The sequence below is a fragment of the Osmerus eperlanus genome, chromosome 15 (genome assembly GCF_963692335.1).
Source record: "Osmerus eperlanus chromosome 15, fOsmEpe2.1, whole genome shotgun sequence".
Taxonomy (NCBI): domain Eukaryota; kingdom Metazoa; phylum Chordata; class Actinopteri; order Osmeriformes; family Osmeridae; genus Osmerus; species Osmerus eperlanus.
The window spans coordinates 10,145,974-10,272,862 of record NC_085032.1 but is presented as its reverse complement, the minus strand read 5'-3'; the positions used below and the strand labels follow the sequence as shown (position 1 = coordinate 10,272,862).

At 48.2% G+C, this 126,889-nt stretch overlaps 3 protein-coding genes across 7 annotated transcripts; 1 reads left to right on the top strand and 2 right to left on the bottom strand.

The window, feature by feature from the left end:
• The first annotated feature begins 8,044 nt into the window (after positions 1–8,044).
• On the top strand, positions 8,045–55,315 carry zeb1b (zinc finger E-box binding homeobox 1b). The gene is made up of 10 exons (XM_062479332.1): positions 8,045–8,152; positions 40,184–40,336; positions 44,669–44,827; positions 46,168–46,370; positions 46,571–46,676; positions 47,216–48,936; positions 50,405–50,585; positions 52,121–52,701; positions 52,765–52,834; positions 53,150–55,315. Exons 1-10 carry the CDS (start codon positions 8,095–8,097, stop codon positions 53,296–53,298), a joined length of 3,381 nt encoding a protein of 1,126 aa, XP_062335316.1. The 5' UTR covers positions 8,045–8,094; the 3' UTR covers positions 53,299–55,315.
• Positions 55,316–67,385: 12,070 nt separating this feature from the next.
• arhgap12b (Rho GTPase activating protein 12b) lies at positions 67,386–104,166 on the bottom strand. Of its 5 annotated transcripts, XM_062479262.1 has the most exons (20): positions 103,965–104,166; positions 99,343–100,147; positions 77,194–77,472; positions 76,505–76,648; positions 76,072–76,152; positions 75,299–75,424; positions 74,525–74,602; positions 73,968–74,045; positions 73,266–73,327; positions 73,079–73,160; positions 72,697–72,819; positions 71,999–72,103; positions 71,772–71,870; positions 71,408–71,510; positions 71,152–71,271; positions 70,856–70,954; positions 70,527–70,604; positions 70,145–70,279; positions 69,813–69,918; positions 67,386–69,176 (listed from the first exon to the last, which is right to left on the bottom strand). In XM_062479262.1, the coding sequence occupies exons 2-20, from the start codon at positions 100,036–100,038 to the stop codon at positions 69,005–69,007; spliced, it is 2,766 nt and encodes a 921-aa protein (XP_062335246.1). In that variant the 5' UTR covers positions 100,039–100,147; positions 103,965–104,166; the 3' UTR covers positions 67,386–69,004. The 5 variants fall into 5 exon arrangements, with proteins under 5 accessions (XP_062335246.1, XP_062335247.1, XP_062335248.1 ...); XM_062479263.1 differs by lacking the exon at positions 74,525–74,602 and having other exon boundaries at positions 103,965–104,164; XM_062479264.1 differs by lacking the exon at positions 72,697–72,819 and having other exon boundaries at positions 103,965–104,163.
• A 649-nt stretch (positions 104,167–104,815) lies between these two features.
• LOC134034677 (kinesin-1 heavy chain) lies at positions 104,816–119,168 on the bottom strand. Its single transcript, XM_062479192.1, has 26 exons — positions 118,742–119,168; positions 115,268–115,355; positions 115,047–115,120; positions 114,804–114,908; positions 114,650–114,698; positions 114,430–114,485; positions 114,077–114,164; positions 113,683–113,807; positions 112,931–113,035; positions 112,621–112,766; positions 112,350–112,498; positions 111,856–112,049; positions 111,514–111,582; positions 111,009–111,215; positions 110,666–110,809; positions 110,247–110,435; positions 109,914–110,031; positions 109,611–109,666; positions 109,377–109,486; positions 109,122–109,223; positions 108,970–109,030; positions 108,807–108,878; positions 107,961–108,065; positions 107,572–107,788; positions 107,212–107,341; positions 104,816–107,012 (listed from the first exon to the last, which is right to left on the bottom strand). Exons 1-26 carry the CDS (start codon positions 118,865–118,867, stop codon positions 107,006–107,008), a joined length of 2,892 nt encoding a protein of 963 aa, XP_062335176.1. The 5' UTR covers positions 118,868–119,168; the 3' UTR covers positions 104,816–107,005.
• Positions 119,169–126,889: the final 7,721 nt, after the last annotated feature.

The window sequence follows — 126,889 nt, the reverse complement described above, 5'->3', positions numbered from 1 at the left end:
CTAATGTGGCTGAAGCTTGCAGGATGAACAGAACAGGAATGTTTTCCTTTGACATGAGACTGACACGTTAAATAAATATTCTGGACCAAAATAAAAAAATTACCTTAAAACCTTTCGAGTTGTGCATGCATGTAAGCAGAAGAGCACAATGAAATATATATTATTGTATACATAATTATACGGGCCAGTAGTTGGGTAGTATAATTTCACCCATGATGAAGTTACTCATTCTGCATGATTATGGCGCTTCATCAAGCATATATTATTATTAATGGTAATAATCATGCATACTGTAGCACTGTAAATTCTCTTATAAATACACATAGCTACACACCTTTCTTGTGGTGTCACAAACTCTCTGACTTCCTGGGTGCACTCAAGCGTTGTGTTGCTAGTTTTGCAATGGGAGTCACCAGAGGCTACACATGTCCTGTTCAGTCAGCAACAGTGTCAGTCCCCCAGTCAGCCTGGCAGGGAGATGTTGTGGTAGCAGGGCTGGCAGGGACAGACCGAGGAGGACGTCTCACAGGGTCACCCACACTTAGCCCACGAGTACCCTTACACTTTTTTGATCAACATCTTAAAAGGCACCACAATTTCTTTGGGTCCTTCACAGATACATCTGGTATATGTTTCAGATTACGCTTTGCTTATCTATTTAAGCAAGACGCAAACTAGAGAAGGATGTCGATTTTGTTGATTGAGGGATAGCTAGTCATAGTCAAAAAAGGAGTTGTGAAACCTTCCATTTTAAACTGTACACCTTTTCAACACAATATAAAATCATCTTTGTTTCATGGTTTGATAGTATTGAGCATTGCTCTGTGGCATTGCAGTTGTGTTTAACATACTCAAATGGCTGACTGAAAATGTCATTGTCTTAAAGCAATATTTCCCTTGGCCGTGGGATGTGCAACATATCACTATGTGTCAAGAGGTTTGTGCAATATATTGCCATTGTACTGTTAAAATGTTGATCTTCTGTGGAAATGCAGGACAGAATCCAGAGCAACATTTCCTACAGGAACATTAAAGTATATATTATATTATCGTATACTCCAGATTGACAACCACAGATGACACACTTGGCTGGCACACCAGGGTGGTGCAGGTTCATGGGAGGTACAGTTCAGTTTCCCAGGGCAGGGCAGAATAGGCTGGCACTACTCCCCCTCGCCACTAACTTCTTCTTATAAAGGAGTGACCATATGTTAAATTAAAATACATTAACTCTTTATTTAAAGTGAATGCTGGATAAAATGTTCTTCTTTCACATCTATAGTTTTGTTATATTTGACCTAACTGTTACGGGGTTAGTGGAAGCTAAACATTTTTTTTTACAGAAATCTTTCCTTTCCATGAAGGGAAAAGAGGTGATGACTTTACAAGTCTCTCTCCACAAATAAAATAATTTACCGGGCTCATTATGTCAGAGACTGAGGGCTGTTTTGATGTTTAGAGATGAAATGCACTGAGATGAAATATTCATTTTTAGCTGGGTTAATTATGTATGTGTCCACTGTCAACCGTAAACTCCTCTTCCTGTGAGGGATGTTTCAGCGTACCTTTATGCCAATGGCGCAGAATACATTTTCTCCTTATTACCAGGTAATATGGCAGACACTCGTATGCAACCTTATGGAAATATTAAATGAAGACAGTGCACACTTCACTGGAGACATTGTATAAGCATGAGTGTGTTTCATGTTCATGAATCACTAATGTGAAAGTCAGTTTGTTGTTTTTGACTCAACTTTCGGGCATCGCCTTAGAAGGCTTTGTCTTTATTTTTTGGAGGCCAACTAAGGACAGTCTTTACTTTCTGGATTTTTCGGATTAAAGTGGGATGCAAGCGGAGAGATAATGGTTTAGATACCTGTTGTCATAGAAATGTTGGTCATAATCCATTAGGTGTGTATGTTTGTGTCTATGTAAAATAATAAATAGAAAGCGAGTCAGAGAAATACAAAGGGGGAATAAAAGAGAAAGAGAAGAAGAGAGAGAGAGAGCATTTAGGACCTGGAGGGATAAACAAATGAGATTATTTATTCTTGGGATTATTGGAAGGTTGGGCTCAGTGTGTGTGTGTTTGTTCACATGTGTGTATGCGTGTGCACGTGTGTGTGTTTGTGTTAGCATGTATGTTTCTCATCCAAACCATGAAGTCGGGGCACCGTCTCAGCTATAGAGCTGTAAAACAGGAAAATGAAACACTTGAATATCTCCGTTGCAATTTGGTTCCTGGTGTCGGGTCTGGGTTCAAGTGTGTGTTGCTACGACTGTTGATGTGTGTCTTGCTTATATGGATCACATACACAGTTGGTGGTCTGTTTGATTGTACATTGAGAATAACAGTTGATTTGTGAATGCATACACACGCACACACGTTTCCTGCCCCCCCCCCCCACACACACACTTTTTACACACACAAACACACACCTCCCCTCACCTCCCTCCCCTCCAGCCTGACACTCTGGTTCTTGCAAAAGTGCAAGCGGTGGGGCTCCGAGCCGGAGGTTGGTGGGTGGAGGCCGAGCCTGCAGGCAGGCAGGAGAGGCCGGTCTGCCTGAGAATGGAAATCCTGCCCCTTAATGAAAGCTGCTTGACCGCAGCGCACGGAGCAGCCCGGAAGATGTGGATCAACTGAGGCTTATGAAAGACAAGGATGTTGAGCATAGGGGGATACCCACCAGGTTCAGCAGCATATAGAGCAAAGAGGGGAAAACCCGGTGATCAGTTTGCCCTACCCTGCTTATACCAATGGGCAGATTGCCTGGGTAAGAACCTGTGAGGATCAACTGATTAGGTAACTTGATATCCATGTCTGCTATCTGATTCAAGGACCACAACGTGGACCACAAAGTTAGAACTGAAGCACCCCAATCTCTCTGACATGAACAGACACATGACCCGAGTATATTGTGCCTGTGGAAATGTCCATGAAAACATGATAGTGATGGAAAGCTAAAGTTATGGAGATATGGTTTGGTACATCAATAGCAAGGAAAGGAGGGAAATATTGTTCAGGAAAAAGACCTCCGTCCACCTAAGTAATAATTTCCCTTCTCTAACCATACTGCATCTCACTTCACAGGTATTATTTCACCGGACAGCCATTTAGAATGTGAGAAAGATGTCTCCAAAAACAACATCATGATATACTGAGCTTGACGTCTGCACGAAATTGTGGTCTGCTGTTCCAGCAACTGCAAGAAATGAGCAGTAAAATGCAACAGGCGCTCCAATAAACACAGCATAAATTCCCAGGGCTTTTCCAGGGGAAGGTTGTCTATTTTGACCATCAGAACCTTGGGGAAAGACTATGAAAGGTTATGTAGGGGGTTGAGTGTCGATGGGTTGTGTGTGTATGTGTGTGTGTGTGTGTGTGTGACATACACATCACTCACAGACACACACACACAGCCAAAATAAGTATGTATTTTGGACTGCTGGTTAGACAGGCAGTGTTGCATTCAGTTTAAGGTCAGCAGACGACATTCTCTCTGCAACAGATCACAGTTGAGATTTGTGGCCTTGAATGAGGGTGTTTGTTTGTTTTACTGTAATAGGGTACTACACTCATCAAACCCCTGACCTCCAGTTCCCCATTAAACCCTGATCTAATCTCGCCCAGGTTTCACTCCAGGAAAAAGAGAACATGAATAGGGCAGTCCTCCACTGAAACATGACAGAGATTTGCTGTTTGGTGGAACATCATCACCTATGGTAGACATAAAACAATGTAAAAAATAAAACGATGGTCTTTCGATTTGTGTTAAGCACTGGACCACTCCCCTGAATCACATGTTTGGGCTCTGGCCACCTCTAAATCAGTGTGTATGACACTTCATGGTTAAGAAAAGTTTTAGAATATTGAGGAAGTGTGTTCAGAATGTTCTGGCGGCGAAAAGGAAAACTGACCAAGATTGACATCTAGTCCTCACAACATTGTACATTGTTACATTTCGTGGGCCTCTCTGTGTTATAAAGTTGTTTAATATTTGCAGGATTGTTCTGAAAACTTTCCCATGCTATGCCTTGACCTCAAAAGAAAGATTTGTTGTTGTAGTTGGAATGTGCAGCAGAAATACTTCATAAATTATTAATTAAATTGTTATAATAAAAACACTTCAAGGTAGCTGAAATATATGTTTTTCACCGTAGAGTAGATAATTACAACATCATCCTAAGCTTCATTAGAAAATATGGTTTTAGTATGCATGAATGTGTCCATAAAAGCATGATTATAATTTGATTTGCACATAATGGGTCTTTATTTTCTTTAGTGTCAATTACATGCTGGGTGGTTCTGGAAGTCCTCTCCAGTTTGATAGTGAAAGGTAGAGCTGAGTGCCTCGGTGGTTGAAGTGGTAATGGTGCTGTGGAGGGTTTGGCTGTGGCAAAAGACATGAGCCTCACATTTAGCAGATCTCCAGGGAGAGATTAGTCAGTTTACTCTTTGGTCTCTCCCTGTCTCTCTCTAGCTCTCTGTCTCACTATTGATGCCACATGCTCTCTTCCGCTTTTTCTCTCTCTCTCTCTCTCTCTCTCTCTCTCTCTCTCTCTCTCTCTCTCTCTCTCTCTCTCTCTCTCTCTCTCTCTCTCTCTCTCTCTCTCTCTCTCTCTCTCTCTCTCTCTCTCTCTCTCTCTCTCTCGTATTTGTGTTGGACAAGGCGTGACTCTCTGTTTCTTACTCTATTCTTCTGAATCTCAGCCTCCTTTCTTTCCCACCTGTACATTGTACCTTCTCCTTGCTGTGTCTGTTTCTCTTTGATTCTCTTCTCTCTATCTAACCCCCTCCCTCCATGCCCCCTTTCCTCTCACCATCTCTTCCTCCTCCCCTACACAGCTGATGCTCTTAGCTGACAGGCCAGATGGCATGGCATTGGGTGGGGCCTCCTCTTTTTCTCTCTGAAAGGCAACCCCACACTCTGGGCCAGACTTCCTGTTGGGGCTGAGGCTAGGGCTGGGGCTGGGGTTGGGGTTGGGGTTGGGGCTGAGGCTGGGGTCGGAGCTGGAGAGCTCACCACTGCTGCGGCCCCCGCTAGCTGGCATTAATCTCCTAAACGATCCCAGTCCCTAAGAGGATCAATACTCATTTTCAGGGAGCAGCATGATCCCTTAATGTAGTGGAGGGATCTCATCCCCCCAACCCCACTCCTCACCTCCTGCCTCAACTCCCCTCCCAAGTCTAGTGGCTTCTGCATGGACTCCAGGCTCCCTTAGTTAAGACCATGTCCTCCTATTTTATTGCTGATGTCATCAGTTTAGTAAATGGCATAGCTTCAACGCCTGTATACCACTTTATGATGATTTGTGGGGGGTTTCCATGAAAGTCTATCGCCATCTTTTTACTGCAAGCATCAATTTTAATGCTCAATAGTTCTTTTTTCAAATAAATGAAATCCATGCTTAGTAATTGATTCATCTGGACCCTGCCTCATTTCTTTGACTAGGGTCATCCAGAAGTGTGTGTGTGTACATAACTGGAGGACCAAAGTATAGATTTGTCCATGTGTAATATACTGAGACTGCGGCCAGTGGAAATAAATGGTAGTGTTTCACTGTAGTAGCTTTGAAACACATCAGAGAGGTCCCTGAACCATTTCATTATTGGTTGGGGATATTATTGTTATTCTTTGTTTTCCACCGACGTTTGAAAAATGACTTCATGCTAACGGTAGCATCCAAGGAAAATGGGAAAGTTTTGGAGGACTTTCCGTTGGAGAGCGACCATCTCATTTTCCAAGGGCCCTCCAACACACGTGAGTTTGAGTCTACGACTGCACGGTTTGCTAAACGCCTCATCATTGATCTTAGCTGATGCAGGTCTTTTCTGAGGGAATTATTCATTGGGGGGGGGGGGGGCTGTTACTCCCCGTCATAGTGTGGCCCTCAGCAGTGGACCGCTCTCCCCTGCTCAATCTTTCAGTCTGTCTGTCACTGTTAACTGTCTTCTTTGTCGTAGTTTGATGAACGAAGGACAGTGTCACACAGTATGGAGCTCGTCCCCTTTCTCAATTGTGTCGGACACATTTCCTGGTTTGGTTATTGATAGATGATCATGTCATTTATCATCATCTGTAAATGACTGGGGTACTCTTCGCCTTTAAACTACAAATGGAACTGAATGGCCCTATTGCTTGTCCTCGGTTTAATTTCCCAGACTACATGCTAATGAGTAATGTAACTTATTCTCTCTAAGTTGCTCTTGTCGCCAACGGGTACAGTAAGACAGTGGAAATACTGTACAGCTGAATGAGCATAAAGTTTTAAAAGTGCCCCCGGCCTTGTAAACCAAATTGTGTAGCTGGGTAAAATCGTTCATATAAGTGACGCAACAACAAAGTGACACAATAGACACGATAACTACTCTTTTCATACCACTAGTCTGTGTGGAAGAAACCTTATAGTCTTAACCTACAAGAATAGCTCCAACAGCCTCACAGCAACTGTTGCTTCTCCTGTGACCTATAATTGTCTGTCATGGGACCCCAAGGATCTTCTTTTTTTTGTGCGTCGAATATAAACCTCATCTTTTTCTTGCTTCCTTTCATATTTCCAACATAATTTACACTGGGTCATGTGATCCTCTTTCCAATTTATCCTGGGGATGAGCTGTGATAAGCAAGAGTGTGAGGATGGGTCAGGCAGGATTGGATCCAGTCAAACCTGCTGATTGTTTTGGCATGGCCCAGGCCCTTTTACTGCCATGGTGAACTGAACACTGAGGCCTTTCTTTAGGTGGGGGATTGAATCAGCACAGATGGTCTCATGACCCTCTCTCTCCCTCTCTCTCCCTCTCTCTGTCTCTCTCTGTCTCTCTCTCTCTCTCTCACACACACACACACTCTCTCTCTCTGTGTCTTGACCTAGAATTCTTCCATCCCACATTGACTCCCTCTCTCTCTCAGTCTACATAGAGTAGGGCTGGGCGATATGGCCGATTTTTTCACACCACACACAAATAATGATTTTATTTTCTTATAAAAAAGCTGTGTTTTATTTTAACAATACAAAAGCAAAAAATATGAATATAGGATATATATAGGCTTTTATAAAGTCCTAGTGCGATATATTCCATGTTTGTATGACTACGAAGATTTAAACAAAAACTTCTAGCTAGCTAGTGTTATTTTAGCCATCCAACCACCCTTTCTTTTGTTTATTGTAAGACGCAATTAGCTATCAGCTTCCAACTTTGTCTACAGTACTCTACACCGCACACAGCGTTGACCTGGTACACCAGCACAGCGTTGCAGAGACAGAAATCAAGGCGCCGCGCCCCTTCGCTGAGTTAGCATCGCTCATATTAGCGGTTCCATACTGTAACTGCCCAAATTAAGTGAAAATCTATTTTCATTTTTTAACATCATCCTAAACCATAAATTCGAATTAATTGATCAAATGGATTTATTGCAATACATTTCCAGGTAATGTTAATTGAAATGTTAATTGAAAATCGTTGTTTTGGTAATCAAGAATAATTTACCTATGAAATAAATATTGATTGTATTTTTTTATGTATTTATTGACATTAAAATCTCTATGTATTTAACATGAATTATTTAATCCCAGGTGATCTTTTGATATTATAATACAATTGGTAGTGCTTTGCCTACATTCTTATTACGTTTTCCTTCCATAGAAAATAGTGTGTATAGGCTATGACATAACAGGTGCAAACAAGTATAAACTCCGCCTACCACAAGATACAAACTGCGTCTATAATGAGCCGGTTATGTAACAGAATACTGAAAGATGAAGTCTCAATAAGGATACCTCTTAAGAGTAAAACGCCAAAAACATGCATGGACCTAATATAAATAGCCTATGCAACTGGGTGGTCTACACTTTGTAAACACGTTGGTGATAGTGTGCTGGTAATGTCCGGGTAACTGATGGCTGGACGTTCTGAAGGTGGTGGATGGATGGTCCAAGAGTTTGGGTTTTGGAAGGTACAGAAGGTAATGTCGTAAAACTGAGTGCCGTAAACCAGGTGCAGGGAGGGGAGGTGAAGCGGAGGGAGGTGGGGGGAGTGGGGGCGAGAGAGGAGGTGACTCTCTAGCAGCATTTAGACACAGCGAAAGGATCATGGCGGATGGCCCCAGGTGTAAGCGCAGAAAGCAGGCGAATCCGAGGAGGAATAACGGTAAGAAACATGACTTCAACTGGCTTTCTTTTTGTGCGATAAGGTGGACTATAAAGTGTTCTATCAAAAAAGATTTTATGCGAGAAGTTTGGGGTGCTCCAAGCCTTGTATTTAGTCACTCAAAGTGTTGGAAAGTAGCACGTAAGCGCAGTATTACAGCCCTATGTGGTGTACCGTTATACCTGGCTCGCGACTCTCCCTCCGCCTAGCGGTTCACTGCACCCTGGACCGTTATACGCGCACCTAACCATGTTCAGAGTAGACCCGCTTTTGTTTTCCAAATCTTTTCATTCTCAATTCTGTTTTATGGTACTTTGTTTATTATTTTATGTTTCGATTTCATAGCTATTTTCCTTCTCTTTGTGGCTGTCAAACAGTGTGTCTGGGGGGAAATACCTGGTTATTGCGGAGCCTCGCAGTCCTCCTTTTTTTTCAAATTGTGAATCAATGTATGTTTTTAAATGAACCCATATATTCACAGCTCGGACATAGTTTATCAAGTTTGCGAAATCTAGCAGGTTATTTCCCTCTTTTCCTTGCTCGGTCGGTAGCAGGTACAGCGCGAGCGAACACTGTTGCTACACTTGCGAGTGTCCAACCATGCAGTAATGTTTTAGCCAATATTGTTTTGGCGAAAAGGCATCGTAATATTAGGTTATGGACTACTTTGTAGGAAAGTATAGCTTTCATCTATGCCATTGCTATTAAAACACGACGATTTGCTCCTATTATTGTTTGATATCCAACAAGGTTTAGATAGAGCTTTTTCTTCTTCTTTGTCATAACTTCTCGGATGCAAATATGCTTAGTGAATTTGGAACAAAAACATCAAGCTTAATGTAGACTATCATTGTACACTTTGACTTTATGTCTTAAGGGAGCTTCTCAAGCATGCACGCCATGGCAATGTCCAGAGAATGGGATAGCTCACGCGCTGTTGTGTGAGGAGCCCAGCCTATATAAGGAGAGCGCATAGGAATACTCAGGCGCGCACTGGGAATTCTGATTTTGACAATGGTTTGGTTGGTTGGGGAAGAAACTTGGTCAGAGTCAAAGACCCCAACCTGCTTATGAGGACTCTTTTTTCTTATTGGTCTTCCGATGTACATTTTAGTTTTTTATATGGGTGGACCGATTTTTTGTTATAGGTAGCCATGCAGTCTGATGCTCGCAATAGCTTTTTGAACTGGTTACGTTATGGATGTTTTTTGTTACTAAGAGATTAGACAACATATTACATCGTTATGAATAGGCTATATGATACAATACCTGCTTCACACTTATGTTATTTGTAATCTAATTAGTTTGGTTTAAAATATTTCTGTCTTCTCACGTTTGCTTTTCTCTCGCTTAGTGTGGTAACCTTTGGGTGCTTATTCACGCACGGTAAAGTGTTAAGGTATTTTTATTTTTTTAATAAGAGCACTTTCTTCTGTAGATGACATGCGTTGTCTATGTAGCGAGTCAGCGCAATTGTGAGCCACCCAGCGTAGCCCAAAAGAACTGTGGACGTTGCTTACCTGAGGCGGAAAAACGGTGCTTTCAAAACTGAACATGTCTATGAAAACAAACGTGTAAATGTAATTTCGGTTGACTGGATACGTTGAGTAAGAGAAGGCACAGCCTCGTGGGAATTATTGCTGTTCAAAAGCCTCGGGAAACGAATACTGTGCGCCGCAGCAATGGCAACGTGTGCAGGTATAAAAAAGGGGCAAAGCAAACGGTGTTTCAGGTTCACTGTGTTGTCATATCTATTTGCTTTGACGGGGGAGTCTCGTTTGTTTCTCGCGTGCATTGCCCACATCAACTTTCTGTGACAAAGGTCTATTTTGTTGATGACAGTTCTGTGCAGACGGATGGTTTAGTGGAAGGTGACCGACCTTAGATAAAGGACCTAACCAAAAGCGCACCTTTGCTGCCCGTCGTGGGCCAATTGAAATTGAGATAGATAACCACTGGTTTAGAACCCTAATCCAGGATATGCTGTGACGTTTGTAAAGCACCATTTGCGCAAGGGGCAGTAACATTCCCATAAATGATTCAATCTGGATTGTTTTACCAACACGTTTTGTTATGTTCTACAAGCTATGGTTACTTGTCCAAATAAATGAAAAATAATTTAATCTGTATAGTAATTTTTTGCAGATAAAACCTCAATGTGAGCAACAGACCATTAAACAGGCATGACAGGTGGATTTTCACAAAACACAGAGGACACTGGACTAGTTAACAGTCTTTATCAGACCCAACATGTAGGCCTGTAGCCATCCCCTATAGTGCACCTACCAACATGGATTTGGATATTTGCATGTGAGAAAACTTTTGCTGGCGTGACTGTTTGGTGACAGAACAGAGTGGACCAGGCTGTCACTGACACCAAAAGGTGCCAGGTCTGCCCTGACTTATTGCTCTACCTTCCTGCCTGCCTCTCTCTCTCTCTGCCAGACTCTCACCCTCCCCACTCACCTCCCTGCCTACCTGTCTCCCATTCTTAACTACCTGTCTTTCTGCCTGACTGCCTGCCTTTCTTCCAGCCTGTGTCCATTCCAGCCAATCTCTCTGCTGTTTCTCTCTGCTGTGTCTTACTCTGCTGTCTCCCTCTCAGCCTGTCTCCCTCCCTCCCCGCGTTCTCCCTCCCGGCCTGTCTGCAAGTGACATGTCTGAGATCAAGGTGAGCTCCCCCATCTCAGCTGTAAACATAGAGGTGTTAACAGCCTGCAGGACGACAGGTGTGATACCACAGCTTGCACCTTGTCACTCCCCAGTCCGCTCCTCATCAGGAACGGTGTCATTCCACGCAGCGGTAACTTAACACGACAATCTGGGAATAGTGGAATGCGGACCGTATTAACATTCTCAGCAGAAAATAAACAGAGCCACTCCTGAAGGTAGCTGGGTGTATGTGTGTGTGTATGCGTGTATGTGTCAAAGAGGAGGGCTGTTAATTACAGCAGTGTTATAGAGTTTCAATAGTGTGTGTGAGTGTAGGTAAGATTACTATTTATTTGAATGTATTAAAGTACCTCTCCCTCTTGCCCTGAATCTATCTCTTCCTTTCTGTCTCTCTCTCTCTCTCTCTCTCTCTCTCTCTCTCTCTCTCTCTCTCTCTCTCTCTCTCTCTCTCTCTCTCTCTCTCTCTCTCTCTCTCTCTCTCTCTCTCGTTCTCTCTCTCTCTCTCTGTCGTTCTCTCTCTCTCTCTGTCGCTCTCTCTCTCTCTCGCTCTCTCTCGCTCTCTCTCTCTCTCTCTCTCTCTCTCTCTCTCTCTCTCTCTCTCTGTCGCTCTCTCTCTCTCGCTCTCTCTCGCTCTCTCTCTCGCTCTCTCATACTTCAATGAATCATCCGCCCCCCAAAAAAGAAGAAGAAAGAGGTAGTGGGCCATTCTTTTGGCTTCTGTATTTTGTTTTTGGCGTTGCGAAGGATGTTTATATGACGAGTAGATCTATAATTAGCATTGCAGAATCATTTGACCCCATCTAAATAAATTGAATGTAACCACATGCTGTAAAGTTTGTGCGAGAACAATAAAGAACCAGTGTGGTTAAGCTATAAGCTATAGCCAAAAAGCTCTTGGGGAAAACCCAGTGATTTCTGGTCAAAGAGGCGGGGATGGGTCTGTTGCCCCCACACATGGTGCTTTAGTGTTTTAAAAGCCATCTGTTAACATTTGAAAGATCTACCCCCACGGGGTGTGTATCGGAGAAGGACGTTTTCATTTAGCCCACTCGCTCCAGAGTGACTTCCTTGTAGCTTCGTTTGAAAGTGCCAAGAAGAAAATCCTTCCTCCCTCCCTCCCTCCCTCCCTCCCTCCTCCGCCTAACCCCTTCCCTTCTTCCCCCTCCTCCGCCTCCCGTTCTTTGGCAGTCCCTTTATTCCCCCGTTAAGACACAGTAGCCAGGGGTGCCGTTGATTGGCCCCTGACCTAGGCACCCATGCATGCTTCAAGTATGACTTCACTTTCCCCCCTGTGCCTTTGTCAGGCTTCCAGCATGTCCAATTGTGTTTGTGTTTAAGTCCCCTCAATGAAAGGATAGAAAAAGATGGTGGGGGGTGGGGCGCCCCCTTCTCCCACCTCCCCTCCCTAACTCACAGACATTTTAGGGAGGAGGGAGAGCGGCTGTGAGAAGTAGCAGAGGTGACACTGGGGTGTCGCTAGGGGGTGGAGGGTGAGGTTGCTGGTAAGATGACCGTGCTGTCAAACAAGCACGACAGATCCCTTTCAATCCGAGGGATTTGTTTAGGCGTAGATGTAGCATGCCTGTGTCACACAGAGACTTGTTGATTCAGTCACTCTCTGTACAGTTAAGGTCCTCAAACACACCACCCAAATGAAAAGCCCAGTTATTAGGGTAAATAGAGGCAATGTTAAAAAGTGGAAGTGCAGTCACAAACACTGATTGACTTTCATTCTTGTTTACATCTGTCTAGATAGATGCTTTTTCAGTGTCTTCAAAGCAGAGTTGGGATGCATGTCTGACAGTTAAACCTACATGTCAACATGCCATCATCTCTCTCAGTCCATTTGTGTGTTTGTTGCTCAAACTTTTAGAGCATCGACCCACTCCCACCTCTGTGACGATAAGTCCGGCTTAATGATTAGCAAGCTTCTATGGGGGCCTAACATTACCCTATAAAAAGGTGCACTCCTCCCCAAAAAGAAAGTTTTAAACCCCAAGTTAGTTTGGCTGAGCAGCACACCCCCCCCCCCCCCGCCCCTCCCTTAACTGTGCTGAGATGTGCTTTATTGGGGTTTGCGTGGTTGAATGCTTAAATGAGCTATTGTGTATCAGGGGGCTTGGTGATAAAGCCCATGGAGAAAGAGCCTAGTTACCTTTGCAGTTTGCCCGCTCTACCTCACACTACACTTTCAGGGGCAGAAGAAAAGACCCATTCAGTGGGGAAGGCATGGGGAGGGGAGAACCTCTTTTCACACCAGCCTTGTGGGAAACTTCTACTCCACACTGTGCGTGCTATTTGCATATGAGCCATTCTCTTCATCCCAAAGACCCGGGGAAGGAGGAATCCAGGGAACGCTCGAAGAATTCATCCCTGCTCACTCTCACGCACCCCTATGGCCCTCGCTCGGACAGGTTTGGGCATGTGTGGGTTTTATTTAAGGTTTTTGGAAAATGTGTTTACTTTGTCCTGTGTCACACTTACATTTGGCGTTTGTTGTTGTGTGGTTTGGGAATCCACGGTATGAGAGGGAGATAGATCATGTTTTCAAGGCCCATGTTGGGAGAGAGAGAGAGAGAGAGAGAGAGAGAGAGAGGAGGGAGGATAAAGAGGGAGGGAGAATTTAAAGCCATGATGAGGCCCTTATTTCACAGTTGCCGGAGTCCCCCAGCCTCCCTGTTGTGGGTGTGTGTGTGTGGGGGGGGGGGGGGCTGCGTGACAGGCCCTTGCCTCCCTCGCCTCCTGTGAGACTGAGGGACGAGCGAGCAGCCATGTGTCAGCGGCAAGCTGCGTTGAAAAGAAGGACAGAAATGTCCCCAAGCTGTTCTGCCGGGGTGGAAGGGTGTTAGGGGTAGGACAAGCAGGGGGTCGGGGGAAGAAAAGGAGCGTGGGGGCAGGGGGTCATGGGGTTGTATGTAGTGATGCGACAGCCCAGTGAACTGAACAAAAAAAACGACGGTTGCTCAGGAAAAGCAGGAATGGACGGCCATGGAACTGCTTAGCTCGAAGGCTCTCTCTCTCTCTCTCTCTCTCTCTCTCTCTCTCTCTCTCTCTCTCTCTCTCTCTCTCTCGGCCCTACACGTCAACTGCCCTGCTTGAGCGCTGTAGGACGCTCCGAGGAATACCTTAGATTGACAGCTATCTGTTGTGTGATTCACAAACACACGCACGCCCACATAAACACACATACACTGAGCTGATCACAAGAGGCATTGTGTTCAGCCATGGAGGACGGACCACTTTAGCTTATCATGTAAGCCAACCAGGCAGAAATACCTCCTCCCAACTCCCACAGCACTCCTCCACTCACACAGGTGTGTTTGGTGGATGACCTCAGCCAACTGGCCCCTGAGATAAGTCTAGTGTCCTTGTGAGGAGCACCATATTAACCCTCCCCCCTCCCCTCCCCGCCCCGCCCCGGCCCATCTCTGTCTTTCCCCTTCTCTCTCCTTCACTGTCTCTCTCTTCCCCTCCCCCCCCCCCCCCCCACCTGTTCAAAAAGCCACAGGTGGGAAATGAAATCCTTGGAGTATGTGTGTGTGTGCGTTCCTGAGAGAGACAGAGACTCTAAATTGCCATCCCCAAGGGGGGACTGTGTGTGACCACAAACACACACACACTCGGCCCAGCTTTCTGGCCGTTGATGTGCATGCTTTTAATCAAGCGCTCGGTGGATTTATGCCCGGGTCGTCTCAGAGGGAAGAGGGCATTATGACACAGTTTGTTGTCCCCCTCCCTACCTCCCTCCCTTCCTCCCCTCTCCCTCCCTATCCTCGCCCCCCTGTTGCCTTCTCTCTTTCTCTCCCTCCCCCTCAATCCTCAGTGGAGCGGTTAATGAAAAAGGGACCAGGCTTGACAATAGGCTAACTGGAAGGCTGTGGAAATCTCCAGGCTTTTTTTCTTCACCTTTAACCTGTCCATTCACCTGTATCATAAACATTCACTTTTTATCTCAGCCTTTCACCCTAATCATAACTGTTCTAACTGTTCCTAACCTGGGGATTCACATAGCACAGCTATGATTGTTGTTGAATTCCACTTCAGTGCCAACTAATACACTATACTTGCAGTTCCACTTCACATATCCAGAGTGTTGACATGGATTCATTTAACTGACATGTTTATCCTTTTTTTTTTACACGTTTAAGTGACGTACAAATGGAGGACATACAGTGCGGGCGATAATCAGAGAATAAAAGTGCACAGTTCTGTAGACGGTCTGTGTTACTATGACACAGTTCAACACAGTGCAGTAATAACATCATCTTCACTTTTATATTGCATATTTGCCCCGCTCTAGCTCTAACCCAACATTGTTGATCAGAGTATAAGCTCATCGTCATCTATCTAGGGAATTTCCTGACCTTACTGTTAAACCGCCATGCTCTTACAGTAAGTGTGGTGGTATTGTTTCAAGGCTGGGCGTTCAGCTAAATAACACTGTGATCTTTGGTGTTGCTCTTTGGACGGGCTGCCTGGAACTCTGCCAGGCTGGGATGATGAAGGTATTGATTTTGCTCTCCGAAGCACACTCACTGATAATGGCGGTACAAAGCGACATGACAGTATTCAAAACCAGGCTAATGACTGACACAACACGTTGACAGAGCGAGGCAGGGTGGGATAGAGAGAGGGAGGGGAGCGAAGAAAGAGACTCAACAAAGTCAGTTTAATAGTACGACACCCTGAGACAGACAAATGGAGATGAGATTGAAAGGAGAGAGAAGGGGAAGGGATATGAGAGTGTTTTCGAGAAAGAGAAAGAGCTGGAAGGTGAGTGAGAGGAAGAAGAAACTAAACCTTCCCTGAACGTGATGTCCTCAGGACACAGAGAGTGACTAATAATAACAGTTGAGAGGGGGCTGCCTTCCTGGGAAGCTACCTAGCCTGCTGCTCCAACAGTAAAAAGCCCTTAGTCACCTTGTTTATGAGGCAGCGAGAGGCTAGCTAGCTACGCTAACTGTCACAATGGCTAAACATCCATTGAGGATTAATGAGAGGAGAGTGTGCCCAGTCTGTAAACAGGGAAAAGGAGGGAGGGAAAGGGGGGGGTTCAACCTCATCGTCCCAAACTACCCCAAGGCACGGCGTCACTGAGCACGCCAGCTTGTCTGGTTGGCCTGAGGACTGTCCTCCGAACTGCGACGACTGCCGAATCACGGGGGACGGAGTAGTAGTAAGGTGGATGGAATGTCACACAGAAAGAAAAACAGGACCAAAAAAACATGTTGTGTCCTTTTACGTGAGGCCATCGTGATTTTAAGAAGTCATGATGTTTTGAACACCTCAGCACGCTAAGAGTGATAAGATTTGGCTTTGGCTCAGACAGGAATGTATTGTGTTAGTATACTTATTAATGTGCGTTATCAGATTATGCCGTGCCACACAAAAATGTCTTTGTCTTTCACCACTCTTGTTCCGTCGTCACTTTTCTCCCCTTGGGAGCATTCTCTGTCTGAAAAAACACACGTCTTTGAGGACGCTCACTACAAGCTGGAGAAGCATTTGGTCATGTTCCTCTTATTGCTGTGGTGGCCATTTTGGTTTTTATTCTTCTTGGTGCAGTTTGCCTTTTTGCTGACGGCTGGCTGGCATGTTAGAGACTCTACCTCGTACCTGGCTATCTAGTTCTAGATCAAAGTACACTTTCTTGAAGCTCCACCCCTCAGTACACCCCTGTCAACTCGGGGCAGGGTTGTAGCCAGTGACCTTTGACCTGTCTGTCCCCACCTGTCCTGGCACAGCTATCTTTTAGGTGTTTGCGGTCGTCTCACTCTCACACAGTGTGTGTGTGTGTAATAGAGAGGAAGAGACAGACAGCGTTGGCGTACGTGTGTTTTTGCAGAGGAGGTGGACAGACTACTCTACATCTGCTCTCCTACTCATCCTGACATCATTCTTCTCTCTTTATTGCCCAGGCAACATGCCTTTAGTTAAGAGTCAACGAACCGTGGCTCTTAATTGATCATGTTTGGAGTCATACAACACTAGTAATTAAGCTCATTGGGCGTTTGTTTGTTTTCACTGCTGTTGGTTTGTGGTGTTCTCGATGCCGAGGCCCGGTTGTCATTAGTCAACATCATCAGTTAGCCGCGCACCGCTGCGCCAACAACACAGCTAGCGTTAGCTACATCACTCCCACTGCTCCTCTCTACCTCCAACCCCCCTGTTTATCTTTGTATCTTTGTATCTCAGTATCTCTCACCCACCGTCTCTCTCTCTCACCACCGTCTCTCTCCTCTCTCTCTCTCTCTCTCTCTCTCTCTCTCTCTCTCTCTCTCTTCTCCTCTCTCTCTCATCTCTCTCTCTCTCTCTCTCTCTCTCTCCTCTCTCTCTCTCTTTGTCCTCTCCTCTCTCTCCTCTCTCTAGTTCTCTGGCAGCTGTCTGGGCTCTCCCTCACCAACACAAGCAGGTGCTGCAGCTACGTAGGAACTGAGCCCACCACACATAAATAAACACCTGACAACGTCGGAGGGAGGGAGAAGGAGAGACGGAGAAGAGGGAGGAAAGAGGACAGACAGCCTGAGAGAGGAGAGAAAAAAGAGGGGATGGAAGACAGCCAGAAAGAGGGGGGAGAGAGATTTAACATTTCCTCTGGCAGGAGAGCTAAGTATGGTGTGGCTCATGGTTAACTGGTGCCTCCTGGAGAAGGACATACAGAGAGAGAGAGAGAGAGAGAGAGAGAGAGAGAGAGAGAGAGAGAGAGAGAGACAGAGAGAGAGAGAGAGAGACACAGAGAGAGAGAGAGCGAGAGAGAGGAAGAGAGGAAGAGAGTTATAAAAAGAGAGATAAAGAAAGTGAGAGACAAAGGAGAAATGGACGCTTTTTTACGGAGAAAAAAAGTGTTTAACATTAAAAGGGAACAAAGTGATTGCGCACATTTTTTATCACTTTGTGATAATAAGATGCCACAGAACAACTGTAAACTGTGCTCTAAAAGCAGAGTGGTCTGGAACACATTTTAATTTTAACTTTGAAAACTCCCTGGCATTATGAACCTTCGCTAGGCTTCAAGACAATATTCCATAAGAGTATGGGGAGGACAATTCACGGACAGCACCAACCGGACTACCTCATGTAAGTGCTCCTGGCTGTTTGACCTATCGATCAGTCTCTCAGCACGGTGAAGGTTAGGTTGACGTGTCTCTGCTGTCCCTCCAATGTGTGAACAAAACCAGGAATGTGTGTGAGATTAGAAACCAGGATGCAACCTGAAAGAACCTTTATCTGTGTGAAAACACCCGTCTTCCTGCCCTGTTTTGCTCTTTTTGCTGCTGCCCAGCCAGCCAGAAAGCAGCCTGTAAGATACAATGGCACCTGTGGCCACTAGGGTTGGGGTGCAGTTTACTTCAGTCCCATCGGAAAAAAGATGACCAAGACTGCAGCCCCCTTGGGGAGTAGCAGTGGGTGGATGAAGGTTGGCCTAGAACACAGACAGAAGGTAAAGCAACATTGCTTTCAAGGCCGAAATACAAAAAACCCTGTGGTTGTGAAAATTGGGTTTGGGCTCTAGGCTAGTGAGAATTAAAGGTCATATTTCCTAGCGAGCACCTTTCTCTTCAACCAGGGTTGGTGAATAGAGCTGGAACATGGCCCTGCAGGGTCAGTCTATCCTCTGGGACTCTCTGAATCCAGAGAAACAGCCAACGGTGTCTGAAACGTGGCTACCGGACAGGAAGTTCACAGTCTGAACTTAATGTGCCACAAAGATGGAAGAGGAGTATTTCTTTTCTTCCTGACCTTCTCTGGCATCTTTCTTTCAGCAAAGCCCCCTTGAAGGCACAAAAGCTCCCCTCCAAGGTAGCTAACAGCATCCGCGGGGCTAGCTTGTAGCTTCAACTGGATATCTTGTTTTGATCTGTGCGCGTCTTGTTTTTGTTACCTAATGTTGTGTTAGCTCTCTCTTTATTGAACAACAAAGAAACTCTTTGTTGCTTTTGAGCTTGTGCCACTGTCATCAAACACCGCGGCCACGCGTACCTGCCGTGAATTTAAATGACCCCGGGATCCTTAGTATGCCATCTACGCCAACTTCCCCCTCTTTCAAGGCTGACTTCCAAAAAGGGGGATAAATAAGGGGCATTGAGCCAGTGACAAGCCCCCGCCCCCCACAGTCTGTGGCTCCCCTTGTGTCTGTGCCAGGCCGCAGCACGTCTTGCCTGGATGGCACCTTGCCCCTCATTCAAGCAATGTCCACATGATCAAGCAATGTCTCATTTTGGGACTGATGTGGCGGACACTCCTCGGGGCTGATGTGGGCCTAACATGGCAAGTAACTAGGTTCTCTGGAATTTCCCTCTGTCAATAGGTCATGGAATCTAGACTGGCTCTCTTTGGAGGTAGTTTATTAATTAGGAATTTGTGATGGATGTCCAGGCACGGCACAGGGTAGACAGAGAAAAGGAGACAGACAAATGCTAGATGAAGAGAGTCACCGAAGGGGCAGAGATAGACTGAGAGAGTGAAAGAGAGAGTGGAGAGAAAGAGAGCGGAGAGAAAGAGGCTGCTTGCAGCTGGGAGGTGGGGCCAGGCCAAGCTGACTTCCTGTTGTTATTATCAGTGCTCTTTCATCAGAGAGGTCAGAGCAGGGAGATGGGGGAAGGAGGGGGGGAGGAGGGGGGAAGGAGGGGGGGAGGAGGGATGTGGGGATGCACCCATGAGATTTCCCCGTGAGAGTCACATGGTCTGTCTCCTGGGTGTCTCCTGGGTGTGTATGTGTGTTTGTGTGTTTGTTCGTGCGTTAGTGTATGGTGTGTGTATTTATGTAGCTGAGTGTGTGTGCGCGTGTGTATTCATTCTTTGTGTTGTGTGTGCATACGTGTCTGTTTTTGGCCCAGAGTGGTTCAGTGTATGAGTGTGTACTGACTTGCCTTTTTCCTAAGATGCGGATCAGATCGCCAACCTGTGTTTCTTCAGTTCTAAATTCCGACCTGTGCATGAAGTCTTTTCGTACTGCTCCCCCCTCTCTCTCCAGGGGGCTGTTACTGCCAGATGTCTCTCCTTAATATATAAGACATGAGTTTGTGTGTCTGAGTGGATGGATCCGATATATTACCCACTGATGCGCTGCAGCTCCTCTGTGTCGGCCTCCCATGCTGCAGGATCACAGAGAGATCTGAGACGGCTCCTTTTCCAAATGGGGAGAAGCTCTTCAATTGCAAAAAGGGCCCGCTAAGCACCCAGGCTTCTGTCTGTCCATTTAGCCCTCAATACCGCCTCGTCTGCTGGCCCCTGCCTTCCCTCGGACGGCTAATTTAAAGCGGTGTCCCCACCTAATCGAATAGCTCGCCTGATAAATCTATGGCATTGGGAGGGACGCTGGGCCATCAGCTTGGCGTCTAGACGGGCGAGACGAGACGTGCTCGTCTGAAGGCCACCTCTCCTCTTCCTCGCTCGTCCTCTTCCTCCTCTGCTTTACTGAAGGTAATGAATTAGTCTCAGGATGATGTCAGGGCTAATTCAGGGTTGGAGTACTTAATCGAATGCGTATACTTTTGGGAGTCAACTGGTGGTCAAAAAGGCTTGATGCACTAACAAATCGGGTGGAGTTCCCAGTTGAACCTAGCAGAAAGACAGCTCTGATGCATACTCTACATTCTATAAGCGTGGTCGGGGTGCACTTCGGTCCATGGCTTGCTAATCCACGGGGATCTGCATACAGTATTAAACGGTACTTCGCATATCGACAGGAAGATTAACCTACCATAGATTATACATCATGATATAATCCAGCCCAGCCTAGCCCCTTGCCAGACCAGCCCTGCGTAACCCAGCCCAGAACAGCCCCTGACCCAAGCCTCATATTAATATACAAATACAGAGGATTACTGTCTTCTTACCTCCATGCCTGTGGAAAGGGGATTAGGTTGGGGCGAGACAGATTGGATTTAATGTGTGTGTGTGTGTTCAACTAAATGATTGCAGTTCGCAAAGCCCTTATGTAGGGGTAATGAGCTCTCTGTGTATCTGTGGTTGACCCCCCCTCCCTCCCAGTAGACACACACACACACACACAGTCACACACACACACACACACAGACACACAGTCACACAATCACACAATCAATTCCACACACACACATGCAGGGTGACACACAGACATTCACACGGGGCACTCATATGGTGTTATATTGCTTGTGAAAAGCAATGTAGCTGCTCAGTTGAACAACGTCTAGCCCGCATGACAGCCCCACAGGCTTGTTCCACAGCCAGGCCCAGGCAGACGGCCTGAGTCAGTCCAAAGTAGGGCCAGTAAACAGCCAGTCACCATCCCTACTTCCTGTTGAGAGGGGAGGAGAATAAGAAAAACAGAGGAGAAAAACTCCAGAGATGTATTTTTAAGTCTGCTCCTCAGCAGCATGAGAGCCTCACCCCCGCCCCACCCCCCCACACACACACAAACACCCACGCACACACGCACACACACACACACGTACACACTAATGTCCTGTTATAGGGAAGAATGAGAGCAGTGGTTAAGAGGAAGAAGAAAGGTTGATTACTCAGGATGGATGGGTTAATGTAAGTTATCTCTGTGTGTGTGTGTGTGTGTGTGTGCGTGTGTTTGTGTGTGTGCCAGACAGACGTTACTAGAATGAGAATACTAATACCCTGATGTCCTACAGATCTCAGTGAGCGGACTGTGTCCTTTGCTGCTATCGTTATGGGGACATTCGGATGTGTGTTGTGTGTGTGTGTCTGATGTGGGTGTCCCACCTTTGGCCTCCTCCGTCCCCCGTCTGTTTGTCCCCAAGGGCGCCCTGGTAAAGGAGAGCTGTTTTAATCATCTTCGTGGCACTTGTCCTCGTTATCACCCTCGATTAATGAGCTCTCCATTAATGAAAAAAACCCGGGGGTGCTAACCCTGTCCTCCCTCCTCCCATCTACACGTTTACCGCCCACCCGGAGGGGGGAGGGGAGGGGGAGAGAAAGAGAGAGAGAGAGAGAGAGGGAGACAGAGAGAGGGAGAGAGAGGGAGGGGTTGAACGATGTTAAAGGCTCCCCAGGTGCAATGACATCACTCTCCGAGGGAGATATGATATCTATCAGCTCTGTGTTATTTATGGATGACGGAGGTTTGTGTGTGTGTGTGTGTGTGTGTGTAGCCCTGATCAGCTCTCAGAGGGGGGTTTTCTCGGGCGTCAGCCTGCACCTTTGTTTTTAGAACGGCCCATTATTTGTTGAGTCCTCTGCTCTCGCGCCGTGCCCTGGCGGTGACGAGCCACCCGTCCCTGGTGAGATACGGAGGAGATGACAGATAAGTCGCAGATGAGAGGAGGGGAGAGCGAGGGGAGGGAAGGAGGGAGGGAGTGCGGCAGGTGCGAAGGAAGGCGGGCGCAATCACAAGGCCTCGGGAAACGGCGCAGGAAATCAAGGTTGTCGTGGCAACCTGCGGTATTGATTAAGTGGTCATCAGTGGGCTCTTGCCAACCTCCCGGTGGAGGAGAGAGGAGGGGAGAAAGAGAGGAAGAGGGAGACGAGCAGAGGAGGGGAGAGGAGGGGAGAGGAAAGGATATGAGGATGAATGCACCAATCCAATCTCTCTCGAGTGGTTAGAAAACATTTACCTCTCTCGCTCCCTCGCTCTCTCTTTTCCTGCTTTATTGAAACAGATCACAGTCCAATAACATGTTCTGATTTCCTTGCGGCTGAAGGACAGCAGTCATACTGAATCAGGCTGTCATGCAAATCATGGAACATCTAACAATAGAAGAGGCTCTGGTTTTTGGACACTTCTTTCAGAGGATGCAACCACTCAAGGCCTCTCTTCCTCTTCATCGCCCCCTCTCTCTCTCTCTCTCTCTCTCTCTCTCTCTCATCTCTCTCTCTCTCTCTCTCTCTCTCTCTCTCTCTCTCTCTCTCTCTCTCTCTCTCTGGCCCGCTGATGTCACCCACACACACGTTTCCAGGGAAGGCTCCATTCACAGGTTATATACTCCGTCCAAAATATCAGGGGATGCAGAATGTACGGCAAGGTTTCGTGGATGAGATGTACAGGACGGATGTCTTACACACACACACACACACCACACATTTTCACCCACCCCACCCTCAAAGAGAGAGAGAGAGCAGTCTCTCTGGTGATCTAGCCCAGTCCCAAATCTCTAGCAGATGTGTCTCCTCTCTCCCACACACCCCTGCCTGCGCTGGGTCACGCCTGCCCCCAGAGCCCCAGCCCAGAGAGCCCTGAGAGCACCGGCCTGCAATGGGCCTGGAGGAGCAGGAGGGAGAGGAGGAGGAGGGAGAGGAGGAGGAGCAGGAGGGAGGAGGGAGAGGAGGAGGAAGAGGAGGAGGAGCAGGAGGGAGGAGGGAGAGGAGGAGGAGGGAGAGGAGGAGGAGCAGGAGGGAGAGGAGGAGGAGGGAGAGGAGGAGGAGCAGGAGGGAGGAGGGAGAGGAGGAGGAGGGAGAGGAGGAGGAGCAGGAGGGAGAGGACGAGGAGGGAGAGGAGGAGGAGGGAGAGGAGGAGGAGCAGGAGGGAGAGGAGGAGGAGGGAGAGGAGGAGGAGCAGGAGGGAGAGGACGAGGAGGGAGAGGACGAGGAGCAGGAGGGAGGAGGGAGAGGAGGAGGAAGAGGAGGGATAAGAGGAGGGAGGAAGAGGAGCAGGAGGGAGAAGAGGAGGGAGGAGAAAGTAGAAGTAGGAAGAGAAGCAGGAGGAGGAGGAGGGAGGAGCAGGAGGAAGATGGCGAGCAGAAGGAGGTGGAGAAGGATTGAGGAAGAGCAGGAGGATGAGGAGGAAAGGGAAACAAAACTAAAAGGTACAACTATGACCTGTGTCAATAAGGGTTCCGAAATAAGTTCAATGTTGCAATGGTGAAGTACGGCTGGAGTATGTTGGATTGCATCGTATATCTGATAGTCGTGACGTAGCAGCCAGACAGAAAGAGAAGGTATCCAGTACCTCTTTCAATCAGACTGCCCCTTCTCTTACCGGGGCCCGGTCTGAACCTCCTCCCCCGTTAACCTGGCTGACGTCTGAATGAGAGACAACTAGGCAGCTGGATCCCCCCACGTCTGCTCCAGTTAGCCTCCCTTCTCCCCTCCCACCCCCTCCTCTCCCCCTTCCCCACACCTCTCCTTCCCTCCCCTGCGCAGAGCTGGATCTGGTCTCACGAGTTTGAGGTTTCTGCTTTAGGTGCCTGTTTTTTCTCTCCATAAAAAGCGTTGCTCATCTGTTTGTCTGGCCGTCTGTTAGCGTTTTGATGAGTGACTGTTTTCAAAGTGTGTGTATGTGTGCTCGTACAATATGCTTCTGGGCTCAAACAGAGAGAAAGAGAGAGGGAGGCTAAGGGTTAGCTTGTTGCTCAGTTGGGTGGTTCCCCAGGGAGAGGCAGACTGGCTAGGAATGTAAACACATGAGCTAAATAAACTGCTGTGTGTGTGTGTGTGGGGGGTGCAGACAGAGAGATGAGCGATGTGTGTGTGTGTGTGTGTGTGTGAGGGGGGGGGGCAGAGAGAGAGAGAGTTGGGAAGGTGGGGGAGAGAGGAGGAGAGAATGACAGGACAGTGGAAGCGAGAGAGATGGAGAGAGAGTAAGCGATGACGGGTGTGGGAAAGAGAGAGGCGGCGGCTGTGGAGACAGAGGGACAGTGGGTGAGACCGAGAGAGACGGGCGGGGAGAGAAAGACAGACAGAAAACCACAGAGTACATAGACTCTCTCGTGGGCAATACAGGAGCATGCCAAAATAACATGAGGAAGTATGTTGTGTTGGTTTTGTTTGGGACTTCTCCCAGGACTGTGGGGTACATGAAGCTTAAGAGACTCATAAATTGAGCAGTTGAAGTTGTCAGACAGATAAGAAAGTCCCCGTCTCACACACACACACACATACATACATACTCACGGCCACTAAACACCTTATCTCCAGCTACCTCTCATGCTAAAATAAGATCTTCTCAGCAACGCCCTGTCATTGGACTACCAATATAGACTGCTGGTTCTCAAATGCTGGCCACGTTCAGTGCACAGTACAGTCACAGCCACAGTTGGCCAGCCTTTATCTGTGTTTATCTGTGCCAAAACATGAGGCAGGATGGAGAGCCTGCGAAACAAGAACACCAAGCTTGGGACCAGAGGAGACACACTAGTTTTCCACTGTCCGAGTGCCAACGAGTTCAGCCTGCCATTGGTGGAGACTGGAGGAAGTTGTTTTTCGGGCACATGTGACTCCACCCCCTCTACCTCCACTGATGGGTCTGACAGGGGTTTCTGATGTGGTCCTTCCTGCTTTCTAATTGGCTCGCAGGTGTGGAGGGCTCTGTTGGTTAGTTCCTTCACTGCCCGATGTGAGGCATACAGATGTCAGTTGCTGTTACTTGTAGCCATTCAGACACCAGTTCTTTCTCTCTGCCTACACTGGAATTCAGTGGTTCTCTGGCCACAATACCTAGCTGACTAAACCAAGCAATGTTCTGAGTCCAATCCCTCCCTCCCTCCCTCGCAGTGGCCAGACACCTCTGGAAGGGAACAGAGGTGGGCTCGCCCTGTTTTTCTTTCCCTCTTTCTTTTCTCTACTTCTCTCTTTTTTTCTCCGCCTTTTCCAAAGCCCTGTTTTCCTTCCCCAAGGTAGATCAAAGAGGAGACTTGCGGAGGCGTATGAAAGTAGACTCTGTGTCAACACGTCGCTAGGCACCCAGAAGGGGAGTGCTCTGGGCCGGCCCTGGTTTTGCTGGAAACAGGTAGCGGTCTTCAGGCAGGTTTGAACTGCAGGAGGTTGTGGGAGGCTGTGGGGACCGTCGAAAGTCCTTGGTCTCATGCTACCTATCCTGATAAGGAGGTTGTCCTCTACCTGTCTGTTCGTTTATCTCTTCTTCTGTAACCCGTCAGCCCCTCTGTCCATCCATCCTGCGCAGCCCAACACGTCCCTCCATCCATCTCTAACCCCCTCCATCCATCTCTAACCCCCTCCATCCATCCATCTCTAACCCCCTCCATCCATCTCTAACCCCCTCCATCCATCCATCTCTAACCCCCTCCATCCATCCATCTCTAACCCCCTCCCTCCATCCATCTCTAACCCCCTCCATCCATCTCTAACCCCCTCCATCCATCTCTAACCCCCTCCATCCATCTCTAACCCCCTCCATCCATCCATCTCTAACCCCCTCCATCCATCCATCTCTAATCCCCTCCATCCATCCATCTCTAACCCCCTCCATCCATCCATCTCTAACCCCCTCCATCCATCTCTAACCCCCTCCATCCATCCATCTCTAACCCCCTCCATCCATCTCTAACCCCCTCCATCCATCTCTAACCCCCTCCATCCATCTCTAACCCCCTCCATCCATCCATCTCTAATCCCCTCCATCCATCCATCTCTAACCCCCTCCATCCATCTCTAACCCCCTCCATCCATCCATCTCTAACCCCCTCCATCCATCCATCTCTAACCCCCTCCATCCATCTCTAACCCCCTCCATCCATCCATCTCTAACCCCCTCCATCCATCCATCTCTAACCCCCTCCATCCATCTCTAACCCCCTCCATCCATCCATCTCTAACCCCCTCCATCCATCCATCTCTAACCCCCTCCATCCATCTCTAACCCCCTCCATCCATCCATCCATCTCTAACCCCCTCCATCCATCCATCTCTAACCCCCTCCATCCATCTCTAACCCCCTCCATCCATCCATCTCTAACCCCCTCCATCCATCCATCTCTAACCCCCTCCATCCATCTCTAACCCCCTCCATCCATCCATCTCTAACCCCCTCCATCCATCCATCTCTAACCCCCTCCATCCATCTCTAACCCCCTCCATCCATCCATCTCTAACCCCCTCCATCCATCTCTAACCCCCTCCATCCATCCACCCCTGGTCTGTGCTACACGGAGGTGATAACTACCTTGTGTCCAGGCGGTTCTACTTTATGCATTCCCATTAAAAAAGCATGAGGACTGGCTGTGCCTGTGGCTGTTCTCTCCATCAGGAAGGAGGATGCCCTCAGTGCTGGACTTTATGGATGCTGGGGAACGGCAGTGGGCTGGATGAAAGACGCTTTGTTCCTGCCTGGCCGGGTGGGGCTTGGGCTGGGCAGGACCATGTGGTCTGGGTCCTACTGGACGCCTGGCCGGGTGGGGCTTGGGCTGGGCAGGACCATGTGGTCTGGGTCCTACTGGACGCCTGGCCGGGTGGGGCTTGGGCTGGGCAGGACCATGTGGTCTGGGTCCTACTGGACGCCTGGCCGGGTGGGGCTTGGGCTGGGCAGGACCATGTGGTCTGGGTCCTACTGGACGCCTGACCGTAGGCGGCTCAGTTAAGGATGGGGCGGGAGTGGAGGGGTGAGAGGAGAGGGGGCGGGTGGTGGGGTCACAAGGTCACACACGCATACTGTGACAGGGCTTGTCTCCTAGTGTCCATGAGGCTGGATGGAGTGGAACATGTATGTAAAGCAGCTTCTGTAAGCCCTCCCCGCCCCCCCGCCCCCCCTCTCCAAAGAGAGACCCCCAGGCTAACAGGGGGAAGCACTCACACACTGAATAACACGAGTCTTCCCCAACTTCACATGGCAGACTCCCCCAGGGACTGAAGAACCAGAGAGAGAGGGGAGGGGGGAGGGGGGGGGGGGACAACGGAGAGAACAGAGTGGAGAGATTTGTTCTATTTTTTTTTTTTTAAATGAAGATGAAAATGAATAAAAGTGCCGAGCTAGCGTTTCTACGGCGACAGTGCCAGATTCATGGGCAAATTGAATCAGCAAGTCCTGCAGGCTGACTCCAGGGACCGTGCTGTCAGACGGGCGTCCTCGCACAGTCTTTTAACTCTCTTTATCTGTCTCTCCCTCCCTCTCCTCCCCGCTCCTCGGTCTGCCCCGGCTCGACAGGATGCTGCTTCCTAGAGCTGAGGGAACGTGGTCATTGAGATCCTGTGGATGTGTGTGTGTGTGTGTGTGTGTGTGTGTGTGTGTGTGTGTGTGGTGCAGGCGTGTGTTTGTGTGTGCAGGTGTGTGTGCAGGTGTGTGTTTGTGTGCCCTGGTAGTGGGTTTCAGGAGCACACCTGAGCTGTAATCCGGCAAGTTAATTTTAGAAAGACCATTAAAGTCAGCATGACAGAGAGAGAGAGCGAGAGCGAGAGAGAGAGAGAGAGAGAGAGAGAGAGAGAGAGAGAGAGAGAGAGAGAGAGAGAGAGAGAGAGAGAGAAAGAGAAAGAGAAAGAGAGGGAGAGAGAGGTCAACATTTTCCCTTAATCCTGCCCTCCTGGCAGAGCGTGTAGTGGGCAGGAGTTATTCGGGGGGGCTTATGTTGGCCCTGCGCCCTGTTCAAAGTCAGCAGGGATCTTCTCTTCTCCCATTAGAGACAGTCACACTGCATCAGCTCCGACAGGGAGAGAGCACCGTGTCATTACACACACACACGCGCGCATGCACACACACACCTCTGACATGCAGGCCTGGTCGTGGGCACGCACACACCTTACACTCAGACCTGCTCACGCACACACACACACACACACACACACACAACCAGCTTGCTCTAACCAGGGCCTATATCCTTTGTTTGGGCTGAACCCTCTCTCGCTGATGAGAACCTCCTCCTCTATATATCAGCTGTGCAGCCGTCGTCAGCAGCGCTCTCCGCCCCTCTGCTGGCAGCGCCAGCGCGGGCTAAGTGCATTACAGCAAAGTAGCAGGTGTGTGTCCACCACAATAGCTCCCCACACAAAAGTGGGAGGCGGATGATTTGATGGTAATCTCTAATCTGCCCGGGCGCCTATCAGGCGGGCGTGAGTGGATGATTTTAAGAGGATGACATTGTGTCGCACGCTTAACCTTTGCTTTGTGTGGAGAATTGTTTCTGTTGCTGCGGCGGCGGCGGCGCTGCGGCGGTGAGCCGCTAGCCGCGTTAGGGTCGCTTGTATGTGCGCGTGTGTCGTGGGTGTGTTTGTTTTTGTGTCAAAGGCAGGCCTGCATAATCCTCTGCTTGGCTGTAGTTGTTTGGTTAAGGTGATATGGCTTTAGGGACTGGCTGAAGAGGCTTTGATACAGATGCCAAGGCTCCGGTGAGACATTGTTAAACACTTAAGAGGAACGAAGTGCATCTGATACATAATGTATGGGTTTGAATAGTTGATTTTCTTCACTGGTAACACTCACGCACGCGGGCACTCACACACACATGCGCACGCACACACAGTCAACACAGGGCAAACGCTTGCAAAATACTTGAAGTACAGAAACACAAGAAGGGAATCGCCCTCTCCTGTATCTAGTGAGACAAGACACCTGGGTCATACAGTGACAGATCCTAACTATGGACCTGTGCAGTGTCACTGGCCCCTCACTCCAACCACATGCTGACGAGGAGAAAAAACACAGTCCCTGTCGTCTTTTGTGTCTTACCCAACCACGTCAAAGCTGTCATTCAGCCACTGTTACATGGAGCATTTCAGCTTGTTAGCCGATCTTGGGACTCATGTAAACATGAGCAAACACCCTGTCGTAAATGACGTTAAGTTGTGTTATCAACTTTACCCAGACACGCACCTTACTGGTTGTCCTCAGACTGGCAGGCTCTCTGTGCCGTGAGCTATTCAGAAATTCCTTTCTCAATGTAACAGAAAATGAAACAACAGTAGTCGAGACAATGGTATCAGGAAGGTTTGGTCAGCCTTGTAATAACTTAGTCACCGGGCAGAGTCTGGCTCCTGTGGGTGAATCACACAGAAAGAGAAGTACCTAATTTTGTACAATTAAAGAGGCCTGGTTGAAAATAGTTCTGAAACTATTCCCCCCCCCCCCCCCCCCAACCCTCTGGGAAGTTATATCAACCAGCACGGCTGACCACATGGGTCTCCAGGTAGGGGAACTTTAACTCAACCAGCACGGCTGACCACATTGGTCTCCAGGTGGGGGAACGTTAGTCCCTCGACCCCCTAACTCCCCCACCACCGGCTGCTCTGACCTCTTCACACTCACAGAGGCTTTAGAGAGGACCCCACCGTAGAGAGCACGGCTTACAGGGAAGCCATATTGACCATTACCAGGCACAGTCAGAGGGTTATGTTGGCCAGGTTAAGGTCAGGTGTGAGGAGTCAGTGTTGTGGCTTCTTCTTTGTTTGTGTGAACATATCAGTGTGCAGACCAGCGTCCAGACCCCCCCCCCCCCCATCCTCCGCCCCACCACCACTTCCTTCCATTGTTTGAAGGACTATCTCTGAAACTCTTCAGCTGCCCTGCAGCTTATCAGTGTCTCTGTCTGGCTCTTTCTCTTTCGTTGGTCATCTTCTTTTTGTTTCTTCGCCCTTTCATTTCCCTTCCTTCTCTCGAGATACCTTTCTCACTCGTCGTGTTGACCATTTGTTTCTCTCTCCCTTCATTCCTTTCTCTCCCTCTCCCTCTCACCCCTCCCTCCGCTGTCACTTTATTTCCCTCTCACACTCTCATTCATTTGGTCCGTCCCATCCTTTCTTTCGCCCCCCCTCCTCTCTCCCTCTCTCTCTGTGCTTTATCTCTCTGTCTGTGTCCTTGCCTGGAGCACCTGGGAGGAAGCAGTTGCAGGCTGAGAATCCTCTCCAGTTGGGCTACTGAGACTGGGCGTCTCTTAGGGTGTTGTGTTCTCTCTCTCCTATCTCCAGAGAGACCTAACGCCTGTTGGTCTCTCCTGTCCTATCTCTGGAGATAAACCCTTCACCATGGCCAGTTCCTTGCGCCGTCATCCCTAAGAATGTTGCTTGTCCCCCCCCTCCCCCCAGAACGAACACAGACAGTTAGGAATTGCCTTGTTTCCTACGCGTCTGTTGGACCCTGGAAAAGGCTCCGTCCCTGTGTGTGTTTCGGCTGCTGTGTGTATCCATGTAGAGGTTAACTACCGGACGGCACTCATCAATATGGAGCGCAGTGAGGGCTCGCGCATGACTGAGCAGCCCACATGAATACTGTTAGCAGGGCGTGTGTGTGTGGACGGCTGCCCCTCCCCCTCTTCCCCGTCCCCTGTGTGTGTGTGTGTGTGTGTGTTTACTGTCAGGATGATCAGGGCAAAAAGCTACCATCAATCACACACCCCGGGCCTTTTAAAACGCCGCACACACACACACACATCAGCCGAGCGCTTCTGCTGGGTTTATTAAAAGCCGGTGTGTGATCTCTGATCTGTCTGGTGACACACATGCACACAGTCAAACAACAAACATGCACCCGCCCACCCGCCCACCCACCCACAGTGACAGTCAGACTCAGGCTGGTATGACTCGCAGGACCAAATCTCCCTTCGTATTTCCTGTTTCCGCTCCTGCCCTGCGGAGCACCGAGGCCACACCACAGGAAGGGCACTGTTCACACCGCCCGCTGGAATCCCCCCGAACGCCGACGGAAGGTCACCCCGGGGACAGAGAGTTATACCGCCCTGTTGTGGCGCAAAGAAACGCGCTGTAGCCACGCAGGAAATACCTCACAGCCAGTAGGAGGGAGGATCAGGATTTGGGGCGGAAACGCAGATCTGATTGGTCGCTTCTGGAAACCTTTAAGGTTGATAATGTCGCTTGGCTCTGGGTTACTTCTTCACAGGGCATAAGGTTGCGGCGTATGAAGGGGCACGGTGTGTGAAGACAACGTTTTTTCCTAACGAACATAACTGAATACCGGTGTGTCCGTTAGCACTAATTAGCTAAAGTGAATAACGATGCTGACGATGCCTGTGCACGGTGGCCTCGTTCCATCTCTGCCAGACTCCGGCCGGGGAATGAGAGATCTGTGCCTGCCGACGGCCCCGGCGAGAACGTCAATGTCGCCTTCGATTTCTGTCCACGGAAGGCTAATGGTCTCCCTGACGGTCAATGACACGGCGCACGGTGCACGCGCCCCCTCATCCTGAACCTGGGAGTGGGATGAACAAAGGAGGCTGGTCAATAGATCAATCCCGGCCGGCCGGCCCTCGCGTACCAACTCAGCCCTTTTCCCTCCTCAGCAGAGGAGAGCACTTAAACGAGACTCTATCTGACCAATCTCTCCTCTGTGTGCCTGTATGGAGAAGTCCTTGGTTTTAAGCGTGTTAGTGATCCCCATAGACACCACATTGTCACAGGAGCGCGTGCGCGTGCGTGTGTGTGTGCGTCCAGTGAAACGCACTCCGAGGCTGAGTGATCACGCTGGTTGTCATGGGACAGCTCTGGTGACACACGCAGACACACAGACACACACACATCCACACACAGCGCCCTGCTGAGGGGTTGCAATGAGGCCTGTCCTCCTGGTTAGCAGGGTAACAACGTGTGTGACGGCTCCAGCCGGGGCCAGGCTCCTGCTGGCACTCAGTCCTGCTCCTCTTCCCAGGGAGAGGGCACCTAGCCTGGGGGAGATGGTGGAGGAAGGCTGGAGAGTGGGGTAGTGACGGTAGGGGGCATGGTCATGGTGACAAAAAGGTTCTTTGTCAGTGAAGGTTTATGGCCTTAACCCTTTCGTCTCCTGGCTCTGCTACATAACAAGCGGCCAGTGTGACTACACAGCTTCCTGTCGTCCTGAAGCCTGGGGCATTGTGGGGGCTAGTGTACAGGATGTTTAGCTCGGGGGTCAGAAACACAGTTGTAAAGACGGGATCAACTCAGCTGTCATCTGACTGGAAAATGTTTCATTGTAAAAAAGGAAAAGGCTGTGCAGTTTGTTTGTTGAATTTCGGGTTGGTAGAGTTTGTCTGGGTGTTAGCAAAGGTTGTCCGCTTAAATACAGAACACAGGGTTGGAGGTGTGCTGACCTGCTAATTCCTCTGGGAAACTTGCAAGCGGTGTAAAATGAGATTACGCCAACAAACAAAAAGTCACTTCTTGTGTCATTTCACAATTGTCTTGTGTGCGTGTGTGTATGAGCTTGCGTCTGCGTGTGTTTATGAGCTTGTGTGTGTGTATGAGCTTGTGTGTGTGTGTGTGTGTGCGGCCTGACGTACGCTAGCTCGGGGCTGTCCACTGTGAGACATCTGTCAGGCCCTGTGACTAGGACAGAGCCACCGAAGCAACACCTGACCTTTACAGAGGGACATACAGCCATTACTGTCACCCATCACCCTCACTCTCTCTCTCTCTCTCTCTCTCTCTCTCTCTCTCTCTCTCTCTCTCTCTCTCTCTCTCTCTCTCTCTCTCTCTCTCTCTCACTCTCACTCTCTCTCTCTCTCTCTCTCTCTGTCTCTCGCTTTCTCTCTCCCGCTCTCTCTCGCTCTCTCTCTATCTCTCTCTCGCTCTCTCTCTCTCGTTAAATTGACCTCTCTCTTTCTTTATTTCATTCTATTGACCTCTTTCTTTCTCTCTCTCGTTCTGTTTAGGCTACCTCTCTTTTTCTCTTCCTCTCCATCCCTTTCCTCCATTTCTCTTCCTTTTTTTTTTGGGGGGGGGGGACAGTTCCTCTCTCGGTCTACCTTTCCTCTCTCTCTCCCTCCCTTCCTCTCGCCCTCTCTGTGTTTAGCCGTCCAGGAGAGGCACAGATCCTGACTGTTGGTGGCACTTGGTGCCCGAGGCGGCTCCAGCACAGATGAACATTGTGTATGACAGGCCAGCTTTGTCTTTTTAAGCCATTAGCAGTTACTCAGTGAATCCCCCCCTCCCCTCCTCTCCCTCCATCACGCCCCCTGTTGCCTCTACCCCTCGGCCTCATTCTTGTTTTTTCCCCCACCCACCATACATTCTGTTTCATCATACGGGTTTGAGAAATGATTATTGTGGATTGTAGCAGAAATGTGTGTATATGTGTCCCCTTACAAAACAGCTTAAGCAATTTGTACCGGCTGTGATGACATGTGACTGTCTTGCTGACTGGAATCTTCGTCTTGTTTCTGACCGTCTTGCTTCATTTCTGCTTCTTCTGGGTTAATAAATTCTGTTTGCTTTTAAGCAATTGATTTGTCAGGCAGTGGCGGAACTTATGAGACCGTGCTGACGATAATGGAGTGTGTGTAAACATGTGCATGCGTGTGTATGTATCAGTGACAAAGAGAACCACACCTAACTTTACAGCCTGTAACTTTTAACTTGCGGTCTCATTTAAAAGGTTGCCCTATGACCATTCTAAAGAGTTTGCATTTTGGTCTTGAAATGTTTTTCTTCTTCTTTTTTTTAAATCTGTAACGCTTTCTTACTGCTTCCTGGTAAACCTTAAGAAGGATAATACATGCTGGAATGTCCAGTCACCTGCTACTAGAATGCCACAGCAGACTGCTAGGTTCCTAATCAAGGCTGAATGTACAAGGTATATTGTTTTAGTTCATACTGGAACTAAGTCAGGTTCAGCAGTAGGGCACTCACAATAGAAATGAGTGAAATTAGCTCTTTTGGTCTGTTTTTTCAATTAATGTTTTCATTAGCGATGCTACGCTAACTGTCGAGCCAGCAGTTGTGGGTTGACCTGATTCATAGTGATGTTGTTTATGTGCAGACGCCACGCTTCACGACTGGAAAAACCCCAGGAAGCTGCTCTATTAATAGGGTTAGCTGGCCCCAAGTGTCAGGCTGAGACAAAAACTGTAAAAATCAAAGGAAAAGAGGTCATAACTGCTGAGTTGTCAGTGAGCTTGCCATGTCAGTGGAACTCAGTGTTGTCTGACAGGAGCTGACGGGGGTGACAGGGCCTCAAGTTGACGTTCTCTGTCACACCTGTGAGATTTTGTTAGTTCCTGCTAGTCTGTTTCTTCAGAGGTATTGCACCTAAATCAGTCCCCTCACCAGGAGGGAAACAAGCGTTGACCCAGGTGCCTGGTGAAGCCTTTCCTGTGTTCTCAAAATATTTGTATTGCTGTGTTTGTGTTCTGACTGCATTCATCTGTTTTTTCTTAACTGACTTATTTGTACATGTTAGGCCCATCCCATGCTTCTAACCAAATCTTTAGTAGTGTGAATTGTCAGCGTGTAGAAGCAGTGTGGAGAGTTGTAGAAAAGGAGAAGTGGAGAAAGGTGGAGGAGGTTTGCTGGAGCGTGTCTGCAGGTCCTGGGCTTCCCAGAGGCTCCAACAGATGTTTCCTCCTCCTCCTCTGTCTCAACCCTCACAGGCAGCCAGACACCTTGGCTTTATATAGGAGCTAGGCTAATGCTAGCTCACCAACTAATCAACAGCTCCACCCTGACCTAGCTCAGCAGCACACCAGCTGTGTGTTGGAAATGACTAGGCTGGTCTTTAGGTGTGTGTGTGTGTGCGTGTATGTGTGTTTGTGTGTGTGTGCGTGTGTGTGTGTGTGTGTGTGTGTGTGTGTGTGTGTGTGAGTGTGTGTGGTGTATGGGGGGTTGGGTGCGTAGCCTCGAGGTCCTGGTCATGTGTTGTACTTCCTGTAGGTTGCATGTGCAATGAGGAACATGCAGAGGTCATGTGATTGCTGATAATGATGGAGAGCCTTTTGACATACCGAGCATGCCTTTTAACAGCTTAATGCACAGCGCAACCACACACACACACATACACACACATGTTCATTGAGGTGCGCAAAATACACACGCACTTGCACTCAAACGAGACCATTTCTCCTGGAACACACACACACATTCTCAGGCACCATGGCCTCTTATTACCGTGGATGGGTCTGTCCCACCTCTGTAAACAGGCGTTGGGAGTGTAAACTCTCTGGCAGGGGCATTACTGAGGAACGCGGGGGCTCGCCGCGCTAACATCACACCCCTGGCCTCGCCGGCCCACCTGGCCATATTTAGAAGAGCTCCGTGGACTGAGAAGTCAGGCGCTAGCTAGCTACCACTCTGACTGAGGACCCTGCTGAGTGTGAGCCTCAGTCTTCGCTGTCCTCATTAGCAAGTACCAGTATGATTCATCTGAGACAGGAGTGTAGCTTCCCTGGTGAAGAAGTGGAAGGAATGTGTCTGTGGTGCCTTTCTCCAGGCATAATAGAAAATGATGCAGATTATAAAAAAATTTTGGTAGTCTATTTTGGTTAGGCCTGTCATGAAGCCATTTGATTAGTTTTTTCGACCGTCCGACGCTTTTTTCTTTTATCTCTTTAATGTTCTGTCTTCTTCTTCCTGGAGTTTTAATATAGACTTCATGCTCATCTATTCATCTCCATAGAGATGGGCTGAACAATGGCTTCCATTAGCATCAATGTCTTAATGTGGAGCTAACTCCAAGCAGATAGGACACGGCCTGCAGAGTCTCATTAGCTTCTAGGCTGTGTCCCATTCAGCACCATTAGGAAGACAAGGGCCTTTTGTCTTTTTGTCTACCCAGGACTGATGAATATGAAGAGGCCTCAACTCTGCAGGCTGGAGATCTTTGATTCAAATCAACTATTTGATCGTAATTCCTGCTTCTGTCATGCTTCCACAAATCACACACCGTTTTGCTTTTTACCTCCAACAAGGACATACACTCATATGATTCCATGAAGTTGACTCATATGACTCACTTGGTGTTTTGTGTTGTGGTGTTGTCATGGAGAAAAACCTTCTGGACATGAGTGTGCCTATCTACTGAAGGCTCTGAGTGGACTGCCTTGATATGGCTAAGATACCTGTGGTGTGGGTGAGTTAGCACCAGGCTAACTCTCTAGCACTCTCCTGGGAGCCTAGTGCCCTCTACAGCTGATAATAAGAAGCTAAGAACTGGGAGTCTTGCATGGAGAGAGGCTTTTTTTTGCTTATGTACTAACTATTCACAGAATGACGAGTCATACTGTGGGCTACATTCTCAAGAACGAGAAACAATGGATTTTTGTTGTTGTTTTGACTACAAAAGTTGAGAGTAGCTGGCTAACTTATTTTGTCATGCTATTTCAACGACAGTGTGGACCTTCCTGGGGTATTGTTTTTTATTCCCAAGAATTACCTCAGCAGCAGTGCAAGGCGCCTCACCTTTAGAGGGCATACATTACGTTTTGAAAAGCAGCAACTTTGTTTGAGCTTCTTGGTTTGCATTTGGTTCCTTTGAGTGAAGCAAAGTACAGGGCCGCCAGCAGACTTGGTGACGGCAGGGGTTTGTTCTCTTTAGAGGATGCCTGTGGTATTTTCACCACGGCCTGGTGTGAGATAAGTGGTGTACCTCAGTCACTGAGTGTACTGGGGTTAAATATAGCCAGCTGGTGTGCTTGTGTGTGTGTGTGTGTGTGTGTGTGTTATGTCAGATAAAATGCAATAGAAACCAAGCTTCACAGTCACTGCTGCACTGAGTGCTACGCAGACAGGATGTAGGCTAACTTTGCTAATCACACACTCAACACAACAATACAGGCCCCCGAGCACAGCTGAGGGGGAGATGAATGCGAGGGGATAAGCTATGAGAGCACACCCTCAGATCTGTCTCTTTAAGGCTGTAAGTCAGGGAAAGTGTTTTGGTTGGACATTCCAGGCATATTTCTAACACCATGGTATGGGCTCCTTGTACATTTGGTGTTGCTAAGTGTTGCTTTAGAGCAAAAACCTTCTGTATTGGCTGCAGGTCATAGGTTTAGCTTTTTCTCACTTCTTCCTGTGGGTAACAAGATTCTGTTTAAGCGTTGTGGGCTTAATCTGTTTCTATTTCATGACAAAAGTGGCTCTGCATTTCCCAAATGGATATAAAGACAGCAAAGAATACAATGTTTGTGGACACTGGACAGTGACATACAGCAGTCCTGAAATGAATAATAGTCTGGCTGCTGCCCAAAGGATCTTCTTGTTCAGGTTCTAGAAGGTCTATATGGTTCTTAATGTACAGTATCTATAAGTCCTATGTGGGTCTTGTACATGATCTATCAGGTCAATATGGTTCTAACTGTACCTATATGGTCCGTCTTGCTAGTGTTAATGGACTGCAGAGTCTAGGGACAGTCTCTTGGGGATCAAACCTGTTCCTGTTTCAGAAGCATTCATCGATGCCCCCTGGTTGGTGTCACAACAGGGTGTCTGTGTACCCAGCACCTGCGGCCATCTTGTCCGGCTGGAACATGTCTATAGATACTTACTTCATAGAAGAAGGCAGAGCAAGGGTTGATCCATAAAAACAAACTTAATTCGATTTAACAAGGCTCATCTGGCATTTTACTGGCAGACACACAAGCCATTCCAGTAGCTTCTCTTTTTAGAGGGTCACTTCACACCAACATGTCAGGTCATCCCACTCAGGGCATCAAGTACTTTGGGAGGCGCAGCATTTGCACTGATACCAGAGTGTTGGATATACTTTTTTCCAGGTGATATGTTTAGGTGTTTGCCATTTACAATTGTCGATAGACAGAATGGAATCTTCCAGTAGAATTGTCTTCATTGAGGCCGGTGAATCCCCATAGGCTAATTGTTAAGGAAGTGGGAGCCTGGCAGGGATGCATGGTGGAGGATCCAGTGGAAGCCAGTGTTTTTCCAGGTGCTCGTAGCACCGAGGGCTGGACTCTAACCTTGGTTCCTGGAGATAACTCAGAGTGGTCCTCCAGGTGTCAGCTAGCACGCCTGCGCTACAGACGACAGCTGTCCAAACGATGTGCAGGCCAGTCAGAGGAAACCTCTGTCCCACTCTTCCTTTTGTCTTCTCGAGGTGTTACCTCTCCTGATCCAACACAGTCCTCTCAGGCCGACCATTTGGCGCAGGGAATGCTCGTGTCGTTAAAGGCGCTCAGCGGCGCCGATCCAGCCGGTCCTTCCTATCGCGCTCTCTACCCACGAAGGAGCGAACGCAAGTGGTTTCCTCACCAGCGGCTACTTCCTTATCGACCGACCTGCCGCTGTTGTCCATCACAGGGCGGACACCCCGGGTAGACGGAGCGCTTCTGGCGTTGTTTTGTGTTTTTTTGCGCTGACACAAGCAGCACGCCTCAGAGCCTCGTGGCCTCTTAAAGAGGGGCCCCCCGCTCTCTCCAGGATGGAGTGTCACTGTCTGGCGCTGTGGAGGAGGAGGCTTCGTACATCATCTTTATATCACCTGGAGGAGGGAGAACGAGAGAGAAAAAGACAAATAAAGGAAGGAAGGGAGGAAGGAAGGAAGGAAGGTAGGGAGGGTCGGAGGGAGGGAGGATAAAAGACAGTGAGAATGAATCCCCTATTAAAACTGCAGGTGCGCAGTGTCCAGCGCAGTGCCATAGTTAAATGTGTGTGGATGTTGGAGCGGGGGGTGTAGATATCCACAAGGGATGTTGTGCTCTCAGACAGAACAACCCCACTACCTTACAGGGATCCAGAACAATTCTCATTGATTGAAACAGAAGACCATGATTCCCTCTGGCAGGAACATTATCATCCACTTCAGAGGGAGGGTGAGAGAGAGAGAGAGAGAGAGAGAGAGAGAGAGAGAGAGAGAGAGTGGAAGAGTGGAAGAGTGGAAGAAAAAGGTTGAGAGAGAAAAAAGCACCAAATCAGGGTAATGTGTATGTGGGCATTAAAAGCCAGCAATGGTGAAGCACTGCATCTACTGCTTGGATGTGTGTGTGTGTGTGTGTGTGTGTGTGTGTGTGTGTGTGTGTGTGTGTGGTGTGCATGTGCAAATGTTTGCATGTGATAGACCGCAGAGAGAACTGTGTTTGTAGCTCCACCCTTTGCTGACTGAGCTGTGCTCCGAGAAGAATGGATTTGGCCCCCGAAAAGACCTGGAGCAGAGTGGAACAAAGACATGGAAAGAGGAAAGGAGGGAGAGAGGGAGGGAGAGAGAGAGAGAGAGAGAGAGAGAGAGAGAGAGAGAGAGAGAGAGAGAGAGAGGAGAGAGAGAGAGAGAGAGAGAGAGAGAGAGAGAGAGAGAGAGAGAGAGAGAGAGAGAGAGAGAGAGAAGGGAGAGAGAGAGAGAGAGAGAGAGAGAGAGAGAGAGAGAGAGAGAGAGAGGGGAGGGAGGGAGGTGTTACCACAGGTGGAATAGAGAGATTGAGGAACAGGCTGAGGGAAAAGAGAGGGTGAAAAATAGTGCAATGCACACACACATGCATGCATGAAGGCGCACACATCCGCCCACATTGCCGACAACCCAACCACCTACACACAGAGGAGCGATGGGTCCTACACACACACTAACACTCACACACACAAGCACAGTCAAGACGATTTACTCCTTTAATAATTGGGCCTGCAGTCTGTGTGTCTCCTACCCTGGAACACGGCAGGGTCACACACACACAAGGCCTCCTACCAAGCTCCCTCTACACTTTAATAACCAGTGTGTGTGTGTGTGTGTGTGTGTGTGTGTGTGTGTGTGTGTGTGTGTGTGTGTGTCTGGATTTATCCGTGTAACCTACACCTTATAATTACACTTGTCAGTCTGCTTCAGACTACACTCCATCCCCTGTCTTCCTGTTTTCCATTGTGCTGTGTAAACTGGACTGTTTTATGGGAGTAGCTTGGCCCTTTTTTCAATTAGTTTGAGAGGCTAAAATGGTGGACATGTGCACAGAGATTGTTGCTACCTTTCTCTTGTCATCGTCAACCGACACGTTTTTCTCAAACTAACTGTCGTAACTAATAACCCTGCCCTTTGATCTGTCCATGCAGTTGCAAACTACGGCAATGTGGTGGAGGGTGCGTCGGATTCGGATGACGAGGACAAGCTGCACATCGTGGAGGAGGAGGGCAGTCTGCCGGACGGGGCGGACTGTGACAGCAACCTCCACGAGGAAGAACGCAACGGGGACCGCTGGGACGAAGGTGAGGAGCATTGAAACACACGTCTGACACACACACACACGCACAGTGCATGCGAGCAAACACAGGCATACACGTACACACAGAAGATACACACACCTTCAAAGCAAGTCAACAGTCGTTAAGGTCCTCACAGGCCTCGGCCGGTGTGTGACTGTGAGGGGCCAGTGAAGTGTGGACCTTCTGTGGTTCTGGGTGAAGCGGGAAGGCCGACATTCAGACAGGACAATGGCCAACCGCACGAGACCTTCACTGCTGAGAGGAAATAGACCAGTAAACAAAGGAGCCCGCGCCGTGTGCTTTCTGGTACAATAGGTCATCGTCCGCTCTGAGACGAGGCTCACCTTGTACCACGCCATCACCCTCCCCCTGCCCATCGCAGGAAGGGACGTCGATGTCACACACCCCCCCCCCCCTCTTCCTAGTTCAACAATGTGAGGGTTTTGGAGGATGTTAGCGTTCGAGCTGAGCACCAAGGTCGCTATGCTGCTGGTGAGGTCATACGGAGGCAGGACAGCTGGGCCCGGCGCCGAGCGCGTTTCACCTGCTTGGCATGTTAGCATATAGCGTTAGCACATGCTGAGCATGTGATGTAACAAAACCCTTTGACGGTATGGAACGTGTCAGTCAAAGGGTCTGTTTGTTTCTGCGGGCGGCTTCTCTCTCTCCATGGTTCTGTTACCTCAGTGTGTTTGCTGGCAGGAGATGAAACCAGTCAAAATCAATTTCTCACATGCTTCGGGGTGGACTGTCATAGACACTCAAGACACGCTGGTCTTTCCTGATCCCAGCCCCGATTCTGCTGTCGCACACAAGACCCGTAGGAGCCAGCCACTCTCCCTTTGCACCAACACTGCTTCATCAAAGGAAGTCTGAGAGGAATAATGTAATTGGTTCTGGCCGGACACAGTGGACATTAAACACTGTCAGAGCCGGTGTTGTGCTCCATGGGCCTGGAGCTGGGCTAGTCTCCAGCGCTAGGGGACTGACCTGGCAACCCTCCCCATCACGCTCTCGCTCGTCGACCAGAACAGTTGTTCGAGTAGCCCGACCAAAAAAAAACATCCGCTAATCCTAATCCTCTTCCCTCCTTTTCTCACCGTTTTTTCTCCATTACTCTTCCCTGTGGTTTCCTCCCTCTCTCAGACGAAGCCGATGCCAGTTCACTTGTTCCACAGAGGTACAGCCAGAGTCCTCCCCTTCCTCCCTCCATTCCGCCCCTCCTTCCTTCAACCCCCCCCCCCCCCCCCTGTTTTTGAATCATTACTTTTTGGATGACGTGGAAGCACAGCCCCCCCCATCTTAGTTATCACTCCTGGTACAGCCCACCTTCTCTCCTACCACTACATGCCAACTCATGACGCAGGGAAACTATGGAGAGAGGACAGGGTTCATCTTCAGTGAATTACATACTCAGGTAACAGTTTGATAAGATTCCGTTGATTTATATCAAAAGGATGTCGTCCCTCTGTCCAAAGGATCTAAAGATGGGCCAGTGAAGCCCATCACAGACCCTGTCCAGATGACTTGAGGAGCACAGACCTTCCTGCAGCCTTAACTCATGGAAGAGGCTTGGTGCGTTCTTGTAAGACACCGTGGAACCTTCCAGAATGAGAAAAAGGAAAGACACTGCAGAAAAACACAGTCGGCCTCTTGGCTCCGCATTCACACTGTAAGCTGTGTCTGTGTGTGTGTGTGTGTGTGGGGGGGGGGGGGGGTAATACTCGCCAGGGGTGGGAAATAAATCACCCAAGCTTACACAACACCGCCTGAGCAGAGAGACTGGGATATGGCCAGTTAAGAGAGCCTTGCTTCCTGTTGTTGTAAGATTACCTTACTGCTGACGGTTTATGAGGTTATGAGGTAATCTGTATCTCTGACGGTTAGTCCCCCCTCTCCCCCCCCGATAAGGGAGAGCACCTATGGACAGGATGCACCTCCACAGGAAGTTCACATGTGGCCGGGGACAGGAAACGTCGACGTGGCAGCTTCACGGTGTATCACAGGGAGGCGTGGGCGGTCAGGTGATTTGATCCAAACCTAAGGCACAATTTGGCCCAAAAAAAACAATAAGAGAGGGCTCATGAAGGTGAAGTTCCACGATTAAGCCCGACACTGTATTTTTACAATGCAAAGCAACTGTCAGCTTTTTTTGTAAGGCTTCGGGCTTTTGTTCAGTTGCAGAACCGTGCTGAGGTCAGCATATAAACGGGGATGTCGTCCTACGCGTGAGCTGCTAGCTTGACTAGCGGAGCAAAGCCCCTGGCAGGTCAGGGCCTTGTTTACACTCCTTTTAACAAGAACCTGAGAGAAGCGGACAGCAAGGGACAACTGTGACCACCACAGACCTGTCACACCTTGGTCCGACACCCGGCAGGACCTTACCTCACACATACACTCTACATTCAGGAGCTGCCCCAGGGGAGGGGCGTGCGTGTGTGCGTGTGTGTGTGTGCGTGTGTGTGTGTGTGTTTTAGTTCACAGTGCAGCCTGCTGCACGTGCACTACCTGCTGAAACCTAACCGATCAGTACGGATTCGAGCGCCTTTTAACTTGATATCTATCGAGATAACGATGACCTTATTTAGCTTCACACCATGTCTCGGGCCAAACACTGATGATGTGTAAGACAAAAGGGTGAACCCAGATTAGAGGCAATAAGTGCCTCGTTTCCCAGTGAAGAGTAGGCCTTTCAGTGGGGGAGAGTGGCAAACCTGTGAGATCATGGGAAGGAGAGATGAATGTGAGGGGTCAGGATACACCCATCTGGTCCTCGTCCTCTCTCTCAGAGACTAGAGGGAGGAATAGAATCCTGCAATCACACCAGCACCTGGTGTAGGCCTGTCTCTCTCTGCCTCTCTCTCCCTCTTGTGTGCTCTCTCTCTCTCTCTCTCTCTCTCTCTCTCTCTCTCTCTCTCTCTCTCTCTCTCTCTCTCTCTCTCTCTCTCTCTCTCTCTCTCTCTTCCTCTCTCCCCCTCGCTCTCCCAAACCCCAAGTTTGCGGTGAGTTGGGTGGAGGAAATAGTTGTGCTGAAAGTGTTTAGTAATAACTATAGCAACCATGACTGCCTTGTGACCGTGTCGTTGGCATCGTAGTTAGTGTGTGAGTGTGCGGGCGCCAGTGTGTGGGTGCGTGTGTATGCAGCTGGTTTTGTGTGAGTGTGTGCGCGTGCATCATGCATGTGCACTCGCTATGTCTCATAGCTATGTTATTAAGCAGGGGCAGGGGTGTGTTAGGGAGTGTTGGTATTTACTGGGCCTGAGTGAGTCATGGAGCAGAACACATACTCCTGTCTCCCAGGAGCACATAGCTGGACTGAGCTGTCAGCTGAATAACACACACATACACCAAGTCAGAAAACATGCTCACAGAATAATTGTGTTTTTACGCTAGCTGCTCTTAACTGTCCTCCACGGGGACAAGCATGATGGGATGGAATCCTCTCCGACGAGTCGCGCGCACACTCACTCACATACACGCTTTCACGAACCAAAGAAAGAAGCTCTTCCATAATCCCAACACCCTGGCGTAGTAGCCTAACGTTGGATCGTTAACGCGCTGCATGCCAGTTCCAGGATCCACTCCGGGTTGTACAGAGAGGAGGGCGGAAGCTCTGTACATCCTAAATTCCTCAGGTTACACACTTTGCCTTAAGCCTTGCCTTGTAATTAGCTCTCACTGGTGTACCTTGCCCACGCCCTGCTAATATGAGAGGGAAAGCAAGATATGAGAGAGAGGGAGAACACATGATGAGACTCTGCCTGTAGCTGTCTTTGACTGGTGTATGAAGCAGTTTGAAGGTTGCTCTCCTTCAGAGAGGCTTCTTCAAGTGTTTTCCAGAATAATAGTGTCTTTTTTTTTTTTTTTCGACACTAAGTGCTCCACGTTGAGCCGTTTCAATTATCAGATAAATTGATTTGCTGAAGTATCTTATCTAATTATTTGAAACATGGTGAGTCATTTTACATGCTGTGGGCCCAACCCTCGATATGTTTTCCTTCTGCCTTGGAAGGATAATTAGTTTTTGTAAGCTTTTGTTCAAATGCCTACATTTACAATGTTTTTTTAATTATAAACCAGGCTACCTGAGATGAGGAGAGTATGAGGACAGAGTAATCATCTCCACAGAGCCACTCTTAGAGACAGTGCTACCATGTCCGTCTGTGGAGAGCTGTTCAAATACTCCAATACTGTGTGCTATACACAGCTGTGTTGGTTTGTACCTGGAGGGGTTATCAAAAATGATGATATCTCCGCTCTGTCTAACTGTTTCTTTTTGTGTGTGTTGTGTTGTGTGCGCGTGTTATGTGTGTGTGTGTGTGCTGTGTGTGTCAGTGAGGGAGGGGTGCGGCTCAGACGGCGAGGATGCGGGCAGCACAGACGCCCTGGTGGAAGAGATGCTGCAGCAGGGCGACACAGCCGTCATTTACCCAGAAGCCCCGGAGGAGGAGCCGCGGCAGGGCACGCCCGAGGCCAGCAGCCACGACGAGAACGGTAGCTACCTCCGTCTCGCGCCTTCAGAGACTCCAGGCTCCCAGACCGAACACAACAAGCAGACCTGTGTTACAACAGAGAGCATAATCATTTCAGTGGCTTATCTGTACTTGATTGGTCTTGTCTGACTCATCACTCCCATAAATAACACCATGAAGGGTAGAGTATTTGAAATAATGTTTCAGTTGTCTTTCTCTCAAGGTTTGTAGTCCTGCAGTTGTAATTCCCAGTGAGCACAGAACCTGCTCAGCCAACTGTGGTAATGACCTGTACCTTTAGGGGCTCTAACCCCCACCGCCACCACCCCCCTGAGCTTAAAAGGTGTCGACTCTCCGCCATTAAGCGCACCACTCTGGGGTCATTAACACACAGCAATTTGTTAAGGGACTCACATTGGAGCTCTTTTTATAGCTTAAGGGCTTTTTGGCTTTTACCTGTCACCAGAGGAAACGAGGGAGGTGGGGGAGTGGGGGAGTGGGTTGGGGGGGACGGGGGGGGGGGGGGGACGACACACAGCAACACCTGAGCACATTTCTCACGTCTGTGCAGCGCTGACTCACATGTACCTGGCCGATAATGAGCTTGAGTTCACGTTCACCAGCCCCGCTCACCTGCCCTGGAGGACCTTTAATACATCACCTGTTAACAGACAAATGTGTTACCTGTGTGGGAGCCGGTGAAGCAGAACCAGCGCTGAGGCCGACTGAGCACCACATGGGCCTTGGCCATGCCTCGTCCACGGCTGCTTAAAGGGCTGGGGTTTGGGCAGCGGAAGCCTGTTGCTCATTCAAAGCGCGGGCGTTCTCCGAAAACCTGCGTTCAAACGACAAAGATGCACCGGATTAACGGATTTTAGGATTGTGAAGTCAATGATGCGTCGCAGTTAGCAGCGTGGATGTACAACTCACAGAAACCAGCCCCGTTCATCCAGCCCTGTCCGTTTTAATAAGTAACCAGGCCTCAGGTCTGTTGTTGCAAACCTGGTCTGTCCATTGATCCACCTCTACCTGTCTGCTTTCTGTGGAGGATGTCTCATAGGCTAGTGAAATAGCAGACCGGTGTGACTCTACATCAAACAGGCCTTGCTGTTGATTCAGAGATTACTGTGATTACTCTTTAGAGAGTAAACACACACTGTCAATCTCTCTGTCTGTCTGTCTCTCTCTCTCTATCGCTCTCTCTCACCCTCTCTCACGCTCTCACCCTCTCTTGTGGTCTCTATCTACATCTCTCTGTCCCGGCCCCGCCCCCATCCCCCAACCCAACCTATACCTCTACACGCACTCATCCTCCCTCTCTCTCTCCCTCTCTCTCTCTCCCTCTCTCCTCTGTCCTCTCAGGCACTCCAGACTCGTTCTCCCAGCTCCTCACCTGCCCCTACTGTGCACGGGGCTACAAGCGCTACTCCTCTCTGAAGGAGCACATCAAGTACCGCCACGAGAAGAGCGAGGACAACTTCAGCTGCTCCCAGTGCAGCTACACCTTCACCTACCGCACGCAGCTGGAGAGGCACATGACGGCCCACAAGGCTGGACGAGAGCAGGTACGGCTCACACACACACTCACTCACACACACACACACACACACACACTGCTGAGGGGGGTGTTACTGATCACAAAGAATGTTGAACTATATCTACTGTTCTTTTTGACACCGTTTTGTGAATTTTACCAGGAGATTGGGTACATGTTGTTTTTCCTGTGTGTTTTTCCTGAACCCCCTTTTTTTCCATTGTTTGACAGAGACACGTGACACAGTCAGGGGGCAACCGCAAATTCAAGTGCACTGAATGTGGAAAGGCTTTTAAATACAAGCACCACCTGAAGGAGCACCTACGTATCCACAGCGGTGAGTGTCCCCCACGGTCTCCATGACAGCACGCGTGTGCGTGTGGTCGTGTTTCGATGTTTAACCTTGTGTGTGTGTGTGTGTGTTTCCGGGCACTTTAATGCACGTGTGAATATGTATGTGACTTTGCGTGTTTGTCTTGGTGTGTGTTTGAAATGTGTGTCCATTTGTCTCTAATGTGGAAAAATGGGTTAGGTTGTTCTCGTTGAGGTGATTCATAGCCCTTATTGAGTGTCTAACAGCCACAGTGCCAACCCAGATGTTTCTCTCTCTTTCCATCAAACAAATATTTACACTTGGCTGTTCGATGTATTTATGCGTCCTTGATTGTGTTTCAGCACATGATGCTGTTTGCTAATGTGCCATAATTGTGTTTCTTTTGGCGTCAAAGGAGAGCAATTACAGGTTTCCCAATAGGGCCATGACATCAGAGTTTACATGTCTGTGAAGAACATCAGAGCCAGTTTTTTTCTTGTGAGTTCTACGGCCCTGTTCTCTGAGCCAGGTCTGATTTCTGAATGTTTCTACGCCCTTCGCAGGAGAGAAACCCTACGAGTGCTCCAACTGCAAAAAACGTTTCTCCCACTCCGGCTCCTACAGCTCGCACATCAGCAGCAAGAAGTGTGTCAGCCTCATCACAGTCAACGGACGACCCAGATCGGGAGCCAAGACCCAGGCCCAGTCCCCGGCCATGCCCTCCTCACCGGCCGCCCTCCGGACACAGACCCGGGACAAGCCGGAGCACGGCAAGCCCCTGCAGGAGCAGCTGCCCCTCAACCAGATCAAGAGCGAGCCACTGGATTACGAGTACAAGCCTGCCATGGTGGTTTCCCCAACGGGGGTCAACGGGGTCTTCAACGGGGGGGGCGTGGCTGCTCCTCTCCAGGGTGCGGTCCAGGCAGTGGTCCTGCCCACCGTGGGCCTGGTGTCGCCCATCAGCATCAACCTGGCCGACCTCCAGAACGTTCTGAAGGTGGCAGTGGACAGTAACATGATCCGGCAAGTTCTGGAGAACAACGCCAAGGGCCAGCCGGGCGCGGGGCCGCTGCACTCCCAGCAGCAGCTCATCTCTGCCATCAGCCTGCCCATCATGGGGCAGGACGGCAACGCCAAGATTATCATCAACTACAGCCTGGACCCTGCCCAAGCCCAGGCCCAGCTCACAGCCCAGAACCTGAAGAAGGAGCCCCTGGCCCCGGCCTCAGCCCAAATCCACCTCCAGGCTCACCCTGAGGCCTGCAAGGGTCAGAAACTCCCTGAGGATCTGACTGTGAGGCTGTCGAGAGAGAGAGAAGCAAAGGAGGAAACCAAGATGGAGGAGAAGACCACTAGCACCTGTCTGTTGTGTGACGACTGTCCCGGCGGACTGGACACACTTCACGCCCTCAAGCACTGCAAGAAGGAGGGCCTCAGGATCAAGGGCAGAGGCCTGGACCAATCAGAGTCCGCCATCGCCGCCCTGCTCGCCGATGGTGACCTCTGTCCAGACCAGCCCAAGAACCTGCTCTCCCTCCTCAAGGCGTACTTTGCCTTAAACGCTGCGCCCACTAAGGAGGAACTGTCCAAGATCTCCAACTCCGTCAGCCTCCCCACCCACGTGGTCAAGAAGTGGTTCGACAAGATGCAGGAGGGGCAGATCTCGCTGGGGGCTCCCACCCCGCCCTCTGAGGCGGAGGATGAGGGGGACGGCTTTATTCCGGAGGGTACCACCGCCCTCTTGAGCGCTGAGACCCCTGTTCGGGCACAGGTCAGCCCGGCCGAGGCCACCCAGGCAGAGGTCGATGGCGCCAGTGTCAGCCCTACCTCCCCCTCGCCACTGAACCTGACCGCCGGGGGGCCGGTCCCGGCTGAGCCCCCCCAGGGTGCCGAGGGACCCCTGGACCTGTCGCTACCAAAGCCCACCAGAGAGGAGGCGCAGAGGGCTGCGGCCAGGGCCAAGCTCCACCCCTCCTCCTCCCGCCGGTCGGCCCAGCAGGACGAGCCCCTCAACTTGACCTGCATCAAGAAGGAGCCTGGCACCAGCCCCGTCCCCTTCTACGCCAGCCTGCCAAGTGCCAACCCCATCAACATCATGACCACTCAGCTGCCCACGCTCGTGACCATCACTGACCCGAGCCGGGTGCCCTGCTTGCGGACGCTCACGACCACCACCAAACAGGCCATCCTCATCCCCCAGCTGACATACACCTATACCACTACGGCCAGCAATCCGGCAGCCAATCAGATGCAGGACAAGACTGTGCTTCTCAACGGCATCAAGGTTGGTCTCATGGTTTATCACACGCTGTGAGGGTGTTATACGATAGGTAAAAAACATACAGGGTTTTCAGAGAGTAAGAAAAACAAACCATACACTATTTTCTGCCCCCCCCCCCCCCCCCCCCCCTCAAATGTTTGTCCCTACCTCTTGCGGTAACATTTCAGATTTCTTTTTTCTGAAGTGTTGTTGTAGTTTCGGTTGTGTTCTTACTCATAACACCTCTCGGTGTTCTGCTTGATACTCAGTGACTGCTTGGCTGGTGCTGGTGATGTGTGGGAGTGCTGTTTGAAGTCCTTAGCTCTTATCTGGAATGCTACAAATGTTTGATCTTGTTGGACTGGATCAAGAAGGACAGTTGCATTTTGTGTTGTGGTTGCGTGCATTTGGTTTAGTTCCACTGGGAACTCAAGCTCAAGATATGTTAAAGATACTGAGGAGATGATAGGGGGTTGTGTGTGTTATTTGATATTGTCACATCTTCTGTAGGCCTAAGAGAGGCCGACACTAGGGGGTTGAGAGACCCAAGAACCTTCATTTTCATAGCAACAATTATTCAAACGTAAGCAAGCAACCACCACTGTGTGACCATTAGTCACACAGTACGGACAATATCGATATCTAGCACAAACAGACGAGATAGTCTGTCATTCTGGAGACGCTTGCCGATATTCGCCATGTTGGATCTCAGCCTCATCTCTGGTAGTCATCCTTCTAGCCCTGAACACACAGCCCCGCACTTCTCTCTTCAGGATTCTCATCGATCCATAGGAACCAGTTTAAACGCCGGAACTCTGTCTGTGCATTGATTTACTGTTGTTGTATTATGCTCTTGTGTTAAGTGGATTGGCATGGACCTGCCTTACATATAGCATAGCAGGCATATGAGTTCTTTATGGATGTTTCCCACATCCTCTCTCGTTGTGATTAGACAACAGCGAGCCCACTCCCATCCACTCATAAGCACACAGCAGGAGCGTTCCGTTGAGTGCCTGCGTTCGCCATTGAGTCATGATTGTTGCAAGGTATTTTCCGTGGCCAATGCACTCTGAGGTGGAGTGATGTCATTGTGGCAGGCGTATTAACTCGGCCAATAAAATGAGTTATTGGTAATTTTCCTCTTGCAAGGAGAGAGCCACGGGAAGGATATGACACGACTTAGCCAAAGGCATCTTTTCCTGACACTCCTGGATGTATGGCACGCATAATGATCAATATCCAACCTCCCCTAATGGCTTGCATGAGTGTTTGGGGTTTTCCTCTGCATACATTGTCAACTGCTTATTACGAATGAGGTAGCCTACTGTGGAAGGTTACACATGGAACGTACAAATGTAGCCATGAGATGAAATGTCCGGAAGCGGAATTAGCTCTCCAATTAGTCTCCATGTCATACATCAGTGGTCAGAGCCGTGTCAGTGTGGCGTTCAGGACATGTCTGACGGGGGCCGCGTGTGCTCTTGTTCTCCAGGAGGAGAGGCAGGACACCAGCTCGGAGGGCGTGTCCACGCTGGAGGAGCAGAACGACTCGGACTCCGCCCCTCCCAGGAAGAAGATGAGGAAGACGGAGAGCGGCATGTACGCCTGCGACCTGTGTGACAAGATCTTCCAGAAGAGCAGCTCCCTGCTGAGACACAAATACGAACACACAGGTAGGGTTCCATACACACACAGACACACACACACTAATCAACCAGACTTCTGTGAGACCTCTGGGAAATTGACTCCAAGCGAGAGTTGAAAGGGGGAATTTTCTGTTATTACACATCTTTTGCGCCATTCGCTATTACTGTTCCCTTGTTTAAACTAGCAGAAAGGGCGGACGCCACCATTTCAACAAGCCGATTACCCAACACACAGAGAGGGCCTGAGACTTGCTTTCTGCCAAACTCCCACCGCTAGCTCCATTACCTTCCAGCATGAAATGCAGGATGTTGCAACAGCAGAAACTCTGGTAGTAATTTGACATGCCTGCGTTCAGAACACGGCGATGCAGTGGCCAAACCCAGGTCAACATTCTCTCTCTCTCTACTCTGAGGCGTTTCTTTTATTACTTCGATACCTGGCGGCGAATCATGGTTCTGGATCCAAATTACCTCACCCAGCCAGAAACCTGCAATTCCTCCTTTGAGGAACATGGCCTTGTAGCTTCGTTGAGCGAGAATTTGCTCTTGACTTGTTGTATTGTTTTGCAATATTTCCCCTGGAAACTGTACTTGATGATAGATATTATTAAGGTTTTCAGCCAACAGCCTAGGGAAGGCCTGAAAGACTCCCTTTATTCACAGACACGCTCCCTGTTCTGGGTAGTTTCACTAAGCACTCTTAAAATGTCTTATCCTTCCCTTGCAGAAGACCCACACAATTCAGTTCTAATTCAGTCAACAGAGTAATTCAGTCATCTGTGTAGTACACAGAACTGTCTTTTTTCCATCATTCTTCATAATCCAACACAGTTTTTACATTAATTGGCAAGAAAAGGTATAGAAATCTAGTCCGTCAGCGATAAGTATTGAATTTCAGTTTCAGAGGACTCACTGACTTCATTGCCCACACATTTGTGTCAGTGTGCTGTCTTTTAATGACACTGTTGATATTGAAATATTTTTTTGTGTTATGCAAGCTTAAAATAATACTGTTCAGAACTGCAGGCTTACTTAAACATGCTGACTGTAACCTTTACTCAGCATGTAAAGATTTTTCACTTAGCAAGTAAGCTAAACAGATGTCAAACTCCATATTGTGTTGGAACCAGGGTCAAACTCCATCCACTCCAAACTGAAGATGTAGTTTTCCACTCAAAGACGCATGCATACACACACACGCACAAACTTTCGGATAAAGGGAGACTGACAGTTCCTCAGACTTCAGACAACTTTGTTTCACCGTAGACTTGTCTCCTTTCTGCATGCTGCAAGCAATAAATCTTTCTGGACTCCATCGACTCTGTGCACTACTTAAGAAAAGATTTTCCTGACAGACACCCTCTTAGATCACATAGACTTTATGCAGCAAATACCCAATGCTGCTTCTTAGGCCCCGGCCAGGGCCTGTAGAGTATAGGATTGTTCCATCCCCAGACCCAATCCCATGTCTCTTTGCAGGTGTTTTTTCAAAAATCACATTGGTTTGATCAACACATGGTCTTGAAAGTATGAATCAACCGATCAATTTTTTTCTGTTGTAGGGAAAAGGCCCCATGAGTGTGGCATCTGCAGAAAGGCCTTCAAGCACAAGCACCACTTGATAGAACACATGCGCCTCCACTCAGGAGAGAAGCCCTACCAGTGCGACAAGTGCGGCAAGCGCTTCTCTCACTCCGGCTCCTACTCCCAGCACATGAACCACCGCTACTCCTACTGCAAGAAGGAGGCGCAGGGCGGCGGAGGTGGGCAGGACAGCCCGGAGGAGGAGGGCGACACCGCCGCCGACATGGTCCTGAGCGTCGGGGAGGTGCAGTCAGACAGCCGGGCCACCTCGCCTCCCTCCCACCTGGACTCAGACGAGCGAGGCAGCAGCGCCAGGGAGGACGAGGATAGTGAGGAGGAGGAGGAGGAGGAGGACATGGAGACGACGGCAGGGGGGCTGGACGAGGGCGTCCTAGACATGGATGAGATACAGGTAGTGAAGATAGGGGAGGAAGGAGGGGAGGAGGAGGAGGAGGAGGAGGAAGGAGAAGAGGGGGGTCAGAATGGAGAGGACATGGAAGAGGAGGGGGTGGAACAGGTGGTGGTGGGGGGAGATGGGGAGGAGGAGGAGGTGGAGAGGGTAGTATTCGGGGAAGATGGCCAGGAAGAGGAGGGGATAAGGGTAGAAGGGAAGGAAGAGAAGGAAGAGAGGGATGAAGAGGTAGATACAAGGCAGGGGGAGGGGCAGGAGAACACTAAAAAAGGTGAGGAAGGTGGCGGAGAGAAAGACTATGAGATAGAGAAGGAACTGGTTGAGGAGGAGAAAGAGGAGGATTGTGGGGTAGAGAAGGAACTGGTTGAGGAGGAGAAAGAGGAGGACTGTGGGGTGGTGAAGGAACTGGTTGAGGAGGAGAAAGAGGAGGACTGTGGGGTGGTGAAGGAACTGGTTGAGGAGGAGAAAGAGGAAGATTGTGGGGTAGAGAAGGAACTGGTTGAGGAGGAGAATGAGGAGGACTGTGGGGTAGAGAAGGAACTGGTTGAGGAGGAGAAAGATGAGGCAATGGACACAGAGGAAGGAGTGACGTCAGCACAGGTGGAATCAGAGAAGAGTGTGGTGGAGGACTATGATGTCATCAAAGAGGATGAAGGTGCAACAAATGGAAACAGTGAAAAAAACACGGTTTTTGAAGACAAGAACCAGACTCCAGGAGAGAAGGAAGAAGGAGACACAAAATAAACAAGAAACAAGAAAACGGACCTATGTTTCTTTTTCTCCCCCAAAAATGGATGGATCTTGGTCTAAAGGAAAGGGTGGAAATCAAAATGCAAGCATTTGGTTGCTTGGACAAGACATTTCAGTTCACTACTGTGTATAAAATCCTGGTGCCTGAAAAATACTTGTGACTTTTACCACAGGAAAGACATTCTCAGTGTTAAGAAATGCATTTGTTAAAAAAAAAAAAGGAAAAAAAGAAAAACACAAATTTTAATGATGATGAAATGCATTATACAGACGGAAGCTAGAGCCGACACATTTTAGAAAATGTTTTATTACTAAAACACCTTGGGTCATTTCTTTTTATCAGTGTTACTAATTTTATCACTCATATTTTAACCTTTTAAAAGCTGTACAGTTGGGAAAGATTTCTATACCTTTTTATTGCCAATGAACAAAAAAACAGTATTTTATTAAGTTAGAGAATGGAAGAAAAAAAAGAAAATTCTGTGCACTACAAGTGGCTTGGTTTACCTATGGATATAACCGTTTCTGTTGTCTACCCTTCAGTATTATCGCACTAGCCCTGCCGCGCCTGCCACCTTAGCGATGCTAGCATAACCTTTGTTTTTTGAACGTATTGTGAGCCTTACGAACTATGGGGAATGGATGAGTTCAGCCATGTTTTAAAGATAACCTTCAGCTGAGGTAGAGCTGAGGTAGAGGGAAAGAGACATTCTGAGGTACATAGTTTGCAGAGATACATTGTTCTAAATGTTTTGTTTGTTCGATATTTGTTGGTATTCAAATCTGCGTTACAGTGTTAACGTTCAGATCAAGCAGAAGTGGAGTAGGCCTACTAAGGAAATAATTTTAGCACCCTATTCCCACTCCTTGCCTTATGCAAAAAAAGTAATAAAAACATGCATATCAAAAGTGCCATTTGAATATTGCTGTTTAACCTTAGTAGTTGTTATCAGGTGTTACCAGAACCCCGATTTGATAACAGCTCAAGGTGTCAACTCTTTAAGCCGACCACTGTTGACTTTGGCTCACCAATGATCCTGATGGTGTTAGCATAGTGCATACTCATGTGATATAGTTTAGAATTATCTTTAGCCTCTTTTCTAATCAGAGCAATCAATGACTGAAATGACTACATGTTGTAGATGGATGATAGCGGAAATGTAGTGTTTCCTGCCTTGAGATATTGAAACTCTTTCCCTGATGAGTGCACTTGTTTGACACTAATGAAATGCTACTCTCTCTTCAGGTAAAACATTTATTAAAAAAAATAGACAAATATGATCCCAGGATTTCAATTTAGGCGTTATTTTTACCTGTCAGTATTATTTTGTTGTTTTCTTTATGTTTTTGTTCTAATGTGTGTACTGTATGTTTTCAGAAAAATGGCAGTATTATCTTTTCCCCACAATTATATTTAGTTTTAGAAAACTTTTATATTTATGTGTCTTATTTTTTTATATTTCTTTATGGTTATTTATTACACAGTGTAGTGTACAATACTGTAGTTTGTATTAATACAATAATATATTTTAGTATGAAAAATCATTTCAATTGCAAATGACAAAGCTGGAAGATGAGTCTGGCATCCTGAAGTATGTTTTTATTTCAAAGAAATGAAATGATGTTTTCTCCTGAACAAAACCACACCCTACAAGCCTGAAAATTGTACCCTGTGACCTCAATGCATCTATTTTAATGTAAGTCGTTTTTTTCTTTGCCCTCTAAAATGAAGCTACTGAACTTTTCTGAAAACTAACTGTATGTCTAATAGCATGAGTGTGCTGTTGTATTGAAGGATGACAATACCTTAACTATAAAAATGTCCTTTTGCCAAGCCAAAATAATATTGACGTTTTTGTTTTTATTTTGTGCCAATTTGTTACTTTGTATCTTGACGTTCAAGGCCACAATCTATTTTCTATGTCCCTGTTTTAATCCCATGTTATTTTTTTTAATAGTGATATCGTTTTTTTATGACTCCCCATCTCACAAATAAAATTCATCAACAACATTTGTATGTTTCTGTTTGCATGTGGGTTTACTCTTCACCAGAATCGTCTGGTACAAATGATTTTCATATCTGAAATACCGCCAGTACAAAAACACAATAGCAACTTATTCGATTCCTAAGTGAGGTATCTAAAGGTTTGTAGTCTGCTGAATTCTGTCCAGATTGTCCACAAAGGCGTCAGAACATTTACATTTAGTCATTTAGCAGACGCTCTTATCCAGAGCGACTTACAGTAAGTACAGGGACATTCCCCCGAGGCAAGTAGGGTGAAGTGCCTTGCCCAAGGACACAACGTAATTTTGCACTGCCGGGAATCGAACTGGCAACCTTCAGATTACTAGCCTGAATCCCTAACCGCTCAGCCACCTGACTCCCCAGAACAATGACAAACCAACTTTGCCTTGACCGTCTCAAGATGAGAGACTGAGAGGGGTCTGTGGAATCATGAAAAAGCCAAGCTAAAGTTTAAACAAAGAGGTAAAATGTGTCTTTAACGTAAGGTTCAAACAACTTGGTTCCCCCAGAACCACTGTGGGCCCACGACACAGAGCCACACCTCTCCTGGAGGTACCATTAGAACCACTCTAACAGCCCCAAGGTCAGATACATGGATCCAGATCGGGTTTCTGCAGGGTGGACCCGCCCCCATCCCTCCACATTAATAATTAACGGAAGGAACAAAAAATCCATAGTCCAGTGTGGGGTTGAAAATGATACAAAAGTGACTGTGCACGTCTATTACTCCTCATCCTCCTCGGAAGTGTTCGGGTGTGGGTGTGTGTGTGTGTGCGGGTGTTCGTGTGTGTGTGGGTGTGCGTGTGTGGCTGTGCGTGTGGGTGTGTGTGTGTGTGTGCGTGTGTACAGTTTGAGAGGTGCACTGGAGCTTCTCTATAAACCGGCCTGAGAATCTTCAGCTCAACCGTTGTCTTCAGAATGCCTGGTAGTCCCCCTTGGATAATGGTACATCTTTGGAGAGAGGTTACCAGGAAAGAGGGGAGCAAACCATTGGGATCAGGGGGACTGGGGAGCCATCCCCATTGGATGGTCGACTCAGAGAGAGAGAGAGAGGCGCGGCAGTGTCTCTGGTGAAACGAGAACAGGTGTGGGCGGGTGTGTGTGGGAGGGGATTCGACATCACACAGCCTTGCTTTGTCTCGTCTGTGAGAGTGAGTGGGCACATCTTGATCAATGTGGAAAAGAGTGTGTGTGTGGTGGGGGGGGCACTGTGTGCAGTAAATGAACACTCTACGTGCGCGTATGTGGGTCCATGCAATAATGTTTAAGTGTGGGAGAGGGAGAGAGGGAGGGAGAGAGAGAGAGTAATCTGTCATGCTTTTGTGCTGTTGATTTCAACAATCCCCTAGAGTGAGTTCTTGGAGAGTAAAGACAGGGGGGGGTTGATCTCCTAATAGCCCACAATACCAACACGTTACAATGTCAAACGGCTTCACGTAATTGTATCCATTAGGAAACACTTTCATAATGTTGACACCAGCGGGGATACCTGCTTCAAATGGTACACTGGTACAAGGTTTAAAGCGTATTATTAAATAACCGTAACCGTAGAGAGCTTTTCGGTTCCAAAACCTCGAGACTTGTAGCCAAGATATCGCCGTATGTGTTCTGCTGGGCTCAGCAGTTTGAGGGAAAATTGAAAAGCTATAACTGCTAAGAGGATACAGAGTGCTCTTGCCAATAACGGTGCGAAGCTTGATGAAGTATGGTGGCAGGCTGACGCCGGCCCAACTCAGGGAGAACCTCCCTGGGGAAATTTGGAGAAAAGCGCACAGGACTAGGAAGGGAGGAAAAAAATAAGCTCAGGAAATAGCACTCACTTAAATATCATGCTCATTTACTCAACTACTAAATACTGGAGAGTTTACAGCAGTGGCACTTGCCCCCTGTGTGTGTGCGTGTGTGTGTGTGTGTGTGTGTGTGTGTGTGTGTGTGTGTGTGTGTGTGTGTGTGTGTGTGTGTGTGTGTGTGTATGTGTGTGTGTGTGTGTGTGTATGTGTGTGTTGTAACCTGACAATATCACATAGACTATGCTGTGACCCTGTCTATGTTAGCAAAGCATCATCGTGTAGATACCCCTCCTCCTACAGGTCAAAGTGGTGTTCCTGGTGTGTGTTTGAGTGTGTTGGTGTTTGAGTGCGTGCGTGCTTATTTTCGTGTCTGAGCTATGAAGGTGATTGGTCTGTCATTGTGCTATATATAGCTGACAATTGAAGGGTCCCTCTTGAGAGTGAACCGTAAAAGGTTGTGCAGTAGCATAGACCAGCTGCTGCTTCCATACAGTATCCATACCTTTTACTTTCCTCTCCATCTTTACCTACCACTTTCTCTCCCTTGTTCAGTCCCTTTGTCATTTTCCGTTATGGAAGGCTACAATTCGGCTCGCTCCCACCACATCCACTCTTCCAGTCCCAGGCAGGATCTGGAGAGTTCCACCTACAGGAAACAATAACAAGAACCTGCACACACACATACATTTTAAAAACACAAACGCACATTCTCTCCCTCGCTCCCTCCCTCTCTCCCTTCTTCTCCCTCCCTCTCTCGCAATCCCTCTCTCATTCCCCCCCTCCCCAGTCCTGACCCAGCGTTGCCTCCCCAGCCCACCCAGCTCTCCTCCAGTCTGGTCCTCTAGATGGCTGGCCTCCCCAGGTGTGGTCAGAACCCCCCAGATCTAGGACAACACAGCAAGCCACTCCAACATGCCTGGAATAACAGGGCTCTCCGCACAATTCAATTAAACGCTCTGCTCTTTTAAATTGTCCGCCCTCCCACACACCCGCCCACTCACACACACTCTCACACACGAGCGGACGCACACTCATCAACCCACGAAGAGGACCATGTACTGTATACACACCCACACACAGTCAGGTGCACATGCGCGCACGCACGCGACGCAAACACACACAGAAACATCCAGTCCCTTGCCTCTCCACTCTGGTCGGCAGCCTTCCTCTCTTTTCTCCTCTGTCGGACCCGTTGTCTCTCGTCCCTGCTCTCTAATCCTATTGTCCTATCCTTCTCAGAGGAGCACACATCTAGGTGTCGGCGGCTTCTTTCCTCGCTCATTAGCTGCTCCAGGTCAGCAGCTTAGCTCTATAAAAGGGCATGACTGACAGCTCTTCCCACTTCCTGTGGTCCCTCACCTTCTCCTCCAGAAAAGGTTCATATGGAAACAAAATCTGGACCTTACTTTGCACCTCTGGACTCCCCCACCCCTCTCAGTATGAAGGAAGACCGTGATCTGGTTATGAAATGCATGTTGTAGCTGGGGCTATAATCACTGTATTCAAAGTATGCACTGCAAACTGTATGTTAGGCTACTTACCTAGACTTACTATACCTAGGTGTTGCATGACAGTGTTGCGTATAATCTGTTTGTTGGTTCCAGGTTGAGTGTGATTATGGAGTGCTACTCTGTCATCTACGAAACATGCTTCATGCCAAGACATGGTGCATTCTGTAACACCCAATGGCCCAACCCACATGGAAAATTCTCCACATTCCCCACATTCATCTCAACATGGACATAAGTCGAACCAATCTATTGCCCACAGAGAGAACTCTGCTGTTTATCACCTTTATCTCCTCTCTCTCTTTTTCTTTCTTCCCTCCCCCCTGCTCCTACCTGCCTGTGGTGACCCCTGAGTCCTCCCCCATTGGACAAGCCTTTGACAAATGACCCTCGACCTTTGTCTGCTCCACTGGGAGATGGAGGAGGAGCTTTTCTGTCTTGAGGCCTCCGCACACACACACACACACACACACACCTCCACACACACACCTCCACACACACACCTCCACACACACACATCCACACACAACCCATTGCAGCAACTGTGGTTTTCCATCCCATCCCTCCATCACCACACCAAGCTGTCAGATATGAATGCTCCGAGTTCATCTAATCTACTGACTCGCATGCTTGGAGAGCACCTGTTGTTTTGAAGCGAGGAATTATCGTCAGTTTCAGTTCAGTTTCACAACTACTCCCCTGTCCTTCCCCCATCCCCTCTGCCTCTCTCTCTCACTCTTGAGTGTCTTGCTGACAGAGCACAGAACCACGAGCCTTAGTTATCTCTTGTTATGTCTCCGAGGAAGGCCACTCTCCTGTGTTTAGGGTCAGGAGCCGTGATGATGTCATTTATGTGTGTGCGAGCATGAATTTGTGTCTGTGTGTGTAGTCATCTGTGCGCATGCATGTGTGGTATATGTGTGTGTGTGTGTGTATGTGGTAAGGGGGATGGGGTCTGACATTAGAGGATCATAAATCCTGGTAGGATCCATCCTTTTGTCTCCTCCCCAGTCGTCTCATTAACCCCTCAGAGGCCCTCCGTCCTGCTGCAGTCTCACCACAAGCACACACGACCTACCACCCCAAGGCGCCACACGCAGGGTTAAAGGGATTTGTTTGTTTCCGTTTGGCTGGTCACCCCTCTGGGCTCTCTCATGCCATATGTCACCCTTATGGCCATTTTACCAGAAAAGGTGGTGCGTAGTGGGGGTTGGACCGTAGCATAGCTGGCAACCCAAGAGGCTTGTTGACAATGCAGAGCCGATCGGTGGAACCAAGGTGATTTAATGTGGTCCCATCTGATTCCCAGTGGTAGCTTGTGTGTGTGGAGATGCAGATGTGTCTGGGCTGTGTTTGTAAGCATGTGTGTGTTGTATGCCGAGGTATGATTCCGTGACAAAGGGACATTGTGTGTATGTGATGTCATACAGTACACAGAGAGCACGTGTGTGTGTGTTATGTGTAATCCAACTCCTCGCTCTCCTGGGTGCTCAGAGTGGTCTGGTGCCGGGGGTGGGAGCAGATTGCTCCCACCCCCACCACACACACACACACACACCAGATGGCTCCAGATTGACAAATCAATTAGGCTGCATCTCAGGATACAAAAACCTGTCCACCTTCATCCTCTCTCAACCCTGGGGTACTGGGAACCCCCCCCCCCCCCCACCCACCCCTTCTCCAACTTCTAGCACTATACCTGGGCAGAACGGTTGAGCTGAAAACAAGGGAGAGGAATGAAAGCGTGTGATGGCTGGCGCCACATGAATCACCTGGCATAAATATGTATGGATGACTTACACACAAATGGAGGGGAGGGAGAGGAAACGTGTGGGGGTGTTGAGACTGCTTCATGGGCACGGAAGGGAGAGTTGGCGGGGTGGGGGGGGGGGATCTAGGCCTCGCTGGAGAGTCCTGGCACACAACTCTCTCCATCTCCGTGGAGAAGGGGGAGGCGGATGGATGGATGGATGGATGGAGGAGGTTTGGGGAAAGCTAATCCTTTAGGAGAACAAACCGTTCTGCCTGAAGCAGGTAGGCTAACTGCGGCCTTGCGCATCTGGGTCGGGAAGGAGGATAAAAGGTATTCTTCGCTACCCCCTAGTGGCGGCACAGGGACGGTGGAAGGAGGCTTCGACCATTAGGATTTGTGTCGTTAGCAAGTTTCAAATGAACACTGCAGGTAACAGGAAAACCTCAGCGTCTGCTACAGGCCTACTGTGGCTCTGTGTCGCAAGGCAAATGTTATCATGGCTCTTTTTTTATTAGGTGCAGTCATTAAGGTTTGTGGCCCATTGGATTGGAAACGAGCACGACAGTGGGGTGTGGGTCGAGCTGAAGGGAGATGGTGGACGTAAAACCAGGAAAACAGCCATTGCATTGTTGACAGTGATTGCGGCAGACACATCCAAGCATATCGTCACTGTTCCTCACCCTCTAAACCAGTCAGTAAAAATGAGCGAGGGGCCGCAAAGAAATGTGTGGGTGCCCCGCCTCCTCTTTACCTCTAACTCTCATCCTTCCGTACCTGACTCATTCTCACTGGAGGGAGGAGGAGGTGGTGACGGAGGGAACGCGTACCCCCTGGGGGATGGGGATTAGCAGCGACAGCGCAACAAAGACAAATTATTCTGCGGTCCTCTGCTATTGGACGGATTCAAACGTAATGTATAGGTTTTAACAGTGCCAAAGAGGATCAGGGTAATATATGATCGACCCACTTTGCGGGCGCACTCCCTGGCGGTGATGTAAAAGCGATTTATGCCTGTAAAAAAAAAAAGTGCAGGCTAATTAAGTACAAGGCTGGCACAGAGGAGACCGTAACGCAATGATCTTATGAGAGAGCTGGCAAGCACGCCTACGGAGGGCCTCTCTGTGACAAGCCAACCTGTAGCCATGGGGGGTAACAGTGGGTGGAAAGAGGGTGCAACGGAACGAGAGAAATAAATAGGGTAGAAGAAGGGATGGGAGACAGAGAGTGAAAAATATGCTTGCTAGGGGAATTGAAAGTAGCTTTGCTGATCGATATCCTCTTGATTCCTCTTGATGGGAGTCAGGTGGCTGAGCGGTTAGGGAATTGGGCTAGTAATCATAAGGTTGCCAGTTCGATTCCCGGCTGTGCCAAATGACATTGTGTCCTTGGGCAAGGCACTTCACCCTACTTGCCTCGGGGGAATGTCCCTGTACTTACTGTAAGTCGCTCTGGATAAGAGCGTCTGCTAAATGAGTAAATGTAAATGATTCTGCATCAGGCTGAATCAAGCAGGGTGACAGGTCACAAATCAAGTAGAATGAGAGATTAGGGTCATCCAAGTACTCAACTCTTGATGTGTTTTGGTTTGCTTGGGGTTTATTTAAGGTTGCAGAGTGGCCTAGGATCGGAGACCAGGCCCTCACTAATTATACAGTCCCAATTCTCCTCTCCGAGGCAGCCATCTTGGAAATGTTCAATATGTTGTAATTAGTGCTTTAGAAGAGGAGCTGTGTCAAGGGAATTGAAGCTCTATAAGCATGTGGGCCCTGTAGCAAACGCTAATGAGACATTGTAAAACACTGAGGCATTTTGCTCCAAAATTAATCATAGAATCTTATTTTCTCTCACCGCTTGTTCATCTTAGCGAACAGCTAAACTTCATGAGTTGTTTCCTTGTCTAAGTCAGAGAGATTAATTGTCATGTGCACAGTACAACACACGGTTATCCAGGAGAGAAAAATGATTTTGACAAGGCAAGGAACAGCTACATAGTGGCATAAAAAAGTGGAGTGGAGAGAGGGGTGCAGGTTATCACCACAAATACAATGTGTCACCCCTGTAGCTTCCCTGGTTATTCCATAGTCCTTAATTAAAATGAATAAACAGAGCTCTTTTAAGTGTGATCATCACTTCGGCTGAAAGCCTAAGACAGCTATACTGTAATGAAACACATATCATGTGGTCCCTAGGGGGGAGTGGAGAAAGAAGAGAGAGAGAAGTTTTAGCAGTTAGCAAGCTCAGCCTGTTTTGCTAATGAGCTGCTGAATAGCCCTTGTCACAGGCTGATGCAAGCTAACCACTGCATCACCTCAGGCTTGCTACCGTCTACTAGCATTCAGAGACACACCAGCAGGTATCATTAAAGGAGTGTTGTAGCATGTCAGGTTGGGATCAGGAGGATGTAGCCATTAGCCTTACAGAAGCATTTTATTTCTTCTTCTTCTTTCAACTTTTATCAGCTGAGTGCCTTGAAGTGGTAATAGTGTTTTGTTTACGCATGCTGTAGCACTCTTTCGCTTTCCCTATTCCATCTCTCTGGTCTATGCTTTTTTATTGTCACCATACCCCTGTTTATGTGTTTTATCCTCGTATCAGTAATTTCCCCAGACCCTCATAGAGGTTGAAGCAAGCCATGTGAGAGAGGTAACCAAGGACAGAGTTCATGTGATTTAGTTCATGGCTCATCTTAACTCTTACATCTCAAAGCTCTAAGGTTGAGACCTTGTAACATTTGAGATATCAAGGCACAATGTAATCACTAGGATTGAGATGTCAATAGACAGGTTTAACATCATGGAGGCAGATCAGAGAAGAGGACAAGTAAATGAGGCCTGATTGGACTATTGAGTTAAGGACCACACAGACTGTGTGGTTCTACTTTACGAGCCTGGCCCCAGCTCCAGCCTCACCCCCTAGGTAAATAAATAGATATCCAGAGCAGTTCAATTATCTGTCACAGAGCGCTGATACAGTCTTGCCTTGTATTTATTGCCTACTTAATGGACTTGATTGTATTACTGAAGGCAGGATAGAGAAAAAAGCGCAATCCAACAGCGTACTTTCGGCATTCTGCAATTACCTTATGTAAATTCCGCGCTGGAATGTTGGTGCCCAGGCTATTTAAAATGCATTGGATTTCCATGGAAAGGGATCCACTCCTGCCTCTCGCAACCTCATTAATAACTGCGACAAGACGGTGACATTTGGAATACTTACACGCTTATAGCATCTGCACGCACGCCAAGGCCCCGTTGCGCACTGCGACAGCGCATTTACAAAAAGGATGGCTTAAATTAAGTACCTAAGCAAATGAGTTATATCCTGGCTCGTAGGCGAAAGACATTATACTAGTAAAGTGCTTCTCAATCTTTGATCACGCAGGGAGAGAAAACCGGCTTGCAAATTTCTGGAATTGCTATTATTACACCAAGTTTTGCCCCTTGCCTTTGACTGCTGGCTCATTTCGTTTTTTTTATAGTTGAACGAACTGTTGTGTTAAAATGACACTGTTGTTTAAAGCTCTGTAAGAAATAACTAGGAAGTATGGAGAATCCATCAATGTAGTCACTCATGTATGCCAAGATGTAACAAGCCTTAACTGACATGAGAATTCTGTATGATTGACGGCTATTTTACACTGGTATAAGGATTCGACTGATTCTGACAGACCCAATTAGCGTCTCGAACCAAATGAGCTCACAAATTACTATTCTGAGAGTGCAAAGCTATTGTACTTCATGCACAGGCTTCTGTAAAAAAAAATCTGTAAAAAAAATCGCAACCGCCTCCGTTACAGTGAATCTGCAGGTCCTGTAAAGAGCCCCTGTTGTGTAATATCATTAGAGCCCAAACAGAAGGTCTAACCCTATACTCTACCGTTTCCCCATCACTAGTCTCTTGGATATCCTAGCTAGCCCCGCGGCTCCTGGAGATGAATACGTGGAAGGCAACGGCATCAGTCCTCGTAACTGTCAAGCGTGCAGCTCCAGGGACGAAATACAGCTTCAGCCTCTGTTTGCAGTAATATATCGGTCTGTAAAAGTAGTTAATGTGTCAAATGAAATATTCTGTGCACCATTCATATGCAAATAGCTTCATGGTCCTCTCTAACAACTTTGGGGGGAGGGATCATAATAAATCAAGATGGCTCTCAATGACTATGCAATTTAATTCAAATTTTATTTTACTACCTAGTTTCAATAGGTGAAATGCAAGTAAACTGATGGCTTGCCGCATTTGACAAGTTGCAATGTTTGCAAGTGCAACCTGTATTTTTGTTTTTGTATTTTGGTCTGTTTAAATAAAATGTATCAAATTACTTTAATGTCCTCGCTCGCAATTTCTCCGCCAAAAACAAACCACTACACTGCCGTGGAGTTATACATCTGCAACCCAGAATAGCTCTACCTAACCACTCTCCCTTGACAACCCACCTGTGACCAGAACGGAAAAATAATTTGGAGAAAGAAACTATGAGGTGGTATAAATCTTTAATGGTTCATAATGGCTTGTTCAAATTACCTGCCCACACCTCAGCCTCCATGGAATAAGGGTTAGAGAGAGACCGGGGATTGAAGGGGAGGGGGGTAGCCTAAGAGTGAGCACTGGCATATGGTGCACTTCCAGCACTCAGGTCTTCCATGGGCCTCCTAGCCCTGCTCTGTCATGAATTATAGAAATGAGATAATTGTTTTCTCATTTGGAAATTATGGGGGCCTCTGTTAAGCCTCCTGTTAAATGTGTCTAAAAACGCCTAAACAGCATACCCAAAGTCAATTGGAAGCTGTTCTTGAACCATTTGGAGTACATGCATGTAAATGATCTCTTTTGAAAGCTGACACTCTGAAGTTATGTCCCCTGTTGTCAGGACCCCTGTCAGTCCTACTAGTGTTGAGTAATAGAAGCTTGAACACAAGGAAAGTGAAAATTTATATTTCCGCCTAGATTTTGTTTTGAAAACAGAGGCCTGAAGAGGCCTAGAGGTGGTAGGTATTAGCTGGAAGACTAAATTGGACCACAGGTTGAAGCCTTACCCAATTCAAATCAAAAGTCAAACATAATACCACGATATATTCATATTTGACACATGTTTTTATAAGAGTACATCCAGGCATTTTCTAAAAGGGCCTTTTGGAGACTCCAAAATGACCCTTTGTAACCAAGGTCAAATACTCAGGATAAAAAGGTATTATTTTTCATAATTGTTATCTCTAATGAAAGGTGGTACTTAGAACTATCATATATAATAGCTAACTCCCTAATTAGTATTACTGAAACACAAAAACTGAAGCATGAACACATTGGAGTGCTTTATCTGATTCCAAGGATTGGCGCACAAAGAACACTGATTCTGTCAACCATATTGCGCAATCGACTGTTATTTTGAAGGCTCCACAGACGCATACAAATGAGGTATTGGCATTTTCAGCTAGCTGTCAGCTACAAGGCTAACGAGCTAATTTCAGAGCCAGTCGAAGCCAGTTCGAGAAATTTGTTTAGAACGAGTGTGTGGGGGGCGGGGGGGGCAGGACGCACAGACCTAGTTGGCTTTAGAGGGCTGTCAACGGGGCATGGAAGCTCCTATTGGGTCAAACAAGGTGTCAATCAAAAGGGGAGGGTTCAACGGACATTTTGATGCCTTCATATTGTAAATACTCCGTTGCTAACCGGAGAAAAGAACACTTTTATGTGAACAAGTTGTTTCTTCCGTCGGCTAACTTGCATAATGAAACAAAGGATAATGGATATTCATGAACGTAAAACATTGTATTTGGACGAATTACTTTACATGGTTAGATACTTTGAACCCTTGGGACTGTAAGCAGATCAAGTTTTGATGGCATGATTTGCACACCTGGACCTATTTGAACCACTTAGGGTGAGTAAAACTTTTTTCTTTGGCATTGTTGAAGGAATGTTCACCGGAAAAAGACGTTGACTTTGCTTGCTATTGCGACTTGATCTTGAATTGGTTTATTTCAATGGAAGCACAAGAATCGTAGCTTTCCAATGATGTATAACATGTGTAGCGTCTAAAAAATATATTTGTTAGAATTTAGTGCGTCGTAACTGAGGGAGGGGGAGGCAGCATTTTTGTCACGCGGGCGAAACAGGATGACCAAAGCTTTAATTTTTTTCCTATTCCCTGTCTTTTCCTTTTAATGGTCTGAGGTTTCCAACGGGCACAAGATTCAATAGAACCCACAACCCCCGACACCCTGTCAGATGTGAGGTGGTCCACCTTCGTCAAAACAGAACAGGGGCCAAGCCAAAAGTCAGAGCCCATAACACATGAACACGTGGGCAAAAGAGGACCCACTAAAAATGGACTTCAAAAGTAGTGTTGGTTCTGATCACAGGAGGTAAGGCACACACACACACACAGAGCCCAGGGCCACGACAAACAGGGAAGCGCTCTGGCTCTTCTGTGGAGCAGACAGCCAGCCAGACGCCACACAGATTCAGGGGACAGACAGTTTCACGCAGTGCTGTTCACATTCCTATTCCTCACTCACTCACAGAAGAGGAAGTTACAACAGAAGGCACCAGAGTCTGCCAACTCTTACACACACACACACACACACCTCTTACAGACTGACTCAGAGCATGGGCGGTAGTAGAAGCAGCAGTTGCTCAGCACAGTGCTGAGCAACTTGTGACTTGTGCTTCTTAATCAAAGCTGCCAGCAGTGCAATTACCTAATTAGTCCTCAATTATCCAACATCCTTGAAGAGGGTAAGCAGACATAGTCTAATGAGCTATGACACTCAAACGTTCACAAAAGGAACAACTTACCTGGTTTCTATGGTGCATTAGAATACAATTTTTTTTTCAATAGACCGATACATTAGTTGTTAACATCAAACTTGAGACATTGGAAAATGTGTTTGTCAAGATAAATTATGGAATGAAGATGACAATTTGTTAAGATCAGGGTCTGATTCAGGTGTAGAAATTTACACTATGTTAAAATCCCACCAAAAATAAGAATCTGAATCAACAATTTAGTTTTTTTATTTATTAGACATAGCAATGTCACGAACAGCAGTTAGTCTGAAAATGACATTCAAAGTGTGCAGATGACCATGCGCCAAAACCCAGATACACTTTCAAAAATCACTTCTTTTTAAACAATCAATATGTATAGTTATGATTAATCAGCTTTAGAAAACACATGTCCCAACCACGCATCAAACCATACATACTTCAAATACTATAAGGACTTTGAATAATTATTTTATTTCATTGTAGGTTCTGTACATAATGCTTAAATTGTTTTTTTTTTATAAATCCATTAGTTTTGCATGTCACAGTCCAGTTCATTTAATTACATAAAATAAACTTTTGAAATGTTTCACTATTTGCGGACTGTTTCTCCTGTCCCAGTACTGTTTATATAACCTTAAGGGAAGGATGGTTGTTGGGATATTGAAAGTGAGGGCGAGGCAATCATTATTGATCTGAAATAGTAGTCTTAAGACTCAATTTCACAGACTTCTCAAATTCCTGTTTTCCAGTAACTCCAGAGGGGGGATGGGTAGGAGGGGGGGGTGGAGTCGTCCACGGACAAATGACAGGTTTTCTCAGAGGTCGACCAAGCACATACATACAAGACTATACAACACACACGCAGACACCCAGTCAGAGGACACCCAAAGTCTACCGCTAGTCTCTCTCTAGCAGGTCAGATGCAGTCCAAACACAGGTTCCTACTCCTCCATAAAGTCAGACCCAGACCTGTCACAGGACAATGTCTGCTTAACACTGGGAGGGGAGTGGGAGTGGGAGGAGGGGGTGGGGTCCAGGCCTGAGGAGGGAGGGTTCCATGACTTCCAGTTTCTCCTGCGGGCTGCCTCTCCTTATCAAAGAGGAGACACCCCCCATACTTACTAACACTGATACTTTATCCATTGCACTGGGGCTTATACAAGACATTACAGAGGTAAACAATCCACAACACACACAGACGTATCCAGTTAGTTTTCAGCTTATTCCATCGTCAAATCAAATCGGCCTAAAAAGGACAGTTGGTCTGCTATTGACCTGCCATCAAATGAGTATGCTGTGCGCATAAGCTGGAAGATACAAAGACATCTGAGAAAGCAGCAGTGTCACTCCACCAGTTCTTTCACAAAGACTCAAAGTCCCATGAGCCTCTTCCTTCCAAATCCAAAACTGTCTGGTAGCTCGCAGTGAGCTTGAATACTGGCCAGAGGAATCCAGTGTATGTTGGACACACTTTACTCTGAAAGCGCAAATCCACAGGAACGCTAGGAGGTTGGCGCCTTCCAGCCCATTCTGCTCTGCACAAAGCATCCCTGTGCATCATCCAACCCACTGATCCAGCGTTCCCAAGAGTAAAAGCCCCGCGACATGCAGGAATGGCAACCGGAAAATAAGTGAATGAAATCTGTACATTTTCTCAGATCACAATTTCTTTTTTTAAGTGCAAAGTCTTTTCAATGGTAGCTTCCTTTATTTAATGGTATTAATGAATGATCACAACATTTTCTGTTGCTATTTTATGCTCGCAGTTGCGTGGTCCACAGCAATGTTCAGTCCCCGTCCCGTCCCCCCCCAAAAAAAAAGAGTAGTGGAAAGCATCCTCTTGGGTTGGTGTTCTCTACCTGAAGATCCCCTCGTACTCCAGCAGAATGAGCTCCACTATCTGGTTCTGGTACACCATGTGGACCGCCATGTTGCCCGTCTCTGTCTCTGGCCGCAGGAGGGTGGGTCCAAACACGATGGCCACGCTCTGGGTGGTCATGCGGTTGGACTCGCCGTGTTCGATCACCCTGGGAGGTGGGGTGAGAAAGAGGGCAGGGGAGGCTTCGTTTACAGGAACTATGTTTCTTTCTTCTTTTGTTTACCACTGAAGGTGCATAAGCGTCGCGTTGAAAGATCTATAACATTACCTTTAAACTCAAATCAACATCCTTGCATATAAGACAATAACATATTCATGGGCCAAAAAAGGTGATAAAATCCACTACTCCAATATATACACTGACCGACACCCGAACACTGAATGTCACGCTATAAATTTCAGATTGAAACTCCCGGAGGTTGCTGTTAAATTACAGCAAACACAAGGCCATATAAATGCAAATGGCAGCTTGTGCAAATGTCATCTTGAACATATGATATTGCTACTGGTTCCGCCAGACTAAGAATACATCCTGAACCTGCCTATAGTTTTTCTGTAGCCTGGGGGATAATCAATCAGACAGCATAGGTAAACAAACAGAGTTATGTACAGGGGAATATGAAGGTCCACAAGAAGTTAATGACTGGTATAAACCATAAACAACAATACATTCCAACGTAACCAAGGTGATAAAATACATAGCCATTGATAAGTAAAGGAAGGCTACTAGTTGGTTATAAAGAGATAAGGAAAAAAAGCTGATGGCAAAGTGTGCCTTTCTTACCTTTTTAGGTGCTTGAAGAGAACTTGCATTGTATCGTGGTTCGGTTTTGGCAACTGCTTGATTAGGTCTTTTATTGAATTGACTCTGAGCTTGTGGTCGGAGCATTCTGTAATAGACAGGTCAGCCATGTTAATATTGTTGGTTCTAGAGGAGAGAGACAGTATCCTGATTGACACTGGAGAATTGAAATGAGTGGGCGCCATCTTGTGGTTGTATAAAAAAGTAATTAAACATTCACATGAATGTAAGGATTATTTGAATCAAAGTGAATTTACTAATGATTTTGATGATTATATTACAAATGATTCATACTAGTGTAGAGTGGTACTTACTGATGGCTTCAACAAAGTCACTGAAGGAGCTGTAGGTGAAGAGGGGTTCAGGCAGCTCTCTGAAGAACATCTTCAGAGCACCTGTGGTCACGTGGATGTCCTCCCACTTACTGTCCTCCAGGTTCACCTTCTCATCTAGGACACACACGGACGCACACACATTCAGACGCACACAGACACACGTGAACGAGTAATTCCTGTGCACACAGCAAGGGATCGTCACGTGTATGAATACTAACCCTGTGTACGCAATTTAACGTAGGATTTAACGCTAAAGCCATGCTGGAGCAAGGAAGTGTGTACGTTTGTGTGCGCGTGTGTGTGTGCTAAGCTTGTTTATGTGTGGTGACAGGATTCTAGCAGTGTGGGAGCAGAGTCCTACCATGATTGACAGCGAATCGCAGCTTCTGAATCACCGCCAGGTTCCCACTCACTCTGTATAGGCCATCGATATTCAGCCCTGCAGGAGAGGAGGAAGAGGAGAGAGATATCAAGAGGAGGAGAGAGAGATATCGCGAAGAGGAGAGAGAGATATCGAGAGGAGTAGAAAGAGGAGAGCAAAAGGAATGAGGGAGAAACAACAAACAGGCGTGACGGAAATTCATCTACTGGGCTTCAGACACCAACGGAGTAGGAGAGAGAGAGATATGATAGAGAGAAAGAAAGAGAAATCGAGAATGAAGGAAAGAGAGAGAGCGGGTCATCCAGTACCTGTGTCCTCCACATGGTCGATGCACATCTTGACAAAGTTGGGCACGGACGTGTTCTCCCTCTGACACAGGCTGGACAGGCTGCAGCCAAACACCTGGTCTGAGAGGGCACAATGACACGCACACACACACACACATCAGCTAATGCTAAAACTGACTTGTTTCTTGTGCTAAAACTCATGGTTCCAAACTAGGATTTTTATAAACACTGGAAAGACACTGTGTGACTGTCAGAAAGGAGTGTAGCGTTGTGTGAGGTATAGCGTAGTGTACAGTATAATGATGATGGCTCAGTACCTTTGATGTAACCCTTGTCTCTGACGGCCTGGTAGGTGGGTCTACGTGTGAGGAACTTCTTCAGCTTGACCCTGGTCTTCTTCTGGTCTGAGGCGTCCATACTCACTGAAGTCTTCATGGCTGAGTGACCACCCACACACACACACACACCATGGGTCAAATGGACACAATACACACATGATGCGCACACACTTGAATGACCTTCTAGTCTTTTTAAGGATACTAATACAAACACACGAAGGTCAGTAAAACACACCTCTGTTCTTCTTTGAGTCTCGATGGTCCTTTTCCTTGTCCTGTTTCTCTGCTCCAGGGGACTCTGGCATGTCCTCCTCTATGGCCTCGTCCGACTCCCATGCCTGTCCAGCCCCCCACACGCACACACACGCAAACACACAAACACACACAACTGATCTTTCTGCTCTTTGGCGCCCTCTAAGGTTGTATGAAGGTACTGAAAACATTTCTACTGATCCATATTTAGGAGATTCATCTCCCAGACCAGACTAGTATGTTTTTCTTACTGAGGTAATAGGTCGGCTGAGTTCGGAAAACAGAGCAGAGGAGAGAGCAGAGGAGAGAGCAGAGCAGAGGAGAGCAGAGGAGAGAGGTCCACTCACGTGTGTGCTGATGGTGTCAGTCAGGGCTCGGTACCAGTCATTAATGACGCTGTCGATCTCTGACTGGATCAGAAGCTCAGTCCCCTGACGCGTCTTCAGCTACCGCACCAAACAGGTCAAAGGTCAGTACCATTCAAACCTTCACTTGCATAATGTCAATGGCTACTTTTTCCATAGGTTTCCACTAGCATCGCTCAAAAGCTAAACGGCTCCGTGACAGCAGTTACCTCGATGACGTGCTTCTTGCTGGACTTGTCCTTAGACGCCCAGTCCACTGAACCTCCTCTGAGGTCCACGGTGAACTCGGGTTTCGACTGGTTCCCCCCAAACTTCTAAAATCAAATTGAAAGATCGAAATGTTTCTTAGCATGGGCTTACAACAGAAATATGGGGGTTGGCCTCGAGTAATTTCAGAATTAAGCCATCATAAAAGGTACTGGTTACTGTGTTAAGATTGTTGTTATGAAGTGCTCAGTTGAACACGGGTGACGTGACACACACACCTCTGTGTCATCAGTGATGGACATTTTAGTTTGAAGGAGGCTAAATGTTATCCCATTCTTGCATGTTTAGAACTGTACTGTCCAACAAAATGAATAGTAGTGAATTGTAGATTAATAGTTGTAAGCATAACATTCGCTGTACTTTATCTTCTTTGGCATCCTTGTACTCACATGTTGATGCAAGTCAATAAGAAGTTATGTTACAGTTATGTTTCATTCTCGGGACACTCATTAGTGGCGCACCAAAGCTGATAAGACAACCTTGACGATGCACCAACCAAGACACAGAACCCTAGCGATAGACCAATCAGGTGAGGGCATCAGCAGAGAGCAGGCAAGGGGATTGGGTTGAGGCAGGGGAAAACGTGAGTTTGAAGGACAGGCGGGGGGAGCCAACCACATGCAGAGAGAGGAGGACATACAGAGGCGGCCTGGACACGCCCAGATTGGACATAGGAGACGGCTGGGCGGGGCTTGACCGAGCGCTTCCAGTTGCTTAGCAGCGTGAGGAGCAGCTCAGGGATGGAACCACTACGATAGTAGGACTTTGGGAGAACATGAGAGGAGAGATCAAGGACAAGGAGGAGGAGACAGGAGAATGGGGAAGGAAAGGGGATAGAGGAAAGAGGGAGGAGATGGAAGGGAGTAGGGGGAGGAGGCCAAGGGAGGAAGATAAGATGACAAATGAGAAATAAAGACTCACAGACAAATGACAGAACTAAGGGAAGAATTAGAAGAGAGTTCCAGAATGGCGAGGTTCTAAACATGACCACACCACACACCAGGAGCGGATGGGGTACCTACCCAGCTAGTTCCACCCCCTTGGCCTTTGGCGAATAGCAGTGAGTAGCCTTGCAGGACCGTCCATGAAGAGGTCCAGTTCTTCCTGTCAATCAGAACCAGACAGAAACATGGAGAGATGAGCCCTCTGGTCTTTCCCACAATGGGAAAATCGTCAAAATGAACAGCAGTGTGGCTGGCTGAAACCTACCTGACTTTCTTTCCATGTTCTGTGATTTTGGTGACGTTGAGGACTCCACACTTCTCTGAAGGCTGAGGGAGGACGCACATTCACAAGCACACACACACACAGGCTTGTGAGCATTTCACAGCAGGAGACAGGAAGCATACAGCCAAGAGCCTGCCAACTGAAGACAAGGAGATTACACTGCTACATAATAAGACTCCCGCTATGATCACACACACATACACACACACACAATGCTGCAGAAATAGGCCAATGAAAAAGGTATTTCCTATGTGAACGCCATAGTAGGGTACCACCAGTAGATGGCTCTAACTACTAATAACGACAGTGAGAGTACATTCCTCCATAGAGACTAATCCATCCCATCACCTGCCATCTCACATTGGTAATGTAGGACACCAACAGAAGCAGCAACATGGACCATAGAACATGATAACAAGCACCTTTCAAGACAAGACCTTCTAATGACTCTTCCCAACTAGTGGAGGGACCAGTCAAGAAGGTCAGAGGGTGCAGCAGGTAACAAAACGGACACTTTCAAGACGGACAACATTTTAAAACAAGTGAACACGAGCTAAAAGGTTGGTTGTGAATGCATAGCGGAGACACACAAGCTTGTGTGAAGTGTACACAGGTTATTTGGGGCCATGCATGTTTGGGGGTACGGCAGCCCGTAGGTGGAGCAGTGCATGCTGGGATACTAACAGTGAAGGGGTGCTTGGGAGATGAGGGGCAGGAGTCGGAGGAGTCGGGAGAGCTCTGCTTGAGGGCTGTGGCACACTCCTAGCAACGAGAAGCAACAACGTCAACATGTTGACTAGCAACTAGAGAAAACATGGAGAGAGTTAGGGTTAGTGAGGAGGTCGGTGAGCGGATTAAGATCCTGTGGAAAAAAAGATTTCCGACTTTGTAGGATTTGTTTAGTTCGGGATAGGTTAATATGACGCTTGGTGGAGACTTTTTAGATTGTGTTATCGACTAACGGAGATCATGCTGGGAAGTTATTGGCAAGGAGCCATGCATTGAACTGGGGAAATACTTGTTAGTTAAAAAAGTATATTCCGCAAGTGAGGGATCCACAAGTATATATTTCCACACAAGACACAGATCACAGAAAAAGTACATTCTCATCTGATTATTAAGATACTGCTAAATCTAACGCAATCATTTCTATCAATTGACAACACAAAAATCAGCTGGATACAAATCACTGCTGTACTCGATTGGTGGTGGCAAGACAAAAAGAGATGGACGGTACCAACTTTATCTCGGTAACGGGAGAAGAATCGAAATCTCCTCCCCTGGCTGTCAGAACCAAAGGGCCTGAGTTTGAAAGAAAACTGGAACAAAACCACAAGAACTTGAACCTGGATTGGATTCAACTTGGGGTCCAACTGACTTAACACTTCATTGTGTAATATTCTTCTGATCCCAAACTAATATCTTTGAATAGAGGTAAACCAAACTCAATGGCAACAATCAGATCAGTACTGTTTCAAAGGACAGTATGTATTCGAAAAATAATGTGAACATGTGGTAGCACAAACAACAGCAGTCTTGTACAAATAGAATAGCCATATTCACTTTGTTGACAATTTCAGAACCTAGACCTGAACCCTAAAGTGTAAGCATAACCCCAAACACTGAGGTACAGGTAATTCATTTAGACAAGCGTAATCTGGGGCTCACCCTCCCAGCCAAAAGGCTTTTCTAGATTCTCAGAGATTAAACCCCCATTGAACAGACCCAGTACCCGGCAGGGGACCTGGAACCAAACACGACTCGCAAAACAACAGCGTTACACTTCTTTACACAGAAAAAAAGATCAAACAATTAGCTATAAACACCTGTTTTATCATCCACATTTGTCTACATTCTAGAACTCTCAACTTGGGATATGTACGCATCGGCTCTTGTCGAGCTCATACAAAGAGCTTACAGCTAAATTCATCACCAACTTGGTCGTTCAATTCCAACTTTTTCTGTGGCGACAGGCATAACCCACGTAGTACGTTGAGATGGTAGCGGGGTCTTACCTTGTCGTTGAGGTCTAGCACGTAGGTGCTGTGTCGCCACTTGGTGAGAACAATGGGGTCAGGCTGCTTCCGCTCTAGACTGCGACTCTTGGGGGGGTCGTCGGCATGAGGGGGGGAAACGTTGTACTGGGGGGATTGAGGGGGGAGAGAAAGTCCAAATAAAAACAAAAGAGTTAGCATGTCAAGTTAGCCTAGGACACCTAAGCAGACAAGATAACACCACAGACAAACTACTTGGTAGTCATGATACCCATACTGCCATTATCCTACATCTCCTCTCCCTAGCCACAGCACCATTGGACTGCTGGAACCCTCGCGTAGGAACACAGTTCCACACACTGGTTCCACACAGGAACACACTCTTGGGCTATTTCCTGTTATCAAACCCTAGATTTATGCTTGGAGCCATGTTCCCATCCGACCTGCGGCTGGAGTCGGGACAGAGTGACTGTGCTACTCTGCACCAAACCAGATTAGGATTCGGTCAGACACTAATAGACCTGGCATGGAGGTGAGGGCAACAGCGAGATGTCCAGATGCATTACCTGGACGGGGCTAAATCTCAACGGGGTGGGGAGGGTGGAAGGAGAGCCAGAGTAGAGAGGGAGGGATGATCAATGCAAAAGTGGGGAATACTAATACTGTACTTTCCTGGGAGGTGATTACAGTTTGGATGTTGTTTGGAAAGACACTGGACCAAATTTGTCTTGAGCTCTGAGGCCTGGTTGTCAGATGACGCCCCCCCCACCCCCCCCGAGCTTGAGCTGACCTACCTTGGGCAGCTCCCACTCGGACCTGGATCCGTCTGCACTGTAGTAGTACGGCCTCCCCTGCTCGTCCACGTGCTTTATCCACTGAAACCACAAAACATCCCCGTCAGCCGCCATCACTCCCTCCCAGTCTCACCGCTGCGTCACGGGAGCAATCACCCAGTCATTACAGTCCATGGGATTCAACGCTGAACAGGAGAAAGGTTAACTCGTCTGAACTTTCCAGGATGAGGAGCTATGGACGGCTGAAAGCTGACAACAGACATCTCATCGCAGGGCCTAAACAGAACTAGTGGAGAATTTTAAAGATGCTTTCCACCTCTTTGCAATATTATTTCTCCCCCCACACGTATTCAGAGGGTTTGGACATGATGACTCTACAGAAGGCTGGCTGGGTGTGATGTGAAGTCGATGAAGAGCTGAACGCCGCCGGTACCTTCTCCTGGGTGTGCTCCGACACGTAGAGCGTGTGTCCGTGTTCGTCTAGTTCCTCGGACCAGCCTCTAGGGGGCGAGCCGTACTGGCTGTCTGACTGACTGGAGTGTGTGCTGCTGAGGCAGTTCTCCTCGGAGGACAGAGGCTGGGGGAGGACAGAGAAAGGAAGGGAAGAAGAAGAAGAGAGAGAGCTTCATTTAACCTCAAAGAAGTGAGAACACGGTCCAAAATGGGTTTAATCGCCATGAAAGTTTGCACAGACAAGGAATTTACTTTGGCAGGAAGGTGCATGCATTCAACATATAGGGATCATAAAAATAAAAAAAATATCGGTGATCGGTACTCGTATCGGCCGATACTGCTTCTAGTGATCGGTAATCGGTCCCAAAAATCCTGATCGGAGCACCCCTAGTTTATTTGCAGTTCTAAGCCTCCTCTTTCTCAAAGTCCTGTGGTAGTACTCTAAAGAGCCACAAGAGGTCAGTGTTGTACCACGATAGCATGCAACACCAAACCAAAAGACATGACCAAGACAAGTTTTCTTTTCGCCTCATGGTCTAGGTGGATCTGATTCACTCTTGCCAAATACTACAGAACTACTTTGGAACCGCAGTACACGTTGAACAGCAGAGTGAAAACCCCTCCTCTCCTACGATGTGGCATGGTGGGCGTGATGACCCGAGTGAGTACCTCAGTCTCTCCTGTGCTGCCGTGGGGATCTCCCCGCCCGCTGCTGCTGGTGCTGCTGCTGGTGTCCCTGGTCCGGGGGGGCTTCCAGGTCCGCTCGCCCGAGGCACGGTTGAAGTAGAAGTGGCGCCCACTCAGGTCCTTGTGGGTCTCCCAGTCGCCCAGGATGTGGAGTGGGGAGTTGGAGGGCAGCGGGGGTAGGTTGGCCTGGGAGATCTTCAGCTCCTGGAGGTTGGTGTAGACCGGGGACTCGGAGCGGCCCTGGCCCGTGGGGGAAGTGGTCTGGGGGGGAGAAGAGAGAAGGGAGAGGGTTAAACCTGGGGGCCTATGGGTGCGTGTGTGTGTGTGGCGAGAGGACAGCTACAGAATGCAGTACTGTCTGCATGTCAGGATGCAGACGTCTGACAGAGTGATCCAGGAAATTAGAGGCTGCATGTGGGCACCACACCACATCCCATTCTGCTCCAGCCACTACTCCAAATCATTGGCTTTTCTAATACAGTTTCAGCAATAATACGCATTCAGCTGAAACACACACACACAGAACTATAGAAGCTGGAGGGAGAAAGCCGTCTATAAAAGTAGTGATTTATTTACAGGACTCTAAATCCTTACTGCAAAAGAAGTTTTGCCGAAATGTTAAATAGATCAAGCTACACAATGGCAGATCTTATTCCAAGTCCTGAAAATGATTCAAAGCCTACAGAATATAAGATAAGAGAGCAAGTGAATGAGAATAAAAAGAGAGGAAGATAGAGAAGAACAGGAAGAGAGAGTGCTACATTGCAATAGTGAGGGGAAGTAAGAAATGGAAAGAAACCAAAAAGTCAAGAAAAGATGTACAGAGCATTCAGCAAGGTCATCAAACGATCCAAAGCTGAGGAAAGCCAGGTTTAGGAGATGGGTAGAGTATGACTGCAGATCAAGAGGTCCCAGGTTCAATATTCCCCCCCTGAGTAATGATAATGAATTAATTATTAAGGTGTGCGCATCCTAACCAATCCAACAAGGAAGCAGTTATTACAAAAGCTGATACCTTGGTAGCAAAAATAGACACTACTTCCTCTCCAGTTTCACTGGCCTTTCACAATTAGTTTGGTATACAGCAGCAAGTGCATGGCACATTTGTAATTGGGGGTATTGTAAATCCTGCAATGCTGAAATGAACCAAGCTATGCCAAGTTATGTTTTATGCTGATATCTGCAAGTTAATTTGTATTATGCTTCAGAAAGCCATAGCTGGCATTGTTGAAACATTCACAAGGCACAACGGTCTAGGTTGCACAACAATGGCCAGAGAGTTTTGTTTCCATGACGACCGCGGAGCAATGAAAGCTGGGTAGAATAATATTTAGTTTTGGAGTAACATGAGAGAGACAGGGGAGGAAGTAGAGGACAGACAGCTTGTCTCTGGCCTTTGGATCAAATATGCTTCTTAAAACTACCCCAGTTAAACTACTAAACAGCTAATAGTCTCTCCAACTTGAAACCCACCCCCTCTCACAGATCCATAATGCAATTCATGTCACAATTCAACATCCCATATCACAAATGTGTACATATAAAAGGTTAGGTAGTTTAGCTGGATCTTTAAGAACACTTCCCACTGAGGTACAACTAGGGAAACGTATCTCTCCGTGAGCATGGCCTTCATGTCGGTCTGACCACAGAGGAGTGAAGAGGGAAACATTTATGGAATTTGAGGTAAAAAAATCATCAACACCAAAACAGGGTGGACAGACACGACCATGGAAACAGATGGAGCTTCCTGCTGCACTTAGAAAAATAGGAATCTTTTTTTTTTTGTTACTAGACAATAATTATTCAATATCCTGAAGGGCTGTTGCAAGGCGGAGCACTGAGTAGTGTTGAGCCAGAGTCTTGCTGTTATTAGTAAGTCAGTATCCGCTCTTCTACACACACACACACACACACACACACACACACGCACGCACACACGCACGCGCACACACACACACACACACAGAGAGAGAGAGCTTAGATGAACTTGGGGTTCAAATTCATCAGTTAAAACCTGAACTGAACAGGACAAAAGCTTAATTTAATTTGAAATAATAGTCAATCAGAAAAGAGGTGCCGAATGTAGATTCAGCCAGAGCTACATCGGTTGGAGAGACATGGAAAATGCATTCAATATATCACACAGTAGGTCGCACACACACACACACACCTTCACACACACACCTTCACACACACAAACAAGCGTTGTCCTCCCTCTCTTTCTGACACTTCTATGAGCGGAGCTACAAACTGCAGAACAGACTGGCTGGAGTGAGGGCAGGCAGAAAGCAGGTGGCCTGCTTCTGACAATAGGCTGGACAGAGAGAGTTAGGATAGAAGTCAAGTTTAGTTCTCAGGAAATTCACTAAAACAGAACTCTTCATCTAGGAACCTTTTGCGCAATCATTTACTTTCAATATGGAAAACAACCAAATTCGACATTTTAAGGGATAATACACCAACCACTGGGGGATATGGTGCATGGAAAGCAGTCCAGTACAAAGGTCTACCAGCTAAGCATCGTCCAGTTCCCAGTGTGCCTGACGAGCCTCAGAGAAGAAGATCACCTTGCGTCGAGTGGGACTGCAGACAAACACCTCGTCATCCTCCTCGTCTGTTCTGCTGCGGGATCTGAACCTTCTGAACATGCTCATGGTCAGCTGCTGCCGCGAAGACGCATGCCCCTCAGTCAGTCAGTCTGTCTGTCTGTCTGTCTACTTTTAGTTGCCTCTCTCTTTCTTTTGCTCTGTCAGACTGGCCAGAGGTAGGAAGAAACTTTACACACACAGTTCACACACAGTTCTGACACAACAGGAAGTGTCAGTAAGTATCAGTCCCTCCCCCAGGGCTTCCTCTATCGCAGACTGATTTTTGTGGGTATGTGTGCGATGTGTGTGGTGTGCGTGGACACGTGTGTGCGTGTTCAAAGTTAAACAGGATCTGTGTGCTCATGGCAGGGGTCAACTGGGAACGCTGAGAGGTGCTGACAGTTTGACTGGCTGGATGAGGGAGGGTCCGCCTGTTGGACCAGCACTACACAGACGTACACAAACTATATTTATCCCACTTTGCGTATAAATACAGTTTGGGTTAGAGTGGGGAAAAAACAGCGAGTGCGGAAAAAACGGCGAAAAAGTGCAAAAGCTGTGTGAGAGAGACCAGGCAGCAGAAAGCAGAGCAAGGTTGTTAGGCGCCTGTCCGCCTGCTCGGTGATAAATGAGCCTTGCAGCGCTGGTTAGCTCACGATTGGTCACAGCCGCATTAGAATGCATTATGCAGAGTGTTGCGCTGTACTTCCACACACCTAGATCAGGATAATTTATTCAGTTTAGAGGGTAGTTTAATGAAGTATTGTACTTAAAGCTAGAGCATCCTAGGCTGGTTGGCTATCCAATGAATTCCTCTATAGATTTAACCTGAGATTGCTTGCAGTGCGTAGCCATTTGTTTTGGCAACTACATTTCCCATCACCCCCACCTTCACTATGTGGAAACCCATCCTTATTCCTCTGGCTGATTGCTTGACTGTCTCTGCTGGTAATGAAACCATAACTCCCAGTGAGGGGGACTGCAGGTCAGACTGAGGGCACAGTGGCAGCATGTGTTGTAGTTCATCCTCGTGTCCGTTAGGTGTCTCTCTCATTCAGGGTGGGTGGGGCTTCTTGTGGTCTGGGGAGACCAGGAGGAAGGCAGCGTGGGGGGGAGGGGTTCTCGGCGCACACGACACACATGGCAACTCATGGCTGCATTCCGTTATCACTGCCGCACGCTTGACGCACACACACACACACACACACACTCTCAGTGCTGCTCCCAGGCTCTCTCTCTCTCCCCCCCTCCTGGCCATAACGCTTCAGTCACCCCTCAATGAAGACACTGACATATGTAGACACACCAAACCCAAGGGCAAGCAGGCAGGCAGGCAGAGAGAAACACCATCTCTTTCAAACACACACACAAGCACATGCACGCCATTGAACAAAGGCTGAGTTCATTTCTATGTCCAGACAGAGAACAAGCCACTCTAAAGATAGCTTGCGAGTGACACAATCCATCGGGTGCTAAGAGCTAGCGTGTGGCGCACTGCCTGGCCCCGTCGGACATTCAGTTCCACCCCTACACCGGGCCAGCGTGGCGTCTCTCCCCGTAACCGGGTTACGTAACAGGACGGACTAATTGAATTACACTAAAGCAGGTTAAACCCTCAGGAGGTGGAGGAGAGAGGGAAGGAAGGAGGGAGGAAGAGAGAGAGAGGGGGGGGGTGGTGACGACACTGCGCTTCTCTCAGCCCATCAAGCGGTCAACAGAGGCTGCTCGATGACAGATGATGGTAACCGCGGCGACCACGCGCCTCGCGTTTTCTTCCCCTCTCCATCCCTCTCTCCAGAGCAGGCTCGTTCCCTCCTGTCACCCTAGTTTCTTGTTTAATCTATCTCTCACTCCATGTCCCCTCCCCTCAGACCTACCTCTCTCTCTCCTTTTCACCTCCCCTCCCTCCCCTTGAGTCACCCTCTCCCTCCATCTCCTTCTCGCTCTCTCTCTCTCCCTCCCTCCCTTTATATTCCTCTCACTATGGGGCTCAGCCAACGCCCCTCTGCCCCCTTTCTCCACCAAGGTCCAGAGAATATGGTGGTGATGGCTCAGGCCATATGAGCAGATTAACCTACATTTCCCCCTCACTGCCCCCCCCCACTCCCCGTTATTACATCTGTGGTTTTTCATATACACCTCCATCCACAACCCCCCCACCCCCACGCCACTCTCTCGCCATAGCAACCAGCTCCCTCTCTGCGCCAGTTTGGAGCGGCACATTGCATGTGCACAGTGCATGCTGTGCATGCTTCCCAGTCGTGTGGTAGTCTCACAACACACACACACACACAGGATGTGAGAGCGTGACACATAGAAATTCAATACAAAGTCCAGAACCCTGCTTCCGACTGCCATTCCTTTAGGGAGGCCGAGCCACGCGCCGAGGCGGTTGGCGTCGTCTCTGCACAGGGGTGACGGGCGAGCGCAGCCACTTTCTCCTGCTCTCTCCATTTCACGGGCCAGCGGAGCTCGCTGAATCACCGACGCAGATGGAGTGACGGCCAATTAACCTTTGGGCCCGGAGCGGAGAGAGCCGCGGAACACGCTAACAGACAACCGCCTCTCCAAGCCAACACCCACGCCGCTAACAACACCGGACAGTTAACAGGGAACAAACTAGCCGACGACTCAAGCCTTGGATGTGGTGTGTGTGTGTGTGTGTTTGGCTGCTCGATCCCTCGGCTAAAGATGCATGGCAGTGATTCTGGGAACCGAGACACGGCCTAAACAGAGCTGCGAACTGCAGCTGTGACCCTGCGAGCGTGGCTGAGCATGAGAGATATCGCTCTGGTTCGCTCCCATTCAAACCACTGATGTCCTTCTCCTCAGCCGGGCGTCACAGCAGCGACGTGGGGCTGAGGTGGAAGCAGGGAGGGATGGAGGAGTGGCTGGACTGCATGAATGGATAATTGATGCGGAAAAAGAAGATTGGAAGGAGGGAGGGAGGAATGGAGAGAAAGGGATTGAGGGATGGTGGACAGCAGGGAAGGAGGAAGGGGGATGGGGGGAGCTGGCTGGGAAGGATGGAGGGGTGGTGGGGGATGGGGGGGGTTAGGAATGCCTAGAGTGATTTCCTACATTCTGTCTTGGCTGATTTCTGGCCTTGTGCAGTATGAACACTGAAGCCTTCCAAAATCGCAGTCTGGGAACACTCTGTGGTGTGTGTGTGTGTGTGTGTGTGTTAGACTTACTAGCAGAGCATGATGATCTCCACTCATATCTAGGACAAGATGTCCATGCCAGTTTAGGGTCATCAAATGGATCAGAGTGGACTGGTTTTGAATTAGTTCTAGAGTCTAGATTTGGGGGAGAATAAACTGCCAGAGGAGATAATTATATGAGAATGACAAATTCTTTCAGTATGTGTTTAAGAGCAAGCATGACACCAGGTGTGTGGGAGTTCCTGTCAGCTGGAGAGTTGGAGAGCCAGACACCACCTGTGTTCCTAACGGAGGGTTGGGGGTTGCCAGGTCTGGGAGGGCTGCTGGCTCAGGAAAGGCCCTCGGAGGCATGGGAACCTGCTGCTCCTGCTCGCATTGCTGGGTCTAATTCTGTGGATGTGGTACTGTGCACTATGCCGTGTTTATGCGTGTGTGCTGGGGCAGACACACAGAGGCGGTGTGATGGATGCTTGCATTCCAGAGAGAGGCAGACGGTACTGGATCCAAATGAATGTCTTCTGGCCCGGACAGCCACCTGACAAACCTGACAGGATTAATTAGTTCTGTTCTGCAGGGGTGACATTGTTGAGGTTTGGAGAGCTGGCAGCACGCAGACAGATACCAATCTTTTAAATGGAGGGGCTCACACCTATACCTTTGTTTTAGCTCATTCAGCCAAGTCTCCACAGGAAGACTGCTCAGAACCCTGCAACCGAACAGTGGATGACTCAGCAAACCACACACCATTGTGTAAAAAGTTAGCCTTGCTGGGTTTCTTGGGACACTCAGTCATAGTGTAGTATTCTCCTGGACAACTACCACCAGAATAGTAGATAATATTGGACATAAAACTTCTTCTACTTTTTCCTTTTCCAGAATATTGTCCTCTCTCTCTCTCTCTCTCTCTCCTCCCTCCCCCCCTTCTCTTTCTCTCCTCCCTTTCTCCCCCCCCTTCTCTCTCTCCTCCCTTCCCCCCCCCCTTCTCTCTCTCTCTCCTCCTTCCCCCCCTTCTCTCTCTCTCCTCCCTTTCTCCCCCTCTTCTCTCTCTCACTGTGTTGGAGAGCCATAGCGTTGCGCTGGAATTAGCTCCAGCATTCCTCCGTGGCAGACAGCTGACAGCTAAGACCATGGCTAATGGATAATCCCGCCATAATGCCCTCACTCTGATTGGTTGCAGCTAATTACACTCCTTCCCTCCTCTGGGCTCTGTATGGGTACAGTAAAGGGGTGGGGCAAGGTTTAGGGCTGGGCCAGGGGGGGTTGTTGACAAGGAAAACAGGTCCCTCTTTGGTCAGTCAGGGGTCAGAGGTCAATAGCCCAGTGGGTAAAGCCCTGATGATCTGCATCGCTGGCTGCCAACGCTAGGAGTTGGCCAGGACCAAGCCAGTGCTGGCTGTGTTAGTGCTCATTATCCAAGACACTGATACAATTAAGAGTCTGTGACAACAGGACCTCTCAGGACAGCAATTCAGTTCAGTGAAAAACACATCAGTTAGTACAGCAGTCAAGCCTAAAAGGCACGAACGTACGTGTGTACGTACGTGTGTGTGTGTGTGTGGTGCCCATAGACCTAAGGTGATAACATCTTGCCTAACAATAAGAATGGTGAGACCAGAGGACCACAAAACCATGTTTCCATCTCTGAAGTCAAAAACAAACGGAGCCAACAGTAAACAGGATCATTGAGCGGGGATTCCCATCTGGATTATCGGAACCTGCAGCTGCTCTGCTGGCTGCAGGTGTTTTTTTCTCTGATTGCCAACTGTGCCAGTTGACACCATCAAAACATATTTACCAAGCTTTATCTTGATAGAGACCCTGCAGTTCAATCCAGGAATCGAATACACTTGTTCCCACCAAGACATGAAAGGTTTACGTCACAAACATAAGCCAAGACAGCAGTTTGCATACATTGAGATTTCGAACAATCCCGTCTGGAGTAGAGCGATCCAGACACGTCCACACACACACACATCCTCCCTCAAACATCTGGAGACACACACACACTCTTGAATTATTCATGTCTAGCTGAGACGCCTCAGACAGACTCAGAAGTCTGTACACTCAATGTGCTTCTTTCAGATAAACTGAAGGTTGTCATGATCATGTGACCAGATAAAAAAAAAAAAAAAGCTGGGGTCCTTTCTGTTGTCCGTGACCAGCAGTCCAGATACAAAGCCAAGCTAGAGTTCACTATCCTGACGGTGTGTGTTAGCATAGATGAACACCCATGCCAGGACTAGCTGTTGGGATCTGAAGCTTTGCTGCTCTGCAGTTTCTGCTTGAGACCTACTCCATCCTTCCTACACTGCATCTCATCTGGAGTAGCCACTCCCAATATCCCATGTTAGGACCACGACAATTTGCCCAAGACTAGGTAAACAAGATCCCATTGATATATCTAGAGTCTTTCCATGAGAGCAGACATGTTGGTTGGGATGAGTGTGTGCGTGTGCGTGAGTGGCATTCTCCGGCATGCTCTTTATATCTACCAAGAACTGAAAACACCAACTAAACAAGTGCAGTTGAGAGTGGGTTTCAACCTCTCAAACTCCTGTTGTCACAACTCTGCTTCCACCAGCTCCGTTCCCGGTGCAGGGTACAGGGTGAGAGCTGACGGGTGGTCTGCTGGCAGAGGTGACACACACACACACACATTCTCTGGGGAGCTGGCCCGTGAGACAAGGGCCCTTGGTACTGCTGAGACACAATGGGCTTTCAGACCTGCAGGGATCAGCTCAGAGAGCACAGCTGACTTGGACATGAGGAGGAGGAGGAGGAGGGTTTTTGTCAGGAGAGAGGTGTCAGGAGAAAGGGTCGCCTGGTCATTCTCTTCCTGAAGGAGAAGACAATGGACTGGAACAGGGGTGGGGGGGGGATACACAGAAGGGTGTACTCACTAGCTTTCACTGACAGCTGGGGTGTGTGTGGGGGGGGGGAGACCTCATGTTCCCTGTTTGCAGATTAAGAGAGAAAAGTATTGAGACCGATATCTAGAGACTACAGTAGAAGAATTATGAATATTCCCTGAAACAGCAATAAGGGAGTATGTCGCATGCGTGGACACACACACACACACCCTTAAGGCATTGTCACATCGCACAATATCAACTGTTTACTGACGGAACCTCTGCTTGGCAACGACGCAGGGGAACGGGGTCGAGCCAGGGCCCCCTTACCCCCCCCCCGCTCTGAATCATCCACACAGTCCCTCTGACCATGACAGGGGGCTGGAGACCCCCTCCAGCCTCCTCAGACAGGCATGATTCACACCTACGCCCCGAGGACAATCGCGTGCTTCCAGACAGACGGAAACACCGGCAACATCTCCCACTGGAAAAGAGCTGAACCCAAACCAAGGGCGACAGAAGCTTGTTAGCTACAGGGCTAACACCTCCACAGAAGTATGGATGTTACGCTCACACACAAAGCTGACTACAAATGTATACCAATGAGCCCAATTACTCTGAGACTTATTAAATAAGGAAGCGTGTGTGTGTGTGTGTGTGAACCAGGCCAAAACGCAGCCCCGGACGCACCTGCGCCGCCTCGAAATCTCTCTCTCTGCTGGCTGAGCTTCCGAGGATCACCTAACCCATAGACCCCCCCCTTCAAACAGCCTGAAAAGCAACTCACGATGTAATGTGGCGTCCGCAGGTACGAGAACATGGTCCTAAACCGCGGACCCAGGTCGGGTCCAAGCGCTCCTGTAGGTGGGCTGGTCACAGTGCGCTCTTCTTCCCCCCCCGTTCCTCCCTTCCCTCCTTCAGTCCCTGTCGGCTGCTTGCGTCCGATCTGCGGTCACCCGAGCCTGATGGAGGACTCGCCGGCCGATTACAAGATCTTAAGACGGCTATTTCCAGCCACGGTGCTGGCTTTAAAGGAGCACTCATTAGCTGAATGACCTCAGTCGCTGCGTGAAGGGAGGTGTTGTGTAAGAGGCAGATGAAAGACAAGGCAGAGACGGAGAGAGTGAGGGCTCATTCAGCGTCAGAGCGGGTGGTCACACTGAGGGCCACAGGTCAGAGGTCGTAACCTCGGGGGGTGTTTATAGTCCCTGGTTCACACGCTCTGGTGTCACTGGCAGACGTTTAGGCACCTGCAACGGGAAACGTCCCTCCAAGATTCTCTCCAGATCCTCCGTTTCTCCAAACCCAGATAAACAACCACACTACTCTCAACAGAGCAAGCAGGGACCATTCAAAGCATTCAAAAAGTTTTACGCCTCAAATGTTTGTTGTTTTATACATATTGTAATACCCCAAACATATATATCCTAGAAGCGCCATCGTCAAATGAAACAGAATCCAGAGGTTTGTGTGTGAAGGCAGATTACTGAGATTATCACCAGGAATTTGTGTAATTCTCATGCCAGCTGTGGCCATCGTGAAAACAAAGGGCTGGTGAACGAACCCAACACATTCCGACGACAACATGTCATCTGTCCATAACAGGCCACAAAAACACAGCAATGATAGTCAGAGATAGATTACAAATAAATTATTAGTAACCAGTAATCTCTGTCTCTCTGAAGACCAGCATCGGACCCTCAAAGACCTGTGCATGCCATTCCAACATCAAACACTGACGACAAGACTAAGAAATCTCCCTTCCAGACAGGGAGGGGTACAATTAAATCTCATGTTTGGTGAAGAGGAGGGGGCGGGGGCATGGGCCGGGTGTTAGTCACACACAGGTCCGCCTTCACTCTTCCTGGCCCTTAGGGGCGTCTTGGACGTGCCACTCCACCACGCCCCAGAGTGGGGTTAACCCATCCCAAGCCCTGACCGGGTCACGACGGACGAGCTAAGCCAGCGCCAGCACATTTATTACCGAGTCACATGACTGTGTGGGGGTTCAACCACTTTCATCAACATGTCCAAGGTCCCTTTGTGTTCTGTACAGTGGAGACAAAGAGCAAACTGTATACAGCAAACTGTACCAGTGATTACAGTGTGTATGTGTATCAGAGAGAGAGTGAGCCGTGTGTGTGTGGCATGTGTCTGGAAGAATCCATTTCTCTAGTGTGTGAACGAGCCGAGGTCATTACCCGTGAGCTTCAGGCATGCACGTGAGCGGGCCACAGGCTCATAGAGAATCACCCTGGCCAATCAGGTTCATTGAAACTCAAACACTCTGGGAAACACCACTCTCTCTCTCCATCACATCCCCTCATTTAGGCTTGAAAAGTAGGAAATGCGTGACAGGGTGTTTGTGTGTGAGCAGGTATGCATATGCACAAGGGGTGTATTGTGTACGCAAGAGTAGGTGAGTGTATGGATGTCTATGCGTGTAAATGTGCGTGTATGCGGAGCTGCAGATTGAATGAGCCTCTCCACTGTTCAATATGACCCAGATAAGGACGGCCCTGGGAGGGTGAAGTGGCACATTTCCACACACCTCCCTCAGCCAGCACTTCAACAGGATCCCATAACCCTGTACACACTGCTGCTGGATCCCTCACAGTGTGTGTATGTGCATAACCATGTGTGTGTGTGTGTGTGTGTGTGTATACACAAGTGTCTGCGCATGTGTGACCACTGACTGAATTATTCAGGGCTCTGGCTTACACCAGCATCCTGCTATTTGAGTCTGGTGTAAAGTCGGACAGTCAGAGTGTGTGTGTGTTTGTGTACTACACCACTTCAAACATGCAACACAGACCTAAAAGGAAGCGTCAAAATCCACCGAGATGAGCAGCCAGCAACCATCAGCCTGTGGGTAGACTACTGCAGATAAGAGTGTGCACACACACACACACAGGAAGTAATACTTCTGTCTGCTGTATGTCTGGGGTAAGGGTGAAAGTCGGGGGGGGCTTTGTCATTTCCTGCCCACCAGGCAAAGACGCTTCACAAACAACAACAACACGAGCAAGATTGTTTCACGTCCGACGAGGACAACTCGGGGGCAGGTGGCGTCGTCGTGATCTGTACACTCATCCATATTCAAACAGCACAACATCATCCTCGTCTGGTCGGACGTCTCGATGGGAACTCGCCATGGCGTCCGTGTCGCACGACTCCGGCCCTGACGGCTTCTCAAGTGTGAAAGTCGGAGCTTTTCACAAGTCCCACGTATTCCGCGGCATTTCGATTAGACATCGCAAACGTGGGCCGATCCAGAAGGAGGAGATGGGGGGGGGGGCCCGAGGAAGTGAAAGTGAAGCAAATGGGGATGAAGACGAGATGGTGAGAGGGAGGGAGGGATGGTGAGAGGAGAGCAGATAGTCACCAAAGGGCCACATCTGTGTGGGCTCAGGGAGACAGCAGAAACTCCCTACGTAGCCCTCTCTAGGCAGACCACATGGCATCATCACGGCATGTGTGTGTGTGTCCAGAACACAGCAGGGTATATAGAATATATTTTCCCCCCTCGGATAATACATGTACAGAAATTGTTTTCAACAGACAGGACAAAATAGCACTACCTTCATCCTGAATCCACAGGACGCTCTCTTGGACGACTAATGAAAATGGTCTGACTCGTCTAGACTCAAATTATAAAAAAGTTTTTTATCAAACCAAATGCTCCCACTAATTTGATGAAAGAATGGCCTGTCATTTTGTAAGCGTGTTTTGCTCTTTAACCCCCCCCCACACACACACCATGAGTCAGGATGTTGCTACGCATGTGTGTGTGTGTGTGGGGGGGGGGGGGGGGGGAGTGAGAGGTACAGTACAGTGACAAAGGTACATTGTGCTGACTGGCGCATTGTGTCCCATTCGAGTAGGTCAAAGGTCACCCATCCTACGACCTCACATCCACTGAGCCAGCCAGCCCTCCCTGTGCTCATCCCTCCATCCCTCCCATCCCTCTGTTCAGCACCGGGCCACACTGTGAGGACCATTGTTCTGTCCTGTCCGGGACAGAGCAGAGAGGGCGGTCTTATCAACCATGCTGCCCTCCTGTCACTGGGTTGAGCTTTACGGAGGACAACAACTCTAGACACACACACACACACACTTACTAAGTCCCTGTTGTGTTTTGTTGCGGGTTAAATCCCCTTTCAACTCTCCTCCACACCCCCCACCCCCCCTCCACACCCTTAACAGCCTGGTCACAGTGACATTCTGGACGTCATCCACCATTATCCATCATCATCATCATCATCATCCATCTGAGGGGGAAAGGACGCGTGTGTCCAGCTGAGGGTCAAGCCAAGCCGCAAGCTACTCTCACAACAATGGCACAAGTAGCACACGGACATGGACGTGCCGTACAAATAACGTGCTCAAATACCACGCAGTCCTTCTAGCACACTCACGCACACACACTGAGAGACTGAGAGCTTGTGTGCAGAGCAAGCAGGATCTGTGACCAAGCAAACACAGACACCCACGTTCCTCTCACACCCCCTCCCCAGGCCTGGGAGAGACCTGGGGGGGGGGCCATCCTCCTCGGATAATCCACCAGCACAGAGGATGTTCTGTCGGCCGGGCCACTTCATTCCCAGCGGGCCGTGTCCTGCATGCCACGTCAGCTAGAATGACGCGTTAAGTCCCAACGCACCCGGGCCGGGGCAGGCCGACACACGCAGAGAGGGCCCCAGGGGGACAAATCCCCCACAATCCTCCACTGGGGGGGGGGTGGCCTGTGGGCACCTGTCTGAGAGTCCCTCGGGAACTGTAGCCGGTGTGGCCAAGAGACAAAGGATCAAAAGCTTGGACAAAGACAAAACAGTTACCGACTCCCCCACAAACAACCCCACTGTTTCCTGTCCCCGCCACCTCATTTGCATATGCCGTCATGGTTTTAACACCCCCTCGGTAGAAATCAATGGCCGCCATTGACAGTGGGTTTGATTGGTTGGCCGGGTATTGGCAAACGGGACGAGGAAGGGACCCGGCCAATACCGGCTGGCTGCCACCGCATCCCACCCGTTTGGAAGAAAGAGAGATTCTCTGCCTTTCAATTAGCGTCGAGGGGGTTGAGAGGGGGAGTGAAGGAGAGAGGGAGTGAAGGAGAGAGGGAGTGAAGGAGAGAGGGAGTGAAGGAGGGATGCGAGGAAACCTAATTCAATGACGACGTGTCAGGAAGAATGGTGCCCAGCTGACTTCCTGACAGCCCTGCTGGGTCCTAAGCAAACATTTAGAGACAGGCAAGGAGTCTGGTAGCCATGGTGGCTTCAATATGGTGAAGGTGGATGAACCTAAACAGAATGGAGATGCATGCTGGGAATTTCAACACACTGTTGAAATGCAAAAAGCTCAAACCAAGGAAGGTGGGGGTGGCATTTATATACACCACCCATTCATCTTCTCCAGCCATTGTTTCAGATATGTAAGAAGATTGGAGGCAGTGTGTGTATGTGTGTGCGTGAGTGTGTTTGCAGGGGTTGGGGTGTGTCCAGGCCTGGTAGAGCTGTAAGCTCCCTGTCCTACAGTGACTGGACTCTTGCCTTACCAGTAATGCTTCCCAGACAGTACACTTTAGATGATTACAGCACTCCCTGCTTCACCAGCGCTAATCCATACACACACAGAGTTAAAAAAGCACATCCCCATTTACAGTGAATGCATTTGATTAACAGTAAGTGAAGCAGAGCATAGCTGTCACCAAACAAAATCTCCCCAGTGAGGAAATGACAGAGGCTGCTGTCTAGACTTCAGGTCATGACACAAACAACCATGAACTGGAAGTTCAGCAGAGCAAAGCAAGGTCACGTCTTATATCTGGATTATGCTTCCACAGAAACAGTATAGTATCTAGTCCGACAGATGAAAGACTGGTGAGCGTGTGTGTGTGTGTGTGTGTGTGTGTGTGTGTGTGTGTGTGTGTGTAAATAGGTCTTCCTAATGTAATATTTTATTTATTAAATGACTTTGGTGCTGAGGATAAATGTTGGTGTGGCTGAGGAGCTTGAGGAACTAGTTCAGACATGGGTGATAATGAAAGTGGCAGCCCTCAGGAGGAAGTGATCCCACACACGCACAGCATTTCACCACAGACCACACAGAGAGACAGAGAGAGAGACAGAGACAGAGAGAGACAGAGAGAGACAGAGAGAGACAGAGAGAGACAGAGAGAGACAGAGAGAGACAGAGAGAGACAGAGAGACAGAGAGAGACAGAGAGAGACAGAGAGACAGAGAGAGAGAGAGAGAGAGAGAGAGAGAGAGAGAGAGAGAGATGTGTTATGACACTTAGACGACCCCTCAGGGACTCCGGTTTGTTTACGGTTTCACTAAACCTACTCTAAAAGGAAGCATTTCATGAAGTCATTTTTCATGTGCAAACAAGCGCATTCCTAATACGGATTCACTTAAATAATTTCTTACTTTGACCCATCTTCACACATTTGACAGCATCGTAAATGTTCTCCCCATCTCGCATGCATGAGAACATGCTGGTCCATCATGTGATGTGACTGGAGTCCTTGAATCTTTCTGACTTTCAGAGTCATCAACAACTGCCAATCGTCTCTGTGAAGAGGTAACCAAAACGGCCAATGGCGTGTCAGAAACCACAGGGGTTTGAACGGAACGTGGAGCCATCCATCACCATAGAGATATCCATTTCCTAATGGACACTTGCCGGAAACGGGGGGGGGACTCTCAATCCAATACAAGGACATGGGTGACACAGGAACTCTCGGTGTCTCTCTAACTCCCCCCTCCCCATTCTCCCCCACCTCTCTCTCTCTCTCCCCCCCCTCTCTTTCTCTCCCTCTCTCTCTAACAAACCTCTCTCTTCCCTCTCTCTCCCCCACCCTCCTCTCCTTTTTGTTGACAAACCTTTTAAGGGCCAACCTCGCATGGTGTCTATTGCCAGGGCTTTCCTAAGGGGTAGTGAGTTGTGTGTGTCTATGTAGGCCCACATGTGTGGGAGGAATCCATTTGGGCTTGGTCGCTCTCCAACCGTGAAAGCTTCACAGGGGACAATTATTCAGGTAACAGCGCCTGGTAATCGGATCTGAACAGTTGCGATGTGCAATGCTGTTAAACTCAATTAATTGTTTCCAGCCGAGCTGGTAGAAGCTTGGTGAACGTTCTACAGCGACCCTCCCGGTGATCCCTCTTTGTTCCATGCGAGCAACATCTCTCTTCAGCTAAAAGAGACCGCGGATGAAAGTGTAAAGCACAAAGAGGTGGGTTTCTCTAGAAAGTCAATTCACCGAAACAGAACCACCACAACAGCACCCCACCTCTCTCAGTGAAACATCGGTAACCTAGGGCTGGGCTGTCCCAACAGCTCCAAACTGTTTGCAGTTCTGGATGGTTTGACTGATCTAACAGTTATCTCCTCATCTCCAGCGATGGACCTGTCTTCCCCTCTCTAAACGATCATTTCGGGGTTAAACACCATACCCCAGCAACTGTTCCAATACTAATGTAGGCTAATACACACCTTTTGGCTTTGAAATTGTGTGCCACTATAGCATGCGCCCACTCAAAAGACAAATGAAATGAACTTGTGTGTTGACGTGTCAAAACCACGAGGTTGCCATCTCTGGGGTTCTGAGGAGAACGGCAGCTCGTCTCCTTGACAGCGAGCCGTCGTCTGCAATTAGCGAGAGCGCTGGCGTGGCGCACAATGGAGGCAGTGCCTCGTCTGATCCTTGCCGCCCACGCCGCCTTGCCCACGCACCACGACCCCCCCCCCCCGCCCCCCCCGACACACTAAGCATAATGCTTCTGAGAAGTAGGCGAAAAAACACACTTCCAGACCCACAGTCCACTGCTCAAACTAGTAGACAAAAACCTGTCTTGGTTGTCCTTCATGTTGAGGAGTCTCCCCCGAAGAAGCCAGTCAGAACGGTGACAGGCTAGGAACACGGACCATCTTGCTCCTTTACCCACCTGTAGCAGCAGACTCACAGACAACCTGACAAAGGCATTTCTTTTTCACCTTTACTGAAAGAAGCAATGCGTTATCTCACCAACCTTGACTTATATTCTACTCCATGGCGGATGAGAGCAAGAGAAAGACATTGAGAGAGAAACAGAGAGAGAAGAACCGCAGAACTGGTTTCCTTCAGGTGTTCCAAAGTGATGTGTGAAATCTGAGTATCACATAGACTGCTTTACATCTGCATAATGGGATGGTTTGTGGCCTATGATTGCTTTTTAATTCCTGTGTGTTTTATACACACATTAAAGCCCTCACATAGCTCCTGTTCGGGGCACACACAATCACAATTGTGGCTGTCCATCTCGAGTTCCTGGGTACAAACCCCACAATGGCCAAACAAAGGAATAGCAACACGTTGTCCGTCGCTGCAAAAGCGTTTTGAGTTTGACAGCGAGTGACGGATAGCTGATATTCAGGATTAGTGAGTGTCAGTCGGTTCATTCAGGTGTGCGAGAGACTGAGGGAGGGTGCGGAGAGGACGGAGGAGGGAGAGAGGGAGAGGGAGCCGTGGCAGCGGGGACAGAGATGAGGAGGAGGGAGGAAAAGGAGGAGAGGGACCTGGACACACTCTGCGGCAAAGGCTGCCGGCGGTGCTTACCTTCTCCTCTGGGTACATGCTGTCCCGGTCCACACTGACCTACACTGGCTACCACACAGAGCCCTCTGCCAGACTACGACAACAGAAAAGAGAGAGAGAGCGAGAGAGAGCGAGAGAGAGAGAGCGAGCGAGCGAGCGAGCAAGCGAGAGAGCGATGCGTCCCGGTCAACCGAGGGAAACAGCTGAAGCAGTGCAGCATCACACGCTGAGCGGCAGCCTAACCCTCCTGGGGCCCCATCAGGAGACATATACCATCCTCCCTTCTCTCTCCTCCTCTCCCACCTTTCCCTACCTCATGGCAGGATTAGTGAGAAATCCCAGGCATTAGAAGATGGACTCGATTTGTCCAACTGAGTGTGTCAGCCCTGGGTGAGGTGGGGATGGGGGGGCTGGCCCCCCGTGAGGGCGCTTGTTGACTTAACCCTGTTCCCTCTCCTCAGAACACCGGATCAGGGATATAGCGTCCAGACACACACACACACACACACACACACGTATACAAAATGGTACCATGAGCACACACACCCACCAATAGAAGTATAAGCACATGCATGAATGCACATGCAAACAGACTTGCACACAACACACACACACACACACTCACCAGAAACACACACACACGGTACCCAACTTGAGGTTTTTGTCTGGCGGTCTGGTCTTTCTTTACTGTATAGATTACCTCTAACAGCATTGTACCCTGGACACGGAAGATGGTCCCACCAGGAGAGGGATGGCCACAGAGAGAGAGACAGCAAGAAAGACATAGGAAGGGAAGAGAGAGGGAGACCAAGAGAAAGATATGGGGAGCGAAAGAGAGAGAGAGACTGGAACAGAGAGACAAAAGAGGAGAGGGAGTGAGTGAGAGAGGAACGGTCAGAGCGAGAGAGAAAGCGAGCAACAGATAGAGAGTTTGAAGTTCTATTAGCCCAGGTTAAATATTAGATTAGGAGGAGCTCCAATGCGCCAGCTCGGAGGGATAAGAAGGCCTTCATTCAGTTAGACGCAGAGCGGACACATGCCCCAGCCACGTCTGTACTGTACCAGTATATATGTGTGTGTGTGTGTGTGCGTGTAGACACAGTGGCAGGAATGACAAGTATGTGCTGGATAACAAGTAGAGGCCTCCTTTTCAGCTGGTCTAGAGAGTAGGAACACTGAAGCTCAGCTGTGCATTACGGACCAACGCACAAAGATGGGCCTGGACACACTGTGTGCTACTGTACAGCTTCTGCTAGCTTACCCAGGAATGACTGTGCTATGATGTCATAATCATGTTTGTAGTATGGTACACTAGTATAGTTCATGTAGTCCTCATTGAAACTGGGCCCCATCTACTTTGTATTCGAGTATAGCAAAACATTTGGTTTTAGGTCTGACAATCTATATTGACCATCACACTTCAAGGTCTCGAAACAGCACCTTTTTACGTGAGTTCTGTGAGTTCCCCAGAGACCATGCATACATAGCAGGCTATTTCAGTGAGCTGTAAAGCCCCTTGCTACACATTGACAACCTTTGCTCCTCTTGCTGGAGTGGGTAAACACACCCGCTGGCAGAAGAGTGGAGACACATTTATGTAAACCACTCTCCCAAAGATTGCCATTTTCCAGCATTGTGTTTATCAGCTCCTGAGCGGGATGCTAACAGGGCTCTGCCTCACTGTGTGGAGCCGCTGGATCCCTCATGGGCCCAGCGGCTCTCTCCTCCACAGGCCTTTATTGGAAAGAGTTTCCCCCCCCCCACATTGGAGTTGATCTATCCTTCCTGCTTCTACGTATAACGTCGAGCTGGCATTCCCGCACGCACAGCAGAGACCGTCTCCATGTCTGGATGTGCCTCAGACTCTTCCTGTAGATCCATACAATACTATGACCGACACTGAAACGGTTTCGCCCACGAGCACAGTTTATGTGATGAAAGGCAGACGTAGGGATAGACCTTGACCTCGAGTCAGCCCAGCTGTCTTCTCCTAGACAACATCTCAGTGCAGTGATGGGGGGGTGTATATTTATATATTACACACACACACACATTGACTAAGTTATGTCAGAGAGGCTATATGGGTTTGTGTGTTCATGGAAGCAGTGCTGCTACAGGCCCCCATAGTTCAAGGGACATGTGATATACTGGGAGGTGGGTTTTCGAGGGCGATACGGTGGCCTTTACTAACGTGCACAGCGGCCTGCTCCGAGACTCCACGTCGGTGACATTCGTGTCACCCCCGCTGTGTGTTAGGAGTAAAGATGTTAGGAGTGTGTGTGTGCTGCTATTGAAGGCTGGATTGTGTCTCATTTGAATCCAGCAGCAGGCGAGTGCTCTGCTGGCACCAGAGGGCAGAGCCACAGACAGCACGGTGAGAAGCCTGGGTAACCTCGATCTCCCACACAATGACTCACAACAAGCTTCTCCACAGATCCACACAGCAGATACACAGTCTGTGCCTGTCTCCTTAAACCTCTCTCTTTCTCTCCATCTCTCACCCTCTCTCTCTCTCTCTCTCTCTCATATACACACATAGCTCACAAGGAGCATTCACACCCTACAGCAGAAGAGCATATCTCAACATGACCCATTTAAAAAGTAAAATAAAAACAGCCGTTTTACATCTCTTCAGCTCGGCCACGACACGTATAGAGGAACAAACCCCCTGTACATATGGGCTGCTCCAGCCAGGGTTCCTGAGATGTGAGGAAGAAAAGAGGTTTATGTTGGCAATCCGTTAAGGCTGTGCATTTAGTAGGAGAGTGTGTGTGTGTGGGGGGGGGGGGTGTTATAGATTTACATGGGATTGTGGGTTGTTGTGCGGTTGGTGGGGGGGAACACTGGACCTGGCCAACCCTTCCAGTGAGGGCAGGGATGACGGCTCCTTCTGGTGCCCACAGATAAGAGCGTGACATTGGGGGAGCAGGTTTGAGAATGGAACTGCGACATGCATTTCTCCCCTTTGCTCTCATCAACCCTAATCAATTAGGGGGAGAGCAGCTGGCAGGAGAACACAAGCTTGTCACTGACAAATCCTCCTTGCACCTCCTTCCCCTGATTCCGCCCCCTGTGGAGCGAGCTGCCTTCAGCTTTGGGGAGGGGCATGCAGCAACAGTTCCTCACTGCCGATTCTCAAAAGTGCTTAAGAATCAAGTCCCCATGAACATATCCCCCTTGGATACTACCCACACAAACACACACACACACACAGACACAGACACAGACACAAGCGCACCCACACATATGCAGTCACAATAGGCAAGTAAGGTGTTGGCTACACGGCCAATCAGAAGTAGTAGACTGGTTTGCAGTCTGCATCCATGTCCCCTTTTCCTTCCAGCCACCCCTGCAGCCAGTCACACAAAACAGCCAGTCAGACAAATGTAAATGCTATTGGTGAATGAAGAAAAAAGGAAAGTGTAGGCCTAATGTTCTGGCCTGTAATCAGACAAGCGTGAAATGAAATTAAATCTGTGGAGCCTGTTGACTGTGACTTAGCCGCAGATGCACATTTCAAACGAAGGGCTTATTCTCTGGTGCTCAACATTTTACAATTGCAATCACCAAACAGGAAGTATCAACATTTTCAGTCCAGAATAGTGAACGCTTCAGAATGGTTCTGCATGCTGCCCATTCGGTTCCGTTTTCCCTCCCCTTTCCAACACATGGCACATCACAGCTCTCTCACACACATGCCCGCACACACACACACGCACACATCCCCATGGCAGGACAACTGGGGGTGCTACAGACTGATCCTCAGCAGATATGACCTACTTTCCATTCACAACATCTCACACACACACACACACACACTCTCTCCCAGTCTCTTTGTTCTGCTCCATAGAGGAGGCAGCGGCAACCACGGAACAACACAAAAACGCAAGCTGCACTAGAGGGCCTTCAAACTAAATGGTCTAGCCAGGACCCCCCCTGACCCCTCCATCCCTCCTGTAGAACCTTTAAAAAGGGTAGGCTCCAAATGGATCTGCTCTTATTGCCTCATCTATAAAAGACCCCCCCTCCCCCCAGTTTCTCCCCGTCGTAATTTATTTCCCCCCTGATACTTATCACCACCCCACATCCACCCGTGGGGGATTGGTGATTGGTCATGGTGGGGTGTGATTGGTGATGGTGGGGTGTGATTGGTGATGGTGGGGTGGGGTGTGATTGGTGATGGTGGGGTGTGATTGCTGATAGTGGCAGATGATTTTGATTTTATGGGACTCCATGATTCATATCAGGATCATTATCGTTCAACCAGAGATATATGGGGGGGGGGGGGGGGGGGGGGGGGGGCTAATGTTACAGGAAGGATCAGTGAGTGAGACTGCAGTTCTGGAGTGAGATGGGGAGGGACCTCTTGAAGCTTCTCAATAAAAGAAACCTACGTTTCACATTCACGCCTCAAAACAGCTTTTAGAACTATAATAACCCCCAAATCAAAACAAACACACGCACACACACACACTTGCCCAGGCGTCACATGCACACACTCCCCAAACACACACCTGTCCAAACACACGAGTGAAATGGAAGAACTGCGCTTTAGCCTGGGGACTGTAACAAACACCTGCGAAACTGTTGCAGCTCTCGTCTAGTCTGGTAAATGAGGCGGGAAAGTCGGCGGGGCGCTGGTGTGGAAGGAGAAGCTCTCTCCACGGGGTCTCATGAGCGGATGCAGCGTGGCAGGAGATGGAGGGAGGGGGAGAAAGCGCTGCTGTTCATTATCTAAGCTGACAGAAGCTGGCGGAGGAGAGGACAGCTATCCAGGACAAGGAGGAGACGGGAGAAAGAGGGATGGTAAATGAGAAAGAGAGAGAGAGAGAGAGAGAGAGAGAGAGAGAGAGAGAGAGAGAGAGAGAGAGAGAGAGACACCCATTTCGAGGCAGGAGAGCGCAAGCGAGAACAGGACAAGCTGACAAAGAGAAAGAGGAGGAAAATACCTGCATGTGTTCAGTGGAGCTGCTGCTCAGATCGTCTCCAGATTCCGAGTCGTTCCGGGCCTTCTCCGAACCCTCCCCTGGCGAGTCCCCTGAGGGCGGGCTCTGGTCCGAGTCCGGGCTCTTGTTGTGGTTCCTGGGCGCCCGGGGAGGCGGCGAATCGGCCCGTTGCCGCGGCAGGGTGGAGTTACCATGGAGATGGTTATTGTTGTTGTGGAGGAGGACCAGCTCGGCCACGCCCTTGCAGTGCCGTGGGCTCCCCGGGTTCTGGTTGCTGTCTTTGGCCAGGGAGGGCGGGGTCGTGTGGCCGGAGGACGGCGAGGGCGTGGAGGACGGCGAGGGCCGCCCGAAACTGGACATCTCCAGGGGCCTGTTGAGGTTCTCGTCCGAGGCCCTGCGTATATCCAGAACGGTGGGCTTCACCCGCACCGTGCCCCCCGGGAGGAGGGGCTTCTGAGGAGGCATGAGAGCCCGGCGCACCTCCCTGACGTACTGGGCGGGCACGTAGAAGGCCTTGGTCCCCTCCTCCTTCCTCACCTGCCACCAATCCTCGTTGGTCTTCCTCACCAGCAGGTAGCACTCCCCCTGCCTGATGCTCACCATCTTGTCTTTAGCTTTGTATTCATAGTCGTACTCCACCTCCACGTACACCTGGCCGGGAGCCAAGCCGAGCTCCGCGCGCCCCTCCCTCTCTGCCATGACTGGGCTGGGCTCAAAAGGACTTCACGACCTCCGCTCAGCGATGGAGGGCTGGGAGGAGGCTCATGTCTCGCTGGGGTAGGGCAGGGGTGGGGGGGTCCGTTGAAACCTAAAGGAAGAGAGAAATGGTGGGGGAGTGGGATGGGGACCACAGTTAGATAAGATAGACTGTTTATATATATATATATATATATATATTATAACAATTTGTTCACTCCCACCCTCAAAACCACCTCACCTTTGAATCCATAATTACACACACACACACAACTCCCTATTACTTACATGACACATCCTATGAACATGAGTTACTGCCAGACATGCCTGTATGAGTTCAGAACAAACCGAAGCTATTTGGCCCCCCATCCGTCTTCCAAACCAACTGGATCAACAGACCGATCGCCGCGGTAACTGATCTGAGCGGACAGGAAATCCAACAGCGTAACCCGACCGACCCTCTCATTGGTGCACACCGTGACGCCAAAGCAACACCGCACAGATCCGACTGTGATCAGGTGACACGACACACACACACACCAGAAACCATGTCCTATTTATACATTGCCTGCACTGCCTCATCCCTACATACAAAGCATTAGCCTACTCAAACGCAATGCTGCTCCTACAGCAGGTACAGAACATGACTGATGTTCCTAACCTTCACAAAGGGGGATCGTAGGGCTACATACAGTATATCCCTCAGGGTTCCCATAGGATGTTTCACAGAAAGACAGTCACTAACACAATATGGTAAACAGCCGGGGGGGGGGGGGGGGTCTGTCCATGTGATCTCATTTGTCATTGACCTTTCTGGTTCGGTGAATCCCCTCGACATTTCACCTAAAATACCCCTCGCTGTGCTCAGGGTTAGCCGCATGTACAGCAGAACCCCCCCATGGCCCGACACCATATCAAATTCTCTTTCTTCTTCTCCAAATAGCCACCGCCACAGTCTGAGTGCTGGATATGGGGACTGATGGGGGAGGAGGAAGAGCAGGTGTGTGCCGTGAGAGCACACTGGGTCCCAAAGAGGGACCCTCTTCTTCAGAAACACACGCACACCTACACAGATCAACCCAGACATCCATAGACACTTACAAAACAGCCCCAGGCCCAAAATAGATGTATTGGTGAATAGTGTGTGTGCATGCATGTGTGTGAGAGAGATGCGTAACCCCTCAGGCCCTAGGCTTAGGCGGTCTGCATTAGGTAATACCTACTACCTAATGGGAATGTGTGTATGTGACAGACTTCTGGGCCTGTCCATACAAAGGCCTGAACACCGAGACTCTCTGTGGCTTACATGACTTAAGGAGGTGTGAGTGATTTGATGGTGTGTCTGAATGTGAATGAACTAGTCTGTTTGTGTGAGCGTGTGTGTGTGTGTGTGTGTGTGTGTGTGTGTGTGTGTGTGTGTGTGTGTGTGTGGGGAGGGGTCATGTGCCATGTGCCATGCACAGATGACCAGGACCCCCCCCCCCCAAAAAAAAATAAAAACACACACACACCGTTTCCACTCCTATGCAGCACATTGAGGTATTCAGATACCAGATAACCCTGACACCAATGGAGCCAGTCGACACACATTGTCAGGACTCGCTCACACACCAACATTCAACACCAGAGCTGTGAAAGTGGCGATTTCCCTAGCACCATTGTGTCCCGGGAAGTGCATTACCTCACACCCATGGTGTGGCATTGTCTCTGACGTGCGAGTGTGAGACAGTGAGGCCGCTGACGCTGATGCGGGGCTGCGTTGTGCAGATAGGGGCTATCTGTTGGGTCTAGAGTGCTTCTTCACACCAATGCTAGGACCAGGACACACTTATCCTGTTTCAGAGAGGATAAGCATATTCTGCTTCCCAATAAGGAATAGATACCACCACAAATCCTGTGATTATTATGATGCCATTGCCCTGGGCAGCATCGACTTTGCTATCATGCCCTAGATTTGAAGGAAAACTACTGCCTAAACATCATTTCAAGGCAAAGTAAAAAAAAACTAAAAATAACTAGCTAGGAATAAGCTGTATTGCAACAGCTTTATATATAAATGTACTTCATTGAGACACCATGCTACCTTATTAAAATTATACAATTCCATCAGTCCATGTAAGACCAAACAGGAGAAGGAGCTCACTCGTTCGGCACTTGTGGTCTCACCAACTCTTGAATCCCTCTCACACTGTCACAAATGTTTTCCCCTTTAAATTATACCTGCTGCAGAGAAACAATATTGCTAAAAGCCTCCTGAGCAACAAAAGAGTTTCTTTGAAGGAGCTCTCTCTCTCTCTTTACCCCTCTTCTCATCCTCGCATTATTTATTTGTGTGATAAAGGTTGGCAATGGATCAGGAGAATTCCAACTCAAATTAAGTTGGTTCGGGGTTTTGAATAGCGAGCCAGGAATTGTCTGATGCCTTCTGGAATTGAGTCAACATGTTGGTTGATAATGTGGTATTTTAATACATTGCCTCGTATTGTACCTGATTGTTAAACAGATTCTTGTAGGTTCCTATTTCCCTGTAACCACTATGAGGCCACCAAAAACAATAAATAATAATAACACCACTTCCACCTTTACTCATGACCAAAACAGTCTGCAGGTCTCTCTACCTTTACTCCTTTGACCTGTGTTACGCATTTAGATTTGAATGATCCATATCATGTGTCGATTAAGCTCCATTGGGAAAAGTGAACTTATATCTTTGATATTGAATATTAGCTTCCCAGGAATGCGGTAATAGCCTGGGAAAACTAGACCACAGTCAGATTACCATTTATCAGTCTCATCACACACAAGGCCTGACCTTTGAATAAGGTTATCATCATTAGCTAGGCTAAAGTGCACGACCCACGCTTTTGTCTCCAAGCATCTGCTCGGCCGACGGCCGCCCAAGCAACAAAATACCGTGAAAGGGTGCATATAGGTCACAAAGATCGCAGTGTATGCCTAAAACTGAATGTAAACGCATAATTGAAATGTGCATCTTAGAAAGCCAATTTTCAGAAGCCCAGAAAAGATTTGAAAGTCTGAATCTGGTCTTGAAAACCTGGTTTCGAAGATAGGCTACTCTTTTCTGCGCTTTTTATATGCATGCCTTTGTCCATATACTTAATTCAAAACATGCCACAATGGATGTGCGCTTACCAACAGCTGCTGTTCAGATGTTATCTATTCTGGTTCTGATTAGCCTATTGATTACGTTTTCACGGAGAAAGTATTTTCCCCGCATCAACTTTGGAAAGATTGAACACCACACTGACAGACACATTTTGTAAGCGGCCAAAGAATGCCTGAGGTTGGGGTTACCCTACAGGGGAAACCGAATGTGGGGGCAGGGGTCCTTAGACGAGACTCAATAGACTGCTGAAATACAAAAGACTTTAATCCATATTCATTCACAACAAAAGAGTCTGATTCGAAATTACTAAGCATTCCCAGGCTTCAAGAAGCATTCGTGAGTCTGAATCATCACTGACTTCAAAGAAATTGAAAATCGATTGAAGGCTACTGGAAACTCCGGACACATATTTATTGTTTAAATAAGAGTCCAAAATCATCGCATATGCTATCGACAATTAGGCCTATTGACCCAATCCCGTTATTTGGTGGCAGGTTGGCTATGTATAATAACAGCGCGAAACGTTGATAACCATTTACCAAAAACAACCTTGCAAAGGCTACTTGCGACACTAAATACAGCCACAAACCAAACCATATCGTTGAAAGACAACCTTTCTTGAAGGAAAAGTCATGTAAACCTTGGATGATCGCCTAAGCAAACAACATTGTTCGCGGTGAACACACTACAAAGTGAGCTATTTAGCAACAGCAGCAAAGTAGAAACTCAGTAGGAACAATATCCTAGATTAAGGGGGAAAAAATCCGCAACAAACAATCCATACAGATACAAACTACAATACCTGCAGTTGAAGTCTTTCTTCTCGTGAAACCAACCAACCAAAATAACTGTTTAGTAGGAACTTTTTTCTCCTGCTATTTCAGGATGCACACTCTTGAGGAGTACGCGACCGTACAGACTGTAGTCTGCGGATTCGCAGTCCCCCGCCTCTTTCACAACCTACCCAACGCTGTGCTAGGAGAACGCACTCCCACCCCGCCCGTTGGCCTGCCTTGATGGACTGTACACTGCAACACTCACGGTATGCCCTCTCGCGGCTAACCAAACCTCTCAGTTGGACCGATGATAGTATATGCAGGATATGCATCTGTAATTAAATATATGGGTTCAATAGACAGCTTACAAGCATTTAAATGAGAATATTCTCCCAATGAAGATAACATTTACACAGGTTTCCACAAATGAGACATCGAGTTAATCATGAATGAGTGAGTGTAGATTCATAATTCGGTTGTCACGTCATTTGGTAGCCACACTGAGACTGGACTGGTTATTGGCTATGGCTTTGTTCTGTTCTGGCATGACATGCAGTAGGTGAAAACGTATTACTTTGCATGTTAAGCCAAAGCGTACAATTGATGCGTTCCAATCTAAATCATAATTCCATTATGGAAAGAAAGCTTTCAAAGCGACCTCTGCTGGTGTGATAAGGTTAGCACACGAAATCAACTCTGTTGAAGGCTACCAGAATTAACCATTTCTGGACTGGTCTTTCTGTAGGCAAATTAACTTCTCACTCACTGAAGTTATTCACCCAGCAACATGTTAGTCTTCTTCCATCTTTATACAGTCCTGCAATTGCTAAGACAAATATACTGAAGGTTCGGGAAGAAAATCACTGCACCAGTCAGCTCTCATTGAGACTTTATTGGCTTTATCTCGAGGGTAAAAACTTGAGGAACCAAGGCTACAGAAATCTGGAGGATTTACACTGCAATGCATCAATCTCCCAAAGGTTACGCACACGCACACACAAACATATACATGTACAGCGCTGTCCTGAGCAGAGTGAACTGTATTAACTCTGCTCCAATCACTTCATTAAGTTATCCACCTAAAGCCAAACCCAGAGGACATCCAGTTGTTTCCTTTAAACAGTTGTCAGAGAGAGAGGTTTGTTTTAGGTAGGGTTCACTTTCAGTTCTAAAAGTACATTTCAAAGTGCTTCAGGGTAAATTTGAACTTCATTGAACAAAAAAATCATTAAAATAAAACAAAAACAGTTTCTCCCGATTTAGTGTATTTGACCAGTTTTAAATTAAGGTTTTTACAACATTATTTCAACCAAGTAGTTAATCTTTACAATCAGTCAGGAGTTTGTACAAGATCCTGGAGCTACCAATATGACAAAAGCTTCTCTTCCTGAGTGGTTTTGGATAGTTTATTTTCCACTCCGTCCACACAAACAGTGAACAACAAAGGTGGTGGTGGGGGGGTGGGATAAAACTATTTTGGTGGAGGTGTATAAAATGAAATACAGAAGGTAAAACTACAAGTCCCATCTGTCAGCCTGCCTGTCATAAATAAACAGTATCTACCAGCCATAGCACAGAGGTGTTGCTAAAGCAAACAGGCAACCACTGAGGAAAAACCTGACCTTTATGAGAGCCCTTCCGCCTCTACCAAGACCAGCTAGTTCTATCCCAATCTACCATCACATGATTAATCGGTTTGGAGCGACAGAGGAATTGGTGACTCTTGAATGAATCGGACACACAGATTAATTCATCAAATATATAGCTAACAGCAAGAAAGCAAAAAAACAAAACTACTCCAAGTACAGTACAAGTTCAAAACAACACCAAGACGATCCCCCTCGACGCAGGCACATGGAAGACATGAATGTGCACACATCAGATCATCTAATAATCAAACATGATATAAAAAGAGGGGAACATGGGGAGGGTTGGAGAGGGAGGGGTTGAAAGTATATGAGATGATCCCCCTCTCTTTTATAGGACACTAACCGCCGCTAACGGAACTTCTGCCACCCCCCTCCACAGGCCAGAGGATGGGGCAAACAATGTCAATGCCTGGGAGATTTGGAACACACTAGGATCCCCTTAAGGGATTGCTTGCACAGAAATGATCACTACCACTTTGGCTGATGGTTCCCACTTAACAATGAGGTCTGATACATCCTCCATCGATCCAGATATATAAATAATGTGTCGTCTGTGGTAACTTGGACGTTGAGCCAGCGGGAGTGCGGCGTACGCGCTGGCATGTGCAGAGACGCCTGGCGGAGTGGCGAGGTAGCTCAGTCACGTTCCTCGTCATGCGCTGACATTGGATTGGATATTCTGAGCTCCTCCGCTGTGATGCGGGGAAGCGTCTGGTTGCCTTCCTGCCATCCGCCTCTCTTCACAGTCCAATCGTTCTGTCTTCTACAGTAGTGCATTGAACTAGCCAATGATAAAATATGTGCTATACAGGATTTGAATCCCCAAAAATAAGATGTAAAAAGAGCTATAAAAAAAAAAAACACATTCAGTGCTCACACTGCGAGAACAGTAGTTTCTTTTTTATAAGCCTTTAACTTTTAAACAAGTTTGTTGACTCATCCAGGAAGGGTACTTTCAGTACATTAATTATTATTACCATAACCTGCAGACAATCTTCCTCTATATCCTTTCCTCTTTCTTTGAGTGTTTTTTCTTCTTTTCTTCAGGTAAACCCACAAGGTTACATTCATCTTGGCACAGTAGACTCAAATCAGAGGACGTGAACAACAAATTCGGTGCAATCAAAATGGAGCCATGGGTGTTAATAGACGTTAATTCTTTGTCGGGATTGCTCGTCATGTTTGTTTATGTTTATAATGATTATTTCATGATCAATTTTGTGCTGGGCAGACTAAACGAGCTCAAGGGGAGAAACTGCCCCACCCAGGACTTGTACGTGTAAACCCCACGTGCGGGTGTGTGTAGGTAGTGTTTAGCTTGTGTGTCGGAGTAGTCGTCCCGTGTGACAGGACACTGTTCTGGAATGGGAGCGTCTCTGGGGGATCTTTGCGTCTCTCTCTGTTCTGGTGTTTTATCTTCAGCAGCTGAGGGGAGAGAGGGAGAGGGAGAGGGGGAGAGAGAGAGAGAGAGAGAGAGAGAGAGAGAGAGAGAGAGAGAGAGAGAGAGAGAGAGAGAGAGAGAGAGAGAGAGAGAAAGCGAGTTGTGTTAGAGGTGTGGACAGGCCCGGTGCTGTGTAGACCGGGTTAACAGGAGGATTAGGGCACCGCCTCCTCCCGCACTCACTTCTCCTGCTGCTTGTTGGCTCCGCCTCCTCTGATGCCCACTGCCGGGCTGTTCTGGAAGAATCCGGCCCGGTGGACGTTGGGGTGGGTGGGGGAGGCCACGGGGGGCTGTCCTGGCCGGATGGGTTTGGCTGGGAAGAGGGAGGACAGGGACAACACACAGCGGGGGTTAGACCCAGTCTGGGGACCCAGGTCAGATCAGTCACAGGGACATTAGTCACAGTGTGCTTTGCTTTGGAGTGCCATACATCCACACGGGAAACACACACCCAATGAGAGCAGTCCTCAAAGTCAGTGTGTGCCGGCTGTGCATTCCTTTACCCTTACATACGTGTGTGTGTGTGTGTGTGCCCAGCCTCACCGATCTGAGCGGAGTGGCCCCTCCTGGCCATGTTCTTGGCCCTCACGGCCTCCTTGATGCGGTCCACCTCCGTCTGGTAGCGCTTGCGGTCGCGGGCGGCGTTCTCCTTGGCCTCCTTCAGGGCCGTCTCCAGGGCCTTGACCCGCTCCGCCGTGGCCCGCAGGCGCTTCTCCAGCTTGGGCAGCTCGCAGCGCAGGTCGGCGTTGTCGCGGACCAGCTGGGTGAGGGGGGGGGGGGAGAGTGTTACTGCTGGATCGCTTCAGCTTGGACACCACCGGGAAGCAGTATGCAGTTCACAGAGCACCTGTTTGAAACTAAGCTTACAGTGTGTGTGTGTGTGTGTGTGTGTGTGTGTGTGTGTGTGTGTGTGTGTGTGTGTGTGCATGTACCTGCTTGTGGACCTTGGTGAGCTGTTCCAGGTTGTTCTCCAGGAAGGAGATCTTCTGTTTCTGGGCGGCGCTGCCCCCTGTGTCATCAGAGTCCATCTCAGCACTCTGGACGGACACACAAGACTGGAGTTCAACACTGGGCGACCACAACATCGACATACTGCATTCAACCCAGGTTGAACAAGAAAGCCAGTTATATAGCAAGGCAGAGGCTGTAGGGAGGAACTGATTGAGTCGTCTTTATCTATTGTGACACACTCAAATCAATAGAACTTTGAACCCCCTCTCCCCTCCTCTCATTTTTGCAGTCATTGTAGATTCCAAAACAGTTCATTTTCCACCTCTGGCGATGGCTCAGTCAAAAATAAGCATGTTGTGAAGGGACACGGAACATCGCCGTGAATCCAATGTTGTCATTCCCAGCAGCTGAGAAATCCCATGCTGCCACCTGGCCGCTACGCTAAACTGGCAGGGTGGATCGCATTCTCTCAGATTCCAGAGAAGGATGTTTTCCGACTCGGTTGGGTTTTCCTGTAGGGGGGGGGGGCAGGGGGGGCTCGGTACCTTACCGGGGAATGTGAGCGAGCCCCAACAGCATATTTACATGCGCTGCCTTTGAAGAAGAGCTGACCTAGTTAACGTCACAGACACATCTCCTCCTAAGACTCAGAACAAGTGATGGACATCTAACAGGGTGTGTGTGTGTAGCCTACCCTGCGTCGATGAAGAATGATTGATTCCGTTCCAGTCTTACCACCTTGAGGGAGGATATTTTACAAAGGCAATAATAAATGATGCATGCCTGTGTTTGTTTGTGTGTGTAGACCTGTGTGAGTGTGTGTGTACCTTCTTGACCCTGGTGGCCAGATCCTGGACAAACAGCTTGCGGAGGTTGTGGAGGGTCTGCAGCTCCTTGGCCTGTATGGAGACAGGGAGTTTAGAGAAACACACACACACACACACATGTGCATAGACACACACACACACACACACACACACAGCAACTCACCACTGTCTCCTCCAGTCCTTTCAAGTCCTGTCTGGCCTGCTCCCTTCTATCCTGCATCACCCTGGAAACAACCCAAACACACACAAGTGAGCACACAAACAAACACTTCTATATTGTTGTGTGTGTGTGTGTGTCTGTGTGTGTGTACATACGTGAGCTCGTGCAGCTTGCGGCTCTTCTCCTGGTCGGTGGTCTTCAGCTTCTCGTGCTCCACCCTCAGTCTCTCCTGCTCCAGCATGATCTTCTGGTTCAGACTGGACACACAGCAAACACCAGTAAGCCTTCTGGACTCGGGTTGTGTGTGTGTGTGTGAGTCTACAGGTGTGTGTGTGTGTGTGTGTGAGTCTACAGGTGTGTGTGTGTGTGTGTGTGTGTGAGTCTACAGGTGTGTGTGTGTGTGTTCTTACTCCTGGAGGTCGGTGATGAGCTTCTCCTTGGTGTCCAGTTCATCCCTCAGGTTGCTGATCTGCTTCAGGTGGCTCTCTCTGTGGGACTGGATCTGCTTCTCCACGGCATCCTGACACACACACACACACACACACACACGTTTAACACCACAGGAATCATGCTTTAACCAGCCAAAGGTTGTAAAATCATTGCATTAATTCTTTGGTATAGTCTTTTTGGATGCGTGCTCGTACTTTGACTTCATTGGCTGACTGGACCTCGTTCTCCTTCTCCAAGGTGTGGACTTTCTCTGTGAAGGAGGGAGTTTGTGTCAGTCCCTATATGACCACTTGGTGGCGCCAGCGGAGCGATAAATCAGTTCTCTCTAATCCCCTTCACTGAGATTCACGCATTCAATTCCTGTTGACTTTACTCATCATAAAATCACATCATCAAATCCTCTCATGGTGGAATGTGAGACATGCATTTGAGTTGAATGGGTTTGGGGTTGGATGAGGTGAGTGATGTCAGTCCCTGGAGTGCGGCGGCGTGTTCACCCTGGGCGCTGATCTTGACCAGCTCCTCGTTGAGGGAATCCACGTTCTCCTCCAGCTGCCTCTTCTTCTGCTCCACGTTCTGCAGGTACTCCGTCAGAGACTTGATCTTCGCCTCGTGCTGCAGGCGAGGGGGGGGGGGGGGGGGGGGGAAGACAGGTCAGCACTTGTGGATAGAACATGAATCAGACATCACAACCTGGGTCCCCAAATGCAGAACCGGAGTCGAAATGTAATCTGCGCAACAAACTGTTCCCAGCGCTGTGACTGAGGGCGCGCCCCGCGCGCACGCGCGCGCGCCTATGAGCTTCCAGCCAGCGGTGAGCCGGCCGTTACCTGGGAGATGCGCAGCTGGCAGGCGGCCAGCTCCTTGTCGTTCTCCTCCATCTTCTGGGTGCTGTCGGCCTGCGCGCTCTCCAGCTGCCTGCTGCGCTTCACCAGGGTCTTCACCTCCGACTTCATCTTGCTGATGTAGAGGCGCGCCACCGTGAACTCCTCGTCTATCAGCCCGCTGCTCTCGTGTTGCTGCGCGGGGTGTGTGTGTGTGTGGGGAGAAGTGAGCGGGAAAAATATGCAAGTAAAACATGTCAGGTTTACTGTTCGGCAGACGTGTTGCACAACCATTTGGCTCTTTAAGCTATTGTAGTAATCATCAATGATCAGTGCATGTATAAGAGACGGGTCCCTCCAGGAAGCATGGTTCCAGTAGCATCCCCGTCTCACGCCAGGACTTCCTGGCGGCCCCAGAGACCGACCTTGATGTCGTTGCTGCCAACGGCGATGCCGATCTCCGCCAGGTCCTTGAGCAGCGAGGACATCATCTCCGTCACCCTCTTCTTCTGGTGGTTGGTCATCTCCTTCAGCTTCTGCAGCTCCGAGTCGATGGAGGCCAGGATGCTCTGGAGGAGAGAGGCGCAGGGGAAGGACGGCGTGAGGAGAAAGTTCTAGAGCATCCGTCTAGCTTGGGAGAAGTTCTTCTTGTTTTTGTTTTAGTGGAGTGTGAATGTTGAGGTGGGGGGGTCCCTGTAGCAGAGGGGAGAGGGGAGCAGGGGGAGGGGGGCGGGGGGGCGATTGAAGCTTTTTGAATCGGTCTCTCACCGACTTCTGGTTGAGCTCCTCGCTGAGAGCCTCGAACTCCTTGGTCTTGTCCTCCACCTCCTGGCTCTTCTGGTCGTAGTTGACGGCCAGCTCCTCCAATGCCTGCAGCACCTCCTTCACCTCGTCCTTGGACGCCTCGTTCTCCGCCTGCAGGCGGTTCAGCTCCCCCTGCAGGTTGGTGTGGTCGCGCCGCGACGAGGCCAGCAGCTGGGGGGGGGGGGGGGGGGGGGATCATGCCGTTCATGACACACCAGCTAAGGTAGCATCGCCTCGGCCTTTCTAACTCGATAGACGCGGCCCAAAACTCAGGACCTATGTGGATCTCAGGTGTATGCTTCTGTGTGGGATGAGAGCCAGACTCCAGACCCCTCATGGAGAGCTGCTGTGCCCCCCTGTGGAGGAACTAACAGGCTCACTAATAACAGACTGATGGGGTTGATGGGGGACAGAGGCTAGGACTGGTGGGGGGGGGGGGGCGTGTGTGTGTGGGAGGAAGAGGGCTAACCTCCTCCTGGTCCAGCATCTGCTGCTTCAGTTTCTCGGCCAGCTGGCTCTGCTGGTTGATCTCATCATCCTGAACACAAGGAGGGGTGGAAGAGAGGGGGGGAGAGAGAGAGAGAGAGAGAGAGAGAGAGAGAGAGAGAGAGAGAGAGAGAGAGAGAGAGAGAGAGAGAGAGAGAGAGAGAGAGAGAGAGAGAGAGAGAGAGAGAGAGAGAGGACACACCGGTGGATGACACGTCTTGGGATAATTAACAGCTGCTCGGAACATGTCGTCGTCCTTCAGGTGAAAGAATTTAAACCCTGACAACTACTCCAGACTGCCCCCCCCCCCTCCTCCTCCTCCCACCTTGTCATCCAGCTGCTTGTACAGCTTGGCCAGCTCCGCCTCGCACTTCTCCTTCTCGGCGTCGGTGAGCCGCACCCCCGGGATCCCCGCGGGCGAGGGCGCCATCTTCTCGTTGTTCACCACGTTGTCCAGAGCCTGGACCTCGGCGTGGGCCTTCTCCTTGTCGAACTGCTCCTCCACCGGCACACTCTCGCCTGCAGGGAGGGGCGACACGCATGAACAGGCGACAACATAGCCGCGCAGACCCTGTGCGTGTCTAATAAGAAGCGGCCGTAAGCAGACAAAAGATTCTTTCTTTGGTATCCAGGCAACAAGTTGGTCTGATTTCCTGTTTGAGCCCAAGAGAGGACGACCATGACTCGGCGATAAAGTCACTCTAGTTCTGCTGAGAATAGGGGACCAAATACAGGCGGAGAGGGGCGTTTGTTTCGAGGTGGCCGGCCTCCCCATCCCATCCAGGCTTGGGGGAGAGGGGGGGGGGTGTTAGCGCTCACCGTTCCTCCAGCGGTTGAGCTCGCTCTCCAGCCAGGTGACGGTGCTGCGCAGGCTCTTGTTCTTCTCCTTCTCCCTCTCGTACTTCTTCTTCCACTGCTCGGCCGTCAGCTCCACGTTCAGACACACCGTGTTCTTGATGGTCTTCGCTCTGAGGGGAACACACACACACGGTATATGTGAGCGGAAGGGAGCGGTAGGGGCACGTGAAGGTTTCCGTGGCAGGCTGTGCGTGTGAGTGTGTCATGTGTGTTCCAGGCCCCGTGGGCACACCTCTGTCCGAACATGAGGGTGGACTTGGACTCAGACTCGTTGTAGGAGGAGGGGGAGCAGCAGATGACGATGGTGGTCCGACAGTTGCCCCCCAGGGAGTCCTGCAGGATACGGGTCATCTTGCTGTCTCTGTAGGGGATATAGGACTGGGGGGGGGGGGGGGGGTTGGGTTAGAACAGCCTCCAGAGTGCAGTTACTGGTAGCTATGGAGCAGTTCTCGCAACCGTGGATTTATATCTTGTGAGCAAAGCTTTCCTAAAACCTGCTAGCAATACTGCGTTTTGGATTCTGTACACCAATGCGATCTCACCGTGCCTTCTGCCAGCGCTGAGATCACATTGCCCAGCGATGACAGCGACTTGTTGATGTTTTTCGCTTCGTCCAGAACGGCACCCTCTGCTCCGGTTTTACTGACCTGCGCTCATGCACCGGACACACAGAGTAAGAAACAAACACAAATGTCGAACGCACGAACACAGCGTCTCACATACACACAGTCACACACAAGGTCACATGCACACAGCATCACACACACACACACACACACAGTCACACATTATTTTAGGCAAGCAGCACAGACCCAACAAACAGGTCCTTGTGACAACTCTAGAACTTAGATCATATCATCTGAGAGAAGATGGACATTTACAACCTGCAGATAAAGACCCTCGACACACAGGGAACACGTTCTGAACACCACCAGATAAAGGAGGAGTCAATAAGAACCGTGGATGATAAGTTGTGACAGTAACCAGATTATGACAAGAGGGTGACAAGAGAATGTTAATGTCTTTGGTGGGAGCTTAATGCCATCCTTGGCTTATCGTCAACTTATTTGATGAGGAGATTATGAAGACGTGTGCATGTGTGAGGGGAGGCAGCAGGCGCTTCCAGCTCCTGTACCTGCATGTCCGTGCGGTGAGCTAGCTAAGGATGCTAACACATCCCCTTGTTGAGGGGTTGTGGTCTCTAAGGGGAAAGGGCGTGTGAACACGGAGTGTCTGTGTGATGAAATGGCGTTCGGAGGCAGAAAAATGAGAAGAAAAAAAAACTGGCTCCTACTTTTTCGCTCCCGGCCAGATCGACGAGGTAGAGTTTGCCGCTGAGCTTCTGCTCAGTCTGAGTGTTCTCCTGCTTCACGTTGATGAGGAAGATGCTGTGACTGCGGGAGCTGTGCTCGTTCATGTCTACGACACACACACACACACACGCGCGCGCACACGATAGGAGTTGAGGGCCTCTATCCAGTCACTTTATTCATGCAACATTTCTTCAGTGTTTACCGAGTGGCTGGATGGAACATAGTACGAGTAGGGATAAGCTAGGCCTCCACTTCCGGAGAGTCAGGAGATGTGGTGAGGTGGAACCCATGAGAGACAGCAGGGGCTGGGGGGCTGAGGTTGGAATACGGGATGTTTGTGGAGGTTTGTGGGAGACGGGGGAGGGGGGTGCTCACTTGTGACGGCCACGTGCCTGTTGGACTTGCCCTCATCGATGGTGTCCATGACCTCCTCAGGGCTGCATACGAATCGCTCGGTACACCCCTGGAGACAAGGGCCACACAAGGAACCACTGTTTTCAACGGGCACAGCAATATTGGCTTCCACAATGGGATGATTATTATTGGGATATGGGAGGAGGGGGGAGGGGGACTGTGTTGTTGGGTAACGTTGACGATCAATGAGAACACTAAAATGAAGACCTTTACTTCTACCCCGTCATGCACTCATGTTCTGCGTGTGATATCTAGGCGCAGACTTTCCAGTAAACCAGGCTGTACTCGGGGTTCCTATAAAAGGAGGTTCTCACCTTGACGTACGGCACCCTGTTTTTGTCCTCGTGCACAGACAGGTTGGTCTTTGATACTGTGGATGAGGGGAGTCAGATGAAGACACTGTGTTTCACGGTTATTACGTGTTTCATGGGGTTGGATTGTCTTGACTGTTAACATCGAAGGCCTCAACAGTATGTAGGACTAGTACAAGAAAAGAACTAGGGACAAATGCTTAGTGACAGAGCGCTTACATACCATCCAGCAAGTCCCTGATCTTGTCCAAGTAAATCTCAAAATAGGAGACCTGTAAAGGAGAGATTTGGTTACCGAACAACTAAGAGTAGCAGACTTCCTACGTGGGCTTCCTAACAATCTTCAGGTCTATGCTATCAATGCTAACTTGCCGTACCTTGATATGAAACTCCAGGTTCTCGTCCATGGAGTAGATATAGTTGAAGATGTCCTGGACGATCCTGGGGATGATGCCCATACCATCTTGATCATGGAGGTTCCCCTGTACAGACCCCAGACATATCATTAACCATCTGTAGGTTCACTTTGTAGTAGGAGTCCAGTAACACTACTGGTTACTGGAAGAACCAACCACATTAGAAACAACAGCGGCTAACTCGTAGCTAGCCCTAGCGCTGACCTCCATTGTGTGCGTTTTCCCAGAGGAGGTCTGCCCATAGGCAAATATGGTACCGTTGTAGCCATCCAGGACATCTGTAGAGGAAGAGGATATGGAAATGATTGGAGTGCTAGTGTGAGGGCAGGCCAAACCAATGAGTTCTGGAATTTGTCTACTGTCACCTTGACACCAGCGTTTGCTGCTAAAGTTACCAAACTTGTGCGTGGGTAACCCAGGCATACCTTTGACGATCTTCTGAGCGCACGCCTCGTACACTTGCTCCTGCGACGTGTTGGACTGCAACACACGGTCAAACATGTACGGTTTGCCCTGGAGACGAAAACAATTAGGTCAAAAATGATTTAGAAAAGACAAGACAATAAGTAGGTCCAACTCAGAGGCCCAGTTTCCCAGACATGGATTAAGCCTTGTCCTAGCCAAAACACTTTTTTCAATGGAGATCTTCATTGAATTTTCTCTTTCTTTAGGACTAGGTTAATCCATGTCTGGGAAACTGGGCCATAGTCACCTTGACCTAAGCATAAAATAGCCCACTCACCCTTCCTATTTGCCATGTCATACTGTGCCTCCAACCTTTATGTCTATATCTACACAACCCCCACTACAAAAAACGTACGTGTCGAACAACTCAAACCGCAATGGAAGTGTACAGGTACGCCATTAATAGTCTGACCATTAGCCGTCTAGTTGCTGGCTCTTGAGAACCACTGACAGACCACTTTCACAAGGCAAACACTCATTCCAAATCAGGTTAGTCAGTGAGGAGATGGAGATCTACAGTCTAACCTTTCTAAGAGCTCTGACAAGACCAGAGTAATACCCAGAGACAGCTAGCCTATAAACATCCCCATCTGTGTCTGTTTAATATGCAAAGGGTCTTACTGGCTGCAACAACAGACGCTGATGTGCGTCTGTATAGTCTAGTCTAAATTAGACAAAGGGACAAAAACAAGGAGCTAAACAGAAGGATTCTTCATGATAGGCTTAGAGATGTGTCGTACAGACAGCAAGAAGACAGACTGGAAGAGAGGGAGATTTGTGTTTGCTGATTCTGAAGCTGTGTTCAGGCCTGGGAAGCCACGGAACACAGCAGCGGGCCGGGCCAGGGGTGGTCTGGTGGGATTTAGGGACAGCATGAGAAGGCCCCATCAAAGCCTTGTCTTGGCAGTACATAGGCCTACTGCATACGCTGATTCAGCAAGACTTACCACAACCAAAGCTGCAGCACAGATGCAGGTGGCTCAGTCTAAGCTGAAGGCACAGGAGGAAGAGGTGCAAAGAATTTCTCTGAGATGATGCATCGACCGTGCCGACGAGAAACAAGCTGTTCCCCTGCCTGCAGCCAGCCTGCTAGGTGGTGGACTGTTAACCAGGCACAGCCTGCTAGGTGGTGGACTGTTACCCAGGCACAGCCTGCTAGGTGGAGGACCGTTACCCAGGCACAGCCTGCTAGGTGGAGGACCGTTACCCAGACACAGCCTGCTAGGTGGAGGACCGTTACCCAGGCACAGCCTGCTAGGTGGAGGACCGTTACCCAGGCACAGCCTGCTAGGTGGAGGACCGTTACCCAGGCACAGCCTGCTAGGTGGAGGACCGTTACCCAGACACAGCCTGCTAGGTGGAGGACCGTTACCCAGACACAGCCTGCTAGGTGGAGGACCGTTACCCAGACACAGCCTGCTAGGTGGTGGACTGTTACCCAGGCACAGCCTGCTAAGTGGTGGACTGTCACCCAGACACAGCCTGCTAGGTGGTGGACTGTTACCCAGGCACAGCCTGCTAGGTGGTGGACTGTCACCCAGACACAGCCTGCTAGGTGGTGGACTGTTACCCAGGCACAGCCTGCTAGGTGGTGGACATGGAGGAGAAGAAGAACTCTGGTTGTGAATGACATCTGCAAAATGTCTTTCTGATGTGTGCGATTTCTGTAGGGACCTCCCTGGTGCGCTTACATGCATGTGCACCCACACAGAGCCCCTGGCAAGCTCCTATCTCCCAGCCTATCAGCAGGTCTGTGCCTGATATGCAAGGCAGCATTTGGGTAGTCTGTTGCCAGAAGTAAAAAAGTGGGATTACCAGAGGCTGGACATCACATGGACTGAAGGTTAGAGTGGTCAACATTATTTAAATAAATTCAACAACTGACAGTGAACAATCATGGGGGGGAAGTCAACATCAGCTAAAGAAAGCCTGACTTGAACTGTCAGTGATTCCCATTGTTCTGGGTAAAGGAATTTATCCAGCACCAGGGTTATCTATTTAAAGACAAATGGGGTCAAATAAATGTTCCACTCCTATTACAGTATTATCCCGTAATACCCCATAGTTCCTCACCTCATAATAGCACCACACCCCTCAACCATCCAGTTGTTCTCACTGACTGTGTCTGTGCAGATGATACCTAAAAGTATCATCTGTCAGAGGTTGGACAAAACCAGTTTCTTTCCACATTCATGCCTCAATGTAAAGGATGAAGAATATCCTGGATTCATAGAATATTTACTGCAGAGCCCTCAAGTTGTGACAAGTTTTGCAATCCCCTATAGGTAAAGGCTTAGTTAAGTACATAGTCTCACACAACTTCCATTTAATTGAAAGCCATTGAGATGCATGCCACACCCTTCAGAACATAGTCTAGCACAAACCAAATGTTGTCTTTAGGTGTCTGACTGGAGTTTGAGTTTCAAAGCACCCATTTATATAACACTCCGAGGGTTGGGCTTTGGTTGAGGTAACGTTTTTCTTAGGAACGTGGAAAGTTTGACCATGAAGTTTGACCCAGCTAACAATTTTACGATTATGACTGGAGTCATGTGTAATTGTAAGGGCGTGTGACCTAGCCAAAGAAATTGAGATAGATTTCTATTTTAAATGCATTACTATTCTTCTACCTCGCTTTATGTTTTCTCAAGATACTCTGCTTGCATAAAACACAAAGAGAAGTAGGCCTACTTTGTTGTAGAAGTTAAGGCAATGAAGCTGTCAATTAATGTATGTGATGATTGCGTCTTCAACGTGACCGTGCCCATATGTCATGTGTCAACTGAGAGTAGTTAGCCAGTTAGCTAACTAGCCTAAGGTTACCAAGACCAGCCAAAACAACTTCGTTAACTCTTATTTGATGAGACTGTCTAGTCTTATTTCAATGTGATACATTCTCTAGCTAGCTAGCTAGTAGTTGTTGGAGACGTCGGGCCCGTGCGATGATGACAAGCTAGCTAGCTAGTCAACTAGCTAACATAAACTGGGACCATGTAGCCTTCGCTTTCTAAATTTTTCTAGCAAAGTCAAAGTATTGCTTCCTCGCCAGTTAGCCATCTAATTAACAGGCTAAAGTTGCCATGTCTGAAAAGAATGATCCCTCGAACGTCATTAAATCGATTAATGTTTCAGATGGTAGTTGTCAAATTGTCCTTGTAGTAATCTAGCTTACAGTAGCTGCTGTAGGTGCTGTTGTGTAGGCTAAACTAGCAAGCTAACTTTCTATTTCTATCGTATTAATTTGTTTTATCCAAACAATTTCTTGTCACTTGATCATTCAGGGTGGGGTACGGACTGTCAATATCCATACAGTAAACTTAAGAAAAATATGGGTGCATTTTTTATGAAATATCCATAGGGTCACCTACTACTGTACAAGCTAAGCTACAACTAAGCGAAGCAACTGCTAGCTAGCAGGGTGGCAAAAGACTTACCCCAAGTTGTACACTGTCCTCCCCCTGAAACTTGGGGATATATTTGTCCCCTCTCGTCACCTCCGAACTGTTCAATGGCCTAAAACGGCACATCACTTTGATGGTGCATTCGGCCGGGTCCGCCATCTTCGCCTACGTCCACGGATGAACTTACAAGACCGATCCGGCTGCAACACAACAGTACTGCTTGCTATCAATATCTGGCTACAACAAGACAAGTCCTGAGGCAAACCGAGGACGCACCCCTGAAAGCTTCAATGATGGGCTCGGTCTTTCCTGTTCTCTGACTTGGTCAACTCCAGAGAAAAAATATCAATTACAAGTAAATTTCCACACAAATGTGGAAGACATAATGATGCAGCGCCAGCCGACAGTCCGGTCTCGATCCCGTCCTGTCGTGCTCCACTGGATCCACTCACCCAGGCCAGGGTGATCTGAATGTCCCGATGACGTCAGCTCGAGGTCCCACAAGAACAACAAACTGAGTGATCAGGTAAGTTTATTATATTAACCAACTTACATTTGTGTTTCTCAATGTTGTTTAAGGATTTGTTGTTTGGTTTCTATTATTAGCATTAAAATTGAAGAAAATAATGAGTATTATATTCTACATTTGTTGTTGCTACTTGCCAAATTTCGAAATTCATGGAAGAAACTATAGTCATCAAAAGCCGTAATTTGTTTTTTTTAAAGTGATCTGCAACACTATGCTACCTCTTTAAGTTATTTTGTTAAACTTTGATACACATTGTATTTGTATATTCTTTTGGCACTTCTCGCTTATATTTGTATGTGTTACTTTTATTAAGTTTGTGCACATTTGATATCTTTCTATACCTTTCCTTGGCAATAAAACAAACAAACAAACTGTGTGGTCAGTCAAAACCTGTTGGTAGTTCTTAATGTCCTCCACCTTACCCCCACTGCCGTACACCCACCGACAACAACCTCATGGTGGCAGTCCTGTCATTATCAGCTGTATGCACAGCAGGCTTATCACAGGACCCCACTGTGCATCCCTGTTCTGCCTGCTCTGTCTCACGGTAGCAAACAGGGAAATCGCAACAGGGAAGGGGAAGTTTGCACGACAGCAAAAGCACTACGCGGCCTGGCCTAACTGTAATTACCTCAGAAATCAGTCAATCAACCATAACCTCAGCAGGGATTGAATGGTGTACGCGGGAGGTAGTTCTACTTTAAATACTTTACAGGATAAATCTGCATTTTGCCAGTAACAATGAACCCAGCAGGAAACATTAACAAGCTGTTTGATGCAAATGTCAAAGGTATAATTTGTGTCACGGTATAAACGGACTCTATCCTATCCTGCTAAATGACTAAACATTTTTTTTATCCTTTTCTGAAAGTAAACAGATCTCTGCCGAGTCACGCTGCTGAGTTAGTGCACACCCTTGGCTTGCACAGTTCACAGCACACAGTTGCACAGGTGTTTGTTTAGATAACAAATGAGAGCCTAAGAGAAGATCAATGATGGCAGCATGCAGTGTTCAGACAGACATTCCTCTCATCTAATACATGTGAGCTGTACCAGCCTGCCAGGCGTGTGCTGTGCTAACAGAGGGCTGGGCTGGGTTCCAGATGGAACAGGTGGGCCCCAGACAAATATACCTCTACTGTCAGCTGTGTCTGGATGAAAGGGACACACACGGGCGGTTTTTGGTCTTTGGGGGTAAGGCCGGTGGGCAGACTTACTTCCTTTTTTCCTTAAATGTTCTAGTCCGTTTTCCCTGTATTTCCTTACAGTACTTTATTGTACTGTACATTTGGTGGGATACAGACTCTGATCGTAATTCTTATTATATTCTTATTTAATTAGGATTGATTGACAGAACTGTAGAGCCACAGATAATCATTTCTGCTCCCCTCTGCTTGTCAAACACTGCCCCCTGTGATGTGGACGCCTCCTCCCCACTACAACAACAATGAGGACCGACAAGATGAATTGCTTCATGTTTGGCACTTAAACCAAGCATGGATAATGAGATCAAGAGCCGACAAGTTGAATTGGTTGGCAAAATGAATCTCTTAAATATAATTCGTTTTCATATAAATGTGTTCTAATCCCTTGTGTTGTCTGCTATTTTTTGAAAAGGTAGAAAAATACATCTTGATATTGAATGGTTTCAGATAGTTTTTGAGCAACACTGTCCTCTCTGCCTTATAACACTCCAGCATCTCTCTTTCCAGCCTAACAACAGCCCCTGTCCTTTCTGCCTCACAATATTTCAGTATTGTCATAATTACAGGGAACCCTGCAATGGCTAATTAGCACAGGCGTCCCAGCAGCCTTATTTATACCAAGCAGCCTGATAATAAGTACAACAGAAACCTCACATACAAACACTCCCCACTTTCATTCATACAGATTCCAAAATATGGCGTAATTGGGGGTGAATAAGGGGGTGGGGGATGCAGACTAATAAACAAAGAATCCCCAAAATATTTCCTTTGTAGAGGATTTGTATCATAGCTAATACCATTTGAAACATATCTGTTTTCTGTTTGCAGTGAAATCTACTGAACGTGTTGTGTTGTGTCTCGACAGGATGTAAAAGAAATGCTTGACACACTCTCTTCCATGAGTGTTCTCCAAGAATTGTTGTGCTGATGAGTAATTCATGGCTTTCCTAGTTTTGAGTACTCTCTCTAAACCCAAAACAATGGAAGTCATCTGTTATTTTCATTCCTTTTTCTACACTTTCAATGATGATTTGAAACATCGGATATAATTCCAGAATTCCTTTCCTCTCATTTCTATATTCATAGAGTGGGAGTATTCTGAACATTTAACCTGGCTAGAATCCAGCAAAACTGGGCAGCTGTCCAACGGGTTTGTTTGATTCAACCCATGCATGTCATGCATCCCACGCACACTCTGGCATACAACCAGAAAAAATCACCTAAAAGAGTTTGGCTTGGATGGGTTTCAGCTTTGCTGCTTTCCTTTCAAGACAAGCCATGGTCCTGACTGTTCTGATGTGGCCATAGCATGTTGATTAGGGAACAGGTGGGACTGCAGGCAGCCATAGGGTGGATGTAGCCTTCACCAACACAAAGACAGATGCCTCATGTGTCCCCCTATTCATCTCATGCAGAGGGGCTGTCTGTTAAGGCTGTCACCATAGTAACAACACATACACACATCATGTAGACTAGAGATGAATGAATGGATGGATGGATGGATACTGTACATCCATACATCTGAATGAATGAACAGATGAACAGACAAAACACAAATAGACTTAGATTATAAATACACAAACATAAATACATACTGCTCCTGATACACATAATCATAGGCTGAATGAGCAGTACACCTGAAACATAGGTATATCATTGTCTGCACATTGTTAAAGACAATCAATGAATGATGGTCATTCACATAGTATGAATTGGAGGTATCTTATGGACAATGCAACAACATCTTTCAGAATGGTCTTAAAAAAGACAATTTCATACAGCTTTCAGTCCACAGAATTTTCACTAAAAACCATCCACCACACAGAGCACATATGTGTTCAGTGGCAATTGGATTTATCTGAAGTTTCTATGGTAACGGTGGGCTGTGCTTGCTTTGCAAATGCTCCTGTTGATTCCAGTGTGTTGTCGGTTGATTGTTTGACCTCTAAAAGGCTAACCTGGCAGTGTAGCATGACAATTGATTACAGAGAGTCCATCATTTTTTCTGGACCAAAGATTATGTTCCTTCACATGGCACACTTCTTCCTGATAAAGCACATGTTTATTAAAAAAAAATCTAAACAGAGACATGATAATAAGAGTTGGCACCATTGTTACTACATTGAGATGTCCTTGAGATCTGCAGAATCCTGAAAACCTTGAAGCACAGATAGAGACTGAAGATGTTGACTACTTAGATACTATGCCTGTAAAGAATAAAGCAAAAGCTTCTTTGTTTTACACTTTTATTTATTTATATATACATTCGTTTTTTAACTTGTGGGACACGATGTGAGCTGTAGCAGGAAGCTCCAGCAGTAACTACCTTTACCACTAGATGGCAGATGGTCCTTCCATTTCAGTATTGCTTTCTTAGAAAACCCCTTGGTGTTTTTTTAAAGTTTTTATTAATGTTTAATATCATTACAATCTATTTCATAAAATACATTTGATAAAATTAAACCATCAAACAAAGGGTTAAAATATAATTTAATTTGATTTTTTTGTTGTTTTTAGTATTTAGTTTTGTCTTTATACTTTAAGTGCACCATTCTGTATTCTTACCAGTTCCTGTCAAAAATAAAAAATACGAATATTTAGTTTACACTCACCCCATTTTCTGTCACTCAATTAATCAAGTAACAATTCACACATGCACACACAGTTCATTCTTTATACTTATTTATTATCCTCTAAGTTAATGAGTCACCATACCTGTCTGATACTTCATCATAAGGATTCTAAAGAGGTAACCTGTCAACAGGTAAACCCTTTGGATTGGATGTTCCGTCGCTTTCCTCTGGGTGTACATTTGATTTGATACTGTGTTGCTGGAGCCTTTCCTCTGGGGGTACGTTTGATTTGATACTGTGTTTCTGAAGCCTTCCCGCTGGGGGCCGGGCACGATCTTGCCTCTGAACAAGCCTTAATCAGACTCATTCAGCCACAGACACGTCGAACTGCAGCATCCAGGGTGGTGTTGGGGCTGGAGAGGCAACGAGTGCTTACCTCACAGCTGGTCCTTAGTTAGCCTGCACTGAGGAGAGGTACTGGGAGAGAGGTCACATGTGATCTACAACATGTATACTGAGCATGAACCTGCCAGCCATACACTAACATTGAAACACTGAGATACAAGGGCTGTGTGGATATACTCAGGGCTTTTAGGTTATCCTGGGTGATGCAAAACAGATTTGAGAGCAAGTGCATGTGTTTTGAATGTGAAGGATCTCTAAGGAAATACAATGTTGTGGTAAATGACCAAGACACGTTTAATTATTCATTAATGCAAAAGTTTGCAAAGGTGCTGTCTAATGGACCAATAACTGTGCAAACATTTGGTCAGCCAATGTAATAGCCGTAATCATGGCTGTCAGCAAGTTGCTAACCAGATTGTTCGTTAGTACAACACATTGGATGATTAGGATGTCCAGGTAATCTGCTGATAAATCACCACAGGTCATGTCAAATCTTCCTGCCGCACCAGCCATTGGATGCTTGGGCCTGGTGTTGGTGTCTGCGACGATTAGCCCTTAGTCCTGGGCTAGTTTAGCACCGTTAGCAGAAGGTAGGTCCAGATTACTGTTAAGTAGTTTGTTGAAGACATTGTTCAAGGATTATGTATATTTTAGCTACAAAGAAACCATTGGACAAACAGTGCTCTAAGTTTGTTGCTTTTACATGTACACCCATTCCCTGTCATTTGAAAACCCTTCAGTAGTAACGTGGGTCATGGGTCCAAGAACTCTAAATTCTGGTTTAATAATTCTCCCCAAAAAGGGCACGAAAAAGTATCAAGCCATGAGTAGAACTTCAAAATCATAAAACCACCATCCATCCTATCCTGTCTTATGTGCCTTGGGGCATTTGTTGTTTTTTAGAGTTGGTTTCAAGCTCCATGACTCAAATTTAGAACTCACAGGAACTAGGTGGATTACTGGTGGAAGCCGACAAAAACTAGGTGTGGTTTGCAACTCTCTTCAAGAGCTGGTAAACACAATTGTTGCTATCAGCAAAAGCTGTCCAGGTAGAGCACTGGGATAAAGGCTTCTACATGGAGGGCAAAGGACATGCGTTCTGTGAGAGGACCTCACAGAACGCATGACGTGCTGAATGGGAAATGGGCTGGATTGGATTTGGAGAGCTGACAAATTGAAGGGGGGGGATTAGGTGTGTGTGAGCCACACCAGCTGGCTGCGTGTTCCCCCTCATTAACAGAGGAGGGGTGTGTGTGTCTCTGTGTGTGAGCGTGTGTGTTTGCACAACTGCGTGTGGGGGATGGCTCTCACAGGAATACAGGCAATCCTCTTCACACGTCATTACCTATGACACTGTGATCATTAGATACATACACATCATTTTTACATGATCATTAGCATGCACAACTCATGCGCACACACACTGAGGTGCACACATACATACATAACCCCCCCCCCCACACACACACACACACGCACACACACACACAAGCACCATCGCACAACATTTACACAAACATGCAAACAAATTAAACAAATAAAGACCAAAAAAGATCTACTGATCACTGGTGAATGACTGAGTACAAAATTGCAACAGGAAGGGTTTTGTCACAGCTGTATATGGGACACTTACTGGCTTCTAAGCCAAGCATGTGTAGCCATCAAGTCCACAAAACAATTGTGTCAGGTTCCAAAAATAGAGGTTTCAGTGTAAATCCTGAGGCAGTCTGACAAACAAAACACGCCATTGGGATGAACAATCTTTTGTATTTCCTCAATCTATTTATTGCTTTGCCGAATGCTCTGCAGCATCACATTTGAAAAACACAGTTACTATAAATGTTACCTCCTGCCCCAACCCCAAATCTAATGGTCCATGTAGAATTTATAAACCATTTATGTATTTAGTTAAAATCATATTGAATGACATAATAATTGGTACAGAAAATGACCACCTTAGTGGCTTTTCAATCAATACACCGTATGACCAATGATTTCCCATCCTATCAGGATCTAGTCCCCTGGTGCAGTAAACACATGCAGACAGATGTAGCACATGCACACATACACACACGCACACATGCACTGAACACAAACGAGTGTGTATATATATATATGAAAACATCATCAACAGGACATTTTTCTGTCAAGGGCACAACGGCAGGTGAGGAAGAAGTTTTCAACTGTAGTTTTAGTTCATTGTACTTTAAATGTGAAATAAGGAACGAATACTTACACAGACTTCTGTGAAAGATTAAATGAAAGGCAAACTAAGCATTTCACACAATATCAATTTCTCCCACACATGCAAATTAAATGAGAGTTATAGGCTAGTCAGCAGATCCACTGATCCAATCATTGTAATTATCTTCAACCTCCTGGAAAACCATCTCATTGATTGACCATTGCCTGACAGGATGTGTCCTTGTGGAAAATTGCTTTGCAAAATTCAGTTTTATTCTTATACTGTTCTCTCATTGATTTCCCGAAGAAAAATAAATGAGTCAATAAGGTATCTCGAGATATGCCTCACAGAGGGGCTTCTGAACAGGAAAGGAGGAAAGGGAAGTAGACTTCCCTTTGTCAGCTGGAGAGTCAGGACCTGAACAGGCTATGGGTGGCAGGTGCCATTTTATGAACGCAACCTCAAAACCACATCAGGAGCAGATACCTGGCAGGCACGCTGGTTTATCCTGGCCTTTCTCAGTACACTGAAAGACCTTCTTTGTGAGTGGTTCTTCGGAGCTTTAAACATGGTTCGAGGGATAAATTACTATCCCCTCCTTTACATTTTCAAAGTAGTGCCCTAAGAGAGGGGTCTGTTTGGTGGGGAGTGGAGAGGAGGGAGGAAGGGAGGAGGCAGGTGCCAGGGAACAGTGGGCCTGTTGTGGTGGCAAGCTCTCTCTGTCTCCCTGCGCTCATTCTGCTGCACTTATCCTCTCATCCTACAATCTCTCATCCCACAGTCTCTCATCCCACAGTCTCTCATCCCGCAGTCTCTCACTCCCACCATCTCTGGGAACAGGTGTGTGAGTGTGAATCTCTGCCTCCGCCATTCCAAATCTCCATCACTCGCTCTCTCTTTTGTACTGCATCTATTGCCTCTTGTGCATGGCCACAGGAACGACCTTTAATCTGGTTCTGAACTGGCTGGATTAGCCAGAGCCTCGGGTCATGAGGATATCCTGTATCCTGTAGGTCTGAGCACACTGTACTTTCGTTGTATCTTGTCAGACGGGAAAAGAGCATGTCAACCAACGTGAGATGCAACTTCGGGGTTTCAAAACATGCCGGCCATAACATCATACTGCCCAAACGTTTCCTGTGTGATCTAATCTCATGTAAAAGCATGGCAAACACTGATGCTTATTTAAGTACAGAATAAGCCACTACAGAGAAACTGAGAGGACCAAACAACTTTGAGCGGAAGGTGTTCTGACCTCATCACACACACTTGCGTCCCATTAAT

What these genes read in the sequence shown, in the direction of transcription:
- zeb1b (XM_062479332.1), top strand. Translation starts at nt 8,095, where the DNA reads ATGGCGGATGGCCCCAGGTGTAAGCGCAGAAAGCAGGCGAATCCGAGG. An exon ending in CGGGGACCGCTGGGACGAAG is followed by an intron (nt 40,337 to 44,668) that starts GTGAGGAGCATT and finishes TGTGTGTGTCAG; the next exon opens with TGAGGGAGGGGTGCGGCTCA. An exon ending in AGGAGGAGGAGGTGGAGAGG is followed by an intron (nt 52,702 to 52,764) that starts GTAGTATTCGGG and finishes AAGGAAGAGAAG; the next exon opens with GAAGAGAGGGATGAAGAGGT.
- arhgap12b (XM_062479262.1), bottom strand. Translation starts at nt 100,038, where the DNA reads ATGGCAGAGAGGGAGGGGCGCGCGGAGCTCGGCTTGGCTCCCGGCCAG. An exon ending in TCTCCCGTTACCGAGATAAA is followed by an intron (nt 74,046 to 74,524) that starts GTTGGTACCGTC and finishes TCTCGTTGCTAG; the next exon opens with GAGTGTGCCACAGCCCTCAA. An exon ending in CTGACACCATCAGCACACAC is followed by an intron (nt 71,511 to 71,771) that starts GTGAGTGGACCT and finishes GGGGCTGGACAG; the next exon opens with GCATGGGAGTCGGACGAGGC.
- LOC134034677 (XM_062479192.1), bottom strand. Translation starts at nt 118,867, where the DNA reads ATGGCGGACCCGGCCGAATGCACCATCAAAGTGATGTGCCGTTTTAGG. An exon ending in ATCTGGCCGGGAGCGAAAAA is followed by an intron (nt 113,036 to 113,682) that starts GTAGGAGCCAGT and finishes GCATGAGCGCAG; the next exon opens with GTCAGTAAAACCGGAGCAGA. An exon ending in ACCCTCATGTTCGGACAGAG is followed by an intron (nt 112,499 to 112,620) that starts GTGTGCCCACGG and finishes TGTTCCCCTCAG; the next exon opens with AGCGAAGACCATCAAGAACA.